Raw genomic sequence first — 144,179 nt, 5'->3', positions numbered from 1 at the left:
ATGCAGCTGAATATTAAGCCTCTTTGCATTTTTTTATTTTAGTTTGTGGCAACATTAAAACCTGTTGATCCCAGATTACCTGACAATGATGGGGGTGTATCTCCAGGTGATAATACTCTGGGTGGTGAAAGGTTTATTGGCTTTGCATTGTTATGTTCTGGGATATGTTTGAGCGGTTGTGTAACTACAGTAAAAAAGAAAAACGACAATGTATGAAATCAGTAAAACCAAAGTTAGGAGAAAGATCACCATGGAAAATATTTAAAAATATATCTCAACCGTGGAGACCAGGCTCAGCAGTCCTGTGCTACAGGTGGACCATATGAACTACAATACAGCTACAGCATTGTAAAACAAACAAATATAATTTAAATAGGGCCATAATCATGCATGCTCACACGGAGGCAGTTTGCACAGCATCATAAAGCTTTCACAGGACAATATGTGCTGTTGATGAGCGCAGGTTCCTGGCGAAAGAATTCGAAAGATTGTTCCAATTAACAGTGAAGGATGAGTCAGGGGCCTAGTCCACCTTCCTGATGGCTGATTGAGGAATTTAATGTCCTAGATGCATGCAATTATCCTTTTAATTAGCAATAATGAGTTTATGCATGCTGAAATAATGAGACGAGTCGTGGTATGTGTGCAGATCTTAATGTGAAGCTCATCAAGATGTAACAAGCTCTGTCAGTAAAAATCATTAACTGTCATGTGAAATATCTCACTATTTTAGTGAAAAGCCCTAATCAGGCAGCTAATATGCATCTTGTGTGTGTTTGTGTGTGTGAATACAGGTGTATGTGTCTGTTTGTGTGTGTGTGTGTGTGTGTGTTTCTGCCTGTCACACCTTCTATGTGCATTAGTGGATTTCATGGCAATTATTGAAAAAATGGGAGATTGAATGCATACCAGTGCAGTAAATGCAGCATATGTAATCCCGTATTCACCACCGTTATAGAAAAAAATGGAAACACTGGTGGGTGCATCGTGCACAGGGTTCTATTGTTACCTCAGCCAAGTAGGTTATGTTTTCCTCTGCGTATCTGTTTTTCTTTGTTAGTTAGCATGAATACGCCAAAACCACTGTGTGGATTACCGCAAAACTTGAAGGAAGGATGTTGAATGCATCAAGAAAGAACCCGATAGATCCTGGTGTGGACCCAGATTCCGGGGTGGAAACAGGAAATTCCTCTTGACATGAGCGGACATATTAAGGCAATGAACTGTATAAGTATGAGCGAATGAGTGCAGCTTGATTGAGCCTTGGTGGAGGAATGAGCTTTATGCATTTTTATTTTTGCCAAACATAGAATGTGAAGGTGTTTCTTTTAATGCTAGTACATCATCAAATCAAGGACAGTTATAGATGAAAAACTGCAGATACATTGGTTGATATATTATACAATGTGTTTGAAAATGAATTGAGCAACTGTACACCACGATACAGTCCAATGAAATATACTTGCAGTATTTGATTGCGTATTTGTTGGCTCAAAAATGTTTTATCCAGTAGGCTCACATTCTTTGATGATGCATTAGACTGCAGTGGACTAAAAGCTGTACGTGGTTGGCTGGTCCTCTTCCCCCTGGCTTGTATCAACATAAACTCCAGCTCTAAATTACTTTAAAGTCTGAACAGAAACACTTTATGTCTCATGTATAAGCCTAACCCCAACACTTGAAACCCCATTGAACTGAACCGAATTGCAAAATATTGCATTACATTCAATTCATCTTGTTCGACCGCCTCACATATCCTCTTAACTCAAATATTACACATCACAGAGAAGCGTTTGCACTGCGTCGACCCCACCTTGTGTTCAGTCAAATTGCAAATATTTTCATTTCGCTCAAAAAACATTGGTTGGGTTTGCTTTGCATGCTGTTCGGCACTCTCGTTTACCTCCGTCCTAAATGTGTCCAATGTTTACACGAGCCGTAATGTTTGACCGCTCGAATGGAAGGTCAGCTGAAGGTGGATGCCGCGGCGTTCGATCAGTGGCTGGCCAAAGGATGTGTTGATGTTGCAAGAACAAGACTGCTGTAGGCGTCCACTGGTTTTGACCTTGTGCAGGACCATACGATCAAGTAGAGACCGAGAGCGGTGGCACAGTGGGGTGTCGGCAAACCATGGATAATAGATTACCTTGTGACAGAGCAATCAAATTAGCCCGCAGGCTGTATTGAATCAGAAAACAAATTAAATACCATCTCATTTCTGGAGTCAACAGAAGTCAGTCAATTGGGGAGATTGCATCTGAACTCGTATTAGATGTTCAGTCAACTCCACAGAGCGGGTAAACAGGTATCAGGGCTGGGTTTCAACCGCGCCGCCGCTGCTCAGTGGAGATGAATCATCTCAAATGAGAACACACGCTCTGAGCTCAGTCGCGCTGTCTAATACACCCCATTGTTTGCCATTATCCCCTCTTGTCTGCCATTCAAATTTCCTTGAAGGGAAGGCGGGAAAGAAAGTTCACAGCATCAGGGGATCTGCAAACGTCAGTAATGTGTGATACCTCCAGAAGGCTCTGCGGGGTACAGTTGTTTCCCCTGAATACAAAAGACGGCGGCATCACAAGCAGGCTGCGGCATACCTCCAGCTGACGCAAGAAGCCAGAGCTGTCTGCGACATCACTCACGCCGCGCTTCCACCCTCCCAACCTGCCACCACCTCTGCAAACTATCCCACTGGAATAGAGAATCGTGCGGGCCCGTGTCTCTCGGAGGGGCTAGACTTGTGAGATATTGCACGCCAAAAATCTGGAGGAACTGAAGGCAGTTGACACAGAGCTGCTGTGAGTTCAAGCCGTGTGAAGTCACTGAGCCTCAGACTGCCTTTCATTGGTGAGATACGCCACAATAAAGGCAGCTGTGCCAATCATTTAATGTTCAGGGGGATGGAAAGAAAAGACACACACGTTTAAATGTGTGTCTGTTTGGATTGGAACCCTGAAGCATTTTTTTTTGTGCATGCTCGGCGAAGGCAACGTTTATGCTAATAGTATTACCTCATCAATAGCGCTGCTCTGAAAAGGCATCACACACACCAGGAAACACACGGAGAGACAGATTGAGTCGGGGAGCTGCTGCGACCGGGCTCGGCCCTATTGTGCCAGCTCAGAGAATGAGAACGTAGCATCCATTTTAGCCTTAATGAAGTTAGTGACCCTCTGAAAGGTGACACATTTACCGCCCTGGGGATTTACACACTCCGGCTCCAAGGCTCCAGTTCAATAAGGAGAGGACAGATTTGACTCCACGTGGGCAGTCCAAATATATCCTCTCAATTTATACCAGGCAATTCATTTTCAGACACTGCTTCTGTAATTAAAGTTGATGCTTTGCTATTCAATCTTCTCCTGAGATAAACGAAGTGAGGGCACTGGGCCGTTGTGCACCGATCTAGATAGTTTTGGAGGCCAGACTGGTATCACTAACACGAAGTTATAATAATGTTTATTTTCATTTTTTAGAATGCCGTAAAACAATAAACTAGATGGCAGCTAGATGTGCTGATGTCTGTGGAGTAGAATAACACACCGTCTATGTGTTAAGGAAATTGTTGTCCCAGTGTAATAGGGTCTACGGCCGCTTAATTATTTATAGCATTCTTACTTATGCAAATATACTAAATAATTTCTACATGACAGCTTGAAGCTGAGGCCTAGAGGAGCGATGTGATGTTTGAAGGAGGACCCGTCTTTTCTTTGCGAGGGCCTAGGAAACACAACACCACAGGCTGCCAGTTGCCTTGGTGCATACTGTTTTACATTCTAATTATCTGGCTTGACAGGCTTTATTGCTGAAGCTCAATGCTGAGGCCTCGTCTCAGACTCATTCCACATGTGCCGGGATAATGAGATAAGATAGTTGGAGTGTTTAGCCTTGCCCAGTCGCCTGCTCGTTCAGTTTACAGTTTTTTCCTTCGGTTCCACGCATGCCACCTAATACTGGGAGAGCTAACTACGTTTATTAATTATAGCTAAATGAGGAAAAGTATTTTTTTTTCTTCCAGTTCTCACTGTTTGAGTTTTTCGTATTTGACCAGATTCATTCTGGATTCTGAAGGATCAAAAGGATTTAAGGTGTGCCACATTTACAGTGATGAAGATAAACAACGCTTTGTTAAGACGCTCATTAAATATTTATTACACTAAAGCCAATCCGGGACGTACACAGTGAGACAAATTTTTTTCTAACTCTAATTAAGCTACTGGGAATTCATTGCATATTGTAGGTAAACAGACAGAGTCACGGGAATACCAATGGAAATTAAATGCTCTGCTGGTGTTTTTCTCATTACGAGATGAAGTGAAACATTTATCACTGACTTTCATTTCTCTAAAAGGCTGACATTTTGTGGGTCAAAAACTAATAAGATGACAACTGTCTTCTGTTCACATTATGATTCATGAGTTCACTGCCTGTACAACTGCCAGGTAGAAAACCATTTCAAGCTGCAGTGTGTATGTTCTGACCTGTTAGATTAACTATCTTGTTTTCTTCTTTTTCTCTCTTTTTCTTTTACAGCTATTGAGGTGAACTTGCAGAAAGCGCTGGCTGAGGCCTCTGAGACCTGTACCCAGGAGTGTCTGATACTGGGCCACTCGGACAGCTGCTGGATGCCTCCAGCGCTGGCCCAGTTCCAGGGTCCTGGCAGCAACAGCCCCACCTCCAACCCCGCCGTCATCATTGGTACCCTCCCCTCTTTTGGCTTCCAGCAGAGTTGTGCCCGAGGAGCCAGAGCTAACATGGGAGGCATGGGGGTCATGGATGGCCGCCATACCCTGGGTAGATCTGTGCCCAAAAAGGATGAACTGGACAAAGGGATCAACCGACCGCAGTTCTACCACACCCTGGACAGACACTGCAGCAGTAAGAAGGAGGACACCGTCAAGGTCATCCCTCTGGCGACTTTTTCCTCCCCCGGTCAGCAGACGCCCACTGGGGGCAGCAGCTCCTTCTTACATGAGCACCAGTTGTAAGCATGACAGACAGAGCGGCGCCGGCCTGTCGTACCTGTGACTCCCTCAGTTGACGGCTTTTTGTCAGTGACTTATGATCAGTGTGTATGCGTACGTGTGGAGGTATGCATAATTTGAATAACTTTGACCGGCTCCTGCTTAGTTTTACGGCTGAAGACATCCGAGAATGGATTTCATCATGACGATGCTGTTCAGACAAAACCGTACGGGATCCGTCTGAAAGCTTAAGTCTATGGAAGGAAATGTGAGTGTTAACATAGCAGACCCATGTACAATAAATAAAAGGTAGTTCTATACCAAAGTAGATTCATCACAGAAAAAAAAAAAAGGGTTTTGCTTTGGGTTTTGACAATGTTTGCTCAGTGACACGAAAGGGCGATGTACGCTTTGAAGTCCTCGGGCCCAGCTAAAAAAAATAACTTTACCTTGCACAGAGACAAATAAAAATAAATTACTTTGTGTTGAGTGCGCTAAACTGGGCTAAATGTTAATTATGAGCTCTGGGTGGACAGTGTTTGTGTTCAAGTTCTAGTGAAGTATTGCTCTGTATAACACGCGGCACAAACTCCTTCGGTGGCGGGAGATGTTTCTTTGTCTTCAATGAACGTGTTTCAGAAGTCTATTTTGGTCAGGGGACTGCAGAAGGATACAAAAAAAAAGTCTACAAAGCATAACTAGGCCAATGCTAGACAGCACCGGCAAGCTTTTGTATTCTACATTTTTACCATGGACCAGTGCACAAACTGTTTCAGAAGAAAGACACACACGTGCCCAGGATGTTTTCCATATGGTGGTCGCCTCATCTCTGCCAACTCTATTAGGAAAATCTTCACTCCTAGCATTATATCAGTAGCTTAGCCTTGAAAGGCGCAGACGGATGCGCTTTGAAAATGTACCCTTTGTTTCCATCCCTTTGTTTCTGTTTCTTCCATTTTTCTCTGCTCATAAACTCTCACATTATAACAGCTATGGAGCCAATTATGAAATTCTCAGTCCAATTACTTTGATGTGCGATCTCAGAGGCGACCCTTATTGTGGTAAGGAGGTCTGGAATGATTCTCTCGGCTGGCCAGAAACATGCTCCACACATATAGAGGTAATGAATAGGTTTCAAGCACTCTGGGGAAAAGAGCAGCTTCAAATACTCGCTCTCTTCCCGTCGTTTCAATGCAAACACCTATGTTAATGCTTCCATTCATATTTTGCATTGTCATATAGCTCAGTTCAGCTGCAAAGTTTCCATCATCGTTTTTAACAATCCGTGTTGACACCAGAATAATTGACCGAGGTACATGCATACATTTCTTCAGGGTCCAGAGTCTGAGTTAATTATTGATGTTAAAGTTATTCTTGCAGTTGTCATAATAATAGGCATTGGCAGCATTTGAAAGGACCTTCCTTCAGGCTGCCTCTCACCATGGTTTCACACGCACACACTGCATCACTGCCTGTTTGTGCAAATTACACTGATGATGATAACTACTTCGGACTAACTCTCTCGTAACAGATTGGGTGCAGCATAATCTATTGCTACAGCAATAAGTGACTTTGCTGATATCCATTTTTCTCCCCAGTAACATCCAAGCCAGGTGTCTACATCATCAGGTATATGATTCATTTTCTTGTACCATCCTGCAAATTGGGAACAGGCCTAAATCTATAATGCAACGTGGCATTCTCGAGGGAAGGCGCAAGTAAATTGTGTTTGCATGCTCTTAGCTAGCACGCCTATTCTCTCTGATACCATAGGGTCAGGACTCTTATCATTATGAAGAGAATCTATCTGAGGCTCTGAGATGATCACTAAAAGGAACAGTGTGTCAAGGACACAGACAGGGATAATTCAATTCCACCTCAGTCAATTGTGAAAATTGATTTAATTCAAAATGAGTAACTTAAATAAATCCTCTTATAAACAGATTGAAGGAAATGTCCCAGTGTGGGAATCCAATTTCAGCTCATTTACTAATACTCAGATGTTTTTTATTTTTCTCTCTCACTTCCCATGTCATTTCCAAGGATAGACATGTTTCACCACATGGTACAAACAATTCATATTTAATCAAAAGGAGCGTATATCAAAGGGAACATGCATCATGATGTCACTGGAAATTGGAATTTTATCACTGACAAACGCAAATCCAAAATTTGTGATAAAGTTACCCCAGGTCTTTTCAGCCTCTGTTTATGATCACATGAATAAATCGGGCGGATCAATCCCTGGTTGGACCGTTTGAACAAACATAAAACTGAAAAGACAACAGTGGACTTTCCCATTCATTAACAATGAGAAAGTGTTTATAAATATGACACAGTAAATTGTGCCCTTCCTCATATTGCAGAGGGAGAGAAAAAAACATGAGATAAGTTAGAGATGATACACTTTCACACACTGCAAAAGGAACTTGATTGTGTGGAATCATATATCCAATCACACGTGTACAGTTAGCACAATACTACCTACGTGTAACTCTCACTGTGTTTTAACTGTCCCTGCCTACATAACCCACATGTACTGTAACGCTGCAGCAGCTACATTAATCAAAAGAAGAGGGAACAGTACAGTAACTGCATGAATGTACATCTGTAGGATGTTGCTTTTGATACTAACATAAGTTATTTTGTCTACCGCAGTAACATATCGTTTTACCATAAGTCCCTTTTAGAGGTAAACGTAGTGGTGTTTCGATTATTAATTTATTTTCTAAGCAAGGAACATAACATATGTGTGATATCATCGCTCACAAAACGTACAGTGACAAAGACAAGATGTGACGACACCTTTTCACTTTGCACGATTCTGCTCTCATTCTGCTATTTTCATAGTTTTCTAATTCCCTCTGCCCTGATGATAGGAATAGAAAAGACATTATACTTAAGACTGGAAATTGCTTTTTTAAGTTTCTGAAAATTCTCTATTCCAATGTGTGTCATTATTACCATGCCCACCCGTGTCATGATTTGCATGAACTGTTTGGACTCACACGGGGCGTTTTGACACTTGCCCTGTGGGGTCCTCGCATCCGTCATTAGATTCAGTGTCCGTATTGGTGTTTACTACTCTACCTGTTTGTCTGTCTTATGGAACAAAGCAAATGTTATACAGTGTGCACATTCGAACTTTGTGAAATGTGCGTACCACTTATGCCTCCGCGTACACACAAATATCTATACTGTCGGGTTAACTTGATTTTTAAATTGTACATAGCAGTACCCCTAGGAACTCGTACCAATGGTTATAAACTGGAAAGACAAACAGGAAAGATGAACGGCAACAGTTTATGTACTGGAATTCATTATGTTGTTTCAAAAGGAAAGAAGTGATGAGATGACAATCTCTCTTGTAATGTAAATGGCTACATATGCATAATATTGATGAGAGTGTGTTTGAATGTGTTTATAGGTGATCTTGTATGTATGTGTGAGGGGGAATGTGCGCGTCTCCTTGCATGTATGAATGTGTGTGTGTGCACATACGTGTATATGGCATGCACCTTGCCAGAATATTTTATGTACACAAATGTATCTTGTACAAAAAAACTATATCAAAATATGATATAAGACTTAAGTATATGCTTGTAAATTAGTCATCAGTGAGTCAGGTGGAGTTTTGCTTTGAGAGAAGGCTTCAATGCTTGCCAGCGAAACTGTATTGGTCAGTTTAAGCTATACAGTCTGTGTTGTCATGCCTTTGTAAGATATTCCATTTAAATCTATGAAAAAAAAAAAAAGTTCCACATGGTGAAATGATTTTTCTTGTCATTGAATTTTCTTGAGCCATTAAATATTGCGTCCTTAAAGTATGCTTGGATCGTGTTTGTCCTTCACTTTACATCGTTGCTCGAGAACATTGTCATTCAGCGATAGATGCGACACGAGAGCACACTGTCACTGTTTTCAATTATTGCAATTACAAGCTAATGAAAGTCAGACATGGCATTTCACCTTCGTAATTTCTGGAAATTAATGCCGCTGGATATATGGCCTGTGACATAGACGTGTATGTCACTAGTTGACAAATGACAATTAAACTGGCAGCCATATAATGTGAATATACCATATCATATGTTATGGACATCAGCTAAACTCAGGCGTGTTGGCGGTAGATACATTCATATTAAATCTAAAAGATTCTCCAAATTTGTAAAACTAACATTTCTTCCAACAAAATGCAAAGAATGTGGATGCATCACGTCAATAAAAAAATATAAAAACTGCAAAAAAACATATTTTATTTGCAGGGGCAGGGAGTTGGATTCGCAAAGACAAACAGCAAAATCAACACTGACTATTGTCACCATATAAAATTGATATGGAAAAACAAGCAAAGAATCACATAATTACGCTTAATACAGAGCAACATTAGTATTTGAGCCACTTCTCCTCTCTTTTTAACTCTGTTTTTTGGTCTCCACTAATGTCTGACAGAATTATTTGGCTTTTTTGTTATTAAAAATGACATGATCTGGCCATCAGCATATTTATCCTTATTCTTTGGTGCTTGGCAGCTTGTGGTATAGAGCTGTTTCCCTGAAAACAGATACCTGCTGTAGCTCATTAAAGCACAAGTAAATTCGACTGAAACAAAACTGGTGACTTGTGGGCTGGAGAACGAAAACAATGAACTCAAAGACATTAGAGAATTCCCCTAGGTTTGGTGCAGACATGTTGTTGATATTAGTAGATGCTCATATTTCTATGTTTTAAGCTACACTCCCTCCCTAATGATGTGAAAAAACATTTAGCTTCACCTTAGCAACAAACTCCAGGACTTTTGAACCAACATCAATGAAAATAGCTTCCTGTATCCACTGGATTGCAGCCAGAGAGGTACAACTCATGGGTGTTTAAAATATTGAATCCAATCAAATGCTAATTTTCATCTGTACACTCAGTAAAACACTTTAGTTATTTATGTCAGTATACGTAAAGTTTTGAGAGTGGAGGGTCAGATCTCTGCTCAGGACGGGCAGAGCACTCCTCGATCAACCTTTTTGATTTGGTCCAACGAGCCAAATCAATGTGCTTCCCGTCACCAGGTGGCTCCTCTACTCAATACACTGTCCAGACATTATCATATCAGCATAGGCCATAGACTCTAGGAAGTTGCCTGTAAAGCAGACGAGTAAATCAATACGATACAATAAACCCTTGATTTGAGCCTTTTGGTCCCAGGGCCAAGAGGTAAATGTAACTCTAAGTCAGGGGGATTGAAAAGTCTCTGCTGTGGCTGCTCAGACTGACAAGCTGTGGTTTAGTTTGACTCACAGAGCATCATCATCATCATCTTTTCAGTGATACCCTCAGGCTGTCCACTATACCTACGGCCACTTGCACTCTTACACAGTGAAAATATAGAAAACAAAACTGTACATGGATTTTTTTTTATTTTTATACATTTGATTTAATTTCAGACTTTTTTGCCCATTCCTTGTCTTAAATCTGGACTGTGCATCTGTACATCTACTCATCCATCCAGCCCTGTACCCATCCATCCATCCATCCCTCTATGAGAGCTTTGATGCCTCAAAGGCTAACTCTGCAACAGCTACGACAATCCCCCCTGGGCTATGTATCCTACCTGAGGGCCTTTTGACTTACTGCTTTTTACACTGTTCTCTTATGAATGCATGCAGTCCCTCGGAGAGGAAACCTAAAGCATACAGTGCAGTGCAGGGGTTGATGTTCACGACAACAGGACATGACAGGATCTCCCGGCGCTGACTCCTAACTTGCGCGACACAAAGAGCCATGTCATGTATCTCGTACCGTGCCAAAGGCTTGCTGGACTGTGTCATCCTGCTGCATCTTCAGCATATGTTCAGTCCCCAGCCTCCTTAAGAGAGCCGGCTGTGACCCGTCCCGCTAGTTTTCCATGGTAATTGGTTAATAATGAGACAGGGTCTGTGCCGAGGATGTCCTCACTGTCAAAACACATGCATACTCAACAACACCAATCTGCATTTCCAGTAATTACTGCATATTTGAGCAGTAAGGATTTTGTGATCTAACAGCACACTCGGTGGCCTCCCACCTCCACCCCAAGCGCACACACACACAAACCCGGACACATACACGGGCAGTCCGTCCCCATCTGCTAACAAGCCAACTTATTGTAAGCCTGCTTAGTTCTCAAGGTGTCATCTGTTGAAGTGTCAGGAGAACATATAGGGATTGTCAAACAGTACACTCATTTCAAATTGTAATTAAACTGGCCATCAGGTACCTTGAGGCTGTTTAGTCAACAGCAGGGTACTAATTACTATAAGATGACCTTTGGAATAATATCTGGTGAATTATTCATAGTAGAGAAAATTGCTTCGGAGACATGCCAACGACATCCAAGGGACGGCCGAGTGTACACAAAAAGAAGATTCCACTCGACGATTTCAGCCTGGCCATGAAAATGAGGTCAGCAGATGGATAAAAACGTTGCTTTTTGTGTGTGAGAAAATGAGATGTCGGCGATAAGCCCCGAAAGACAAAATGAAATTTCTTTTTTGCCTGCACAAAGAAGAAGGTTGCCAACCAGAAAACAGAGTGACTCATGTAAAGTTAATGTAAAGGATGTTTGAGAGAGAAGATAGCCTATCTCCGGGTGGCTTAGGATCCAATATTATCCTGCTGTGCAAGCTGACACTTCCTCATTGTGCTCTCAACTTTGATTGCTATCAAATAAAACTTTACAAACCACGATTCCAGAACTATGACTACTAAAAGAAATAGACAAGATTTTAATTCCAATCAGATCTCATGTTAAAAACACTGAAACCAATTTACATGATACAAATAAAGCATTTGATTCAATGTATCCATAATTATTTATTCACCATTTGTTTATTTTACTTGGTAATTTATTGACAAGAAAATGAATAATGTTACATTAAAGAAAGGACATAAGAATAAAGACCGACTAACCCTCCCTCAGTAGTTTTCCAAGCCAGTTACAGCTTCTGCTCCCTCATGCTTTAATGTTTCTGTGGGGTATACTCCACAGAGAGGGCAGAGGTTCTCTGGAGTTTCTTTCCATCTCTGCTGAACCTTTAGGGACCCTCTGCAGAGATTACCCCTGGGACCTAGCACACAACTGTCCTTCACATCTCTGAGCAACATAAATACATAAGCAGAGAGAGAGCGAGTCTTTGAAACTGCATCAACCTGTGGACCTCAGGTGAAAACAGATAAGAAAAGTGGGTGACGGGTGGTGAAATACTTTGTTTTCCACGGCCTGGCTTCTTCCAGTATTTTCATTACTGAGAGACCAGTAGTTGTCACCCAGTGGGCCGAGCACCATCACAATGATTATAACCATATGGCCAGGCCCAATGAATAACCACATTCAGTCTGAACTCAGTTGAGTATTTATGGCAAGGTTTGAAAGGGGGTCAGAGACAATGCTCTCCACTGCCAGACAACCCAAATGATTCGTCAAAATTTGGGGTAATTGCTGGTAATTAACATTGACCTTGTCCTCTTGGACATTAGAGAATCAAAGCCATGCCAGAAAATCTCCCCTTGCCATTAGAGAGCAATTACTGATAGGAGACTGTACAGCAAAATGCAATCTATGCAGCTGTGTCTTTATTTTTAAAATGTGTTTTGCACAATGCTAAATCTTGCGTGAAAAGATTTGCAAAAGACAAAAGGCCATAGATCTTACTTATGTAAGACAAACCGTTTAATGGTTTTCAAACTAGTAATGTTGTTGAAGCTAAGTGGGTACTCATGTAGTGTTTCTGCAGTGTCATTCCCTCTAATCACGTTAAATGCAACACTGCAGAGCCATCCCTTGACCCATTGTTGTTGTTTTAAAAGAAAAGTTGACTTTCTAAGTTTTTTTTTTTCACAAAGACCCTTCTTATACAGAAAAATGCATGTGAGCCAGTACATATATTTCTATTGGGAATAGGATATCAGACCCAGACAGTGTGCTAGCAGCTATGCTCGATTTTACATTAGTATGCAAATATTCTCATATGTTATTAGCAGTATTTATTTCATGATATGTAAGGATAGGAATCTCAAGGGACCTTAAATATCTGTAGAATATTCAAAATTAGTATTTCACACCAAACTCAAGATGTTAACCTCATGGTGGCGCTGGATGAGACGTCTGGGAATCACCAGGATCTGGAGGATTCATCTCATGGGGGCCATGAATGATTGTATGAACTGACCAACAGACCATAATCGACATCCATGCTGCCAGTATGGCTCCATAAATAAATAAATACATCTCTGTTAAGGTGTTTCTCTGTGTTGCTCTACTTCATTAATAACAACTACCACTTTATTTTTCTCCTCTCAGGGGTTTCCTGCCTGAGTAAAAAAAAGATGAGACATATATAACGTTGGCTTGCCTGATAGGTAATAAAGAGAAACTAAGTTCACATCATGCCCCTTTCGCAGTGAGGAAGTACATCAGAGAAACTGCTTTTACTGCGACTTCTCTGTGCGAATCTAAAGACAGTATCACAGGGCAGCCACTGTGCCTGACAAGCCTGTTCCCGTTCAGCACACACACACACACACCCACACACCCAGAGCTTTCCTACAGTTAAGGCAGCAAGTCCCTGAAGCTCTTCCTCTGTGGAGTTTATTGTCAGAGTCTCTCCGACGGTGGGACGCTTCTCCCTCCCCTTTGAAGTCCGGAAGATCAAACAAAACAACAGTGTTGAGGCAGGCGGTGTTGTGTTTGTGGTTTGAATGTATAATCAATTTCCATGGTTAGAGGTTTCTATACGCTGTTGCATTGTTGCTAGATTACAAAATAAATACAATCTATCCATCTATTTATCTATCTGTCTATCCATCTATCTATCCATCTATCTATCTATCTATCTATCTATCTATCTATCTATCTACCTATCTATATATATATATATCCATCTATCCATCTGTCTCTCTGTCTGTCTGTCTATCTGTCTGTCTGTCTATAATTATGCATTTTTCCCAACTTTCAAATTTCTGAAAACTGAAAGCTTAAAAACCATAATGTTCTTTGAAAAATATAAATTACCTATAATTTACTTTATTGTGGGCCAACATTTGCAAAAGCGCTGGTATGGGCTTTTCATGGCCCTTTTTCAAAGAAGTATTACTCTAGGCAATCAACCTTTACTTTCAAGAACATCTTTTGAACAATGGCAAGCAAAAAGCATGGTGGGATGAAAAGAAAGAAGGCAACAGGGAAAATCAATATGGCAATTACGTGTGCAGATAATGGACATCAAGGTGTTATTCGGAGTGACCGAAAAGAAGAGGTAACATAAAGCCAATTCAAACATTTCATTGTCTTACATCTGGCATTCTGGCATGGATTAAGTGTCATCAGCCTCTGAAAAACCAACAGTGGCTTTTTGTCGTTTTTCCCAGCACAGCCACTGCTGAAGTAGCATTATTTAGCACTATCTAATCATTGGGTTCTTCTTGTGTTTACTCACAATCACCAGCCTCTGTTAAAATTCAGCTCGCTATTATGTTTGTATCGACTGTGGAAACCCTAAAAACAGAAACAGAAACAAACTGTGATTAGCTAATTGAGATCTTAGGCGACTAAATTCACCCCTCACCCCCACTCACGCATTCAGACACACACACGCAAGTGGAAAGTCCGGGAGTAACAACAGATAAAAGTGCGCACACACACACACACACACACACACACACACACACACATTCCTCCCCTTCACGCTTTTACCTGCTCAAAGGAGGTCACCCCCAGCTCTGTCGAGCTTTGAAGGCGGGTCAGAGATCTGGATTTGATAACTGGAGGGAGTTTAGAGAGCAGACATTTGACAAGCATGACAATGCTCTGACAGCCCTCATTGGGCCATGATTAATGACTGACATCCCTGTCGCCTGTCTCCGACAGAATGCAAATGCAGCACTGTTAGAAAATTACCCTAATGTGCCCCGTAATTGGATGAAGGAAGTATCACGTATAAAGCGAGGATGCAACAGGGCTTTATGCTCCTGAAACAAGGGGAACGACAGAGTTGATGAGAGAGATGCTGCAGCAGTATTGGAAATGCCCTCAGCTAATCCCTCTCATTTGTAGCAACACACTGACATTTAGCAGGAAGTCCAGGTAGTATACGCAAAGTTGACGTTTGCTGTCGTGAGTTGAAAAGTCCCTCCTTAGCTGCTCTCTTCAGGCAATCATCGTTTTCTCTGTCTGCTTGGTCAAATGTTACTGAGTCAGGGCAGCAGTTGTGTACCGCACATTGTCGCACAGACAAAGGCCATGTCAACAAATGTAGAAAATGAACTATACTTGTACCACGTTGAGGCAGGATCGCCAAATTTATCAGGCCAGATATTAGGTAGGTGCTTCGTCTTCCTTTCAAATATCTGGCATCAGATTCTAATGAATATGCATAACGGACATCATGCACTGACATTTGTCATTGAGTGTTTTGACTGGAACTGCAAGTTGACTTTATCTTCTCAAGGGCACTGTGGCACGATGCAAAGGCTTTGCTAGAAAGAAACAACAACACCATGGAGCTAAAAAGAAATCAGGCTATTCGCAAACAAAACAAAGTATCTGGTTTCAGAGGAAGCAAAACGTCAACATCCCTCAGTCCACAAGGCCAAAACACAACAGTTTCTTTAGAAACGTTTATTTTGATCTGTCATCTTGCGTTTACTTTCAAAAAAGGAATGGCTAGAATTCAGGATTGTAAAACATTTGGGAACAGCCAATATGTGTGTTTCCGTGTAAGTTCCAAGCAAATCTGAAGAGAATTTTTTGAAAAGTTCCAAGAAAGGAAACGTGAAAGTTGGGAGTGTTTCCATTGAATGGTGTGAAGCAAATATCTCAGTGTTATAGGCATGGCTGTAAAAACGAGAGTAGAGGAAGAAGTTTTCCTGCCAACCAACTAAAACTTTGATGCAAAAGAAGAGAGGATTGAAAACTGTCGCCTTAGCTCGTTTGTTATTTTAATTGGGCAATTTATAATATTTTTTCTACAAACAGTTTTTTCTTCATCTTCTTTTTCTGATCAATCATGTAAGTGCAATTCTCAGAAAAACTGAACTATTCAGAAAATGTTATTTAATCCCCAATTATTTGCGATGACAATTATCTGTTTTTTGCACAATAGAGGGAGCTTATTAAAGGTAGTCATCTGATAAAATGATGTAACCATTCTAGTATTGAAATGCGGTCAGACAACAAAGAAGATGCAACACAACAGCATGTACGAACATAAAGACCAGACAACATCAGCGTGAACTTCAGTCGTGATATTTCTTTGATCGTCTCAAAAGCAATTATAGAGCAAAGTGTAAAGTATGAAAGCCACTTGGGCTGGGTTGGGGGGGGGGGGGCTGTCACAGAGCGACCCAGTCATGCTGTTGGGTGTGAGGTGGGGGGGCATTTCGGTGACAGCCCCCTCATCACTGGTTGGATAAGTGTTAACAAGCAGGGCTGCTTTTGAAGACTGTACAGCAATTACAAAGAAAAACAGTTGTGAAAAACTAAGGGGAAAAAAAAGAGATGTACAGTAATTAGAAAATTTGATATTCGGTATGTGTTATTGCTAAAAGCAGACAAGGCTGGATATCTCCTGCGAAGTTTCTCATTATCATGATTGCGTAATAGATATAATCAAGAGACAATGTCCAATTAGGAGCGCACAAGCAAGCCTCCAGCTAGAAGAAAACGAAAGGGATAAACGAACAATTGACACTGTAAATTTGTTTGTGTGCGAAACACTGGGGCTGCTCCCTAATCAGAGAGTTATTGATGAATCCGGGGGCCTAAAGCAAAAATCAAAAAAAAAAATAGCTTTGACGTATATTCTGTGATATGATGGAGGCTGTGGGATGTGAACAAACAGTCCTTTCCAGGTGGTTTGAGTGATTGCCTAATCCCCTGTAGCTAGATGATTGCAGAGCAAGGTCAGTCTGAAGGCCCAGACTGATTGAGTGCTGTCTGTGGTCGGGGGCTCGCTCCAGTCTCTGATGCCATTAGATGGACAGCGGCTGAGGATTCACTCTGGAGTTTTTGCAGCGCTTGAACCGAACCTGTCCAGCTTGAGTGACATTGGTGTGTCAGTAATCACCGGGGCATAGTGACAGAGACAATATAAACAGCTGCCAGCAGGGCTGTGTTTGCCGTTTATATTCAGATGGGAAAGTTTTGGGAAATCGTGATGAAATAAGAACACTGATTTGGTTGCAGTTCAATTCTGTGTATTTTAAACCTTTTTCTTGTTGACTTCTTGGTTTTTAGACAATTTCCGTCTCCCTGTCTCGACTGCTGAGTTGAGAAGTAGCTGATAACCACATTATCGCTCCTCATTTGCCTCCTCCCAGTTCTGCCTGATTTCAATTTGCATGGCACCAGGTATCGAATGTTTTCCACTGAACAAATTGTGTTGTCAGCGTTGTCGAGCTGCGTCTTGCACCTCATCGACGCCCCTTTATTCCTCAAGCTGTCATTTCGTCGCTAAACTGGGTTACCGGTTTAAGATTCAACGTTTCCCGGGGCTGCAATTGGATCACCCCCCACCGCTATGTACATTCAAATACCGAGGGAGAGCGCCGTTCTGTATATCAAACTCCACTAGTCTGCGGCAGAAATCCTTTGTGCGGACATCCCTGTGACAGCTGCTTGGCAACTTGTACGCCTGTGTGCCACAAGCTCCCTAAGCTGACTGTTTGGATCAAGTGGGAAGAGGCAGCAATCCCAAAGAGAACAAAATAGCAGATCCCAGCAGCTTTCACAGCCGATGCTATGAGATTTACTGGACGGGAGAGGAAGGTGTGGAAGCGCGCGCGTGTGTGTAAGTGTGTGCACGTGTGGGGGAGAGGGATTGGGAGGGGCATGGGTGCACTTTGAAATCTTTCGAAATGTCAAGCTTCAGTGTCTCGTCAGCATGCACATTTGTTAGATAATAAACCTGAGACATTTTTATTTCTCATATAAGGCTTCGGTAAATTTACCTTGTGCACTTTGAAGTTTGAAGTTGTTGTATGTTGTGCATATTTTGAACATGTTGGCGTCTATTAATTCATGTCCGCACTCATTTGGTTTGAATTTGGCACTTTTATCTATTGAAAATCTCTTTTCTGATAATGTGTTGAATAAACAGCCCTTAATTGGAAACCTTTCCCTTTAGATACTGATAGATAATTTCAGCAGCATTGTTTACACACACACACACACACACACACACCTCTCCTTTTTATAATCCCCTAAACCACACATGGGTACGAGCTCTCCACTGCTTTCTCGGCCAGCTGATCTTTAAAGACACGGGCAGAATTGGTTCCGGTCCGCTGGACACTCCACATCATTTAATGTATTCCAGTCTATTACCACTTTTGTTCTGACACCTCATTCTTTTCCACCAATATAGGAGGGGGGGGGGGTCATTCAATAACTGACACCTCTCTTCCATAACATAGTCACATCTCTGTTGCTGTTTGAGCATGTGTCACAGCTGAGAAGCCTGAATTTCCAGAGACAGATCTGCTGACAGAGACATCCCATCACTCCGCGGGCCGGGGCTCACACAGGAGATGTTTCAGTGTAAAGGTGCAGACGACTTGTCACTTTCTTCTGAGATAATTGATCGCAGCAGACAACAGCCGATGCGTGCAAGTCAATCGCGGGGGGGCAGAGGATGCTGCTTATTCAGATTAAAGATCTCGAACATCCCGCCAGTCACTTCCATTGATGGGTTGGCTGCATCATCAACTGGAAATCAACCTGGAAGCAGGGATTCCTCTTTGGAAGGATGCTTTCATTTCAATCAAACATAACCACACATATAGCAGGTTGCTCTAACTTAAACCTGTTTCTAACTGGTTAACCATTACATGTTTCCATCACGACGTAAAAATGCCTCACCACACACCCGACAGGCCGCCCATATGAGGCACTGGAAGTGAGGCATCTATAACTGTCATGGTGAAGGTGCTCTGGGAGAGCCCTTCCAGGCTAGAGAAAACAAGCACGCCCTGGGACTTCGCAAATGCCACTTAGCATTCAGGGGGTTTGTGATTCATTAGTGGCCCAGCAGACTGGTTAGATGGAAGCATCTGTTTTCTGGTTTCAGTCCTTATGCCATCAATGTCACAAATAATCACATACAACAGCTGATTTTATGGCCACGGGTACTTTAACAGCGAACCTGCTCCATTACCTGGAATATTGGGCTCTATGTCTTCACGTGGCCTTTTTGGATATTGTTACCTCCACCTAGCTGGTTACGTTTTTCGGCCCCTGTCGGTTTTATTATTTGAATATTTGAAAAATAATAAAGATTGTGTGTTGTTTTTTTTACATTTTCACCAAGAGACAATAATAAATGAAGGAAATCTGGTATGATTTAGGGACTGCTATTTATGAGTTTGTGCATTTTGGTTCATCTCGATTTTTTCGGTGACTGTTGGACCTTGGTTTGGGTGTGTGCTCGAATGAGGGCGTTTCTAGTTGAACATAAAAGACCCCTTTTATATTTGTATTATTTGTATAAGTATTTTAATGCTTACCATCCGTAGTTGTCCAGAATCCCATGAGGGCATATCAATATTTCACTCACTGGGGGAACAGATGTGTTTTAGACTATAGCTGAAAATAGTCACTGTGCTATGTATTAAATACAGTGACAGTACCAACAGGTATTAAAAACTACAGGGACTCATGTTTGTTTGATCTTTCCAGAGTATTTTGTGAACATGATTTAAAAAAAAATGTTTTTCTGCCTTATCCATAAAGGCACACACTTTATAAATGGCATAAAATACTTTCTTACTGTGTTCACATTTAATGATGGTATACTTAAATACACCTGCCAATTATGTTGGTGATATACTACATGAACCAGGGTGGGACACTATCATTAACACCCCTATAATTGAATACTTGTCAGTGCAGTGACTGTAGAAATATCCACTCTGTGAAGTGCACAATGTTCAACTTACTTTACTGTGCCTCTCCTCCGCAGCCTCACATAGTGTTGTTCAGTGCACCCTCTTGGTTGTGTTGATTGATGGTGTAATGCTTAATTTGCATTGCACAACCTTGAGGAAACAAACATGTTCAATACCTACAAGTGGGAGTACACACCTTGGCTAGTGTTATTCATCAAATATTTATTTACACAAGGTCGGCTGATCAATCTCATCGATGCGCTGCACTTAGATTCAGTCGTACTGAGGCTATCTATATACGTGTTGACAGTATGGTCACAAGCGAGAAGTGAAGATGTCACAATGACAATTTTTTTCCCCTCATTTTTTAAAGTAGCCCTGACACAAGTTGAGTTGGAGGTTTCTGACCCATCTCCACACGTCCCCTCCCGCTGAGGAAAGACATCATAATTACCAGAGGCTGTGAACTTGACACTTCTTTGAATGGGAGAAATGATGGAAGTGGAGATGGTGTGATTATGTCCACAGGGGACTTCACCATCCATCGTCAAAACCTACGAATTATTGTGAGAACACACGACGGGGAGCATCTGGCAAGGGAAAGACAGCTCTGCTGAAATGGGAGGCGGGAACCCAATTTGACACGAGTGGATGATCCGTATTACTGTAGCTTTTAGCCATTTTTACTGATGAAGATCAAAGTGAATGCCGTTGTAAATTGGAAAATTACTCTGATCTAACAAAAATCTAAAGGAACCTGACTTTTTTTTTAAATGTAGTTTTGGAATTTTTTGCTCGGTTGTCTTCATTTGACCTTTGTCTTTGGTTGTGTAACGTCATTTGTGTTGCTTCCTCATCAGTGTTGTTGAATCAGAGAGCCGAAGCACTTGTTCTTATGCAATTGTGATTGTCTTTTCATCTCGATCCCAGGCCAGATTTGCGTGTGTTTATAATCGCTAACTACCATGTCACTGTTTCACTGTAGTCCGCAGCTTAACATCATTCACATTAATTGTAATGTGCGATATCAGAATCAAACATCTGGCTAGTCCTCCCATCCAAGCTGTTTACAGTGTTTTTGATGTTAAGTTTCTCGTATCGTATATGTAATACTTGATATACAGTGTGGACACACCTCACCAGCTGTGTGGATGATTTTTCTGTGAATCCATGCATTTTTTCTGCTTTGATCATTAACAAAATACAATGTAATCATGGTAACTCATTCTATTACAATTATGGCTGTAGTAAAAAATATGATAAGTGTACTTTTTGTACGGTTTATGTCATATGCAGTCCATAGTAGATCTTGGATAAAGATTTTTTGATCGGATTATGGAGTAATGTTCTATTTTCATACATGTGAATAAAAGTTGAAGCTTAAATCGATTTTTTTTTCCAGGGAATTTAAGATAATTCGTAATAGTAAACAAATCTGAACCTTTTTTCCTTGAGACACATTTTAGACAATCTGGACAAATCTGATTTCTAGAGTTTTAAATTGCTGTGGACACAATAGCAATTTCAGGGTTATTCAAGTTAAGACGCTGTAAGAGATCTCTCCGGCTTGTCGACCTTTATCTCAACAAACATCAGAATCCCTATACAAAAAAGCAGAAAATGAGCTATTGATTTCCCGTTTTTCTCCCCCCCCCCCTCACTTTCTTATTCCCCTCCGGTATTGTCATTCCATAGTCTAAATGAAGGTCAGCATTGGTTTCCTTGTCACTGCCACAGAGATTCAAAGTAGAAATATAGCAATCTGTGTTTTTGAAAGAAAAAGGTCTTGCAAGACAAGGAGAGGCTGCTTTTGTCTTCGGGGATTAATTGGTTCAATACAACTTTTCTCTTTAAAGCAGCAGCGGGTGATAGTTGCACACACAGGAGCATATGAAGCACACTCAAAAAAACAATTTGATGTTTATAGGGGAAACCACAAAAAAATATACAACTTAGAGTTGATTCAATCAAATAAGTGAAAGTGTTCACTTCTCCCCATAGCGATGAAAGAGCCACCGTTTTTTTGATCAACTGCCATTATTGCATCAAGATTTAGACTTGAATGACCTCAATATGATCCATTTCAAACTGTCAAACCCTGATTGATCAGTGAATCATTCAAATTTGATTCCTAAAGCCTATATTCACAATTTGTCTCACAGGGCTTAAAAAAGTGAGGCATCCTCTGAGCTGTGGCTTCCCGCATTAGGAGCTTTTGCATCCTACGTGAAGAAAGTAAATAATCCCTCATATACACTCAACTGTCCCAGCAAATAAGGATACCAGCTGCAACTCTGTGTCGTCCCCCCTCAGGATGAGCCTCTAGATTTCAATAATCTTTCATAAGCTATCGTATCTATCTGAAGCAACTCCCCAGCAGCCTGTGAGATCAAATGTTTGTTACCTGTCTGAGTCTTTGGTCCCGACGTGCCTGTAATCCTCTAAGCTGTCTTGCCATCTAAATTAAGTTGAGGTAAAAGAATACAATATGACATTTTCTCTTACTTACTCGTGCTCGCAGGGCGACCTAATCAACGGCTTTGTGTTATATTCGACCCGAGATTGTTGAGCTGTCATCCGATAGGGGGGGGTGGCACAGATTCCTGTGATGACGTTGGGTACATCAGCGGGATCAAGCGCTTTCTTAAATCTGCTGTGATATCAGTGTGTTTGACTTGGCGTGTCTCATCTCAATTCATCACCTCCCCAAGGTGAGCGCGCTATCTCGCTAAATCCGACTCGGTGTACAGCACAGGGGCGGTTTTTGCATATTCTCCACACTGGTTTATGGTTTACTGAGCAGGTCACTTCCCCCTGCTTGCTTGAACAGCTGCTTCGGTGGCGCCCCCTCCTCTCTTTCCTAACAGGGGTTTGGAGACTACTCTTGTGCTGCTCCCTGTCAAGTTCTCCTTTGCTTGTGAGGCCTGCTGGTGACCCCCTTGCAGAGCCTTTACTGAGGCCACATGAATAATTTATCCTTTGAATTTAGCCCAAACCTGACATTTCGATGTTTGATGCCCAGAGGCTTTGGCTTTAACAATATAGATTGTGCTTCTTTCCTCTGCACATTATCAGATAAAGTCTGAAAGCACAGCCAGTGCACTCCATATCAAAACCGTGATGTATGTTCCACACACTGGATTCTTCCATTCTATCAACGCTTACTGCTGTGTCTCTGTCCGTACAATTGGATTTTGAATAGGTTGGGGGCATTTGAGTGGGAAATAATGTGTCGTGTCCACAGGAAGATAGATTTAATAATCACCATTGGGAGAAAATAGCACCAGGATACATCCGAGCGGAATATTATCAAAGGAAAGTTAGAAAATATATACAAAAGACCCGAAATATTAACTCAAAGCTCTAGAGAGGGTTGACCTCCAGTGTTACATGAATTCCCTGAATCAGTACCAAAATATCTAAAATACAGCCGTGATAGCAAGACAGCAGCAGCAGTTGAAAGAGTGAGGAAAGGCGATGCTGTGTACGGACGGCCTTTTTTCCATAATTGTTTTCAAACAGCTTTTATAAAACCCTGACTCCTAATTTTATAGGGTAAACACAAACCTTAGTGCCCTAAACTCGGCTGTTGGACTGCACACGAAAAGCAGTCTGTTGCACAGACCTGAGTCTCTTCTCAGATGAGTAGCCGGTGCAGGCCTCTCTCGTACGGTGTCTCTCTTTTGTCAGGTCGGCAGGGTTTGTGGATGTGCAGGTACATGTAGGTCTGCACCATCTCCACCTCTTCACCCTGAATGATGACAGGTGTCAGTAGCTGCTCGCTCTGTCGGAAATCCACCATCGGCCCCTTGATCTTACTGACATTTAGCCGCAGATGGTTCTCCGTACTCCACCAGACACCGACTATAACAAAATCATCAAAGAGCTGCTGGAGGCTGTGTGATCCAGAAGTGGACTCAGAGTCAAAAATGCAGTGAGGGAATCATGGAGGAAAGTGACCTTTGTGTGTTTAAGTGGGCAGTAATTGTTTCTCTGATGATCCATACAGATAGCAGCTAATTTACAGAGCAAATTACATGTTCACTGCACTGTGTTGCATTGCACTGCAAATACAACCGGAGATACAGCTCTAATCGTACAGCTTCAGGCATGAATACAATAGGCCCACTATCATTTTTAATGCATTTATATGTGTCCATATGGTTCTACTTCCTACTCTCATGAACTTGAATTCTCAAGGCGCCAGGGAATTTCTCACATTTGTTATAAATATTCACTTAGAATTGAGGTGAATATTATTACTAAGACTAAAGAATAAACTGATGTGTTTTTGTCGTCAAAGGTCAATTGGATTTTACAAAACACCTTTCTCAGCCTCATAAAGATGATATTTCATGAGTGAGATGAAGGAATTTCATTCAATTTGATATAATATTGAATATATATTTAATAATAACCGAAGAAATCTACTTTTCGAAATTTCTCTTTTTAGATTCCTTCAAAGTTCACATATATGAGTCTGGACAGACATGCAAGACAGTAATCCAGGTCATAATGTTTCTTTAATAAAATCGTTATTGAATTATTGATGAGCAGCACAGAAGTCAGGACTAGTCATCAAACATAACTTCTTTATTTTCTGTTTACTTTTCAGAGAAGCTTAGAATGTTAACTAGAATGTTGACTTTCAAAGAAAACCAGGATAAACAACTCAACATAAATTCATATTTATAACAGACAGTTCTTTGAAATATACAGATAATATTCTTATAATCTTGTATACAACTTTTATCATTCAGCAATTCAGCTTTTTAGCAAAAAAGAAAAACAGGTGCTGAATGCCATTTCGTAAACTAGCAGGAATTTGGCTTATATAACAAAGAGGTTGTGTTTGCTCAACGTTATCTCACTAGCGTACATCTAATAAAGATCACCACTACTTTTCTTTGAGGGATTTTTTCAGAAATGTTGTACTTTGGTATTTTCTTAGATCTCACTTTTTTTTTCTTTTTTTTTACCCCCAAGGACATCTCCTCCCGCTGCCAAGACCTGTCAGGCAGGAGCATCTCATAGTGGAGAGGTGAGAGGACACCAATTAGAAAGCCATCCTCGGCCAGGAGAGCCAGCGGCACAGCTTGCCACAGGAAGTGGGATGTCTGACTTCCTGCATGGGGTCACAGCTGTTTGCGGGGAGGTTACCGCTACCGGCCAATACGCGCTACCGTTTAGCGTCTGATGAGGCAGGCCTCATTTGAATAGCAAAGAACCATCTCAATGTCACCAATAAATTTACATGATATCTTTGCTGGTACAGCTGGGATCAGAGCGGGGACTTTGCTGGAATTAGGGGAGTGTGACAATGTCAAAGGAGCAAGGCCAACTCGTTCCAAACTGGCTAGTTTTGAACTTCATTTATGTATAGTTAGATCAAATTGGTACTGACAATGCTTCCTCTAATCACCAAATTGTAGATATAAAAACATCCTATACATTGATAGTGGAACTAAAACTGTACTATATATTCATTTTTGCCAGAAATGCTGTGGCCCTACCGAGCTTCCCTAAGGCTATCTGTATATTTTATTTCCGTATATCGATAGAGAGACAAGAGTGACAGCGAGATGGAAAGAGGACATGGTTTGCAACAAACTGAGAACATTGCTTCTACATAGTTTGCATCCGTACACACTCAAACTAAGCATCTGAAGTCATGGATGTTTGATTTTGGAAACAATCTCTTCCAACAAAAGACAAGTGATCAATTGCAAAGTTCCCACAGCATCTTTTCCAGCGCATGAGAGATTCATATGTCTTTACCTGAGGTGGTGAGCCACTGGAAGCGTGGCAGGGACGGCAGTGTGTGATTGGCTCCCGCTATGAGCAGCTGTCTAGAATGCCCAACCCAATTACATCCTCTGATCCCCAGTCACTGGGCTGATGCAGTCAGAACCATTAATCTCCCTGGCTGAGTACTATGCCATGTGTTGTGAACCCGCCAGGAACCCCCACCACCCCTCCACCCCCACGCAACCCCAACCCCCTAAACATTTAACCGTCAAACCTCACCAAGGTTGAAAGTCATGCCAATCACATTGCGTCCTGTGACTCCTGGGTTCCATTGTGGGCTCATTGTGTTCGTGGACAAACCCCCGATGACTGTGGAAAAATACATAAACTGTCAGCCTCAGAATTCTGTACGGACGCTCAAACGGGAGTTACAGTGTGTGTTGTCAGATCTGTGGTGCAGGTGAGCTGTGCGGGAGAAGGAAGGGAAGCAGGAGGAGGAGGAGGAGGTCAAAAATATTTTCAGATCTGGGATGTTAACGACAAAATATCCTGGAGCTGTGTCAGGGACCAATTCCAACAAATCATTTTCAAAAGGGGCAGTAGTAAACTGTAGAGGGTCTTTTTATTCTTGCAACTGCCTATTTCAGAGAAACGAAAGGCACCTTCAGCTCATCATCTACAAATGGCTTTTCCGGACAAAAAGAGGAACAAAGAACAAAAGAAACAAAAGTATTACTTTGGCTTCTACAAATTTCTCGACTTATTTCAAAGACGAAGAAAACCTTTGATTCAAACCTTGGCTTCCCCGCCTCAGCAATAACCAATAAAAAGCAACGCATACGAGTGTATTGACCTCTTTTTGGGTTGTGTAACTGTGATTAATGCTCATAACTGGGGGAAGAGAAAGTCAGGCGAATGTTAAATTAGGGGAAGTGGCTTAATCAGGGTCTGAATTACATGGACCCTCAGTTCCAGTTTAGTGAGCCCTTTTTGTTCACAAAGATGAAGGGAGGAGTCAGGCAGTCCCCCATTGTTCCTCTGAGAAAAGAAACTCATTTGCTTTGAATGATAAATGTCTTTTGAGCATAAATCATGCCTCCTAATCCCTTTACCAACGCCACGTAATGCAAATTGTCTCTCATTTACAGATCACACAAAAGAGACGATGGGGGAAGTTTGCACACAGAGCCTTCTCCGTCCGTCCTGATCAGGAGAACTGGACCTGAGACCGCAAGATTTAAATCGTCAGTTAGCTTAATCACACGTGCTCATGTTGCATCTCTCTTTTGATGTCATTGGAATAGTCTACACTGCAGCTCGGACTCAAAGGACAAGATACATGTTTTTGCACAGATTGAAAATACAACATGAGAAAGAGCACTCAGTACGTATGGTAGGGCAGACTCTTTTTTTAATAGGCCATCTACCAACAACTTTTATCTCGGGTCCAACTTGGGTCTTGTTACACACCTTTCCAAACACCGTATGACTCATTTACCCCGGGGAAGCGGGTTGACATTTAGCTGTGTGTGTGGCTCACTGTGTGCATGTGCTCCACTTCAATTCCCCTGACAATGGTGACTCTACAAAACATGCAAGCAGCAGAATATCTAAAGTCAAAAGGCATGCGAGAAGTGATATTAAAAATGGTCCCTCATGAGACGCTCCTTCATTAGGAAAACACTCCCAGATTTGAGTTTTTAGAGCATGCCTGTTTTTAAATCTCTGATGTTCTTACTTTGAAAAGCACCACCACACCACACACTACACACTACAGTGGTGTTCAGCAACATCACCTAGAATGTGTCCTATAATGTAACATATGATAAGAGTGTTTTAGTTGTGTTTTCTGTGTATGAAGTTGCTCTCTGTAAGATGGTGTGACCTTACCTTTAATACTAAAATAAACACTTCAGGGCACGCTCAGCAGGTTTTATCGACAGCTCTTCTCTGTGTGATGTCATCTCTGCCATGGTGGCTCTGAGAATAACACACAAACAAACCTTGGGTGATGTGCATTTTTGTGTGCTGGCCAAAGTCCCTTTGTGTAGCTGTGGCGTCATGTGTGTGTCTGTGCACTTTAAAAGTACATGAAAGGAGAATATCCATGTGCGCATGTGTTTGTCTGCGTGGCTACAAGTAAAGGGGAATGTCCATGTAATATGTTAAGATCAGTGTGGGTCTGTGTTTTGTTTGTGTCTGCCTATGTGTGCTTTAGTTGGTCCTGGAGGATCACATTGTTTTCAGAGGGTCCTGTGTGTGGCAGCAACATCTGCTTTGAGCGGGTGATCCATCTCCTCTTAGCTGCCATATAACAAGTCATGAGGGATTTTATTCAATGAATGCTCAACACAGAGGGCTCCGTCATAAAATTTACCATCTCACAAGGGCATTGTAGAGGTTGTGCTTTTTACTTCCTGCAGCAGAGTGTTAATTTATTGCGTTTCTTTGCTGTAATTACTCTAAATAACAAACTACATTTGGCGTCTTGATCAGAGCCAGTCACGCTTTTCTCGTTATAAAATTTTACAGTAAACAGTAGCTGCATGTTATGCCACTAATAAGAGAGTCTAAGCGCTGTTTGGTAATAACAAAATATTCCCCGCTGCTTATTATCATTAGTGTCATACGGTTGATGTACATGTCAGCGTGTTTGCACAGAGCATAGTAACAGTGTCAGCAGTGCACTGGCAGCATTGCAGAAGTTAAAAGTAAGCTTTCATCCCTTCTTTGGATGGAAGACTGTTTTTAAATGCCCCTGGCTTTCTTCCAAGCTCCTAGCCTCAAGCCTATGGGTCTAACAAGCATGATGCTTTGAGGATTGACTTGTGATTCAACCCAAATTTACAAGCTGATTACTATGCAGACACTGAGTCAAGTCAAGCACAAAAATGTGCCTCCTTATTTTAACCAACAATCATTTGGATGTCCAGAGAATTAGATGGCGTGCATCTGTACTCATATGTTCGGGTGTCTGCGTGAGCATGCATTTAATGGGCACCAGCGGAATCTTTGATGTAATTGATAAAAGAAGCTGTTCCCCTAATCCTAATGGCACAATTCCGTATGATCCTTTATGCAAAGACTTGCAGAGGATCAAAGAAACAGAGTTTTGCCCCAAGCGAAAAAAGATGTATTAAAAATGAGTTTGAAGGATATATTAACAGGATAAAAAAATCATGCTACTTATTCAATTGATAAGTTCAACATTGCATGTAGTGCCTGTAGTTCACAGGCTATTTTTTATCGTTCACAAACAAAACTGCTCCTGTAACCACGAAACCAACTGTTTGTCGTTTTGCCTTGGAATGCACACTTTTCTCTGCCTCTAATGAGCTGTTTTTCAAAGTAAAAGTAACTCTAGGCATGGGCTCATTACATCGATTGTCATGTGTTCCCAACTGGATGATAGGTGTAGGATTCATAGATATACCCTACATTAGCATAATTTGGCTACACTCTCTGCGTGTGGTGATTTTTTTAATCGGAGGCCTTTCATCACCCACGCGGCGAAAAAGTCATGTCAGACATCAACCAGCTGAGATCGGTGGTGAATTTCTCACTTTTGTAACAAGTCTTCTCTCCAATTAGCAGACGGCATCAACACGGAGGCGTCGACAAAGAAGCCGTCCAAATTCACCTTCCCAAGTTAGTGCAGAGGAAGTTTGACAGAATTACAGAATATTAGAAGAAAACAGTAATGTTGCAAGTGTTATTCTTCAAGGAAACATGTACCTGCAAAGCCGAAGAAAAGTTGTCACCGCCTACATGTAGCGCATCCATAATCATTAGAATTCAATTGGCTGCGTGAGGGTGGAAGGAAAATCACATCCGAAGCCAGAGTTGACGTTTTGTCTCGGGTAGAGTGATACCAGGAGCTGAGGGATAGAGTGAGACAAGTCGAGGTGAAAATAATGTGCTGCTCCCTCACAGGTGATCTATGGTTTGTCAGCACCAATCAGCCTGGAATGGAAGAACAGTCCATTCATCTGCTCATGGCTTATTGAAGGGGGTGGGCTGCTTTTGAATGCCTCGAGTCCACAGCTCCTTCCAGAGGCACTGTTGGATTTGGCCTATTTATCTTCCTCTTTATCAGTTGAAAATGCACCTTTTGATTTATACAGCCATATGATTCTTCTCACTGTGAAGAAATTCCCCCAACATGCGGCACTGGGGCTAGAGCTCCTGAGCGTGAGATATAGTTGCAATGAATAAGTCCCACTGACATCCAGTAAATATCAACAGGAGGTCTCTGCCAAACAGATGTAAATAGCATCACCTCAGTAGTTCTGCCAGACTTTAGCACAAGTGATTAAGAGAGAGATGATTGTATGCTGAAGAAAACTATGGCATTTTAGATGCTCTGAAATAGAAACATATGCATATTACTTAGATTTACATTTAGACAAGGTGCAATTTTTCGAGGGGTCGGCAGGGGATTACATATGGTGCCATAATTGCACCACTGGTAAATGAGTAGCACAGTCACATGCTGGTTGTAGGTGCGATGTTGATTCACTCCAGAATGTTTACATTCTTTTAGTTTAACTCTCAAATCTGCTGAATTTTATTTTTCTCGCCTGAATGCACCAAGACACCTTTACTCATTTCACTGCACACTCAGTTAAATCAAGCAGTTTTAGCACTGATACAATAAAGAGCACATTAATGCATCTCCTGTTCTGCTGACTCACAATTTGTAGTTAATACTCTGTTGTGTAACGAGAAGTTCAATTGGTCGTGGATGTTCTCTATAACCGTGCCGGTAAAATCACCATAAAGCGATCTAGCCATGCTTTGTTCGTCGTAATACCAATTCTTGTGGAAACCAGGAAGCTTGCTTGTAATTTTCCTAATTTATTTTTATTTATTCCTCCACTTCTGCATGTGTTCGAAACAACTGTATCAAAGTTTTGCCTTTTTTTTTTTTTTTTTATAAGAACAATCAGTTGTAGCCGCTGTGCTTTTACTTCAAGGGGAGGAAAGTTTTTTATGAACCTGTGCCATCTAAGTTTAGGATAGTTCAAGATATAGAGATGTTTCTAAGTTTAAGTTCATTTTAGTGGCCACATTCTTGCAAACCAGAAAGCAGATTCAATGAAATGCACATAACCCTAACCCAGTGCGAAGTTGATCAATTAATTAGCCTATGATTAAACAGCTATCTTGTTAAACTTGATCTGCACCAAACAGCCAATTGTTAGTTTGTAGGTCCACGCATAATAACATGCATTTTGGATGCGCTGTGCGGGGCTGACACTTACAGGGACAATTACGCACAGAATAATAATGAATATTGTAATTTTTAAATTATTGCATTTACTCCCTGGAATATCTGTTTCTTTTGTAAAATAAGTCTGGAAAAGCATATTGTAGCATATTAACGCCAAACACCGCTCAAATGCATCCATTATATCTCTGCTCTATATAAAGTCAGTGTGTTGCATGCCTCGGGAGATAATAAAGACAAGGTAACCTTTCTATTTGGATCTTACTGAAGATGAAATGTATCGTCTGAAACTCATAATTATTGATACGTCAACGATGCTGCACAAGAGTAGCCAGTGCAAACACAGAGTTACTGTTAAGAACGCCCATGTATGTGAGTGTGTGCATTTATTTGTCCCTTCAAAAAATCTTTTTTTCCTTTAATCCACTATGATGAGATATATTTTGTTGTGTACACGTGCTGGAGCAGAGACATGTCATACTTCCTCTACATTTCAGGTGCCTCCAGGGGGCCTTCGTGTGACCTTGATGTTGACGTGCGTTGTAATGTTATGTTAAGTGGATTTCTTTGCTGTTCTGAAAAAGACAATAAACATGTTGATCAAAAAAATGACGCCCCCCCCCCCCCGTAGTAACTGCTGTCATTCACAAAACTGGCATCATCCGATTTTGGTTGTGGTCGTCACAGACATCAAATTGTGATTCATTTCAACAGATTCAACGTGTGCATGCTACAGGGTGATCCCAACTAGAGCAAGACAACAACCAGTGAATACTAAAGTTTGATCGGTGGGATTTTTGAGCCGGTGGAAGCAACAAGACTCTGTGCATATTCCACCAGACTCCACCACACAATTGGCTGTTAGACTGTTGTGAACCCGACATCACAGCTCACCACCTTCTCCAAATTTAGCCTGTGGCCCCCCCCCTGCGCTGCTCAGCATCAACTTTTTTTACGTAATTCATGATTTCATCTTAAAAGAGTGGAATTTACTGCATCGCCATAAAAGGGAGCACTACCAGAGAAGCACAATGCATGTTCAATAAAACAATATGAGATCATAAAGGGTGAGCAATAATGCATCTCGGAGGTAGATTAAATGAAAATCAGGGAACCAATAAGGCTTGTAATAATATACTCTGACAGGCTGGCTATAAAACAGGGCAGACACTCTTACATCTCAACATGGCACACCACAGCTTTTCCCAAGAAAGATTCAAAGCATCACGAGTTTAAATAACGTGCAGTTACAGAAACAAAATTTAAACTATTACTTGTCACTTAATGTGCTTATTGTTCGCGTTTGACAAAGAAGGAGGATATCAATAGATGTTGAAATGAAAGGAAGAGAAACGTTACCACACACTCAAATCACTCAATATATAAAAGAATCTGAATTATTCATGAATATTTTCAATACTATAGAGGCTCTGTGGGTCCAGTAATGGATTTCAGATAAGGTAATGGATAAAGCCAGTGGTGAAGGCTTTGGTGTGGCATTGAATTTTTACAGTAAATACGTGACTACTTTATGACACATGATTATACCTCAGTGCCATTCATTCTTTGACATAAACATAGACATAACTGGAGAAAGAATGTGCAAGTTTCAATAGGTTTGAAAGGTTTTGTCGTGGACAAGTATTCTAATGGCAGCCCTATTCATACAGTGCGGGACTGCGACGCAACTCCATCCAGTCATTCTCTATCTTCGTCATTCCATGCCCAGAGGTATCAAAGCCTTTCTCGTTGTTGCCATGGAAACTTTTTACCCTCTACATATCCTATTTTCACTTGTGTTGTGTGCTTGTCTATCTCAATGAGGCATAATTCTGATGGTATGCACCATGAGACACTTACAACAGGGTTTTAAGAGCTGTTGAACTCCGAGAGACATACGTCAAATAAGCCATCGTGGGACCTTGGCTCAGGGAATTAAAACTCCACTCAAAGGGAATTTTAATGAGAAAGCAGAAAAAGAAATATACATTTAGATGGAAAATAGACTGTTGGAATAAAGGATTAAATGCTGTCATGACTATGTCAAACAAATTGAGCAAAGGACACAATCATGTCCATCTATCCATCAATCTATGTAGCACTTTTACGACCAGTTAAACACAAAATCTGTGAATATGACATCTTGGTGACACAAATTTCAACACAAACAGGGAAAGGTGTCATTTGGTTCCATTCAGCAGAGGGTTTTTTTTAGATTATTGAGTGACTAATCGTCAAAAAATGTCCATCAGACAGTATACTTTCTTTCAAAGAACGTGTGAAAAAAAGATTTGGAGATTTTAATCTTCATGTCAAGTTACCACAAACTTTCACAGCTGAGAGGAGGGTCCCTTCTAAAACGCTAATCAATGCAACATACAAGCTACAGACGTAACAATGATGAAATCCTTTCATTATCAGTAATAAGCCAAGATCTGGATTCACGACATGTCCTGAGGCGATGTCTCACTATGATTGAATGGTGTTAGTTAATCAGTTTTGTAAACCACAAATTAGAAAAATACTAAATACAACAAATGTCCAAACCACCGACTGTGATCGTCAATCTTGTTGAAGTTAACAGAGACATTAAACAAAAGGCAGCTGCAGAGGAGTCCTGAAAAGCACAGTTGGCAGATTTGTACATTTAGAGGTACGTCTCACCAATGGCTGAACTCTTGCTGGCCCTGGATTTATTTTGCCAAATGGTTTCACTGATCACAGATATCACTCAAGAGCTGAGGAGGAAATGTGTCACTGAACCAAATAATTGACAGTCATGTGAAAGAGTGGTAACTGACTCTTATTCTGCTGAGAATCAACACCCCAGTTGGAACTGGCAGCTTTCAACTAATTTGATATGAAGCAACGGGCAACGCGCTTGAGCCTTCAAGCTCAAAAGAATCCTGATGTATCGCAGAGCCAACTTTTTTCCTCCATTTATTAAATGTGAAATTAAAAGAAATAGCTAGTCAAATATTTTCTGAATAACTGGCAGGCCAGTGAGTGCGATACTGGACAGGTAGCCAGAAAGAGGACTCCAGTGAATTCTCCTCCAAGAACTTGAAAAGCTAAAGCCTCATGCACACAGACAGCGCATTTGCTTTGAAGTGTTGGGTTCATCTGCTGGTGGTCAGTGCAGCTTTAACATGTCAGTGTTCCACACAGACTGTCTGTTGGACTCTTCATCTCTATGATCAACTTCATCATGCATTTCTCTGCGCCCTAATATGAATGAGTTTGCTGAAATATATTCAGTGGAATCCCTATCTTTAAATCAGTCTCCGGCTTCAGGTAAGAGAAAGAGAAAATAGGATTTTAGGTTTAATGAAGGTAAGGCTGAAGTTAAGGGAAGAAATTAAAGGATAAGACAGCTAAGTCTCTAGATGAGGAAGCCAGACTATAAATTAAAGACTTATCTTCCCCTTGACATCAACCATAATGTACACTACCAGTGTATAAATGTACACATAAAACTATGTATATGTATATTTGTTTAAGTAAATTTTTACACAAACTACAGCAGTCAAAATGTCACAATATACTGATAATCATATATACTTCGATTTGGAACTCGTAACCTCAGGTGATAAACAATATCAGACAACTTTTTTTATTTTATATTCGTACCATAAATAACAACAACATGATTTTAGTTGGTTGTCTACGGGGGAAATAAGCCTTTTGTGTGTCATTGCTGGCAGTGGCATCTGCTTTGCAGCTTCTCCAGAAATGCAGAGCAAGACAAAATACATGAGGGACTCTTTGTTCTCGATCTTGCCTATTTATACCTGGTCTCTGTGAAAGAAGTGGTTTACACTTGGACTGGTTACCGTGCTTTACTGAAAAGTAAAAAAGGATCCAAACATTCAAAATACTCATCCTCCACATGAGGTCAAGGCAAACGTCTGTTTATGTCAATATGTGGCTGACCATGTGGGGTTCTACTTCAAATGTTCTGTTGAAGATTTTACCAATCGTTCAATTCAAGCTGACTACAGCTGCACAGTGAACAAGTGACAAACCTTTCAGAGACACTTTGAGTAGCAGTGACTCAAACCCAACTTACAGCATTAGGAGTCTGAACTGTGAACAATAATTTAAAACTAAAGACAGCAACAATACTACTTTTATTATTTCATAATTCCATCATGTGATGTATGGTGATTTAAATTGAGTGCATGAATGGCAGACTCTGACAGAAGAGGGTGCCATTCTATTTTATTATTTTAATTGTTTTCGTTTGTTCTTTTCTCCTCTGCAGTTGAGCATCTTTTCTTTTTAGGTCCAGTAAATACATGCTAGATCATGTTACTGTAATTATTATACTACCACCCAATCATATTACTTAAGTAGGCTTATATATATATATATATATATATATATATATATATAGCTTGCACAGGTTAGTAAAAAAGGCCCAAGAGAAAGTTGCAGCTGATTATATCTTCTTCAGTAGACTCCTGAATACTAAAAACATTCTCTCACAATGCTTGCTTTTTATTCAGGGTATCCCTTGACCTAACACATTTTTTTTAGTTTGTTATGTAATTCAACAAAAAAGATTAGAATACTGCCTTACCTTGCACAGTTGTATCTCTAGACAGATTATTCATTTTGAACAAAGCACCACTACAGGTTTCAAGTATGTGCCTGGCAAACAGGGGTCTGTGACCATTGACAGACACTACATATTCAGCTATTGTAACTTCAGACTTTTCACTAAGTTACTTCAAATGACATCTCCTTCTATACCAGTTCTTTATTATGCAATACTGAAGGCCGAAAAAATCTTGACCTCACACAAACATTTTTTTAAACTTGACAGAGTTTAAGTGACTATATAATACAGTTTCAAAGATAATGCAGATTTGTCAGTTTAACAACAATAGCAGACATGTCTAGGAAGTTACAACACAACCTAAGGGTGAAGCTGAGGACTCCTACAGGAGGAAGGTGGAGGCCAAACTCATGCAGAACAGCATGAGGGATGTGCAGAGCCAGATGAAGAAAATCACTCAAGATGAGAGACCGACAACCAGTGGGCAGCCTGATGAGGTCAAATGACCCAAACTCTGTCTCCACAAGGTCACAGCCCTAAGCTGTTTCCTTCACAGCACATCCAAGCCTTCACACATGCCCACTGCTCCCAGTGCTTCCACGCTCCCCAACCTGAATCCATTCTGGTGAGCTCCATGGATCGAAACACAACAGACGAGCATCCTTCCCTGTCTGACTTTGACAGTCAGGTTTGGAAACAGCTGGAGAGACTGCACCAAGGCAAGGCTGCATCCCAAGAGTTTGGAGGACCTGTTCCAGCCAGCGAACCATCTGCCCTATGAATCACCTCCCCAACATGAATCTGAACCATGAGAAGAGACCAGTGCTGTGAAGACCTCCTGCCTGGTTCAACTCCATCTGGCCTTAATGACTATAAACCAGTTGCTATCCCACCACATTACCAAGTGGCTCCCTTACGCATATTTGCTGCCATTTCCATCACTGTGATGGAGGTGCTGGATCTAGCTCCAGAGGATTCAATAGTATCCAGCCACTGCTACTGAAGAAGCTACAAGCAATGAGGGCAGACGCATTTCCTGGATTACCAACTACCTGACAGACAGACACTAGTTTGTCCAAATGGGCAGTGCTCCGTCTGATAAGGTGCTAGTTAGTCCAGGAGCTACGGGCAATGTTTCTTTCCTATTTACCTTGCACACCTCAGATTTTGAGTTAAACTACTGGGTACAGAGTAGAAGGTAAACATTTCATGAGAGATGGTGACTTGAGAAGGATACGATGACACAGCCCATGTGCATTTTAGGAAAGGATGTTCAAAGGGTGGAGGGCCTATAGTACCTAAAGTACCTATAGGCCTCTGCATTGAACAGACAGAACTGGAACGGGAAAACTTAGGCTCAATATTAGAAGGGTCTGTTTCCATATTAAGCTGTAATCCATCAATGTGTGAAGTAGGATGATGGAATCACACAGTACTTTGCCATAGTCTGCAGGAGATTGAACTGACCCAGAATGCTGGCTCTGGAACTAACTGCAAACTAGCTTGAGATCTTCGAAGTAGAGGAGCACATTGACCAAAGTGTTATCAGTTATGAGTAATCCTCGTCAACCCCTCCACCAGCTACTGGACAGTCAAATTTCTAAAATTATTTTCATCTCTTTCCACTTCTAAGAATCTGAACCTAAGATAGATTTATTTGTTCTTTGGCTCCTCACTGCTCTACTAATATAAACATATGCTGTATGAAATAAAATCATATTGATGCATTTTAAAAGATGTGAGCAGTGCTGCTCTTATAACAATTATTGGCATCCTGCAGATGCAGCTATAAAACAGAAAGAGATGAAGGGGACTATAGAAACAGGGTTCTACAGCTAGAGCTTTAGGAAACCCAGCTGGAGGCTTGATGCAGACCTGGAGATAGTTTCAGGCAGGGGGTCTATTAACGCTTAGGGGAGCCAGGCTTGACAGCTCCTTACTCATCTGGGCCCCACAGGGAAGCTTGTTCTCACTCCAGCACTGTTGTGATGGTCAATACCTGCGTTTCCAGGGACACCTGGACGTGAGCTGGGATATTCGGTCATTGTAATGAAACTACTCCATCTGGGACTTGATCCAGTGTAATCCATAATCAGAGCGTATAATTCTTCCTCTCCTTTATATTTATTTATTAATGTGTGTTTTTGCTGAGCTAAGACAAAGGAGGCAACGCACCTTAGAATATTAATTGAAGTGGAATGCATGTAAACCTGTATTTAGGCTTACAGCGCAAATGAGGCCCTGTGTGTGCAAAGCAATATGAAGCAATCATGAGACCATCAAGCACACATTGTTCTCATTATACTGGGACTGCTGGGGGCTACAGAGGTATCAAGGCAATAATGTCAGTGCATGCTACCTCAGTTTGGCTCTGTTTGTTACAGATGTGAATCAAAAACAATGAGGCGAGGACTTATTTACTGCACAAAATATCATGTAAAGAAGTAGCTTTGTGCTCGGGGTGAACTTAACTAATTGTAGGTTTTTCCCTTTTATGTTTTTATTTAATAGAGTTTTTATTGTTGTGTTTCAAAATGCAGGCACAATAATACATAGACTTCCCTCCCAGGGACAGTTTTACTGTATTTAATGTTATTATGTGATTTCTACTACTACATGTAGAAAACAACCAATGCCAAAGACATTCCCAATAACCAGAGAGTTTTTATTGTATAAAACAAGGTGTAAATAAAGAAATAGCCACTGCTGTAAATTAATGCACAGCTACAATGAGTAAAACTCAAACAATGGAGATGCTGCCTATAATGACATCTAAAAAGCTCAGTAGCTGTGGGAGAACATGATACGTTTTCATATCAGATTTATTGTCACAGTGAAAAGGGTATTTTGGATGGCTATTATCAAAAATATTATATATATATAAGTCAATGAAGGTCTGTGAAATAAAAGGTATTCACCTTTATTGTATAGTGTCTATTCACATGGTTATGTTATATGCGTATCTGTTTGGCGTTCTATGTGTAAAATACCTTCAAAGTTTACTTTATTCAAGTATTGTAAAAGGTAAAGGCAGAAAAATATCTACAGAATCAGTGATTCCTTATTGTATGTACAGGTTCTCTCCAATGTCACATTGGGAAGATAAGCTCTCAGACAACAACGCCTCAGTAGAAAAAGGTGCCACATGACTGAGAGATTTATAAATAATTTTTAGATGTGCCTGTTGTGTGCACACCTGTGAGTGTGTATGGTGTTCAATGTGTGTGTACATGTGTGGGAGATATTTTACCATGAGCCAATGTGGCAGTTCCCGTCTCACAATGGATTGAAAAGGGAGTTCATCTTTGTGTCATTCCACTCCATCTCTCCGAGCCGTTCCCAGAAAAGTGATATGCCTATGAATATTTGCCCCTATCCTTATGTAGATGTGTCTTAATGGACTCTGACAGCTGTGTGGCTATTATTGATGTATGTGCAAAGCATAATGAAAGTGAAATCACTCCTCAACAATAGGTGGCAGCTAAGTGTGGAAAATATTCGCCAGCTCTGACAGGTTAACATGTATCACAGAATTACCCCACCGTACCTCGACTGGGGTCATTAGTGAACTAGAAACATCAAACTCATTTTATCTGCGGCGCCTCACGGAGATATCTATCATAGTCGTATAATGAGTTACTGCTGTATAATCCGCTCATGCTCTTTCCCGATCACGCATTCCAGGACAGACATTCCAAATCAAATCCTGAACTGTATAAAACAATAATGGCTCATTTCAGGCTAAAACCGCTAATTTGTAATTTTCCTCCATATTCTACTTGAATGCTGGTGACACGCATTAAAATTCTGGACGCCCCCCAGCTATGGTCATTGTTAATTAAGGCGGGCTGTGTTCTGACTTATTGACCCCCGTAGCTCAAGGGATTGTGATGGGTTATGGAAGAGCTCAAGGAATCTGGCCCGTGGCCCAAGTTCTATCCGTTTTGGTCATCTGCAGTGTTTGATGCATGGCAATTTAAATCCTCTCGTCTAATTAAATGTGATCTGCACTTGTGCTAAATGGCTTTTTTTCTGCTCGCGGAGAGATATCAGCTGTCTCTCACACAAGGTGACATTCGAATTTTCCATTATGCAGGATTATAACAGGTAGGCAGGACTTGGACGATACAGAGTATGTGGAGTACCCGCTACCAGGCTGGAAGTCACTTTTTTATTTCAGGTGAATAAGTAATGGTGATGAGCAGACTGCCAGCCAGGGGGGAATCGAAGGGATTTGGGGCTTAATTCACAGCTTAGCTACCCCATCTCTGGTGTCAGCACAATGCAAAGTTCAGTGCTAAGTCATTAATAAAATAATACCATCAGTCAGCCGACAGTGGACGTAAAAATGTTGACCTCTTTTTTTTGTTCAGTACTCAAACTCTGTGACACAGCAGTGTGAAGAGAGAAGTAAGAGTCGGCCCAGTTAACTTATGTGTTTGTGGCGACACGCAAATAAATACACTACTTACATAAAACATAATGTGCTGGACTTGTATTACAGAAAAAATAAACTGCATAAAGTTTACGAAACAAAGCTGCTCATTGGAAAACATAACTCAACGATTAGTGCCGTACAACATAGACTATAGATCACCATGAGATGTTTGGATGAGTCAGTGTCTGACAGAAGGAGACAGCATAGGAGACTCCTGATTTGTATTTCTTAACGAGCCTCTACAGCATATTGACTAATGCATGTATATTGCATCAGGAAAAAATGCCTTTCACAGCACTGGAATTCTGCTTAAATAGACCGAATAGCATTTCTCAACCACACATCTTCCACATGAGGAACGTCAGCACAGCCTCAATCTCCACACAGGAATTTGACCGAATCCAGTCATGTCAGGAGATTCACGTGTGCAGATTCAACCTAATCTAAAATATTTTGTCAGTTTCCGACTCGCTTTTCTTCAACTTATTCCCTTAGTCACTCTACGTGTGTTTGGTGTTGTTGTTGAAAGTGTTTTATTCAAAGATCTGTCATCATTCGTGGCACCTCGTGGGGGGGCTAATTAATGTGAGACCTGCTCCTGTCTTCACCTTCTAACAAGCCTTGTTACACCTATACACAACTCTGCAGGCTTACATTTTCATGAGTGCAGAGCGAGTCAGGGGGGACCTATAGGGGCTGCTGATAATAAACGGGCAGTATTGACGTTGCTCTTTATTCATGTATCTGACTCCTGGCACATTCAACAACCAGATCTTTGCAGCCGAATCATCAGGGGAGCGTTCGATGACTCACAAGAAGGAAAGAAACACTGACTGCTAGAGCCTGCTGATGTTGAGACGATCACATATCGCTGGAACACTGAGACACGTTCACGGCTGCAGCTATGCAACACATCTTCCGGTTTCTTGTGTCCAATTATAAGCAGCGGGTTAACTGCCATTCCGAACTTCCTCACCATTGGTCTATGGTGGAGTGACCTTTCCCAATTAACCTATTCTTCTTGCTCTTATGGTTAAGCTGCCGAGCAGGAAGGCGAAAGCTACTGAGCTTAGCCCTGTGGCAGAGCTTTTTCCTCGTAGCTCTGCTGAACCATGGCTGGCAATGCGTTTTTGCACCCTGGGTTTGTGAGCATTAATCCTTCATTTCTTGTTAAGAAAGGTAATTTTATTGCTTGTGATAATAATATATACATTTTCATATAACTTCAAAAAGATAAGTTCTTGATTCTTTTTTTAAATGTTGTCAAGTGCAACTTATTGATAATAATGGCATCTGTAACTGGATAGATTAAAATGTTTATTGTGTGTGCCAAACTTAAATCAGACATCAGGCTCAAAAACCTTTGCAATGGCCAAAAACTTTAATAAATTTGCTTGTTTTTGAAGAAAACTGGATTTTAGATCAAAAATTGAATATCAGACAAACTTCCAGCTTTTACTAAGACCTTGATGGGTTGAACAATGTAGGACATGGCTCCTTTTGTTTGAACCAAGCCACTGTTCAAGTAAGCAAAGTTAATGGAATGTGACTAATAGATTATTCTTGTTTATTCCAAGTTTTATATTGAAAATTCAACTCTAGGTTTTAGCCTTGAGTTCCATTTGTTGGGTTTTCTTTGGGAGAAATAGCAAGTCATTTTGAGAGTTGAGAAAAAAGGGGAAATTGCTTTGCACAAACATTGAGCCACTAATATAATTTGGAAAGTCCTGGAAACAAAAACAAAAAACTCCTGCACTGAGAAACAGGCTTCAAACAGGTCAGCCAAGGATGACAGCAGTTGTTGACAGAAACTTTGCAAGAAAGCCCCCATGAAAAACTTCAGAATAACAGCCAGTGTCCTCAGCAACAGCATTCAAAGGGCAGAGCTGAACATTCAACCCAAGAAAGTGTAGATCATACCATGAGACACAAATCACTCATCGGCAGCACAATCAAAAGGCCAGATTAGAATTTTACCTACGAAAGATGTAAAGTACTTTTCTAAAAGGATGAGAGCGAAATGAACCCTATCATGAATGATGAAAAAGGCAAAGTGTGGAGAAAGAGAACATCTTCTCTTGATCCAAATATAAGGTTTACCCGTGAAGCATTACGGAGGTGTTGTCATGGCTTTGGTTTTCTTGACTGCTTCTGGAAGCTCACAGCAGTTTCCACGAACCTTTTTCTCTGCCAATTTACAGAGAAAAAGACGAGTGAATTCATCATGCAGCAAGACAATGACCCAAAACACGTTGCCAACACAACAAAGGGCTTCATTAGGGGGGAAGTGAAAAAGCTTTACACTGTCAAAGTCAATCACAGAACCTTAACGAAATAGAGCAGGTTTTTACCTCTTGACGAGGAGACTGAAGAGCCAAACCTCTCTGAACAAACCAGAACTGAAATGTGTTAAAATGCACAAGGAGCATTACGAATGAAGAATGCAAGAGAGTTACTTGTTATCACCTAAAAATGACATGGATAGAAAAGGTTTCATCTTATACATTGTTTAACATATGTAGATTTCTATACCAGGAAATAAAAGTTCAAATTTTGTTTGATCTTCATCTTATATAAAAGCCAAATGTCTTAAGTACACAACAAAACAAAAAAATCAACCTTATACATTTAATCGTTTTAGACTTTTCCCATACTATCCCCAGCAATTGTCAACAGACCCATCTAGATACACACACTCAGAGGATATACACATTATATCTCATCCCCAGCTGTTAGCGGTCTGTATGCAACCCCGACTTTGAAGCAGAGGAACTGCCCACACTCATCTGAAGGCGGCAGCAGTGATGTGAATTTAATCTGCACTCTCTGATTTGCAGTGGGTTTTTTCATTAACTGATATATTATCAAAACAGGGATATAGATTTGTCCAGTTAGCAACCTCCACCTTGGTCAGTGTGCCCGTGGAGAGGGTGATGGGATCTCACACTGAAGGCAGAGATCCTACACCTTCAATAATTCAATTCAATAAAGCCAACTTTTCGGTGCATGAGGGGAATTTGAAGGATCCTAGAGGGGGCGAACTGTCAAAGTTTTTATGATTCTGCCCAGAGACATGTCAACGATAAGATACTTTAAGGTTCTATTTTGGGTGCATAGTTGTCTGTATGTGCTGCATGGTGCAACTAAGCAATTATTGTTCTTTTTATGCAAGAGACACTTGCATAAAAAGTATAGATTGTAGATTGTATAGATGTTTTGTTTTTTGTGCTGATGTGTAGGAAGGTCGGATAATGCAGAGGTATACAGTCACGTACCCAAGAGCTGAATTGTCTAGCAGTTGTAAAAAAGGAAACAAGGTGGGTTTGGTTTGTTTGTGAGAGTGAACAAATCAGGAGGCAAGTGGCTTTGAAAAGGTTTCATACCTGTCAGCCAAAGGCAGGGAGATACTTGTAAATTAGAGTAGATTTGAGGAAACAGCTCCTAGCTCCTCGGGTGGTAGCTATGACTAATCTAAGACCAAATCTTCTGCTGTGGTCAGAGCCACAGTGGGTTGAGTAATTTGCGGTGTTGACAGCCTATGAGAGGAAAAACCTACAGAGGTGGCTCCAGAGGCAGAGGAGTGATGCTGGAAACTTGAGGTCTGCCCAGTAGGGATAGGCTGAAGGGGTTTGGTTGGTAAATCAGTTTTGTTCCTGTTAAGTGAACTTGGTGTGAGAGTTTAAAACAGAGACCGTAGTTCCTGTGCTGTAGAACGAGTGCCGAACATGTGTTGTGATCTTATGACACCTTGAACAACACACAATTACACCTGATGACCTCGTCGATGTCCCTGCTCCCTTATACTCAGGAAAAGATTAGTTATACTGACTTGCCATACTTTATTAAGTATGGCAAGTCAAAGGCCACAATTCATTTAGAGGGGTCGCTAAGTAGAAGCTCTTGATGAGATTAGTGGAATTAGACGGGAAAGGTGGATGGACAAATGAGCAGGCCTCATTTGGATATCATTACCAATGCTCACCTAACTTGGGTCACCATTATCTGCATTGATAAATAAATAATTTGTTTACAGCTACGATTTTTAATATTTCATAAAGTTGACAAAAAAGTTAAAACCAGTTTAAGTAGTAAGCAGTAAATGATGCCAGCCCCCAGTGTGTTGTTAAACTGATTCTATGTTGTCTTGTAGAAAAAAAAGAATTCATGCAACTTATGTAGGCTCTGCTGGGATATGGACTGCTACGTTCAAATTCAATTCTTTGAGTGAAAATGAATGCTTCAGTGAGCCTCTGTTGGCATGAGGAGTTTTGGAAGAAGCGCAGTCTGTCTTCAAGCATTTCAGACTGGGTGTAACGGAATTGTCCACTGATCAGTTCCTCTGTCCCTCGGTGGGAATTGGCTGTGGTTATTGAGGTCCTTTCAAACGAGCCCTTTGAGCATATTTGGCACATTTCTCAAGTCACCGGCAATTAAGATGGTGCAGCTAGTTTGTTTGACCTCAACAAAGCGTGTGAGTGATTTGTATACCTTTCAGTGAACCTGAGCTGAATATCTGAAAGAGTGGGTCTCCCTAGTACCTCAATCTGAATCCATCTTTCTTACCTTAGAGCATTTGGCTCTAATACATAAGCACAATGCACTCAATCCCATCTGCCCGCAAGGATGACAGGGACAGAGACAGAGAGGCTGCATAATTTGTCCTGTGAAGATGGCATATCAAAATGGGATCCTCCTACAGCTGTTTGTGTGCATTGCATAAGAAGTGTTCAGGCATCAAGCTCTGTTCGGTGCAGCTTGAGTGGAGGAGATTTGTGGCTGATTCCCTTGTCTATTCATCAGTTTCTCCTGCTTGATGTATATGTGTTTTTCTTCAGGGCTGAACTTAGCACCTGAGACTGTTAGTGACAAACTTGTTGTGTGTGAGTATTTCATTGCTGATGTTTGAACTTCCGACTGCCAGCCAGTGCAGTGGGACTTCTGAGTTTCAGCACAAGGGCCTTGTTGTCCATGGCCATCTTCTACTTAGAAATAGATTGGTTTTGCTGATCATTACCGCCTGACCTGATGAACTTTGACAAAGTGGAGCTGAAACTTAGACACGTTTGTAATTTGAAATCCATGCTGGGTTCACCACCGGCAGTCGAGTCGTGACTGAAAAGACCCAATCAGGAAGCAAAGGTGGGCTTCTACATCGCTGCTTCCAAAAGTTTAATTTTCTGCCCACCGACCCCTGGGTTTTCTAACTAAAGCAGGACCAACGTCATTTTCAAAAGCCTCAGGTTTAAGGAGCTCAGAATGTGTGGAGCGGATGCCAGGTGTAAACATACCGAAGAGATGCATTTTACAGAAACATCAAGTGGATGAAGCCTCGGGCCTGAGGGCAAGCCCCCTTGGGGGTTGGCATAAATCCACTGAAGGGAGGGCGAGTATTACCAGGGGAAAAATTATGGAGTGAAGCTCATGAAGTGAAGTTATGAAGTTCAATGAAGTATGATTTATGAAGGGAAAATAAATAAGAGTTTGCCGATGTTATCTCGCTGACCTTTAGTTCACTGGCATCCAACTTGGATCCTTTTTTATTAGTTGCTAGTAATTGCTGATAGTGAAATTGTTTGTGTAGGTGCATGGGTGTGTTTGTGTATCTGTGTGTGTGTGTGTATGTGTGTGTGGGTGTGTGTCTGTCTGTGTGTTTTTGTATGCTTGTGTGCGCGTGGGGGTTAGTAGTTTGGGGGATGAACTTTTGTCCTCCTTCTGAAGAGGAGTATGCAACAGAAAGTTTTGCTTTGTGTCTTTAGGAGATGCGGTGTCAGGGACTGTAGTTATAAACCTACTGTACAATACAACGGAAACCTGACGCACAAGCTCTCTATTGTTGAAGAACCATTCACACAAAGCAGGTAAAATGATTCCCCCTGAATGGAATGACAGTGAAGAACTAATTGAAAGCAGAGACATCAACAGAGTAAGGATGTGTTACTTTTTAGCAGCTGTACGTTCAACCAGAAGCACTCGTGGTTAAGTGTGCTTAGTGTCGCTGCCAATTTTGAAATGAATACCCTCTCTTAGCGTCCGATACCAGCATTAGCAGGCAATTGGCTACAGTAAATGGGAATGTGGATAAACATTATCTATCTCTCTGTGCAAACATAAACACAAACATTATCACAGGGTTCTATAATATTTAAACAAGATCACAGCTCACCCCAAGGTAATGCTTTAAAGGGGACATATTATGCCCATTTCACCACAGTTGATATGGTTCCTTGGGGTCTTAATGAAATGTCTGTAAAAAATGTTGGTAAAAATACCCCAAGGATCATTTAAAACAGCACCTTTTTACTCTGTCTATAACAGACCTCCTCAGATCAAGCTGTTTTGAGGGCCCCGCCCCCCTCTCACCCCGCCCCCATCTTACCCCACCCCCTTTCACCCCTCCCCCCTCTCATGGAGGTGTAGGACATGTGTTTGAATGTGTTCTCACTACAGAATGCATTCAACATCTATCTATGTCTAAAAGGAATAGAGCAGTAAGTTTTTTTTATGCATGAGATATCAGTCATTTCTGCAATAAAATTATGACTGAGGAATAAAATACATAAATTACTCTTCCCGCTGTATTACTTTGCTAACTGCTCATCTTACACGTGTCAATTGTTGACATGTTACATATCAAACATTAAAAGCACACAACTGTTTCTATAAACTTTTATTGTCAGAAAGATTGCTAGAAAGATTGCCACAGAGCTTTTTAATCATAGTTATTAAATGTATGTTAGAGGTAATAAATACAAAAAATACCAAGTATAATAAATACATTCATTACAAAAATACAATTTGTGCCATCAGTAGCTATACTGTAAACAAAGGAACACTTTATATTTGTGTGTCACCTTTCATTCTCTAAATACAATGTGAACTTTGCTCAGCCGTTACAGGTATTTGGCGTACAGAAGCTTTGTGAGCTGGTGTTGAGGCCCTCTGGGCCGGAGAATCAGGGTGGTCCTGCCCTCCTGCTCGGTGCAACAGATACGCAGAGTGTTCCCTGATGCTCAGGGAAGTTATACAGGGTTCAGACCTGCCCTTGATTGAAACTCGACACATAGCTGGCTATAACTTCCTGCTTGTCAGGTTTCTCATACTAGGCAGAGAGATCCTCAGGTTTTGAGATCTTCAGCACCTCATTCACATATGGGGCCGGGTCCTGAAAAACCTCGTGAAAGATGAGGTCCAACAGGTTATCCATGTAATCTGTAATACAAATTGGGGAAAAAGTTGGACATTTTACACTTTTTTGTAGTTATTATTTTCTTTTTATAATTATATTATTCTATTTATCGTGAAGACGATAAATAAATGGTCTTTAAATGGTGAAGACCATTTAAAGACAGCAGTTAATTGATATGTTATTTATCTTTCACATACTGTTTGTACATTGTTTGGCTTTTAAATAGAGCCTGTGAGAATCATGGAAGATTACATCTGCTTTCACCGGCTTTGCTGTGCACTCGCCCTTCTTATATATTACATCTGTCCCAAGCCGACACACAGGACACACCTCAAACAACTCCAGGAGGCAGTTTTCAAAGACAATATATGTGGGTGTCTTATGAACAGGGTTGGAAGATTCCATTCTATTAGAACGACAAAGATTTCACCAAAAGGCTGCAACAGCTAAAAAAATGTAGGATGGTAATCTTTGATTATTGAAATGTTTAGATTAAATATTGAGTCACTCACGTCACATCTTGTCCTCTCCCTCCTCCAAGCGAGGTCTCTTACAGCTGAGGTCCCAACACCGACATCAGTGCAGCACAGTTTTCTGTGTGCCTATGATAAAACAGACACAATATCCATGGAGTCACAACAAATGAGATGCTGTTACAACTTTAACACGGAGACACAATCAATGACATGACGAAGTAACTGAGGGTAAACCAACCTGTACTTTTGTAGTGAGGTCGCAGTGTTTTCATAGAAGGCTGCGTTCCATGTGTGCGCATCTTTGGTGGGTCCGTCTGGCATGCTACGTGATGTAGCCTAGCACCGTGAACAGATGTGCTTGCCTGACCACCAAAAGCAGCAATGTTATTCATGTTTGTACTACTGTCATGCATACAAGGATACAAGGGCACATTTCCCCAAACTAGGGCTGGTAATGAATAATCGTTCTAGTCCTGCACATTATGACAACAACATACAGCAGCAGCTGTAGCTGGAAGTTAGGTTTGTGAGTGTTGTGCTCTCCACGCTCTTCCCCCCCCCCGCTCGCGTGTCCTCCCATTAGTACTGTGCCACTGATTTTTTTTCCCACAGCAGCACTGGGCTGGAAGTTCGCTACGGCCGACACTCGTAGCAGCTACTACAAACTTCCGTAGCTAACTTCAAGCTCCAGCAGCTACAACCTGAGCTCTTAGCAGCTGCTACAAGCATCCGTAGCTAGCTACAAGCATCCGTAGCTAACTTCAAGCTCCAGCAGCTACAACTGGAGCTCTTAGCAGCTGCTACAAGCATCTGTAGCTAACTTCAAGCTCCAGCAGCTACAACCGGAGCTCTTAGCAGCTGCTACAAGCATCCGTAGCTAACTTCAAGCTCCAGCAGCTACAACCGGAGCTCTTAGCAGCTGCTACAAACATCCGTAGCTAACTTCAAGCTCCAGCAGCTACAACCGGAGCTCTTAGCAGCTGCTACCGGGGTTCGTAGTAGCTGCTAAGGGGCTCGTAGTAGGTGCTACGGCCCCTCGAGCGGAGGGGGAGTGAGAGCGTGGAGACCACAACACTCACGAACCTGCCATGTGATCACCGTTCACCGTGGACTCGCCAGCCGTCCTCGATTAATGACAACTCCTGTAAAGTCTCTCCCTATCCCCCACCACTACATACTAGCCTCACACACACGGCACAACATGCTAACGGCACTAGCCTCCACACAAAATGTCTAAAAGAAGCAAATACCAGAATTTAAAAAAAAAAAATACTTACATTTCCCTCGTCCTTAGTATTGCCATGGAAAAATGGCACCGACCAGCGTTATATTGGCCCAGGTTGATAAAACAGTCCGATTCAAAGTGGTGGCAGGAACGTTGCCATCATATATGAACTCAATCCTTCTCAATCTTGTGTCTTCTGAAGCTGGAGTCACATGAAGACATGTTTGCAGCCGACCACCGATGCATGCTGCTAGTTTGCTAATCCAAGTGTTTCCAAGGCTTGCAAGAATGAAATGGCGGACACCGGTGGACCGATCTTCTATAAAGTGGGAGGGTCCATCTAGGGGTGGGTCGAGTGGTAGTGGGGGAGTGCATAGAGGTATGGGGAATGTACTAAATGGGCATTTTTCGACTATGACGTCTATTTCGGGGGAAATTCCATTGGACGCACTTTAGCACATCGTTTCTGAAATAGAGGAACCACAACAAATCGCGGGAGTGATTTTTTTCCAGAGTTTTTGGGACGGTAGACATGCCAGATACCCAAACTAATGTGTAGAAGCACTACAAAAGGTGAATTTTCATAATATGTCCCCTTTAAATATATAAAAGAGGCACCCCCTAGGCAGAATGGGACTTCTTAATTCAAACCAGTGGGGCTAATTTGACCTATTACTGTGATTTTGAGTGGTCATTGTGCCAAACAAAAGTGAATGATGACGATAAATGGTCAGGGTGAATTTTTAAAAACACGTGATTTCCTCTAAAAACTAAATCTTTTGTTGCTCTTCAGGGTTTTGATTAAACGCGACTGCCCTGTATGCATACTAATGTGGTGAAGAACCCCAAAGTGTCCGTGCTTGATTGCAAGATTAATTTTGATTGCCATTACCTTCAATAGTCTTTTGCAACTGAAGGGTGATGTTATACTTGACGTACATCTGTGACGCTTGGCAGTATTTTTTTTACCTCAAACGGCAGCGAGGACATTTTGGAAGCAAAGGGTTTGAATGAGCACTGAGTGCCCAGGGAAACAAAACAAATGGTCCTAATTCTAACAAATTGTTGCAGCGCCAGTGGGCTTCTTCCCAGTGGTTCTTTTATAAATTGGGACATAATGCGGCGGTAAGTCAAAGCATCCCTCATTTTTTTATGGGACAAACTCGATGATCTGTGTGCGGAGTGTGGGGTGGGGAGGCACACACACACACAAGTGCACTCCCACAAGCGCATGCAGACGCTACACCTGCAGAATTGTGTGCCTAGCTTGCTGGAGATAGCGGGAGGGGATATAAATGGCCCATAGCGGAACCATTCCCGGCGGGCAGATAGCTATAGTCAAGCAAGTTCAAGGTATAATCTCTGTTGGCCCATGAGGGGGACTAATGAGTGACTGGAAGAAGGGGGAGGAAGATGATTATACTTTACATACTAACCTTGGCAACTGGGCCTGTCCTTTAATGACGGCATAATTCAGCACTCACCTTGGGAGACTGCCACGGTTTTTGGTTTATGAGGTCACCCGGGTAACCTCAATCATTCAAGTGCATGCTCTGTCTTTGCTTCAGTGACTTCCCTCAACACACACTCGCTCACAGACACACACTCGCACTGCCCCCGCATCACAGATAGGCTGCCTGCCGCCACCACCAGCGGCAGAGCAGGTCAGAGCACAATCTTCCTTCCCGTCCTTCTCACCGCTCGAGATCCTTGTGCTGGGCTGACTCGTAGTTATGAGTGAATTGATAAATGTGCGTATAACTCAGGATTAATCTTCCGGCCTGAGTAACAAGGCAGAGTATTGACTTTAGTATATGGATTGGGTTTATAGCCCGTACAACAACACTGATCATTTAGTGTCACACAAATGCTACATGACATGTTGATCATTTCATTTATCATCCACCGACTCTGTGATGTTTCAGAAAACACAAGATAAAAATCCACTTGCTTTGTTGTTGAAATACAATTTGGAGTGAATCATAGTTGAAGATGCAAAGGACCTATGGCTGTGATTAACACAGTCATCATAATCACTGGATTTATTGCTAAGCACGAAGTCACTGTCACATCTGTGCACCTTTTCAGAAGTTATCTTTTCTACAGATGGAAGTCTCCCTGCGCTGTAGGTGGGACTAGAACACCCAGAAGACATAATTCCTCTTGATCAATACAGTGGTTATAGGTGAGACGCAGCATAATGAGGCAGTAAATCTACATATTTCAATATTTCGCTTACGAAATGAGCTTTTGAATCTTTATTGTGCGCTTTGTTTATTCCTTTTGCTGCAGTGATTTTTGCTGCTGTTTTACTTACCTTTAGAGTTGCCATTGTCTGCTGCTAAATCTCCACCCCCAACCATCACTAATTGATACTAGATCTTATTACATATTGATCAGAAACAGGCTGTGCCACGTCCGAGAATGACATCTAATTAGATGATGTATATTTCATATGGCCTCTTTGCAATACAATACAACACGCCGATGTATTAAAACATCCATTATTCATACAAAACGCCAATAAGTTTGACATATTTATTTTCCAGTCTGCTTTCGCAGCCAAGCTATTTCTGAAGATGCATGCATTTGACACTAATTTTTGGATCCATTGTGCGGGTGGGGCAAAGTGGCTCTCGTGTCTACATTATTAAAGGCCTCAGATGTGTTTCTCTTGTCTCCAGCTGATGGAAATATATTATCACGAAGCTGTGGAGAGCTGTAGCTGCACAGAAATGTATTAACAGCTCCTGACTTGCTCCGGTGCAAAGTACAGGATGAGTATGCTTGACTCTACAAATATTGCCTGTGCTCCTCGTGTGTACAGGAGAAGAGGCAAAGCTTGTGTGTCTGTGTGGTGATAAGAGCATAGTTTATATTTCAAGTGTGTGAAATCATCATTCTCACTTGTTATATTAACTCTGTTAAGAGCACAGTGCTTCGAATGGAGAGAGGATTAAAATACAAGGGAGAGGGAGGAAAACACATCTAATTGAGGGGATAAAATGAGGATTCAATATATAACTATTAGCAAACAGGGCATTTTTCAAATAGTGAAAAAGTAGTAATGCAGTAGGCCAGTAGCATTAGTCGATAGTTTTCAGGCTGCGTAAGGTATTTTTTAAATGTAGAAAGTCACCCACTTTATCAGCCTCATCATAATGTGAGGCTGCATTAGAGAAGACAATCCCATCTTCACTAACCGGAAAAACATTGATTTGATTTGTTTGCTCAGATGAGAAACTCTGGTTCTGTTATGAATATTTCTTAGCAACTGGATCTCTGTCAAGACAAAGGAAGACTCACCAGCAGAAGATCTTTTTCTTCTTTTTTCTTCGTTTCTAAAAAGAGCAAAACTCTAAAGATCTACTCTGTTGTTTCTTGCACCTTTTAAATTGAAGCTATGGTTTTAACAGTTTTGTCTCACTGCAAGTAAGAGCCACATAGAAACAAGGCATAGACTGTACTTTGACAATGGAAATGTGTGACCATAAATCAAAACCAATGGGATGCATCACAGCCATCCATAAAAATTATTCCGGCAGTATTCTTGACAATGAACATACTGTCCAATGACAGTGAAATTTTGGAGAAATTACGACTGTTCTCTCCTTCACTCTCCTGCCTTCTCACTTACACTCAGTGCTTAGTCTTGTCAGATTTAGCCATGCAGAGTCTCTTTAATGACGATTCTCAGCTCGTCTTTAGAATTTACAGAGAGCTTTGATGCGGGTTGCCAACTCCGATTGCATTCAAGCACCTGTCACGTATCCACATTCGGAATAAAAGGGAAATGGGGCGACGCACAGAGATTGAGAGAGAGAGAGAGAGAGCAGCATGTGTGTGCTGAGCCTAGCACTGTAGGCATTATACTGTATCCAGACACCAGCCAGAACACAGATACAAGCAGCCAATCGAAGGAGACGCCGTCGTTATTGGCGAGTGCTCCACTCTCCACCAGAAGTTCCACTTTTATTTGGCCAAGGTTTGGGCAAAACGCTAGAATTGATCTGGAATTGATCAGAAGGCCCGTACGGCTCTCTCATCTAAAGGGGATTTCATTGATCTGCCAAAGTCCTTCTCTATAATTGCTTCAGTGAAGTGTAGGAACAGCAGTTTCAGGCGGGTGGGTATCAGAGCAAAGAACACAGCTTGGACAATTTACAGATCCTTAAAGTAAAACAGACCACCTCATGCACCCACCACAGCCCGGACCCCCTCAGTGGAACTGAAAGAGAAAGAAAAAAGTGATAATCACAGTCAGCAGCACCTGAATGCACAAAACTTCTACACTAAGTTTGTTTTTTAAGACCACCATAAAATGATGTATTCTAACGCAACCATAAAACACCTAAACCTTGTCGATCCATAGCTCCACCTTGACGTATGCATGCAGGCTCACATCAGCCACCTGGTTTTATGTTACTAGACTGCCACCTAGTGAACGCTTGTGAATGGTCCCCATCTGCTCTCCTCATGGAAAGCGACTGACACTGGAGACCGACGCAGCTGCTTTGAGCAAAGTGTCTGAGCCAGATGCACCGAACCTTTATTTAGGCTTTTACCAGGAATAAGGCAGAGGATCAATTGTAAGTTTGTGAAAATCACTAAGGCATCCACAGAGTTTAATTTGTCTGTCAAAGAAGTGATTTGACATAAAGTGGAATATTTGTCCGTCACTCAACTACTCACAATACAAGTTCAATTTGCAGGAATCTTCGTTTCATAACAGGATGCTGTGTCAACGCGGCAGTCGACCCATCTGTCATCCTCGACGCGCTCTGCCCTCTTCACTCTTTCTCTCTTTTCTTCCAAGGGAAAGGCAGAAGCACACTTTCCATTAGTCCAATCCACAGCCAGGGGAAGAGCTGTCTAATGTAAAAAGCAGAGGCAGTGGCTGTGGTTAAGCCTTCAGTGAAATTGAAATTACTCAGCATAGCTTTTATTAGGTACATAAAGTGAGTAGTGAGTTGGCTTCTTGGTGTGTCTGACAGAGGCTCATAATAATTGTCATAACACAAAAAGGAGGCATTCATTGGGCGTATTAAAAGAAGGAACCCAACAGAGAATAACATCAGAAAGGTCAGAGACCTTTTGTCTACAAACAAAACCGTTACCCAGCCAAGCCTTTTTGATCTTGTCTCAGAACAGAAAATACATATATACAGTTTGCAAAAACTCAGATAGTTAGTCCCAAGTTTGCCTGAATTCGGAAAAGCCAGCAAATCATAACAGCGAAGGAAACATGGGCGAGACATTGTGAGGATTTATGTTTCCAGCCTGTCACTACCACTTGGCAGTCCAAACATAGATTTTTGTATTTTTCGTGGCCAAGTTTAACTTGACAAGAACTGAGGAAAAGGAAATAACAAGTAGGTGGTTTATGTTTCGAGAAGGCTGGGCAGTTTTCTGTTTCTTTTTCATCGACAGGAGCCATCTGACTTTTTGATCTTTTTCATTTTTGTTTTACAGACTCTATATTATGTCTCCCAAATATGCAGATGGCGGCCCCTATCTTGTAGAGCTGAGTAATGACTAGCCTGGGTAAGTATTGTTAAGGGACTGTTACAGCAGACCCAATGAATTGCACAGCGGGGGCTAATTGAGAGAGAGAGACTGAGGCATGATTGTTGCGTTCTCCAGAGATGGGTTTTGTCTGAGGCCAGGCAAAGAGGAATGTCGCCTCATCTCTGCTGTGATTACCACGTGCGTCAAAAGCAGTTTATGCTCATAAGCTTTACTAGGTTACAGATATTATTTATTAAAAAGCAACATTGCCTTGCCACTGAATGACTCTCTTAAGATTAGTCAGACTTCTTATTCATTCAGAATTGATCTCAGATTCTAAAATGGATCTTAATAATAGATGAGCCATGGAACAATAGAAAGAAAGGGAGAAAATAACCGTCATTCCGGTTCTGGCTTTTTAATGTTGTGCTGCAGTGATGGGCTATTTTTGCAGGCTTGAATCAATTAACGCACTTTAAGCGATGAATTACTCAGCGTTTTACTGTAAGCATATATTCAGGCAATCTATTGAACAATGGCATTTGTATAGACATAATTTAATGAAACATCTGGTTTTCGGAGGATCCCTAATGATTTCACATTCATCTTCCTCTAAATGGCTAAAGTGCACGCAATTACATTTTTAATTAGCTGTGAATATGTTTCTGTCAATTGGAGTGATTCATCTCTGAGACTGTATCACGTGGTTTGCGAGAGGCGAGTTTTAGAACGAGAGCACGTCATCAGGGTTAAGGTTTCTGACATTAAAATATAGGTCCCTCTGAAAATCCAAATCTTTTAATAATTCTTGATATTGCTTTGTTCGAACGGTGACAACTGGATTATCTTCAAGCTATATTCATTTTCTGCCTCATTCAAAAACATAAAAAAAAATTCAATGTCAGGACCACAGACATATTTAATCATTGGGCTTCCTCAGCTCAGCCGCTAAACCCCACTGTCTGCCTCTCGGAGCAAATCAAGAAAATCTGCCGGTCCCTGAAGAATACTGTTTGGCACTTCCCACTCTGCGAGACCTTTTTGGACTCCTCGACGCGGTGCTGACAGTCATTTCATTTGGCCCCGATCACTAATTCCTCATTAGAAATGATGAGCTCCTTCATCACCTCTCTTTGGAAAAGGTTAGGCCTGGGCCCAGAGGAGAGCGAGGGAGTCCTTCAGTGCGGACCGAGCGGAAAGCTTCACAGGCCTGCAGGTATCGATCCGGGGGCTTCAGGTTGCCTCTCCACCAATGTAAGGGTCGGCACTGCAGCATAGTAAGCTGATGTGTAATCAATGACTCATACCACAGCCGGCCTCTGTGCACAGACCCGTCAAATTTATAGTAGCCATCCAATATCTGACATAGTGTGTTTTTGAAACTGCCTTCCGGAAGAACGACACACACGGTGCACACAGCCAACGCGCACAGGTAAACATACTTTGGACGCCAGACAAGCTGAACGGTGTACACGGAGGTGGGTAGATGTGCAAAAGCTTGCAAACCACCCTCTGTCCCGGGCGCGCTCTTCAGACACGCACAGATCCTTCAGGGCTACTTAGATTGTCCCCCCCCCCCCCCCCCCCTTGCGTCCAGATGAAATGTTTATCGTCTCAAATACTCAGTGGGAAAAAAATATATACAAGCTATCGAAACCGATCCTTCTTAGAAGCGGTAGCCAGCTGTGAGACGTGGCCTATCCGTGCACTTGGCCGGGCAGACGTCTCCACCTCCTCCTCCTCCTCCTCCTCCTCCTCCTCTTCGTGGAGCTTAATGATATGCACAAGCACACTCCGGGGCCAGTTTCCCAGAGCATTTAATCCACAGAGATATGATACTATGCTGGATCTTGTGTCATCCATCACAATCTCTCCCCTCTTTCTTTTCTTTTCTCCCTCCCTCTGTACCATTACACCATGCTCACATTGTTTGATTAGGTGCTCTGTTATCTGTCTGCTTGCGTCTGTCTGTCACATCTGTCTACTCTAATTGATGGAGCCGTACCGTTCTCTTTCAGTTTTAAATTAGAGACTTTGTAAAAAAAAAAAAGTGTTGCTGCTTGTCTTTGGTGCTAACTGCTTGTTGCTGTCGTGTTGCTGAACTAAGCTCCCTTGAGATCTCTCCTCAATCAAACAGTGTGTTAAGTTCTCTTTCTTTGCCCCTTTGAATCCGGTTTTATAAAGTTTGAAAGTCTGTATGTGGCTCTACTTCTCTTTGTCTGCTCCACATAAGTGGGCATCGCCGCTCATTATAGCTGCTCTGTTGTTCTTGTGCTCGGTTTTTCTCGTCTCTTCGCTGTTGGTGGAACGCAAAGGATCATTTTTCCATGCACTCGATAATTTTTTTACTGCAGAAGTTTGTGGAGTTTAAAGTAGCATATGTCATACCTCTCATGCTATCAGATATTATGTATTAAAATGACATAAAATTCGATTCAAGGAAATATACTTTTAGTTGATGCAAAAACGTTGTGCTATTCCCCCTGTAAGAGTTTTCACAGCTACAATATTTTTCGCTTTTTTTCAATATAAATTCTCCAGATCAATGTTGTTAAGTCAACACATGGCCATCAATACGATCCTTTATCCATTACATGGTCCATTACAATGTCCCCACGGCTTTCAGACGAGCCATTAGGTAACTAAATCTTGCAAAGGAAACACAATCGTTCACCGGGTGGTCGGATAGGAGCCCTCATCGTGACGCCTTGCTCCACCTTCCTCTGGGTTTTTACTGCGCAGTACGCAAGACAAATGGTTCGCCATTAGTAGTGTATTAATTACATGTAGAGAATCACTCTGTTCATCAATCATGCCATTTTCCCCTCCGCCTGTCACATGTAATTTGGTGACACATGAGGGAAACCTGTTCGGATGTGATCTCAGCCTGCGTAGTGAAACACTGGATTCAGCTGCTGCCTCTTGTTTCGTGTGCAGATGCTCACCGTCGTGCCACCCTGCTGAGCAAAGGTTCCCAAAAACACCTCAAATAGAACGGACGCAAATTATCATGTCAAGGTGGATTAATTGCAGAGATCGGTGAAAGACTAATGATTACCAGTGTCCACCAGCCTAGATGCACAGATATAAGAGCTTTCTGGTGTGTATCATGTACCTTCATCTGCTCTTCTCTCCAAGAATGAATGTCAGAATAGCAATGCATCAAAACCCCCCAAAATGATTGGAAAGTGTTTTATTTATTCTACTCGACCTTGTTCCTGGAGCGTACAGTACTTTCTCATGTAATGCATCCCCACTGGGTACATTCAGTATAGAGTTTCTGCAAAGATAATGGTTATAGATATGGGCACGAGTGTAATATAAGCAGATAAAAATTACATAATTACATGCTAGGTAGTTATACATTCCAAATACATTATAAACTAGTGTGTTCATCAGGTAGATCAATTGATTGCATAGCAGACCTCTGACACAGCCCACAGGCAATTGACAAAATCGTCAGACTCAGTTTAACAGCTTTTCAAAATAAGATAACTCAGAGAGGAGAAATGGATTCTATGATTGTTGTTGCCATGACATAGATCAGCAGCCATGACTCATGTCTGTCAGTCCAATACGGTGAAATAGAAATAATAAAATCGTCAAACTGATCTGGCGGGATGGCTGCCAACCTTTGCTGTGGTTTATCCTGTTTTTGTTTGGTTTGTATATTGACCGTGAGCACACTGACCCCTGTTTATTTCCTTTTCTTTTAATATTATAATTATATTGCATGTCCAAATTTCCCCAAACTCAGCATTACAATAGAAATGCCACGTGTGATGCAGATAAAATGATGTGAGATATACATTCCACATACAGATGTTTGTGGAATTAGGAGGTTGATATCCCTTTACCTTGATGTTTCAGAAAACAATGACATTATTATTATCTTTATGAAAAGGACAAGATGGAGATGAAGATAAAATCAAATCTAAATATAATACATTCCAATAATCCCATTAAAACTATTTGTCTCTAATTTGCTGAATTTATGTCACAGTTTGACCTTTAGCTTTTCAAATCAGACAATTAATTGTTGCTCTATTTCTATTCAGAACAACAACAATTGCATCATTTCTATAAATAAGGTCACATTTAGTCTCGTTGCATGAAGAGCGTCGCTGTGTAGTAAGCAGAATACTGGAAAGCCTTTGTTGGGGTATGAATAACTGAGGTAGGCCCTGAGGCATGCGTATGACAACAGAGGTAAGAACAAACATTTCTACCTCCTCTGAGCCGCTGCACTGCATCCTTGGCCAGTTTAGTGCGTGCAGGCCCCCCTGTGAATAAACCATGTGATACCATTGACACAGATTATGGATTTTACCTGCTTAAAAATATGCCATGTGGGAGTGTGGAAATGTCAGGGAAGGCACCCAGGCTCCGAGATTTACTGGGAATTTATAGATCACCAAACGCTGCTCTCGAAGGAGAAAGAGAGGGAAGGTCCATGCAAGCGGCTCGTCAGAATGCAGCCACTGTTTCCCATTTCACCCCGAGCAAGAACTGATATCTGGCAAATTTGCATATACATGTATTTGCACAGATCCAATCAAACGTCAAGGTGCCGACACAATTCCAGAATTCAAAGCGGAATACAAACCAGTGTTTCAGCTGTAACTAATGCCCACAGCCCAAGGAAGTGGAGGGGAGGGTGCTTTATCTTTGAAAGAGATAACATTTAAACCGCAGAGGAGTTTAAAGCAGAGAGCGTATAGCAGCACAGGACAGGTCACTTGTTCCTGTTAGAGACAGAATGCGTCAAGCAAGTAGAATTGATTAAGGGTGGACAGGCTGGCCGGTCATGCACCATTCAGTTCAATGGGGTATATGCTCCATGCATAGTGTTGCATATATATTTCAGAAAGAACCTGTACAGTATTTGGCTGATAAACAGGATCTTACACATTTTCATTGTTGACGTGTGACCAATTTCAGATTAAATCAAGGTTAAAGCTGGTGCTCTTATTAAGATAAAAAGTAATTCTAATATCGATACTTGTATCTGTGAATCTTTACATCCAAGATATTTAATGCTTTTTCTCCCAAAGTTGTTTCTTTCCGGGGTTTTTGTGGGAGTGCATCAGCTGCCAGAAACCACATACCGTAAAACTAAAATCCATCGCTGTTTAAAACCATATAAAATCAAAGTGTAATGAGTGTTTTTCTCCATCTCCAAAATACAGTTAATGCAAGTGGAGAAACGTGGCGAAGGGATGTAAATGGAAGAGAGGTGAGTGAAAGAATATATTAAACCCTGAATGATGAGAGAGTGTGTGTGTGCGGGGGGGGGAGGGAATATTTCTCATTCGCAGCCTTCAGAATGTGTTATTAGGGAATGATTTCAACAGGCTCTTAGTAGCTCTCATTAGATGGTGTATCAAACCAGAACAAAACTCACTTCTCCTAACTATCTGGAGGAAGTGGATTGGAAAATTAAATGGGGAGAGGAGAGTGAGGGAGCAGTCTCTGCCACGCTCTTGTCACCATGGCCCTGCTCCCACTAACAAGTCCACTCAGTCGACGCGCGCTGAAAGTCATTCACATGGTCTTTAATTTCACTTCATTGATTGGAATTTAAAGCCCCAGAATATAGCAAGGGAGACATTAAGATTATCTGGTCCCTAAACCGTGCGCTGAACATTTGTTTTTAAATTGCGGTACAGTATATGGCTGAAACCTCATTTCTTATCTGTCTTTTTTTTTTAGTTTGCAAACCCCCATAAAACTTCAGAAACTTTACAAACCGATCTTGCACACGCTGCTGGGCACTTTATGAGTGCCTGCCATTTCGAAAGAAGTGAATATTTATATACTGCATGCTGCAGATCAATAAAAGTAACATTTCATTAATCTTGACATGCTGTTCGTGCTTGATGCCAGATGCTGGGGACACATGCTGTCGAAACAATAGACATGCTCCTCAGTGCTTACTTGTGCCTTCCCCGTTGTTCTTTGTTTGCACTTCCAAAGACAGCATTACATCTGTCAGCACCATATGATTTACATAAACATCAAACTTTTCTTCTGAGAATCTGTCAGAGAAACTCTTGAGACTAGCAAAATATTAGCATTTCAAGGATGCATTTACACGATGTTCAGAGCTGTTTTGCATATACTATTTCCGTGCATGTTTAATTTAAAGCTATACTGTTTGGTCATGTCTCTGACCAAAGCCAAAGTGTTGAGACTACCGACAGGGAATAACTCTGTCATTACATAGCAATAACGTCAGTTGTGCGTGCGGGAACAAACAAACGCTGACTCTTTAACACGAGATTGAAGCGAAACCATAAGTTTGCGTTTAGTGAGATAAGACACAACAAAAACATTCTAGGGGGTGCAGCATCCAGCCGCTGATAAATAAATCAATCGAGAAAAGAAATATAAACAGTATTCCAATTCACTTCACTCAGCAACTGCGCGCAATCACGTCTTGAAATGGAAATTACACCTCGGACAAGTGCAAGGCTATTTTATGGATTACTTCTGCCACTGATTGTATATCACTCATCTAGTCTGGCATCCTCTGCATGATGGAGTGGCTGTTAATGAAAGCCGTATGGAAATTTCCCAGTGTTTGTCTGCAATATGTATTTTTGAGTGTGGGTTTGTGTTGGTTTTTTTGTGTACGTGTGTGTAAGTGCATGTGCTGTGTGGATCCAGAGTGTCACCTCGGGAAAAGAAAAGTGGCACCCTTGATCCCATTTGCATGATTAGCTGTTATTGCTAACAGGCAAAAGACATTTGTACAGACGGAGGCAAGTGACCAGCCGGATGAATTGTTGGAACACCTAAGAACAACTATCCGACGGACCACACTCCACTCCTGTAAACTAGTATTTACTAAAGCTTAGTTATTGATTGCTTGTTTAGTATTTTATAATCAGGATCCATTTCAATTTCTCAATCTTTCTTCCATTTACTGCCATTCACGAATACGTGCATGTAAACAGCCTTGAATCGTCAACTTCTCTTCCTTGACCTCTTTTCACCTGTGTCAACTAATACAAAGTTGTACAACACAAAGATTGTATTGAGTATCCCATGAGTAATGGGGACCTGAGCACACCTCCTCCTGAACCTAAAATATGTGCTCCCCGTAACTTATATCTAAAACATCATACTTCAGGAACAGCATACATCAATATGGCCCTTATATTTGGTATTTTACTTTGCTGGAGCGCCAGGATCGATACTCTATGAATTTTTAAGCGCATCTTAGCTTTGGGTATAGGCTGTAACCCGTGGCACTGACAATCTCATTTGTGGCGTCAGTCCTCTTCAAAGCTCCGAACTAGTTTGAAGTGCCAAACTTATCTTGACACAATGCAGGTAGATGATTGCCAGTGTGTCCAGTAATGTGAGAATCATAATGTGAAACACCAGTAGTCGAAGATATGATATTATGATATTTTTTAATGGAGCAGCTTTCTCCTGATGTAGTGGCCGTTTACAATGATCTCGCCAGCTCTTATACTGAAGATGCTCCTGAGTATCTCATTTCGACTTGTCTAGTTTGTTTCGAATTTTTTTCAACAGCTAAAATAAAAGATTCATTTGTTGAAAAAAAAATTACAAAATACATATCAGCAACATAGATCAACATGGATTAATAGTAAGAAGAAGCAACATACAAGTTCTATCCCTATTCTATACTTTATCAAGCAAAGTAGAAAAATTCCCTTAGTGTGTCAAAGTTGACCTTATTGTGAAAAGCCAATGTCATCACATTTAAAGCAGAAAAACATCTACTGGTATACAACCATCATTACTGCACGTGATCCAGAGCAACATTACATTTCAGCACAGCCGATTATTGATATCCTTTGTATATCACAAGGTCAGAAACTCTGCTGAATGTTTGTATTCTAAAATATTAAAACCAATATTTAAACATAACTTAGCGTAGTGTAATTTTCAAACATATTATAAGCCCCATACTCAACATGTCATAAATGTAAACATTCTCAAGTGGCTCTTACACCTGACTTCAATGATTGTGTGTTTACATTCTGCATACATTATATATACAGGCTGATGGTGATGGATCTGTAAAACAGACCTTCACTTCCCTCACAACAAAAAGAGTGGAGAAGAGGGTTTGACTCAGTTTTCCATTGTAAGTTAGTAGTGAACAGAAGTGAATAGTAGTTGAAGCTTTGCAAAAACAATCTGAATTAGGAGGTATTTCAAAAGCAAACTTGAGGTTAACTCTTCCAAGGCTAACCACTGAACCGTGCCCTAAGTAAAGTTGAGGTGCTGCAGCAGTTCACAGACAGCAACTGTGATTCTGAGTTTTTTCTGACACAAAAACTTACAAAGACTTTATAATTGGCTGCTCTGCATTTTCTGGATGCCTTTGAGTTTTTTCTATTTTGAGCTGACATCACCCGCTGGTTTATTAAAGAAAGTTTTTTAAAATGCTGAACATGAGCGCAGAGCAATGCTCTCAGCTCGAAAACCTTGCATTGGCTGCACTGGAAGTGTTCGTCGAAGCAGTATGATCTTTGATAACTGGAACTCACTCCTCTCAACTGACTTGCAGTAATTTACTGCTGCTGCTGAATGAACCTTCAGATCTGAAAAACTCAGCAAGAAATGAGTCTTTAGATCAGTGTGATCCCTCTGTAAATCACTCAGTGCTTGTATAATCTGTGAGTGTTTAAGGTAGACTTTATTCCGAACCAGTGTTAAACAAAATTAAATTCAACATTACACAGTTACAAAAAAACTCATCCGTGGGCAATGTAAAAAAATATTCAATTACAAATATATTACATGTTGAGTCTAGATTCGGGTTAATAATGTGAATGTACAGCGAGACATGGCTAATTTAATTAGATCATTTCAAAATATTATTCAGTTGTTGCACCTTTTCATGGAAAAGCCCTCAAGGTATCTCCAGGCATTGCCAGGTGAACCTGTTCATTTTTTAAATTAGGGCCAAGGGCTTTTTGCCCCTGATTTTACAGCTATGGGGAAGGACACTGAGATGACTGATTTCAATATTTGGGATGTTGTTCCTGAGTCAAGAATTAAGCTGCAGAACAGCATGGTTCTGAATATAAATACTTTTACCTTGATATGGATTTTGGTGACATTTAACAGGAATATCCACACAATGAAACTGGTGTGTGGTGTTGAGCTACGCTCAGAGCAGCTGGGTGAGGGAATTTGAAAAAGTCCCACTGACCAAAAGCGAGTCAGTGTCACCTCTCATAATATGTATAAATAACTCTAATATGTATTGGTATCTTGGACATCAGTACCTGACCATGAACTACCGAAAATTACAAACCACCATGTCACACTTATCAACATGGAGAAGGTCAGGGTTTATTATCTGTACTGCGGTCAACCACCAGGGGTGATCTAGACACTTGGGCTTCACCTATGGAGAGGATCTGTTGTCATCTTTATATCCAGTGTGTGATCAGCTTGGAGAATGATGAAGCCTGACACAGGGAATCAATCTGACATTTTAGATTCATCGATTCTGGTGGACACATGAACTCAGAGCTTCAAGAAACAATATGCATATGTTGTTGTTAATTTACAACGAAACCACAAGTCCTTTGCTTTACTAAAGATAATATATAACCGTATTGATCCCACACAGGAATATCACTAGTTGCAGCAGCAGACAAGTCAGAATGATAAGAGAAATAAATAAGGCAATGGAATAAATAAATACAATGTTAATTAAAAAAAAAAAGTACATAATTTACACCTTTCTCTTCAGAATAATTTTTTACAAAGAAATGTACTAGAGATGATTGCAGAAGCAAAACTATATGTGTGCATTAGTATAAGGAAATATTGAGCTGGACGTATGTATGCAGAATAGACAATATAAGTATAAGAATACTATTGATGTGGAATAAATTCATTATATTAAACTAAAAACACTGTATATTTCATACAATAGATTCACAATAGCATTCAATATAGAAAGGTATGCAGGCATAAGGGTATGACATCACAAGAAGAGGTATACATGTAGAATAATATAAAATAACGTTGTTTAATTGGTATACATTATACCAGTAATGTGCAGAGGATAATAATGTGCAAAATGATAAATAAAATTAAGTTTAAAGATAAAGTATGAAGATAAAGAACATATAAAGATAGTTGGATATCTCCTTAACAAATATGTGTTATTGTCTGTTAATTAATGAATGATCTGAGGGATTAACCATTACATGACGATAAGTATTGTTAACTTGTCTTTCTTATATGATCAATTGATGTAGTATAAAGACTTTTGGCCCAGAGAATTTTTTTTATTTTAAAATTTATATTGTATTACATGAAAAGTAGTTATGGCTGTAACTGAACTCAGCTCCCAGTCATGGTCAGAGAATCCTATCTTCCATCTGAAGTGCAGTGCTGTGATGTGATTTGGGGAAACTGGGTTGCAATGGCGTAGTCAAAAATAGGAACCACCTCTGACAATTTGATGCAGTCTGAATTTCCTGTGACACATGATTTCCAGCCCTTATCGTCTGCTCAACCTTTCGTAAGTTTCCTTGTCGGGGGAAGGTAATACATGTTGGAATTGGTTGGAGTATAATCCCTGTGGATACAGTGAATCTACATCGGCAAAAGGACAATAGTAATGATATTCACCTATAATCTCCCTTGACGGATTCAGGACATGCTTTTCATTAACACAAAAGTGGATAAGAGAGCAATAAGCACTGTTTCAGAGTTTACCTAAATCCTTTAAAGCTAACGGAGATCCACCTTCTGGTGTCATCTGTCTCTGTCTGCTCGGGCTTAAGCCAATGCAGGGACCATATTTACAGAGATCTTTGACACACTTTTTGCAGCCCTATTTCTCAAACTGTGACGACAGACAAGTAGCAGATGCAAAGTTTATTTCACGGATTTCGGTGCAAACTTCAACCACATCTAGATTTGTTAAAAATTAAGGGAAATATTTGTAGAATGCTGTGCCGTACTCGTGACTGTCAGTGTGAGTGAAGGATGTTAAATCTTTATGTTGTGAAATGCGTAACAGCTCGTGCAGCTGGGGTGTTTAATGCCTGATTATTATAAACATATTGGGATAAAAACAATCATGAGCTGATGATCTAATCAGATTATGCTCTATTACGGTTTAATTAAAATACACAGGTTCCAGCCTGTAAAGCATATCTACTCTGTCAGCGGTGTTCTTTATTGTCTGTGAAAGCACCAGATTGCGCTGTCAGTCATTTTAGTTAAGATCAGGTGTTTGTTTTTTTTAAATGCTGGCTATCTCGTTCCATTCATCCAATGTTTTTGATGTTTCGAGGAACGTTAATTCGAGGGATTGAGAAAAGGACCTTTCTCTTTCCAAATGTGAACTAAAAAGGTGTCATTGTCGAGTTTCCATCCCGATTGCAAAGGTGTTGAGAAGAGGGAGGATAGCACTTATTTTTCTTGTTAATTACCTTCATCTGAGGAATTACCCGGCACTAATATAATGGCTCGATTCATCTCTCACACCATCTGGTGCGAGAGCGGTGCACCTCTGGAGCTGATTGCTTTACCCCGGTGCTGTGTCGGGGTAATAGGCTGTTCAAAGGCTGCTCTGGGCTCGGACAGCTGAGCAGAGGTGGGGCAGGAGCAGCTGGCCTTGGCGCCATCACCTGCTGCCTGTCAGAAGGCTCTCAAACATGGTCCATCCATACCCTAAGTGCATGAATGTATGTGTGCGCATGTGTGTGCAACATACTTAAGAGTCAACATCAAGCAGAGCCCGAGTTCCTTCTTCTACCTTAAGAAAACCCGAAGAGGGGAGGAGAAGAGAGAGAGGACATCATTAGGTGCCTCGTGAACATCTGGGAGAGGTGCAACAGGTGACAAATAAGCAGTGGTGCCTGGAGATGAAACCAGTATGTCACTAAGTTTGCATTTCTGCACCTCATGTCAAATGACACAGCCAAGAACACATATAATTTGCCGTGTATAAATTGCTTTTTTTTTGGTAAACCGTTCGCCAGCCCGACTCTGGGTAATACATTGTAACACTTGAGGTATATCTCTACATCCCCACATTTTTTCCTAATCATGTCACTGTCACTTCTGGTTCAAACACTATATTTGTTGCTGTGACAGGGCTTCATATGACTGACAGTTTGACGACATCTGGTTTCCTTCCGACTCCTCCGAGCACGTCCCACAGTGCATTGCACATAGCGTCTCTGCTCGGCTGACATCTGTTGACTGCGACCTCCTTTCGGGTCAACAAACCTGCGGTGTAAATTTGCCGGAGCTTAGAGGAGGATGAAGTGGATCATGTTCAGTAAATAAAAGCTTTGTTTCCCTGGTTAAAACTGTAAAAATCTATATTTGAAAATCAACAATGACAATATTGCTGCACGTATGACATTGCCTCTATGAGGTGAAAGGTGTCACTTGTGTCTGTGACAAACCCGCAGAGAATTAACACCCGACCTGTAGTTTCTCTCAGCTCCACAAAGCATCTTTGGCATCTCTCAGCTCAGTAGTTTGGTTTTACGGACAAATACACAAAAAGCAATTGTATTTCCAGGAGCACATTTTCAGAGTTAAAAAACACTGATAAACCCACAGCACGCTACCTGCCCTGCAGCAAACCGCAGACAGACAAAGATGGCAGCTAGCCAGTGAACACAGTGGGGCATTCGAGAGCTAAAAAGCCAAACGTATCCCTCAGGACCTGGTGGAGACCAAAACAGAGAGAAAAACAGAGTGAATATTAAACGTACATTACTCAGGTCATCTGAAACGTTGCCATGTGTCTGCTGAAAGTATAAATCAGCATTTGATAGCCGACACGTTTGACATTAACTTTATAAATGGCACAAAACAAAATATATTATATGCTCAAAAACTCTATTTCTTGCTGTGAGTCACAACCCTGTTGAAACAATAATGGGTGATTACATCTAAGGGCGCTGATCTGTGATCGTCTTACAAACAAATACTTGCAATAAACATGCAGAGAAAACACGTAATATTAATGAGGACAAATTAACTGAGCGATGTTAACCACAGGAGATCTGCGTATCCGTGAAGAGGGGGTCGGGGGTTATAGAGGGTATCTTATCTAACAGTTGAGCAGCTTTATGGCTCCTAATAGGCACCCTGTCAGATTGAATTGTAAATATGGAGCACCGTTGTACATTCAGAGGTGTGTACATCCTCCGCTTCATTTACCAGATGCTAAGTCATGACCAACCTGTTTATTACACCGTGCAATCCTCAATTAAAATGAAGCAAGGCTCCGAAGGAAAAAACCATTTACCTTCGGCCAAGCTGCACTTTCACACCAGACCCACATTTCACTGTTACTTGAAAACTTCCCATGCATGCAGCACATTATCATTTGGTTTCCATCCAGAGTTCTCAATTAAAATTATACAGAGGTTGCATTTCATTACCTGAGCTCGGGGCAATTTACAGGCCATTAAGCTCCTACCTGTTTCGGTGGAGATGTTTTCGAGGTGAACATCTGGGGTCGAGGAGGCAGAGCATGAAATGAAATGCCCCTGGTCCTCTGCCCTGCCTTTTGTCCACTAAAGGCCAAAGGTATTAGAACGCCATGCATAGTAAAGAGTGCATTTCTATAGGCTGCTACAAATTGGTCTGGGATCTGAATAGAAATTGAAAATTGACCATGAATGTTAAAGTTTTTTGGTACGAGCACTAAAAGGGGTGGCAGGAAAGAGTAGAGGATGGAGGAATTATACTGGATATGGTGTCAATATTATGAATATTATTGTTATTATGAGGAGGAGCCGGAACTTGGCACTGAAACACCACAGACATGTCACCGGTGAACACTTTTCACTGTCGTCTGAAACCTGAGGACTTGTAAAATGCAAAGTGTTCCTTCCTGAATTGCCCCTAAAGGGATCAAGATTCTCCATAAAACTGTAATTGATTTCTGTGCCATCCAATAATAAAGACTTACCATGAAGAAACTACTCTTAAGAGACCTTTTAAGAATCCAGCCTCATTAGACCTTAGATCTAGTGCTTTTCTCCCACGATCTTAATCATGATTTAAAATACAAACTGAAATTATGTTGCCGGATGATATAATGTAATTTGGTTGGTAATGCAATAAAAAAAAAAAAAAAAACTGGAGCTTTAGACGATTATTGTCTGGAATTATCAGATCAAATTGTAATATTTATTCCTCGCGCATATAAGTCAGTGTGAGATGACACTGAAATATGCCCACAGACTCTAGCTGGAGATAAAAAATAATAATAATAATCATATCAGATTTTTATTTCTGGCGATTTAAAAGTGCATATCAACTTCTTGGAGCGAAATGTTATCTACCCTCACCACTCTATGTGGTGAGGGGATCAACATTCACTTGTACTGAATGTTGATAACAATCATGTAAGATCTATAAATGTTTCAGAACAATCAAGTATTATTTTTAATGGTCCACTGCATCTGATTTCGCATTTCTCATTACATGTGACAGCACACTGGTTGACTGGTTTCCTTTCTGTGAGAAGTAATGTCTATGCAAAGAGTTGTTTTATAAAGTGTTACTGTGCCTGCACTACCCTTTAATCTTCCCTGCTTGAAAGAAGTGAAAAGAATAAAAAGCCAGTCTACTATTTTCGAGAAAAAAAAAAATTCTGAAAAAGAAATGATCAAAACCCAAAGCAAACCCACAGTTAGTGCAGGGCAGCTTTGGTGTGTCTCTTTTCACACTGTTGTGAATAATAACATTTCTTTGTTGGGGATTATAGGTCCTTGCTACAGGGTGTTCCAAATAATTTTGCCCGTGACAGCCTGAAATGGCTTTCAGTTTGTCAAATAAGTGCGGAGTTGCTGTCTAAGTCATGCAGTGAGCATTCGAAGATCACTGTCCTCAGCGCTGCGAGGCGGCTGCGTTGAGAGCCCCAGCGCAAACTAGCTTTTCATTTCTGTTATCGTCTTCCAACAGTATGGGGATCTCACTGGAGATTTGTGCGGGACAAGTTGTATTCTAGATGATATGCAGTAATCAGGCCCTTTGAGTCTCCTTCTGTCTCTTTCTCTGTCTCTCTCCATCTCTCGCCCTCCCCTCCTTCTCTCACTCCCTCTCTTTTTCTTTCCAGTCTGTCTCTCTCTCTCTCTCTCTCTCTCTCTCTCTCTCTCTCTCTCGCTCTCTCTCCCTCTTTCCCCTGCCTTCACTGAGGCTGGTGAGCACTCAAGTTTTGCAGTGTTTCAGCATTACATCATTCCACATGGCACACTATTAAGCTTTTGGGAACTGGGAAGACAGCCCAGCATTGAGCTCCATTGTTGCCCTGAACAGATGAATCACATGTTGACCAATCCAGCACTAAGCTAGGGGAAATAATTAATGCAGTCCTCTTTTTTTCCCTTTCTCTAAAACGGGGGTGACACTGCGTCTATAGTTATAAGATTCCATGCCGTTTTGGTCGACGCTGGTTTGTCATATGTTTGTCCTGCAGTGGGCACGGCCTCCACCCCATCTCTCCCTCCATCTGCCCATATGATATTCCATCCAGGTACGATGTCATGGCGACGCTTAGTTATGCAGTGGAATTTATTGTCTGCACTGCGGCAGATTACCATTGCTTAACATGCCACACAGGAGACTTAAAGAGGCAGCACCTTTTGCAGTGTTGCATCCTGCTGGCAGCTATGTTGGAAAGCCCGAGGCATGCTGGGAAGCCTGGTCTTTATGCATGGGTTCCTGTGCTGTGAAGGACATAAGGCATGCAGTATCAGTGTTGGGGAGGAGAAAGAGGGAGACAGGTGGCCGTCACTATTTGCCCTGGCATTTGATCTTTGCTTTTCGTTCTTATTTGATGTTCTTCAAATAAGAACTACATCTGTATGTGGTGCCATATTTCATTCAGTGGTTTCCATTTAGTTTAAATTTGCCATATGCTATGCCCATTGAGATTACTCATTACACACCAGCTCACATGCACTAACTTCCACAGAAATGTTTCTTTCATTCACTGGCTTAAATGTGATCAGATTAGGGACACAGGTTCAATATCTTGCGTTTTTAGTCACCCAGTCATCAGAACTGGTAACTTGGTGTATTTTCAGTATTCCTTCCAGCTCCATTCTATAACAAAATACAGATTCAACCTAAATAATTGAACACCTCTGCACGTCAAACTGGGGTATCAGACATGAGCCGCAGGAGGAATTTTGAAGGGAAAGTATTTTACCAAGCTAAAGGCTATGTAACAAAAGACTGAGACTTCGCAGAGTACAAGGGATTTTCCTGCAAGAAATGTGTAGCAAGATGTGAATTAATCTTTTGAAGTTGTTATCTGCATGAACACACTATCAGATTCAGACGGCAGGCTATAGGCGGATAAGAATGCTTCAGCTTTTGTCAACCATGGGCAATCCTCCTGGCAATATGGCTTCTGTGTGGGTTTTGCCTGTGTGATGCTGATTGCCTGGGGTTAAGCAAGAAACTAAATGTTCTAAAAATTGATTAAATCAACCCCGGTGTGTCTGTGCTCAGATCCCATCTGTAGGTAGTTATAGACTGTGGCCTACAGCTGAAACACGGCAGAAGTGTTCAGAGTTACAACATCTCCTCACTGTACTCGCACATTATCCTCATTACTTCCAAAATTTCATTTTCTTGTCACATTTACATAACTGTCACTTCATCGCTGTGCGTGCACTGCTACATCTCATATTGATTAATTAAAGTCGCTTTGACCTAAACCCTCTTTCTCCATGGGATTTTGAATCAGGAATGAATTAATAATATGTTATAAATAGATACATATGAAAGATGGAAGTAATTTAAATATGTTTTAACATACATTAACTGACTTTCTGTTGCATGTGTCAGAGAGGACATTCCTGAGAAATCCCTCGGTGCACAGAATATATTTTTCTTTCATAGTGATAACTGAAAAAAGAAGATATGCTAGTGCAAAAGCACTTTATCGCTAATGCGGCTGCAAAGCAAGACGGAAGCACCAGCTTTTACACCAATTACAATACCCATCATCAAAAGCAGAGTCTCTGGGGCTGTGTAGTAAAAATACACAGTAAGTTGGTACTAAACATGATGGCAGGAAAAAAAAAGATAAACAGTTTTACATTTCTGAGTATTTGCGAGTTAACTTCAACCAACAGTAATTCCTCCCTTGTATCAAAGATGTGTTTGGTCAGTAACTCAGGTAAATTTACTTACTTATACATATACTATATATATTTTTTTTTTTAAACTGTGGCTATAAGAAAACTGCGATTTATTTAAATCAAATAAAAATATGAAACATCATGGTTTAACAAGCAACCAGCCTATAGTTGAAAGGCTTGCTGACCATCAACAGATAGCTTAACAACATTTTAGAAATTGTATCTTCAAGCTGCAGGGTCTAAACAGCATTCAGCTATGGCTAAAACCCAGGTGGCTCATAAATGTAGGAATAGCAGCAGCTAGTTATCAACTAATGTTACCACACAAGCTGAGCAGACGCAACATGGCGCCGCAGATAAAAGCAATTAAATCGCTTCTCTTTTTGTTGAGCTGACTTTACTGCCCACAACTACTGCACCAAAACCACACTACATGTTCTCCTCAAAAAACATATGCAACAATAACCGGATTTTTACACTTTGGACGTCCACACAATTCTAAAAAAAACTACCCTCGTGTTAGACCTTTTCCGAACATCCCTCATAGGCCGTACTTTGATATTATTTATCTATATTACATTATATGGTGTACTTGTATCTCTGTCCTTATTCGTGTATAGTTTTTAACCTTTGCTTAGGGTTGTGAAAGGTGCTGTAGAAAAAATAAACTTCCGGTACATTACTTATCACACTGGTCTCTCGAATGCAATGACTGGAGCTGGTACTCTGTGACCTCTGAAGTCAGAGGATGATGATGATGATGATGATGCCTCTTACATCTGCTTTTAATCCAAACAACTTGCTCATACAAATAGGCTTCTAACCTTTAGAAGGGGGGTAGGTATTGCTTGCAAAGACAGTAATACCTCCCTTGTCTCAAAGTTGACGGTACAAGCATGTATAAATATGTCTCAGGCATTTATTATTTATTTTTCTTTGCAGACCAGAGAGAAACACTGGACATTTCTTGTGGTTCCCTTTAGTGTTTGGTCAATAGCTTGCCATATCTGCTCCGTGACGGTTCCTCCAACAAAACAATTTTACTTTAGCAGAAGCTCTTCAGCATCAGCATCAGCACAGGGCACATTCACAAATTGTCTTTCTGTTTCGGCATTTCAAAAGGAGACCTTGAAGAAGTTGCTTGCTGGACACACTCAAACTGCAAAGAATGTTAATTCTATCAGTATTTCTCCTTACTCTGACAAAGCGGGTGGGAGCTCGGCTTTTATCCTTTTCAGAGCCAGAATCCATATAATTGAACTATGCTGGTTTATTGTTTATTTCAACCATAAGATCATTTTAAGTTGCAGTTTGCAGACACAGACTTTCCTGGGTGAGTTTGTGTTTGGCATTGTGTCACGTTACAGTCCACATTTCATCACAATTAAATCAAATCAGACAAGAACATTTAAGTTTTCATTAGTTAATCACTATTTCTTTGGTACTCACCTTTCCCACCACGTGTTGCTCGAACTTAATTCGAATTTGGTCCAGCACCTCCTGCATTTAAACCTTTGGTGACATCAGCAGTGACGCAAGTGAGGAGGGTATAGTATTCTGGGCCAGCTTCTGCTGATGGAGGGGCTATATAAGCAGTTGTCGTTTAACTGGGAGAAAGTACAGCAGCGTGTAGCCATGTGCATGTGATGTTATTTTTGGTCCTTTTATATCGAGATGAATTAACTATTATTTTCTTGTTACATGTCTCATTACACATTTAGCAAGGGTGTCTGAGTCTGGTCCGGCTCCCCACACTTACATGTCGTCCAGATCAGCTGCATGTAACCAGTTGTAATGACACTGAAAACACATGATGCAGCGCTGTGCAGCGAGGACTTAACGTGATGCATGCTGGTCTCAACACAATGCATGCTGCCTAGGATGTGATGAGTTACAGTTAGTCTCTGGTTTTAGACAGGGTGACTATACACTATGGTTTTAATATTCAACTTCTCAGTTTGTTATTCAATCACAAAAAAGCAGAGGTCCTTGTTTGTCGTCTCACTGACGCTACGAGAAAAAGAGAGCGTCCTGCTGGATGTCTGTGCATTTATACTCCGCCCCTGCAGCCGCTAGCAGATCATGTCGGCGGATCAAGTTAGACCGAGTTAGACCGAGTCCAAGCCAAACACACACATTATCTCTTGCACCATGATGTTTCTCAGTGATGACATGTTACAGCCACATATGTGTTTGCCTGCAGTTACCTGACAGGCATTCAGCCATATGGGAACAACTGTTGGCCTGTTCACATAGAAAAATAATTGCTGAGTTGTTGTCGTCTGGGCCATATGCTAGCACCACTGTGGGGATGATGCAGTTGAAGCAGAAAGCCGTATATAGGTCACAGTCAAACTATAATATTACACATACAAACTTCCACGTTTACCAGACCTAAATGGTTGTAAATGCACATTAATGCAAACATTTTAAATAAGCCTAGGAATTTCTAGTAGTGCTAATCGCTAGCACTGGTCGCTAACATTTATATTAACTTACAAACTGCTAATCATTAATGGTTCTGGCACATATCGCAGCCATTTATGTAACTGTAATTCACATTGATCCTTGTGACAGAACCTACAGACATCTGTAGTACGTACCCATAACCTATTTAATGAAATAAACAACGTTGGTACGTTTTATCATTTTCTGAAACAATCTTCAATGCAGTGTAGTAGCATGAACCACAGTTACAAACTATGGTATTTAAACAAATAAAACTAGAGTGGAGATATATCTAAATGTATAGGCAATTACAAAATAAGCTAAGAATCCAAAACAAGTGTTCGCTGGCGCATCTTTCCACAACATGAACAGCAGACATTGTGTTGGGCCTCGTTGCCTTCTGCACGGCTGTGTTTTCTATTTTTGCCGCATAGCCACATTTCTCTAACTTAGTTTCCCTTTCGATTCCTATTCAGCCTGCATCCTCAAGTCGTCCGACATGGCTCCGTGAACCTGACCCAGAGCGTGCAGAGCAGTGGACATTTGCTGGCTCCTCATCCATTCGAAAGCCGTCCATTATGGCTCCGGATGACAAATGTAGATATGGCAGTGCGCTCCCACAGGCTGTAAAGCATGAGGCCTAACCGTCCTTACAGGGGAAAGTAATGGTCCACACCTTTAATTGTCGTGAGCTGTTCATCTTCACTAACAATAGCAGTAAGCAATGGGTCTGGGAAAGAAAGGCAGCCGTGTCTGACAAAGGAAGTGATTTAGTTCTGGTGGTAATTCGTAAGTGGGTGTTGCAGGGGCAGCAGTAATGTGCCGAGAGGAAGATCATATGGGGTAAGAGGCGGAGCAGACAAAATAGAGGCACACAAGCAACTCTAGATGTTTCTTTTTCCTCCTCATGCAAAGATTTATCTGAAAAAAGAAAGCAGTAAAATGTACATTGTGTCTGTCCGGTTTGAATTCCTGAAGCAGATCATCATGTTCTCTGAATTATGGATGCTGCAAAGGCAGAAACGGAATCGGACCAGTGCGACTTTGTCATTGTGGTTGTCAGAAAACAAGCAACATCTCTCATTTCAAGAATTGGGCTGTTTGCATATGTGATCTTCTTTCTAGTCTTGATGTTTCCTTATTATTCCATTTGATGTTGAGAAATCATTTGATGCTTGACTTTCAAATCCTGCTTTTAGTTTTGTTTTTTTATTTTTTATTCCTCCCAGTCTTCTAAATAGGCAAAACTGCTGGAGAAAAAAAAAAGTGCAGCTGATGGGTCACTGATTTACTGTCTGAATTAGACACATACAAAAAGGAATAGACAAGGGTAGTTACCAAATTAAAGCATGTTCCCGGAGAAAGTTGAGGCCCATTAAAATGATAGATTGCATGGTGCATGCAAAAGGATGCTTTACACCCACAAAACAGTCTAATTGCATTCATTCCTGTGAAAAGTCCACAAATGTTGAATCGAGATTCTCAGGCATACTGGCAGCCGGCTGCTTGACAGCAGACGACTTGCTTCAAACGAGTAGCGAGGGGGAGGGATGTAAAATCTTGACAAACAGTGAGAGCCAGTGTCCACATCGTCTCTCGCCCCTGACAGGCTTCCCCATGCATGAATTCAAAGCTGGTAAAAACCATGGCTGGATTCATTTTGATCTGACATCCATCATGTAGATCAGTGTTGTGGTTTCACTGTACTGTGTCCACGATAAGATGTTTTGGCAATCGGCCCATGACATCTGTTAGAGCCAGTCAAGAGAAACTGGGACCAATTTGGCATTTCTGTCTCATATTATTGTTGGGTTTTGCCTTTAAGTGCTATTCATTCATAATAGAATAGTCACACAAGTATAAAACATAACATACCTTTATCTAAATATTATAATTTAACAACATAAAAGTTAATTAAAAGGTGAATATTTTCTGTATGCAAGGTTTATCAAGAGTTTTCAGGCTGCAGTAACATGTTGTGATTTTTTCATTTTATTTATTTATATTTTTTCCCTATTGGTACTATTGTTTTTATTTCTTTTACCCCATAGAGGGTTTGTAAATTGGAAAACTGGGAGGGATTACCCAAGTGAAATTTTGTTCTCCTTCCATTTGTCAGCAGAAACCAGTAAAAGCCTCGCAGCCAGTTGCCTGGGGGTAAATGAAGTTTTGTGTTCTAGTTTAAAACCATTAAGAAATAAACTACATGAATCCTTGCAATATTAATGACGGTTTAAGATGCAGACGAGACAGACGTCTACGGGTCCGGGGCTCTTTGATGGCAACCACTGAAATAACAAGTCCTGCTTATACTGATCCAATCGCAAGTGAGTGTGTGTTCTTTTAATTCTGACAGTGATTTTCAACCAGGCAGTGATTTTTGGCGATAGCCGTGCCTGAACCTTCTGAGAACACCAGTCTCACAGCAGAGTTGCAGAATTTACAGATAAACCACTCGGTGGATCTCCGCATCAGCCAGCGTGGCTGAAGCATGGCGGCATGTGTGTCGAAGGCGTTCGGCAGATGGGATGTGTCTGATATCTCTCACTCAACATAATGAGACGAGAGTGCGCTTCACCAATCTCGGGGCCCGTCTGATGGCAAGAGACACAGTGCCCACTCATATGGGAGGGATCTTTCCTCTCTTCAAAGATAATGAGATGACAATGTATTCAACTATCATTAGATAGAGAAGGGGGTTTCGTGGGAGGACAGAGGGGGGGGGGGGGCAGCACTTGTCTGCCGCCTTTGATCGGACCAGAAAAGCAACTGTCACTCTTTGTATCGGCCGCGAGACTCATGAAAGCCCGGCTAACTACTTCATCACCAGCAGTGTCACGAAAAGGCAATAGTTTGTGGTGTAGTTCCTCGAGCGGGCCATCCCTCAAGTTCACCTGGAGTGTTGAGCTGAGCAGGAGCACACATGTCCCTGTGGTTACTATCCTGCTGCCTCTGGGATCTTTTCAATCTTTTTGTCTTCCCTGAATTCGGACAAGAAGAATTTGTTGCGGTGAAAATCAATTGGCCATTACCTCGAGAGAGAAGACCAAGCATTTGGTCTGACACGGCGTTTCATTGCGAGTTATCAAAAGTGCCAAGATAACAGGCTAATTTAAGCAGGATTGAGGAGACAATCTTTTCGGGTTTTTTATGAGCCGACAGTTTGTTGTGGAACTTGTAGAAGGATCCATCTTGTCTTTTGTCCCTGTTGGTAAAGATGATTTTTCAGTCTTTCTTCTTTGAAAAAGAAAAGGCAGCATTTTATCTTTGAAATGGAGTGATTCTTCTCTTTTAATTTATGCAAACTGCCTTAACCTAAATCTAAAAATATATATTAAATGAGAAAGCAGCCGGGTGCACACATGGTGCGTATTCACAACCTGCAATCGATATAGTACATTGTTTGCCACACATGCTGTGCTGTTGCATCTTTCTCTCATCACTTTCCATCTCTCACTGTCACCAGAAGAATAAAATAGGAGGGAGAGCTGCTCACTCACTTCTAAAAACAAAAATCAAAAGGAGCCTAGGAGCAGAGCTCAAAAATAGAACAATCTGTCTACATTTGTCACACAATGGTGAGAGGTTGTTCAGACTTTGGTGACACAGAAATCCCTTTAAAACCTGATAAATCATCTGTCAAGTCACAAACTTGTCTCGTTCGTTGGGCTCTGTGCTTCCCTTTAAACTCAGCGAGATGCTCGTATGAAAGTTAAGGATGGTGGAGCCTTAAAAGCCAATTTCCCAACATTTCGTCATCATGTCTCGATAATTATGCAGGGTGATTAGCTCAAGTATTTGTCCTTGGAATTCTTAATGATGGTTGACATTTATTATGAACAGTAATGGTATTGGAGATCTTTGATTTGCCGTTTGCAGTGGTGAGCGCTGGTCGGTACCACAGTGCAACAGCACCCTCTCTTGATAATTTATGATATGATTACATCACCAGGAAGGAGCTTACAAAGTGTGTGTGTGTGTGTGTGTGTGTGTGTGTGTGTGTGTGTGTGTGTGTGTGTGTGTGTATGTGTGTGTGTGTATGTGTGTGTGTCTGTCTGTGTGTGTCTGTGTCTGTGTGAGATTCAAACAAAAACAACTGCAAAATTGAATTAAAATGAACACTCACTAACAAAACTAGAATAGAGTGATATTACATATTTAAATACGCTGCATGATCTCATTACACAATACATTTGAAATTGCAGATTTTTGTTGAGACCTCTGCACAAAGTTTTTTTTCTTTCTCTTCACAGTTAAAATAAAAAAATAAACTATAAGAAAATCCATATTTAATTTGTATCAAACATCAAACGTCATTCAGCCTTTGAAAAATATAACAACTTCATGGTGTAAGACTCATCATAGTCACATCTTCCCTTTTACGTATGTGGTATAATAATAACAATAATTTAAGATTTAAGTGGAAGAATATTTGATAAATTTATCTTTCAAAATAAAAGGTTTTATTTCAAGGTAGTTAATTAAATAGCCTACTTACAGTAAAAGGATAATATTAATAGTGATACCATCAATTTTGTGCTGCATCAGCTAAAACAAAGCACCTTTCATATAAGCCAGTGCTATGAGACATAATTACTGTATTGGCTGAATTATCAGTTACCTCATCTCACATTTAGTTTTTTAAGATTTCTATTAAAAATGCCTGCAGAAGTGAAATTTCTCTTGGGAAATGTTTTTTGCAAGTAAAGCTCTTTTTTCGGCGGGTCTTTAAATCTGCATTAAAGGGTAGTTCACCAAAAAATGAAAATGCCGTAATTATCTACTCACCAATATGCCAATGGAGGGGTGGGTGAGGTGTTTGAGTCCGCAAAACACTTTTGGAGTTTAATGGGTAAACAGCGTTGCAGCCAAATCGAATAGAATTGAAGTAACTAGCGTCAACTTCTTCAAACAGCAAAAAAAAAAGCAAAAATGCCTGTGGTGTCATCTTAGGGTCTGTAAGCCCTGACATTTATGTTTTTAGTCTAAATGTCTCCTGTGTTTTTCATTTTTGGGTGAACCATCCCTTTAAGACTTTGAAACCTGATGGCTTCTTGGTGGTGTATTACGTCAGCCACTCATCACGTGGTGTGGACTCTCCTGTTCATTATCAGTGTTCCCTGTGTTTCTAGGTGCGGTTGCCTCCCGATGGGTGGTACCTCCACCGCGTTGGCAGAGTAGTAGACTAACAGATGTGGAGTTAAAGATATGAAAAACAGATTGGAAAAGTATAACATCTTTAACCTTTTGCAGCAAACCTCTCCTACGCAGGGAGAAAGCCAATGGAGCCACCATTACACTCTCATGTTTTGACAGCCATTAAAAGCCTATGCCTTTTGAATTAATTGCACAAAGATCTATTGAGATAAATGTTCTACATGTTCGGGCTTTCAGTGATATAATTCTCTGAAGAGGCTGACAAAGGTTAGAGCTATTTTCCTTTAATGATTTCTTTAATAAGATCTGTCAGCAGGAGATGCAGATAAACAGAAACAGAAAGTTTACTGAGGGAGCCTCATCTGAGATATGGATCGTGAAAAAGGGGTTGATCTTGCTGTAATGTGTTCCTAATATGTTTGTGTTCTCTAAAAGGCACAGACTGGTTTCTGGGCACATGACACAGTGCTTTGTATGCAGAAACCATTGTAATCTAACCAAACACACGAGAAGAGAGTGGAGGGACTGAAACTGTTTGGAGAGTAAACAACGAAGGAGAAAGACGGCAAGCAGAGGCTGTTGGTCCTTCAATTTGTCGGGGAGGAAGAGAAAAGCTGCCCAGAGCTGAACCAACAAACATGCTCGCTCGATTTAGGAAGTGGCTGCAGTGACGACGACAAGACTGAGGTTAACTCTGACATCAAAGTAGCTTCCAAGTCTGTTTAGGTGAAAAAGCGAGCTTAGTGTACTTACAGCAGAACAAGAGAATTGAAGGATCTGCCCGCCGAGGGAACCACTTTCAGCTCTAAACATGGATTTGATCATGCAGAGGAGACTGAAGTCCTTTTATTTATAGGTTTGGCATGCTGTACAAAATTATGATAAAAACATAAAAAGTAACATTTGGCCCCGAAAAACATGTTATAATTACAATTACAAATAGATCTCATCGTGAGCAGGTCAGTAATCTTTACTTTTATGAGCGGCTTGACTACAAATCCTAAAAAGTCTTATCCGAGTCACGTTAGAGAAGTGCCGTGAGCGTCTGGTTTTCAAGTGCTGCACCCCAAAAAATAAAACATTAAACAGCACTGGATGCACCCGGTGACACTGAGCCACAGTTTGATGTGTCTTCAGGGTTCGTCCAACATCTGAGCCGTGTATGTGATGATCAAGAAGGCATTGAGGCTCCTACAATACAGAAGAGACAATGATCTTGATGTGTAATACTGTAAAAATCAAACAAAAACATTAGCTCACCCCGCATGCCCAGGAATGAAGCCGACAGATTAACAACAAGTGTAGTAACCAGTGCTCTGGTTTAGGCGAGATTCCATCAACAACAAATGTAGGACCACAAAAACATTACACAGCAATGTGAAATATCAATATGATATATTCTCTGTAATTCACAATTTCGTAAACTTTTATTTAATGCGCAACAAAACCTCTTCTAAGACAAGCAAATGACTTTGGTGTTCTGCAGCTACAGGCTCAATAAAAAAGAAAGAAAATGTCCAAATATATCATTATTGTTCAGCAAAAAGTTTGATTTCATTCCCGTAAGTCATCAGCCTCAGTTGTCACAGTGGTTCTTCATCGCTCATCTGTTTGGACCACCCACTAAGGAAAGACACTGGTACATTACATTTCTAACTTTTTTTTTTTTTTTTTATCAGAGTGGCTACAAAGGGAAATATAAACCCCAAAAATATACTGCATGTGATGGCACTGAGAGGAAATGTTGGTGTATAAATGTAAACGCAACCTGGAGTTCGGCCCATTTACTCAAAATGCAACTTTTTTACAGTTTATCTTACAGACACACGCAGAACTTTCCATAAAACTAGCGCAACAAACCAGCAACAACAAAGGTTTGGCACTAGTTCGCTGCAGCTTCGCCAAGTCTATGAAATTCTTGATCGGTTGAGAATGTGGAGAATGTGCAGAGCGGAGCCGAGTTTCCTAACAGCTCCTCCCCAGTGGGCAGACATGTCCACTAATGATAGAAACAATGGGTGAAGGCTCAGTCTGTGTTTCTGTCTGAAAAATCATGGATTTTGAGCAAAAAAGAGAAAATAATGATGAAAACACGACTCTCGAAGGAGGTGTCCTTGATCCGTTGTTTTGTTTGTCCACTTTTTCTTTGCCGCTCTCTCTCACTTGTTTTCCCGCGCTGCCATGAGACCAACCACTCAAGGCAATTTCACCACTACCACACAGGTGCCCGCCCTGCCGACGTTCAGAGGAACCTCCTACAGGAAGACAGAGAGGTTAACATGCAGCTTCTCATCTGGGGCCGTCTTAGAAAATAAAAAGGCAAACAAATGCGAGAGTTATGGAGGCGAAGAAAGAAAAGCAAGCTATAAAATATTGATGGGATTCGTTGACTTCAGTAGATTTATCTTCCTGACGGGCATTAAGTGGAACCCTGGTGTTACATGTGCAAACACGACCTACAATCCCATTAAAATGTATCCAATTAAAATGTCAAAAGTTCCTCAAAACAAAATTTGCATGGAAGTATTTCTTATTTATATTAACCCAATAGGGATTTCATATTTTTAAGCCTGTTACTTGACTTACAAATGATTTAGTTTTGTGATATTACCTCAGTCCACTCGTTGTTCTGTGCATCATAGGATTCAACAGTGTTCAGATACGATTGGCCGTCATACCCCCCCACAGCATACAGCCTGTCCCCCAGCAGGCACACACCCACGGCATCGCGGGGAATGCTGAGGGAGGACACAGTCGTCCACATGTCCGTCTTTGGGTCATACCTGTAAATGCAATTGTTTTGGTCAAATGGTTGTTTTTGCATTATGAATGGTGAAGTCAAACCCCCTTATGTTCACTATAAATCACAGCTGTATGAATGGACACCATGGGGAACTCTTCGCGGGGACTGTCGAGACAGAACCAAATTGAAAGTTAAAAACAAAACTGTCTCTGGAACAGCAGCTGGTGGACGCTGGGTCCACAGAGACCTGAACTCATCAGCGAGGGCAGAAAGCTGCTGCACACTAAAAAAAAGTCTGTTGCACAAAGTTGGCCACTTCGATGAGGAAAACAAAGACGCAGTGTTGATCTGACTTTGAATGGATTCAATGAAATTAGGTTATTCAAATGTTTTTGTCATTTTTAAGCAAAATAACAAAATGCTTACAACATAATGTGCGAAGAAAATAATTATGATATAGTGGATTTAAAAAAAACACATAATTACACCGATGTGGGACTGGATAGGAACTGATGTAATCAAAATGATGCAATTTAACAAACGTAGTCCTCTGATTAAAATATTAAAAGTTTCAACAACAATGCTGATGCATCAAATATTTTCTAATCAAGTTTGCAAAATTGCTTTGTGATTCTATTTAACTCCAGGAATATTAAACCTTACAATATGTAACAATCAGAAAGTATTAAACATGCATTCCTGTCAGTTATGAAAAGGTTCATGGATACTTGAAGAAACAGCATTGATGGTGGGAAATCTATGTGCCAAATATATCTGTGGGGGTTGAGAAAATTTTTTTACAAATTTCTATCTATCATTAGTTTTGTGAATACATTTCTTTGACATATTTTAAATGACCTTTATATTGATTTTTATCGTTTTTATTTCTTATTTCTTTTCTTTTGTTTAAAAATGTTTTCAAACTGTGCTTTTCTGATTCTCTAGATTCTTACTGTTTGTTTTGAATGTCCTCTTCCAGCACCTTGACTCTACCTCTGTGTGTGAAATGTGCTTTGTTTACAAAACTGCCTTACTGAGGAAGATTTGTTAAATTTTCTCAGTTCCACTTTCAAAATGGCATCAAAAATGAATTGAAGAATATTCTTGCACTGTATGTTTAAGTATGAAAATAATGGAAAGTATATATATATATATATATATATATATATATATATATATATATATATATCCCACCATTAGCATATATTATCTATACCGCTTGTCCTTTGAGGGTCGCGGAGGAGCTGGAGCCAATCCTAGCTGACATAGGGAAAGAGGTTGGATACAACCAGTCCATCACAGGGCTCACACATGTGTCCAAAATCTCCACACAGAAAGAGCTGTAGAGTTCAAACCCTTCTTGCTGCAAGGCGCTCATCACTGCACCACTGTGTATTCTGAGAAATGAATTACAAATGAAGGTTCTCTGTTGGTGTGTTATTTTTACCAGCATGTCCAGCAGATGGTGCCAGATACCATCAAATACAACCAAGTGTGGAAACTATGATCTCTTCAGTTTCGTATCATGTATTGCAACACTGACAGGTCTGAAAATGCAGGGAACAGGGTGGAGAGCCCCAGGAGTTTAACTCTCCTTTGTTCTCATGAGAAAATCAGCAGCCACGCCTTCCTGAGCTCGGCCAAATGCAATCCACAGCGGCTTACGCAACGTTTGTGTGTGTGTGTTTTTTTTCCTCCAGGGCAGGAGCGTTTACCGACCTCTCAACACAATCGGAGAGTCTAGAACAGTGGTTGGAGGCCGGGGCATCGTGTCCGCCTACAGCATACAGGAAGTTGTTGTATGTCGCCACACCCACGCCTCCTCGCCTCTTGGCCATGGGCGCACACATGCTCCACTTGTTGGTGTGCGGATCGAAGCACTCCATCGACCTCAGGCACGAGCTGCCGTCTCGACCGCCGACTGCAAACAATCTGAGGAGTGAAACAAAACGGAGTCAACATCTCCAGCGTTTGACAGGGATGTTCAGTGCTGTTGAATCCTGCAAGAGAAGCTGAACTCAGCTGTCAGATGTTTGTAAAAAAAAAATAGTGACAGAACATTGTCAATGTGACAGATTTTATAAGATACAGCAGCACACAGTGGATAGCATTGTTCAAAGGCCCTGTCCTTGAGTGTTCTCTGCCACAAAGATCACATCAGTATTTTAAGTGCATGTAGCTCGCAGGCCCGACAGTAGGAAAGGAGAGGCGAGGGAAACAGTTTCCTTGTTGTCTATTTTTGACCTAGATGCAGAAATAACTCAGCATCGACTTGAACGCTGGATGCTGGATGCAGCCGAGCAGCAGCGGCCTCTTTTCTCCTTCAGCACACAGCCATATTTAAATGAGACGGCGAGTTGCGTTATTTTTGCCTAATTTACTCTCAAACAGGGTTGTAAGGCATTAAACACGTACAAATATACAAAGTGTTTTGCTTTCATAGACTCCGCTTACACTCTATGAATTACCACGCTAATCTGAGGAGCTCTGTGCTGCTGCAAGCCACACTGCAGTTCATCTCACACAGACCACAAGAAGCATTGTGTTGTCAAACTACTACCGAACTAATGCTGCACTTCTGCTTCTCCTGGGCCAGATCACTGTGACACAACCGAGCCTGTTCCACCGCATGCTCCATTCAAAATAACACATTGTGCCAAATATCTCTACAAACAAGGCATCTTTACAGTTATTGATTTTTAGATTGCTCATGGTAATTTATTTCGCACCGTATGCAAATTAACATGCCCATGATTAAATCTACTAGCTGCATTTCTTTTTCGGTCTGAAACAGATTCTACCTGTAAGGAAAACACTTTTTCTTACACTGAATTTCACAAAAACGCTAATTAAAGATAGACAATGATTTTCTTGCTAAAACTAAACAAATTGGCCAACACATGTGTGCAGGAACACTGGTATTGTGTGGTTGTTACAGTCCTGGAACATGCAGCTTTTCCTGCATTTAAAATAGCAAACTGAATCTCTTGGCAGGCCTTTCAAAGTCATGCACCACCAGCAGTATTCCTCTACAGTGTAAATTGCCTGTACTCTGTGCTTGTTGGGGCTTCACAAACACCTGTGAACTCGACCTCAGGCAAGATGATGTTTCAAAGCAGAAGAAAGACAAATATCCTTTGCCCAAAAGTTTAAAATTGCACATTTCTTATCAAGAGGTTATGTTGACAATATAAGGTCCAACCTACTTTCCATTGAGTGCTGTGACTCCCATGGTGCTCCGTGGTGTCGACATACTGGCCACGTAGTTCCACTGTCTGGCCTGAGGGTCCCAGCGTTCCACAGTGTTGAGATAGCTCCAGCCGTCATGGCCGCCGACAGCGTACATGGGGCCCTCCAGCACGGCGATGCCTACAAAAATGGATTCAGGTGGTAAATGTTACTGAGCAGAACCTATTGTTTTGCTATATGGTTTGGTGAAAGAAGAAGAAAAGTTGTCAGTCGCATGATTTGAATTCTATAATTGCAAGCAATCATAAGGTCGAATCTAGAAGTACCAGAAATCTCACAAAATCTCGAGAACCTTTCATCTTTTCAGCTTCACACTTGTAAAGTGTATTGTTATAGTTCCAAGGAAGTGAAGTGTTTAATTGGGTGTGACTAGGACAAGAGATCTGTTTGATTTTAATAAACTTTGAACAGACAGAGGACCAGCGTTCAGTGGCAGCATCAGCTGAACCACAAGAGACATTGTAGATTAAGACAACAGCACGTTCACAACAATAGCAACAACAGCTGATTCTCCTTTTCGGGGTTCTGCGTCGAACTTCACTGAACTTTGAACAAACAGGTGAACAAACAGGTGAACGGCTGTTGTGCAGGGCGTCAGGGTCCAGCAGCATGTCTGTACATGACATGACTCATTTACTGCAGGTCACTGTTACAACCTTTACAAACAGGCAGGTTTACAACAGGCACTAGTGTATTTAAATTGTGTGTTTGTGTGTGTGGGGGGTTTTATGAATTGACAGTTTGTGGTTCTGCTACAACATCCACCCGTTTTGTAATGACTTATAATATTTCAAACAAAAATCAAAGCTAAAGTAACTGTACATAAATATGCTCTTTGAAGCTAATGAAACAACGATTTTTCAAACCCCCGTCATGACACATCCTGTAGGCAAAAGGAAATATAAACCACATGTTGGTCACAAAACTATTAAATTAAATGAAGTGGCATTTCCAAATCAAACATTTCCTTGTTTCTTGGAGAGCGCTGAAGGAGAGGTATATTTCTCAGTTCGGATCCGAGCCGACTGAGTCATACAGCTGACCAAATCTTTTCCAAAAAAACAGGAAGACTATAAAATGAAATAAATAACTGCATTGTTATTCCTCATTCCCAAGCCACAGAGGAAAGTGGTTTTCATCAGTAACAAAGCAAAGGATGTTTTAACACAATGGATTTTTTATATTACCACCCTTTATTTCCTTTTCGTGGGAGTTCAATGATTCCGAGGGAGCACGAGGGCGAGACCACAGTCAGAGAACCTCGAATGACACAAAACATTCGGGCAAAAACAATTGATACGATGAGGCTCGCTTATACTACTATACAGGGGTTTTGTAATAAATAAATAAATATTTGTCTTCTTTACCCGCAATGCACACAGCAGGAAGGGGCCGTGCATGCAGGGATGTTGGTAGACACCAAGCTCTAATATATCCAGACTCGGAATATTCACAGAGCAAGCCAAGCAGAGAGAGATAGCTGCTACAGGAAAGATGAAAGACAACCCAGGTAATCTGTACAGTGTGATCTCCTGGGCTCGCTGATACTTCCAACCACACGGGGCGAGTGAGCCGAACGCTTTGACAAGATCTTCCCGTTCTGTTACCCAGACTGTTTCAACCGTGAATCCAAATGCCTCTGATATGAGATTTATTGGGTTGGGAAGGGTAAAGGAGAGCAGGGCCAGCACAGCCTGCCAAGCTTTGATAGGGGAAACGGGGAAAATATCAAAGGTCTATCGCAAAAAGACATGTGTAATTTTTTGTACAGCATGCCAACTGTGACCCCTTCTGAGCATGCATACAGACATTTCTGGGAAAAGAACTCCAGGAAGCACGACGGAGCTGAAACTTCAAACACTGAAATGATTGAAAGAACTATATTTTATTATGAACACCCTCTGATAACAGTAGTTTATATAATAATAATAATAATAATAATATTAATAATAATATTAATAATAATATTAATAATAATAATGATAGTGGGCAGAAGTAAAGAAAGATTAGAGGGTATGTACATAAACATTTAGAAATATAAACACCAGCGTATTTGAGTCTTTACTATATTATTCACAAAGTCTTTATCAGTTTATTAAAAAAAGGTGAACCCATGTGCATACCTCCACCAAGGCCCATTAAACTCCTTATGAAAAACATATTGAACTTTACTAGATATTTATTTGGATTTGCTTCAATTTGCACACAGTCATAAATATCAGTCTCCTAAACATGTCTCCTTTTCTTAAATTAAGATCAATGAATCAGTCTCTTAGAATTTTGGAAAACGTCATATTTCGCAATGTTGAATAAAAGGGGTGTATGGGGGGGTGCATTCAGATCCTTGCTAAAATGTTATTGGCTATTCCTTAGGTCAGGTCCCATCCCTCCACAAAACTTAATGAAAATCTTTTTGCAATCCTGATAAAAAAAAAAACTAGCAAATAAAAAAACAAACAAATGCAGACAGAATAATTTTCTCCTTCGTGGAGTTAAAAAAATGTCAGACTTAACCATTAGTCACAACCCTACTGACATACATAATTAGCTTTTTGAAACAGTGTCCTGACTTGATTCTTTCAATGTATTACCTCCTTTCTTTTTTGAGTGAAATAAGTGAAGTACAGTATGACACACTTACCTAGTCCATGTCTGTGTGTTGACATGGGCGGCATGGTGGACCACACTTTATTGATCGGATTGTAGCACTCCACCATGTTGGACGTCTTGAGTCCGTCCCTCCCTCCGACCACATACAGCTTGTCGTCTATCACCGCCACGCCAAACTGCAGCCGCCGTCCGTTCATCACTCCAACCTGGACCCAAGTGTTTGTCCGCAGGTCGTACTTTTCTATGGTGGTCGAACCTAAAACCACCGACATGTAATGTGTTATTTTTCAGATAGGCTTGCGTTGATGTGTAACATTAGCAAATGTCTCCTACCTTTGGTGGCATCCATCCCTCCCACAGCGTAAAGTGCTCCCACAGTGGACTTCCTAGGTTTGGTTCTGGGGCTCTGAAACATGGGTCGTCGCTCGGGCAGGAGATGGTACTTCATGGCCTCCATCAGCAGCTTTTGGCATTCCAGGTCATCAGAGAACATCTTGTTGTTTTCTAGATCTGCAAGGAGCTACATTACAAGAAATCTGTCAGAGGGTTTAACTGTTTTAATGTTGACATATAGAAAACTTTAGATGGGATGTGATGCGATGGTGATCCTGAACCTGAGCTACATAGTTATTGATTTCATTCCAGAATAGAGATATCAGACATTTCTGTTTCTCTGTTAATTCAAAGATTAATCCATTTACTAAGCTAAATAAGGATATGTTTTATAAGACAGACTTGTAGAAATAAAAATTCCTCTCTTCAGATGGGGTCAAATTCAGTCCAAAGAACATTAATATAAAAACTGATAACATATTGTTTATTTCTCTGCAGCAAACCAACATATTTTAAACCATTTGTATTTAGTGCAGTTATCTGTATGCATCTCCTAAGCAGTGGATCACATTTTATTTTGTAAAATAAAGTATTTTCAGTTTAAGGTGAATTATCTCAATATACCATTAAACCTGGGCTGAGATGTGATGAAGTAGTTTTTGGTTTTATTGAATATAAAATGTGACTGAAAGTTATGCATGTATGTATTGATCTTGTTCATCCATTTTTGTTTTTATTAAATAGAAAGACATGAAAGACTTAGTTCATGTCTTCCATTTAATTTTCAGGCATAAGAACAATAGCTTCATGTTTTCCATCAATTTAAATAAAATAAAATATGTTGAACTATAGCATAATTAGTGTTTTGAAAATAATCTTTACATAAAGCAGCATTTTTTAGTTTTTTCAGATGTTTAAACCTATTATCCACAATAGAGGCTTCTCTGTGTTTGATGTTATACAAATCTGGATGACAGAGTGAAAGATTTGTTCCTCTTAAAACAAGACATTCATGAAACATGAGTTTCAGTCAATAACAATTCAAACCAGGCTACAAATCCATGTCCCGACAGCGCACATAAAATGTCATGTGTTGCTGTCATGCTGCCTCTTTGATTTATCTCTGCGAGAGGAGAGTAATTTCACTTTGGGCGCTAGAAAATGGGTTATTGACACTTTAATTGGCAACTATTTTGATATTCAGTGAATCATTAAGGTTTTTTTTTTCAAGTAAAACCTTTTTTCTCCACTTCACAGTGTGTAATCCTGATTGTACCTTTTTTTTTAAGGCACCACCTCTGTAATCTCACCTGTGGAGGAAGAAGAGGCAGGCGGATGTAGGCGAGCAGGACGCCGAGGTCCTTCTGTCGATGCTGCACATCGTATCGCACCCACATCATCAAAGCCTGGAAGATGGTCTCCTCGTCGGGGACGTTGATGTCATCGCTGGAGAGCAGCTTAACAATCTCAGCCGTGGGGAGCAGCAGGAACTCTTGGTTCTGAATGACCTCCAGGAAGTGTTCCTGGAACATGGGAGACACGGAGGAGGCAGATAATCATCAGTCATTAACTAGCACCCTGTGTGTGTGTGTGTGTGTGAGTGTGTGTGTGTGTGTGTGTGTCATCATGAGGACAACATGTCACAAGGGCAGAGAATTGTTGAAAAATGAATCCAAGGAGATAGCTGATGCCAATTTAGACATCTCTCTCTACAATTTCTAACATAACTGAGCCGCTCTTGAAATTTTGGAGGTAGAGATGGAACTGTCATCCGTTTCACTTAGCTCATAAAATCAAATGATCCGCACAGCAGCCAGCTACAAATCAATCTGGCATAAAGCATCTTGAAAAAAGCCTCTTCATAAGCTAATAAACCATTTTTGCTGCTGATCACATGGCACTGCTGAGCCTTTATAAGCCGTTTAATGAGAAACAGATAGGCACTGCACACCAGCATTACCATTACGCCAACATGGTGTCCATCTCCAAGTTTTTGTGGAAGCTGTTCTCTATTGCTTTCCTAAAGATTGATATTCCACTTACCGGCCAGAAGCCCGGGCGATATTACAGCGCTGCATGGCTACCTTCTCAAGGACATTGTCTCTTCAGGTTCCATTAGAGAGGATGCTATATAAAACACCCTCCCTCCTCTCCACCTCTATGGTATGTCCAACATTAAAACACATGAGACACATACATGCAGGGCAATCCATGGCTTTAATCACACCCCGTTTCCTTTCTAAATGAGACGGCCCAGCATTAATTATTAAGCTCCCGGAATAACTTTGACAAATCAAGCTCTCACTCTGGAGTGGATGCTCGACAATTACGCAAAACAAGCGCGTTATTGATCATCAACCTGCAGCAAATTACAGTGACTTGGTCCGATCTATTACGAGACCAGGTTTCAAGAGCTTAGTACAGACAGGCTTAATGAAATGAGGGACATCTATTGATCTGTTGTGCTGATGCTGGGGGGGAAATTCCACCAAAGTCTTTGACATAGCTTTAGACCAATTATTTGTAATTACTCTCCTGGAACAGATGATGAAGAATTTGAAAGCTCAACGGAGTTTCATAAACATTTAAAAAGATGTGTTTTCAGATGCTGGCAAACTCATTGCTTGGCAAACTGCTTGGAAAACAAGATCAGCGGGAGAGGATACATATTGATTAGAGTGGTGCCAAAGACTAATTGTGTAATAACAGTGTTTTCTGAAGTGAAGCAATGTTGATGTTTAATCAAAGTGGGGGGGCTAGGAGAATTACCTTTCAAGAACTTTTCCATTACCATCTAATTTGCAGAGGGGCAAAGGGACAGACGACTTTATCTTGTTAATTCCAAACATCCTGTAGTATTTGTTGAAATATGTTATTTAAGATCATAATTGTATTATGTTATCAAGTATTATAAATAAAAATACATCGATCATTAAAAACCGGTAACTGGATTTAATGCTGTGGCAGACAAATCTATTTTTGGATTAGCCATGAAACCATGGGAAATAATCGAATCTAGAAAATAAGGTTAAATCCTATTACTGGCGATTCAGAATGAATTCTTTCAAAACAGGCCGCGGATAAACAACCGTCTGCAAAAAAATTTGAAAACCAGTGGCTGGTTTTGCTGTGCTGGCTGTTCTGTATTGCTGAAAAGATGTCCTGTCATCTCAAACAATGAAACCTTACATTTTCATCCAGTGCAACATGAAATGGGCGACTTTTTCATACAGGAAAAGGATGTCAGAGACAGATCTTGGCTGCCACTCTCAACCAGGAAAAACATGCTTATCAAAAAGCACCTCGTTCCGCTCAGAACCCAGAGGATGGACTTCCAGGAAGCCCACCGCTTTCCCTGCTCGTTACTGAAGTCACTGAGCAGGAAGTTGGCCCTCTTGTGCAGTTTGATGATTAGATTAACCTCCTGGTCCTGGATGGGGCTCTGAGTAAACAGGCTGAGCAGATGTCCTTTAGGAGATAAGGCCTTGTGCTGTGCCCTATGCTATAGGCCAGCAAGACGCTATCTGACAAATATGTGCATGAATCTTAATCCAATGCAAATTTTCTTCGCAGAGATATATAGAAATCACATTTCCACAAGGCTGGCGGTGCAGTAATCAATGTTCGGCAAGAAGGTATCTCTTACTGACAGCCATATAACTAAATTACGACGTTCGAGCATGAAACTTTTCCATTTCTATTCAAATATGCCCATCTCTCATTTCGTCGCTGAAATTAGATGATATAAATAACCAAGACACCAACAGCTCTTTCCTGAATGGTTATGACAGGTTATCTAAAATAACTAATCTCCACACAGAGGATACCCCAAAATACTACAATGCGTTGTGAACAGTATATCCATACATGACAGCATCTATATATATTGTATCTACTGACTGAACCGACAAAATAACAGTGGTTGTCACGGAGGGTATGATAAGAGTTCTTGTGTTACGACTGCTCCACTGATGAGTCAGTACAGCTGCAGTGGTCAACCCACTCATTGGCCTTTCAGTAAAAACATACTTTTATTTCTTATATTTCATTGTTTTTGAGAACAGTTATGTTTTTTTTCTCCTTTTCTTTTGCCCTTACTTTTAAATGAGGTCATATTATTAGAGCTTCGTATTTTTGTTTTGTATGTCCTTTTTGCTAAACACTTTGTAACAGATGCTTTAAAATCAATTGTTATTGTTATTGTTATTATTATTATTTACAATATTATACCAACATGACCGTTGTCGTTTCTCACCTGTTGTGAGGGTATAATCAAAGTTTATGTGAGTAAAATATTATCAAGTTAAGTGTTTAGATTGAACTTTATTTTAGGTCCACTACTGTTTCTGCTATCTGCTGTGGTTTCTCTGTACTCTGAGAGTTCAATTCCTTATTACAAAAGGAATAATGTAGCCCACCCAGTCATGTAAACATGTTTGCCTCCTACCATGGTGTAGTGATGAGCCACATTGAGCAGGTCCACGCAGCCCTGGGCGTCTGCGAATGAGCGTATTCCCAGGCAATTGGAGGGATGAAGCTGTTTCATCAGAAAGTTACAGCAGACCTGGATGACTTGAGGAAGCTGGAGGAGACAAGCTGCCGCCAATAAACTCTCAATGGTCTCCTCTTTCAGCTCAAGGACACCTGCAATGTATGGACAGGAAAAATGCCTCTTTATGTAGCCGTAAATGGGTAACACAGCGGTGGGAGTATTTAATCAAGGCAATGGTAAATAGTTGCTCTAAAATTAAATTAGAAAAACGTATACATTTATTGTGTTATGGTTCCTCGTCAGAGTATTCAAAAATATTGTAATAATTGATATTCAGATTCAGATACAAAGGGCAGGGGGATTTATCAAAGGGCAATTTGTCTGGTAAAATAAAGTCGTTTTATGCTGAAGTGCTGCCAGGTCGCTCAGCCCAGTGATGAATTGCCTTATTGATTCGTTTTAATAACGCTGGATTTCAGAAGTCTCATAACGACTTGCAAGAGCTAGTGAACGTCTTTATGAGCACTCACCAGTGTAGGCGAAATGAACCAGAGATCTGAGCGCCTCCGGATCCACTCCCTCCATCTTGATCTCCTCCTGCTTGGCCTCTCTCACGTCGCTGGTGAACATGGCTGCGAAATAGTCCGACACAGCACTCAGGACCAATCTGCCATATGGAAAAGCATCATGGATTAATGCTCTTGTACTGGACATTACTTAGATCGTATGTGGGAGACCTATATATACTGACTATCTAAAGTGATTAGTGAATCAATCATAAGAGAGAGGGTGTCTCTTCACATTATCCCCTAAGTGTGATAATTCCGAGCACCGCAGCCGCTTGTGTGCTCTTGCACTTTGCTAGGTCCCTGTGAGATATTGAGTAACTTACTGTTCACCCACACGTTCTGTATCATTCCACTTTGTCAGAGTATGATGAATGAAATCACCCCACAGACTCCTGCTTCTTGTTCTGTTAACTCATTTGTCTTGCTCGCATAGCACAGCAGCTGAATCATGAAGGAGAAATGAGATCATGTGGCTTCACAGGGAATTGAGATCAAGTGACAGTCCAACAGTCTACAACCATTTGCATAATCTATTGTTTTCTAATATTTTCAGACACATCATACGCGTTATGACCACCACCAAGGAGGTTGTGTTTCTTTCTGTCGCAACGATTAATCAAAAACTACTGAACCAATGTCCGGGAAACAATTTTGGAGGGGTGGAGCATGAATCAAGGAAGAACCCATTACATTTTGGAGCAGATCCAAGACTTTCTTCACTTTCTTTAACATGACGTGATAGATGGTTAGCCTTGTCGGAGATTTGTGCTCTCTAAGCGCCCCTTTAGTTGTGTTGAAGATTATTTTAAATAGATAAAATTGATAAAACCTCCAGTGGCCCACACTGATCCACATTAAAGCATTGACAAATTGATCCAGGCTCTTCTTTGTAGAGGCCCCTTCTGCAACAGTTGTAAGTCTGCTGTGAGCTTTGTACATCTGGATTTCGGCAGTTCATCCCATTCTTCCGTGCAGATCCTCTCAAGCTCCCACAGATTGGATGGGAATCGCCATCTTCCACAGATGCTCTGTGTGGTTTAAGTGTGGGCTTTGGCTCGGTCACTCAAGGACGGACTGAGACTTGTCCTAAAGCCAGTTCAGCCCTGTCCTGGCTGTAAGCCTATGTTTTGGGTGAGTGTCATACTGAGAGGATGTGAAGAGAGGGGAAGCGGGCTTCCCTCAAAGATCTTTCTGCATTTAGTTGCATGGCATCAAGATGCTGCCACCACCATGCTTCCCCTTGGGGATGGTATCAGCTACATGAAGAGTTGGAGTTTACCAGAAAGAATCCTTAGAGTTCTACCCAAAGGTTACACTTTTTTATTTACATCAAACGATAAAATGTTCTTCCTTCAAATGCCATTTGGCAACCTCAAGGCAAGATGTCTTCTGGGTATTATCCAAAAATACCTTAAATCTTTCTAAGAACAGACAGAACAGGCTGAAAAGTCAACTCAAGAAGAGTCCTGCAGTGAGCAAACCTGTATTTCTCAATTACAGAGGCCACTGTGCTCCTGGCTACACAACGTTTTAAAAAATGTGTTTCCTTTCACACCAAAGCTGAATTTGACCATGGAGGTCTGTAGAAAGTTGGTTTTTCTGGCTTGTTGTTTTGTCCTGTCTTGCAATGTAACTTGTGGGGCCAAATATGTGCTGTGTCTTAACTATGCCAGTGTTTTCTTAACAATGATAAAAGCAAAGAGGATGTCCTTGATCACAGGGTCTGAAAGCTTTTGTAAACTATGGCACTAAGTAGAGTGCTTACATCCACCATGAAACCACATTTTACTTCAATACATCTGGGTTTTTATTTGAAACTGCAGGAAATTGCACACACTAATAAATATCAGTCCCCTAAACATGTCGGGTTTTTTTCCATTAAGAACCATGAATCCTTCTCCGAGGAATCAAGGAAAATGTTTAAAATCTCCCTATGTCGCAATATTTACAAAAGCGAGTATTTATAAATTCCAGACTCACACCAAAATGTACTGGTTTTTGTGGTTTTGTTGAAATATGTTTAGTTGTTTTCTCTAATTTAGCTCACAAACAAAAAACAACAAACACGCAGGGGGGGAGAAAACATAACCTCCTCAGCGGGATTAGAAAGATATTTAATTTTGTGGTTTTCAATGATGTCTTTTGAACAGCAAAAAAGAACATTTGACATGGCAAGTTTTTGAGTGAAGAATGCAGTGTAGAAATTTCCATGTGCCCATTTAAAATTAAACACTTTCAACACAGTAAAGAGTAAATGTATTATATTGTGTGTAAAGTATTATGTCTATACATCCTCCCTGCTGTGCTTGGTTATGCCCCGTGAGCAACTACAAAACGGCACTGAGACAGGCAGTCAGAGAACTGTTCATTTCACCCAACTAGGTCAGTGACTGATACTTTTCTCCAGCTCTCTCTGTGGAGCATTCCGGTTTCTGTTTCATGAGTCTGGATGAACAAAATGCGCCGGTGTACAAGTGCCTGCATTCGGTGCACACGATGCTTCTCAGCATTCAGCGGATGTTGTGCAATCACATCAATTTGGCCATTCGACCGGAGGGGGCTGGATGGCCAAATATTGACAGCTCAGTGTAGCGGATCACAGTGTTCGTCCTTGTATCAAATGTACAGTGGGAATGAGGAAGGGCTGAGGTGAAATTAGATCACAGCAGTGAACATTGTTTACATGCAAGTGAACACTGGGTTAACATATTTATCAACTGCCGCCTGTAAATCAGAGGAATCTGGCTTCGCATTTCAAATACATAATAATTTATTTCCTCAATATGTGAACTGCTGCCCAGACCACAGCCCCGAATGTAACTCCACACTAAAGCCGATGCAGGCGTGATTAATAGAATCAAAGCAGGCAGAAGCGCTAACACCGACCTGTGAGCCGGTATCTTGTGATCCCCCGCTATCAAGAGGACATCACACAGCTGCTTGTGCTGCAGGTACGTCTCCATCTTCCGGAACGTCTGCTCTGCGTGGTTGGTGGCCTGGAAAAACTCATCCGAGGAGTTGGTGTTCATTCTGGAGAAGGTGCTCAGAACCAACCTGTGGAAGAAGGCAGTGGAAAGAGATGTAGTGTGATTAGAGAAACAAAACAACTAAAGGGATTAACCCTGCCTGTGTTAATGTAAGATTAATGTCAGCATCGAAGTTTCTGTGCTTCTGACTGCACTTTCTTCCCTGCCCTCCGAACATCTCAGCATTTCACCATCAGGTCCCAAATCCTCCTACAACAACTTTGCAAGCAGAGCTCTTCTGAACCCTACATGACTTTTTTTCTTATTTGCCCTTCCCTATTCAATTTAGACATAGACTTTTGTAAACAGTATATGAGGCGGCTGTGGTTCAGGAGGAAGAGCAGGTAGTGGGCGCACTAATTGGACGATCTGCGGTTTGATCCTCGCCTCCTCCAGCCTGCATGTCGAAGTGTCCTTGAGCAGGATGGGAAACGCAGTATGGAGGTGTATTTATGAGTGAATGTGACTCATGGTGTAAAGTGCTTCGAGCGGTCGTTAAGACCAGAACAGCGCTATGCGGTCAAATTTAAACTGGGGAACAACAGCCTCACTTGAAGAAACGGAGAGAAAGAAACGTGACAATACAGGTGAAATAGATAAGAAAAGACAAAATATTTAAACTCATTATTTATTTCTTTAATTTTGCGTCCTCTTTGGCCTAGTATAAAATAAAATAAAATATGGAGCTGTACACAGTAAGATAAGCAATGGAATTGTTGAGGACACAAAAGAGCTTATTCAGACGCGGGGCGCTCCTCCTCTATTCTCTGCGGTGAATCTGCATCTCTCGCGCCCCTCTAAGCTGAATTAAAACTGTTAAGACTAAACTCCGTACATAAGTGGATAACCAAGCTCTTCAATCCGATGGGACAAGCAAGCACAACAATGGATGCAACAGCTTCCCAGACGGAATTTCCTTGTGAGTGTTTGTGCATGCCTTTGTTCTTGTGTGCGTGTGTCTGCATATCTGTGTGTGCACGTGTGTTGTGCTAAGAAGCCTGTTTCTCGCTGCACTGTGGCGAGGCTGGCTCTCCGTCCCCACAGGCTGCTAGATTACATGCTGTTTTACAGGCATCCAAGTAATCCCTCAGACTCGTGGCAAATAATGCGGCCCAGTCACTCTGGTGTCCTTCACAGAGCGGGTCCGCTCATTGACATTTAGGGTTGTTTGTTACGCCACATAAACAGACCCGAGCCGTCTCTCCGAGGGAATTTACTGTCGGCTCAGGGTGCCTCTGCTGCGTAAGGACTGATAGCGCCCGAGAAAAAATTTCACTGCTATTTAAAGAGACACTTTATGTCCTCGCTCATTACCACTCATTCGCTGATATGAAAAACTAGTAAAGATAGTTACAGATATGTCAATACAAATGAACCGAAAAGCCTGCCGTGCTCAGGAGCAGAATAAATTGACAGATATACTGCGATTGAAGAAGCAGGAAGGGTGGAGGGGATGGTGGCTCGTATTGACGTCCTGATTAACACACTATTATACAGTTTTTAGCCAAGTGTGTGACTTTCTCTGATTTGATTACCAAAAGCGAAAAACATTTTCCCTCTGGGAATTATTTATATTGCTCTCCAGTCACTGCAGTATCCTATAGTCTAATCTTTACCGGGAGACTTTATGCTAAATGCGTGAGTAATTTATTGCCCTGTCAGGTTAATTCCCCACTGACTGTGGAGTCTTGGAGAGGAACACCAAACAAGACTGAATAAGCAATGGGCCATAAAACTGAGATGCATTGCCTTTGTATTGGCTCCTGGGCATGCTGTACGGATTTTTCATGTCTACCAATCTCTCCGACACTAATTGCTTTGGTATCACATTCTAGGGAGCAGTAAATTTCTGTGAGGTGTATGGTTCGCATTCTGTAGTGGGTCGGATCATCAGAGGTATAGCCCAATTTCATTGAGGCACTAAAGCCCAAGAGCACCTTGCTCCTGAGAAACTGCTGAAGGGACGTTGCTGTGCATCGCATAGAGCCAAGCAATTCAAAACGAGTCACAGGAGGGCCTGTGGATCTACAATCCATTTCAATGGGCCTATGAGAACCATGAGAAGGCAAATTAACCAAACAAAATAAACTAGAATAGAGTCTTCCTTTATCCTACACATCAGATTTCCACCAGTGAGCACATATCATCTGAAGTCTTGTCACTCGCTCCTCGTCACTTCCCGGGGCTATAGCACCTCAACGTGACTAATTGGATCCCACAGAAGACGCCACATCTTCAACAAACTCTGCTGTGCCGGTGAGGCAGACCCTATGCAGCTTTTTTCTTACTGTGTTGTCAAAACTGGCCGACTTTGTTAAGGGTGTTATTGAAAAATCCATGTATATTTTAAAGCAAGAGTCAAGGACATTCTCAGGTTTATTGTTCCTCCCAGACCAGAGTGCAAAAATAGTGCAACACAACAAACAACATAAACAACAGAATAAGACAATGAAGGGTGGGTGTGTTGCGTGTGATCGCTGGTGATTAAGGTGCACATCCACATGTAAACAGTACAAAGTAGCCATGTTTGGCAGAATTAATTATAAATAAATAACGGATTAAAAAACAGAGAATAGAGCTGTGGCTATTAATGTATATAACCCAATATGTTGATCGTTAATTAATGATCAAATATTTGATCAATTAATAATAAATACAAAATATATGCATAGTGCAATGTCACTGTACCACCCTAACTGCATATAGAGTTGAAAGTACTAGCATGTATGTTAGTACAATAGTTAAATTGTAATAGTGAATATGTAATTGTATTTGTAACAGTAAGTTGTATATATGTTATAAGTATGTTATTGTGTATCATAAGTATAGTATATTATTACACTAAAATACCATATTACAAAAATAAGAAAATAATGATAACATTAGTATTTATAAACTTTGATATGCGTTATTTGTGTGGATGGTATTTATTGTGGTAAAAAAAGGCCTGGCAATATAAAACCAATATAATTATACCTAACATAAATAATTGAGCTGGCACACAGAGGTTGTTACATATGCAAATAATAATAAATATAATCAAGAGGGATAATAGGTGTCACAGTTGTCATGATCGGTCGGTATCTAATGCAAGCTTGTCCATGTGTGTGTGTGTGTGTGTGTGTGTGTGTGTGTGTGTGTGTGTGTGTGTGTGTGTGTGCGTGTGAGTGTGTGTTGAGGTGGGCAAAGGCTGTTTAAGAATCTGACAGCTTAGAGGAAGCGACTGTTGCAGAACGTCACCCTGCTGGTTTTGATGCTGCAGAACCTGCGGCCTGAGGCCAGTGCGACAAACAGTCTGTGTGGGGGCTGGAGAGAGGGGTCGGGGGGGTGGTCCTCCATGAATGAAGAGGCTGTGCGTGCGCAGCTTGTCTATAAAAAAATGTCCTGTATAAGAGAGAGAGGGTCATCAAGGTCTCTCTCTCTCTCTCTCTCTTCTTTATATTACTATCAGTAACATGTAGGAAATTCATGATATTACAGGGGATCTACTTAAAAACATCCTGCTTAATGTCCCTCCCTGCGCTCCATCTGCCGTAATCAAGTTCTCACTGTGCTGACACTGCCCTCTCAGATGAATGGTTATACGATTCAAGATGTGCTTTCGTCAGCCCAGATTAGCCGCTGGCTGTAAAAGTTATGAGTCAGACGTGTTCCAGAGAATCCCAGTCTTAGTCCAAGTAGTTTCAACTCCTTCCCTCTGTGAGAGGGAAAGTCGTGCAGCCCGACCCGGCCAAATGGGAAATGTCTCTTTCAAAAAGGATTGTTACATCCATTTATTCCTGAAGTCTGCTGCCTGGGCCGGGTTGAGACTCCAACAACTATGACAAAGCCTTGTGCAGCATGTGCCAAGTCCATATATTCAATGAGATTTTTATGGCTCCGCACTTTGACAGGCGTTGTGCTGCCGTTCGGCTTTGTGTGGAGAGAAACACATACACTGACAGTAATCACTTGATCCCATCACACAGAGACTGAAACGATAACATTGCACAAAAAACAATTTTCCTCTCTGCGCTTTTTCCTCACCAAGGCTTACGACAGACATTCTGCTTCTGATGCCATAGTCGCGCTGGACACACCTGCTTAATATTGATAATGCTGCAGGTAATATAGCTGCGTGCAGGACCCGTGACTTTTGAAATCTGCTCCCAGTGTGGCCAGCAGGCCCTTTGTGTGAGAGAGTGCAGTGGAAAAATTGGCATGGCTATTAACGCAAAATGAAATATTGCCTTCTTATAACTTTTACCCTCAGCCTTTACTGAGAGAGCGGTGAAAAGAAGTGGAGAAGTCCATGTCAGCATAATGTCTGTGAGCAGATAATGAACTTTGCAGGTGGGTTACTGATTCATGTTTTGAATATTAAGGAACTACACCAAGAGGGGAGAACTCTTGCTCAGTGAAAATGAAAACTTACGAGTGAAACGATGCTTTTCTTTAATGATGCAATTCTGCGTAATTAACTTGCACATATAAGTGAGATATCTGTTTAAAGCCATGCGCAATACTGTGCTATGTGACATGAACATATTTCAAAATAGAGGCTGCGCTCTTTAAAGGATGGTTAATTTTAAAGGTGTAGTAAATTCTAATATTATAAAATATAACTATATTTTACTGTGATTTTAAGTCCTTCTTCGTAGATTCATTTACATCACCAAGCTTTGGATTTTAATTCTGAGAAATGTACTGTACGAAGTGTGTGTGTGTGTGTGTGTGTGTGTGTGTGTGTTTGTGTTTGTGTGTGTGCGTGTGTGTGTGTGTATGTGTGTGGGTGTGTCTTTGTGTGCATTGGGGATTTGAGGGAGTCCTGTAAGTGAAAAATGTGCAGATCTTTGCAGAAAGCTCCTCACTGCTGATGGCAGGTTAACTCGCTTAGTGCACGAGACTGTTGTTGTGTTGTCCTTAATTAATTTACGACTGATGTTAGTGGGTAAACAAATTAATCCACAACACTACAGTGGATGTTTACAGATCCAAATATGTAGATCCTGCATGTGTTTGTTTATCTAGCTGGGCTTTAAACTTTAAAGCTTAAATGTCGTAACATTTGTCTGGTTGAATAATTTTTCTAATTATTCTACATGCTATTATAGTAATCCCATCATGATTGTCTTTCGATGCAAATTACTGGACGTGAGCCTCAGGACACTGGTGAACTAAGTCTTGACCCCTTCATGATTCATAGAAAATTCTTAATTGGTTCCATTTGAGGGGGGGGATACCAATCATCATTCGACCAGAAATAAATATAAATCCAACGTTTAATCCTTCTCACTGCCGAAAGCTGGATGTTTTGCTTCCATTTGCCTTGTGTACAGAATGCTGATCTGGGAAAGTTAAAGAATCAATTACATATGATCACAAAATCTCCTAATCCTCTGGGATACATTGAAGAGATTACCACGGATGTCCTGCATCTTAAAGACGCCTCCGCTGCACGAACCACATGCAGACCAAGACCCTCTAAGCCTTGTGGTGTTATGAGCCATCCGACAAATATCTGAATTACTGCTGTTGACAGGGGGGGAGAGGGGGTGGTGGTGTTTCTTTTTCCAAGGTGGCAGAGAGAGAATTGAGATATCATTCAAACTAACAGCCCGCTGACTCAAGCCTCTGTTAGTGTTTATGTGGGAGAGGTCAGGGTTTCTATTCCACTCAGGTTAACTTCTGTCGTATATTCTCTGCCCACAATGGGCAGAGGTTATTTGGATGAGAGTCCGGAGGATAGCACAAACACACAGTTTACAGCATTGGGATTAAAGGTTGGAAAAAGAAGGTGTTATATCCTACTTGATTTAACAGCTCTGTATATACAGTCTAGTCTGTTGGATGAGAAAGGTTCATATATTCCGGAGGTGGCATCAGAGAACTAATGATTTATCCTTATTATACTATGAATAAAAAACATCACATCTTAAGCCCACATGTTAGCATGAGATATTGTGTTTTACTGACTCCGCCACTTAGATGAGACGGATAGACAACAATCTTGAGCACTAATGACAGAAGTGAGAAGCCAAATCAATGAAAACATGGAAGAAACAAATGGAACAGATTTGCTGTGGACATTATGTGAATGAAAGTAATCACTGGAGGGGGCATGCACCACCAAATGACTGACACGTCTTTTCGAGGCAACAGAGAAACGGCTAAAAAAACGTTTGTATATTTCACAGCCGCCAGAGCTCATTTCTGGAGCCAGCCTGAGGGATTGTGACAAATTACGTGTCAAAGATTTATGATGTGAGACGTAATAGGGCCACCCAGCTGGTGAAGTAGATGAATGTGCATATCTCAGTGACATCCACACATCTGCTTAGCCGCTGATGAACATGAACGAGCCATGACACAGTCGCTGACCTAATTCGCTGTGCTGCCACGTACGTACTACAGTGAATGTCCATAAGTTATTTAAAGAAATGAGTTGTCCACGGGCTTGCTGTTGGAGCCACTGAATGATCAGACAACACTAATTCTTTGGCCTAATTTACCTCATTTATTTATTTAGATTGTCTGTGTGCAAAACAGTTTAGGTGGGAGAAAAGAATCAAACCCCTTCAAATGTATTTCCAACCAGATTTAATTTCTGACAGTCAAATTCAACAGAAGGAATCGCTACAATCCAGTACATCTGAGTCAAGGATATATTTTATTATCCAACAGAGAAGAACCATTTAATAATTCAGTATCATTGTCAAAATGATGATGGCCGCCTTGTATTTGACATGGCCAGCATGAACTCAAGGTCCCCCTGAGAGCTGGAGAGTTAGATCATTTTACTGTAAGGCACATCTTTTATGAATGCTCTTTTCACACATAGGGACCCTAAAAATGAACATCTGCCAATTATGCCAACAAGGAGAGCAGAACATTGAGCTGATCCCAAAACTGCTTCTTAACCCAGAATTATTCATGTTCTGTTCAGGGATTCCAACCGTCCACTGGCCCTGGCGTTTATTAAGTGCACTCTGACAGATTTTTGGCCGTATATAGGTAGAGAGTGGTTATTTACGATTGTCTGTTAAATCACAGCGAGCTCTCTTTATAGAACAAAGGGGGCCGGGTTCACTTTCGCTGTTCACTTCATCACCAGGTGTATGGAGCAACAACACGCAGGAATCAGAAGAGCTTAAAGGAGCAGTCACCTCAGAATGTCACAGACAAGATAAAAGGAGAGGTGGTCTTTTCATCCTTGATGTGGAATGATTCTAGTGTTCTGCAAGACCGCATCCACGCACACACACACACGCTCACACACACACACACACACACACACACACACACACACACACACACACACACACAAACACACATCTCTAACCTGTTTACTTCCTGGAGGAAGATGTAGGAACACATCGTAGTGGTGGGGGGGTACCTGAAATGCCAGGGGTGGGATTGATATCTAAAAAAAAAGATCTATGATAGCTTTACACAAATATTTTGGTGCAAAATACATTCAGTAAGCATCGTGCTATCTGCTAGTGATGATAGCTTCTGGCTTTTAGAGTGCTTTGCAGCATCAGTCTAGATAATGCATGTGATTTCACTTCTTCCTCTTTTTATAGGTCCGGTACATGAGGTAATTGCCCTTTCCTACTATCCACTTTTAGCTCTATGAAAGAACGCATTAGTGTGTGCTGTGTAAAAAACTAAATACTCCGTGGAGCTGAGCGGAGGCACAGTTCATGTATTCTGGACCACAACACAGAAAAGGGGGGGGGGGGGAAGCCTCGGCTTTCGGTCCACTGAATAATTAAAAGGATGCTTTATTGGTTTCTCCAACCTAACATGCTGTGGACAGTGAGGGTGAGTTGTCCCTAGGTGAGCCCTGGTAACAGCTGCCTGCTCTGGATGAATTGGAAAAATGATAGTTGTGCAGATCATTTAACCTTATCCTAATTAAAGGATGTACATGCAGCATGGCAGTGCAACGTTAATGAAGATAAAATGCTGTAGCATGCTCTTCATTAGATTTCATTCTTGAGGCATATTTAATCTCTGGAACACATTTGAAGTATTATTACTATGTACTAACAGTCTCACTTTTTAATCCTGGCGTTCTGCCTCAGACCAAAATGGCATTATGCTAACTGAGCATATGCCATGCAAAGTGAGTGATGCGGCGCCTCAATGTTTGCCTCGTAAGTATCTTGCACCTAATAACATACCTCTCTCTGGCCTCCACCTCTGCAGGTTCCTCTGTGCTGCTCTTCACATTTTCCTGGCCAGTGTTGGGGTCCTCTTTCCTTGTGGCGTTGGGTGAGGAGCTGCTCTTTATGGTCTCCTCGTTGACCTGGAGACCCTGGATAGTGTTCTGTTGGTGCCATGTTTGTTGCCCCGCTCTGACATAGACAGGCGTGGGCCCTGGCGTTGGTGCCAAGATGCTGTGGGCCGGGCTGCTAGTCTTTCGTAGTCCTCCAACACCTCTGTCCCGTGAGTGACTCTTCAGCCGACCCTGGGTGGGCGTCCCTCTGTGGTCCAGGCCATCCTGTTGGATGTAGCCTCCCACCCCGCCGACGCCACCACCTCCACTGCCAGCCGAACCTTGGGATGAATGGCTGAACCAGCGCCAGCGAAGCCTGAGGATCTGCTTCACGTCAAATTCCTTCTTCCCCGACACAGACATCCTCCTCTGGGTTTGGAGATGAAGGCAATGGTACGATGAGTCCCCAAAAACATGGAGAGCAGAGAGGAGAAGAGCCCTGGTTGCAGTCCTCTCTGACTAAAACGTGCCTCTTCTCTTACATTATTGTCTCACTACTATCATGACCGCCCCCTCCTCCTTCTATTACTCCTCCGTTGTTCTTGTATTGGAGATGGAAAGCAGTCCTCTGCAGCTTTTGTTCCTGTGCCTGCGACTACTACCCTCCCTCCAACTCTCCCTCTCTGTCTTTCTCTCTCTCTCCTTCCTCCTGTGCTGCTGCTGTTTCTGTTTGCTGCTGCTGCTGCTGCTGCGCCGCTGGAGCTGACTTAATGCACATGCATGATCCACACACCCTCCCCTTCGCCTCCTCTGCTTCGCCTCCTCTCTTTCCCTCTCTCTGCTCGTCTCCCCTGTGCACACACACAGTGAGAGACAGACACAGATACCCTGGAAATTAAATGAGAAAATCTTCCAAGCCCTGCCTCTGCTACTGTCCTGTGTGTCCCTGTGTGACTATGTATGCTTGTGTGATATCAGGGCTGCCTGCTCCTGCAGGGGGAGGGGAGGGGGGTTTTCATTGAGCCAGGATGATGAGGTCACACCTTAACAAAGTAAATCGGTGCTTGCCGAAGGAGAGAACGAGGAAGACTACTAACTACACTGCATGATCTGGACTCTTACTAGGAGCTTGTAATCCGTTCATGTATATATACACTCATGCTCATGCATTCAGAAAAGCAGGGACAGATAAATAAATAACTCATAAATTACCAACTCACACTGTTAGAGGAAAGTGACATTTATCTCATACCAGCCTGCTATTCGCTCATCAAACAGGAACCCAAGGGGGGATGTCTCAGTGTAGGTAGTCATGCAGAAAAAAAATATTCTCCTTCAGTCCCTGCTTTGAAAGCCCCCTGTGATTACAAGTGAAAAACTACATACTGATGAACCTTCAAGGTCAGTCAGCTGCCGCTTCAACAGTCAGGTCTTCATAAAACTGTCTCCTACATTTCAAAAATAGATCCTGCTGCTGCGGTTGCTTAATACTCCTCCGATGTAGGTAATTGATATACAACAACTAAACCCCTGCTTAAAGGCACAGGGGCAGGGAAACAGCATACAAGGTCGTTTAGGTACATTTGATCAATCCATTTACAGCATATGAAAAGTCTGGCACATGCTGTGTGGGATATTTTGTCATTACTATTGGATCTGGATGTTTCAGCTACTTTATTATGATCCAGTTGCCAAAGGACACTGTATATGCCCATGAGGCAGACAGTTATTACTTACACAATGATTGACAGACTATAAACCACAACATTGCTTACACCTGCTTGATGCTGCATATGGCATCTGGTGAGGATTTATGGATATTTAAATTGAAATTACTCAAAGTTAATGCTGAGAAATCCCTATTCACACTGTTTATACTGTTTATCACTGCAAGCTTACACACTGACATTCACGTTCCTGTTACATGGATCGAAATAAAAACACAGTTTTTCTGTACTCGCTCCAAATTTCCACCCCCATGATAAAGGTGAAAGAACATTGCACTCAAACTGCTGGATTTCAACACTGCACAATCTCTTATCCGCCTCCACCACCTCCGACTGCAGGTTTGTTACAGTGTCCACTAATATCTACCAGGAGGACAACAGCGGACCTTATTTGATTGGATAGTTACAAAGGCATCGATCTGATCTATAAAATATGTTTAAATATCTTCCACTCACAGATTGCACATTGCCTCTTTTCTCTAAATAGCATATTTACAGCTGAGGATGACATTGACACTGTTTCTTGCCCCCCACATAACACTTGGGCTCATTGAATCATCTGGAAACGCCTCACAGCTCACTCCTCCTCCTTAGCTGAGAATGTCTCTTTAAGTCTAAGTCCCTGTGTTCTTCACACATGCCAAACAACAACACACAAAGGCTCATAAGATTTTCCGACATGATTAAGAAAAATGCAATAAAACATTTTCAGTTCAATGCATTATTCAAATCATTTCAATAGTTACAATTACAGCAGGCTGAAAGACAACATGAAGTGTGTGGCTCATCCATTTTATTTCGCATCGTAGAAAGTGTTTATGCTAATGATACAATAACAATGGAAGAGCTTCAAACATTGTTTTCACAGTCAAGAGGCAAACCACTGAATTAATAATAAGGACTTTCTCTGTATATACAAATATTTTATATAATATTATGCGATTTTGGAGCCTAACTGGTTAGAACTGGGGATGCAAATAATTCAGGGGGCTCACACACATGCTCTTAGTTGGTGTATCTTCAAAAGCATCAGCTCGGTTGCCCTGGGCTTCAGTTGTCCATAAAAGAAGCCATTTTGGTTTGCTGCGCCGTAGACCTTCACCTTTTGACTTTAACCATTTCACAACAGAGATATAATCATACATAGCATACTAATGTAGAGTTTTTATTGATAATGCGTCTGAGTATGTTGTCCACACTTTTTATGGTGTTGGACTGAGTGACACTATAACCACTCTCATTATGTCCTTAAATAGCTTGCAATACATTTATATTTAAATGTACAGTAAGTACATTAATTGTGTTATAAACCTCTCTGTACTCTTCTACAACCAGGAAAATAAATGTTTAATTATAGGCTTTCACATTTACATAACCAAAAAATAATATTATTCCCAATACTGCTGCCTATTTTGTAACTAAACAACCTAATTATCTAATTTCTTGATTTGGTTGTTTTTAATTTTACAGCTAGAAATAGCTGTATATGTGCTAAACTGCCAAAAGCTAATAATAATAATAGTAGGCTAAAGGTTTATTAAAGTGAGATGTGATTTAATGTATGGAAACAGATCACACTGGGTAACCTTCCCTATTCTTGCAGGAGTCAATGACACCATCTGGCCACACTCTGCATCATGACACATGGGATGTCAGACTGGTGTGGTAAACCAAATTATCATCCAACATCTGCCTCCCCAGTCAACATGCCCTTTCTTTAACCGGACAGGACAGGTAGATGAGCTCCAGTTGAAATAGAAATCAAGATGTCTGATTAAATGTTGATATATTATATTATTATATATAATGAAAATACAGCTTAGATCAATATTAATCAAACATTTCAAAACTGTATAAATGTAAAATGTGATAACAGTTCAGCATTAATTAATCATAAAAGCATAGGTTAATCTTTCTCTTTATATCATACAGACACAGCATCTAATCTCGAGCATACTGCTCATATAAATAGTGATTTGAAATTTCATAGCGACATATTAAACAAGTTGAAACGAGTTGAAACGAGTTTGAGCCTGAAAACGTGTTACTGTACCTCCCGAATCAATGAGAGAAACGGTTTAAAACACATATGAATCAGATTAACCAAGAAATCAGAATGCATGAGAAACATTTTTTACTCTCTTTCTGACTATCCCCTCCAATGGGCTAAGCGAGTTGTTCATTCACCGTCGAAAAAAGTCTGTCATCGTGCCTCTTACCTGGAGAAAGGGATTCTAATCATTATTCTTCAGCATTTGACCAGTGGAATTATCTTCTAAAATGACAACATCCCGACATACATGGAATCCGAAAAACGTACACATCACAACCGTGCAGGACTGTTCCCCTTTTCTTCTTCTCCTGTGTCCTTTCCTTCTTGTGTCCTGCTCCACAAAGGAAAGGGGCACTTTCCTCTTTCAAAGGAAACTCCTGAAAAAGTTCCTTCCTTTGCAGTACAACAATTGTGCACATGCATTCACGAGTAATGGGATCACATCCTGTGTTGAGGCAAAACACTGCTCCCACAAAGCCTCACCCTAAGAAAACTATGACACTTGTTTTAATTAATCTGTTCAACGTGGGAATATCTCACATTTCTGCCTGATACAAAAAACACAATATTATTGAGGCAAGCCAATGTTTGTTCACAGCAAATACAGTTTAAATAATTATCATGCCAAATAGATAGTCAACGATGTTAATGAAACAAAAAATTTAACTGAATATGGATGAGATCAAATTCATTTTAGCATTAACTAATGTCAAAAAACCTCTCTCAAAAGTCTACAGAGTTTTCATGGTGTATATATCAGATCCTTGTAAAAGTGGTTTATTGTGGTCCAACCACTGGGTGGTGTATTTTCCATTCCTCAAAGAAGACCCATAAGTACACTGTTTTGATATTCAACGGGTTTCAAAGGACCCTACAACATTTTAATTTTGCTGTATTTATCTTGTTATCTGTATTCATCTCAACATAAAGGCTAAATTTGAGTGATTGGACCAATGTAATAAAGTCAGTGAGAGTAACAACCTGCGAATAAGAGGGATTCAATTTTACTTATTACCATGGATATGATCTTTCCCTGAGTTTGTTAAAGTCCAAAAACGTTTCCATAAACAATATGTAACTGATTTTAAAAGTAATAATGTAGAAAATGAAGACAACAGCCCCCCTTTATACAAAACATACGTTGTGTCCAAAATCACTCATAATCACTACAGTCCACAGTCTAGTGAGTTCGCCATTTTGTAGTGCTGTCTGACAGTTGAAATAATCAAAATGCATCATTAAAAGAAGCGTATAAAGATGATCACTAAACAGGCAACATATAGCCATCATGCATTACACTCATGGTGTAGAGACGAGAGGAGAGAGGGCAGCAGTAGTGCATTATAGCACAAACTAAGACAAACAACTTTATTTCTACATTTAAAGATGGTCATTCACCGTGTTTTTTTACCTGAACGTAGTTATACTACCTGTCTGAATTTGCACCGGCCGATGTTGTTGTACGTCATAATCCTGTGACAATGATGTAAAAAAAAAAGGAATTGTGTCCCCAATATAATAGTTTTGCTGTTGAGCTCACCATAAAGTCCTCTACATAGAAGACCCTATACAGTCAAGTAAGGGGTTAGTTAATGAGTGGGTAATTTCAGACACAGCCACAGTGTTTTGTTCAACATTCAGCTGTTTCGCCTACCACTTTATTGTTTTGGTTTGCTATCATATCTCTCACAACATTTTTTTCCGATTTACTGTTGAAATAGTCAAATAAAAAGAAACAAGGGAACCTATTAATGTAAATTTTAACCATATTGGTATTCTGCCTTTCATAATTTGTCTCTATATGGCATAATTGCATGCCAGTGACTGTATTTCAAGTTCAGCTTGACAAAAGTAAAGCCAATCGTCTTGATCTCGCCCTTTTGGATGCCTGTGGTATAGGTAAAAACACCAACCCCTCAATGTAAGTAGGTGAAACATGGGTTAAACTAAGCAATCATAGTGGTTTCTGTCAGTTTTGATAATTTATATCAAATAGATGTATGTTCAAGTTTTGACTTTTATTTTGTGTTTGATTTGACTTAGTTATTAGAAGCTGTAAAAATGGGATTATATGTATTGATAGAAAGATGAGATTCATAGAGCCAACCCCAGGTTGGTTGGCTCAACATAACGTCAATGGCACAAGACGTCTTTCTCTGTTTATTCCAAATGTGAAACTTTCAGATCCTATTGAAGAGAAGAAGAAGTCCAGGCTTCATAAATCCTTACAGAGACTACTTTTTAAGTGTCGTCCCGTTGTCATGTCAATTATATCTCGATGTTTTTGAAATTCTAAAACATATTTCCTGTTTCTTGTTGGTTTATTTAAGTATTTTTTCAATAGAGTTTGCAGTAGATGTGCAGGGTGATCTTAATTGTCCATATTCCATACAACTTAACTTAACTGAAATATGTACAATCCATACTGTATTATAAAACTTTGCATGTCCTCAATTCAGTTCAGTACTATATCAGGAGGAAACAGGGTACTCTAAACGCTTCTAAAGGGGCCTGCCCAACATCTTGAAATATACCTTTTCCATTACATCATTTTTTTGATCTTTTTTTTTCTTTTTTAAATGGTGACCTTACTGTTTGGCCTGTTGGATAAATGCACTTTGAATATATAAATTGTTCTATATGTGGAGTGATACAGTCCACTGTTTGTTGAATTTGATATATCATTGTACCCTGTCGTGAGAAGCATATCACCAGTGACAAATCTTAAAAATACTAATATTAACTCGAGTCCGATGAGTTGTTGTACGATTGTTAATGTTTATCAGTCATAATTAATTAATAATTCAAAGCTAACTTTACGGTTAAGTGGAACTAAGTAAATCCTAAGTATTGATCACATATCAAATCACATAGAAATAGTAAATACAAACTGAAGAAACAATATTAATTCTGTAAATTTTTTATTTAGTTTCTTTGGCAGAATGCAAACAAAAGAATAGACCCAAAATATTGTCTTCCATTTTCATCATATCTGATCCAAACTATGCAACTCTCTGTCAATGCATATTTGTGGATACAAATGAAATACAAATGTCTATATTTGTGACATGGTTTTACATATTCATAACAGTGTGTACAGAGAGTGACAAAAGAAATAAAATACAGAGGATCGTAAAAAAGGTAAGAATGAAAATAAGGAAGCACAAACTGTTTAATACAAGTGACACAAATGCATATTTTTGATAAATCACAAAATTTGAAGGTGAATTGATTTGCTTAAAAATGAACAGAGAAGTACTTGCAGCATTTTAGAGAGAGTTGATAGTTTTTCTAAACAGTGATTGTCTTTGCAAATATGGTGTATACAACATCATCACCCTTTAGAATGTAAATGTGTTATGGCCAGCCAGTGGCGGACTGCACTCACTCAGTGTGCACTGTTTCAAAGCATTAGGTTAGAAGTTATAGTGATTTCTTTTTTTAAAGCGACCTTCCTTTAAATAGGATGCCACATTAGTTCAGTCTGTGAATATATGAATGAATTAGTGAGATAGCAAATTAATTAATGAATTAATTAAAATGTACACAATGAATTAAACTTAATCAAGCATTAAAAATAATAAATAAAATGAATGATAAAAAAAATAAAGACTGCGTGTGAGACAATTTCAGAGAAAATTCTGACTTAAAAAATGTATGATTTGTAATTACCACTCTGTGAATAAACCTCATAATGAATTCAACCAACAAAATAATAGACTGAGTTATTGAGAAAATATCTATTTCCACAGATTAATTTCTATCTCTTACATTGGTTAGCCTCCAAAATCCGAGGTCTGATGCTCCAAGTCCGCCCCTGGCCAGCTCTCTGTTACATAAATATACTTCTACAACGGTTATATTATATCAAAGCTTGAAAATAAAATTATTTCATTAAGAAAAACTGGTAAATGTTTGTATTTGTGTTTTGTGTATAAACAGGATTTTCCTTCAAAATAATTATTGTAAAGATCTGTTCTGTGCATTAGACCCCTGGATACAAACGTACCACACCCGTTCATTAAAACATTCATTTAATAGAATGTAGTAGGACAAAATGACAAACCCTGTAATAAACTATTGATGGATATTTGGTGATATGGCATATTTTCAATAAATCTGGACTATGTACAAAAAACGATATTTATTATTACAATACAAATTAATCTTATTTACAGTTTGAAGGGATTTTAAACAATCTCATGCACTCCTGACTAATTATTGAAAAAAAAGCGAAAATAATTTCTTATTGTTAATGACATTAAGATGACTGTGTGTCTCCAGAGATTTAAACAAAGTGCTGTTTAAAGAATTTAACGTTCAAGAAGAATATTTTTGACTGTACATGAGAATTGAATTGGCTTTATAACCAATCATTTTTTGGGTGAGACCGATAGTTCAAGTCTTGGGAACCTAAAACCGCCTCTTGAAACACTGTCACTGCTGGAAGATGAGGACAATCTTGACTTTTTAGAGGGTAGGGACAGACCTGCACTTCCCTCTGCTCCTGCTTCACTGCCCTCACCAAGTGTCACTTCATATGAGCCCTTAGACTTTGAACCAAACCCTCCAAAGGTGCCAAACTTCAACTTGCTTTTCTTTCCTTTAACCTTGCTTCCTCCCATGTCTAATGAAATGTCGCCACCCTCAGCATCTAGGTGAACTGAAGGAGAACTGACTGCAAGCCCTCCCTCATCACTCAGAGACGATGACCTATGCCTTGACTTCTTGAAAAGATCTAGTGAGGCTGACTTGCCTTTAGTTGACACACCAAGTCCAGGATCACCTTCTAGTTTTAATTCCCCAGTGTGCACACTTAGGTCTTTACTTCCTTTTCCACTGGCACTGAATTCTCCCTCAGGTCCCCGAACATCACCTACACTACTGCCCTTTGCTTTTGATTTGCCAAATAGTTTTGGCATCTTTACCCTTACTTTACCTTCACTTTGCTTTAGTTCTGGACTCGCAACCTCAACATTCTGGGCACTAACCGACGGAGGCTGTAGATTTATTCCTCCAGTTACTGAAAATTCAGATTTTACATTTCCTCCACCTTCTTCGCCTTTTAGCTGAGGGAGGGCAATACCAAATGTTGGTGCCTTGATTTTGGGGAATGTGACTGTACCCTCTGGGTATTGAATGCCACCACTTGCACTGCCCACCGAATAATTTGCATCAGAAGTCTTAAATTTCAAATCTGACCCTTCCAACCTAACATCTGAACACGCCATGGAAGATCCATCAGAGGCAGCATTCAGGCTTACAGATGGCAAATCTATGTCATGTGATTTCAGTCCCTCAGATAAAGACCCAGCGCCTTTTAATTTTGGTGATTTCATATCAAATTCCACATCAGGAAAATGAAGCCTACCAAACATAGGCTTCTTTACTTTTGTTCCTTTGGCATGAATATTTGGTGTGTCTACATCAACATCTATGGCTGGTGTTGCTATGTCAAAATCTGATTTCTTTGCCTTTGCTTTCACTTTAGGAAGCTTAAATTTACCCCTTTTCCCCTTTACACTGATGTCAATATCAGGGGCATCCAGACTTGCTTCAGTGTCTGGGAGATGTACATCTGTTTTGGAACCTTTAGCTCCCACACTGAACATGGGTTTTTTAACCATCAAATCAGGACCTTCAACTTCTGGCGATTTCATTCCAAACTTAGGACCCTTGAACTTGGGAAAAGTAACACCTGTCTTTCCACCTTCTATTGTCATGGTTGGTGATTTGAGTTCAGGTCCTTCCAGCTTTGGAACTGAGACATCAACACCCCCTTTAGGAGTGGAACCTTTCAGATTGAAATCCGCACTGGGCATGGAGAGCTTAGGTCCTGAAATATTTGGCACGTTGAATCTGGGCCCTTTAAACTTACCACTAGAACTCTCAATGTCAGCATCTAGTCCAGTGATATCCACTTCAGGTGCTTTAATATCAATGTTCGCTGTTGGAAGGCTGACATCAATTTCTGGGCCTTCAAGTTTAGGACCTTTTCCACCAAATGATGGCATTGTAAACTTGGGCATTTTAAATCCTCCTTTCTGACCCTCGAAGTCAAAATCTGGTCCTTCAATATCAACCTTGGGAGCTTTTATGTCACCCTCAATCGTTGGACCAGACATTTCAACACCTCCCTTCATGTTGGAGCCCTTCATACTAAGGTCCCACTCTGGAAGCTTGGGTCCTGACAGTGATGGTAATTTGATCTTGGTTCCTTTGAATTTGGCATCAGGACCTTCAATGTCAATTTCTGGCCCTTTAATGTCAACCTTAGGTACGTTAACATCAATATTAGCTTTTGGAAGGTTTACATCAACATCTGGACCCTCCAATTTAGGGCCCTTGAAGCCAAAGGAAGGCATTTTTATATGAGGCATGTCAAATCCACCTTTTGGACCTTGAATGTTAAGGTCTGGAGCATTGATATCAACATCAGGTCCTTTTATGTCTCTTTCCACCTTTGGAAGTGACATATCACCTTTAAATGATGGCCCTTTTAGATTGAAGTCAACATCTGGCATACTGATCTTTGGTCCTGATATGGTTGGCATTTGGATTCTTGGTCCCTTTAACTTGCCACTAGGAATCTCTAGGTCAACCTCTTGTCCTTTGATATCCAATCCAGGGGCTTTAATATCAATATCAGTTCCTGACAAACCAACATCAACATCAGGTCCTTCAAATTTGGGACTCTTCCCACCAAAGGTTGGTATTTTAAATTTCGGCATTTTGAATCCTCCTCTGTGTCCCTCAATGTCAACTTCTGGCCCTTCAATATCAACCTTGGGAGTTTTGATATCACCTTCTATCTTTGGAATAGACACATCAACACCTCCCTTCATTTTCGGCCCCTTGAGACTGAGGTCCCACTCTGGAAGATTGGGTCCTGACAGTGATGGCATTTTAATTTTAGGTGTTTTGAATTTTGCATCAGGACCTTCAATGTCAATTTCTGGCCCTTCAATGTCAACCTTAGGTACGTTAACATCAATATTAGCTTTTGGAAGGTTTAAATCAACATCTGGACCTTCCAACTTAGGGCCCTTGAAGCCAAAGGAAGGCATCTTTATATGAGGCATGTCAAATCCACCTTTTGGACCTTGAATGTTAAGGTCTGGAGCATTGATATCAACATCAGGTGCTTTTATGTCTCCTTCCAACTTTGGAAGTGACATATCTCCTTTAAATGAAGGCCCTTTCAGATTGAAGTCCACATCTGGCATATTGATGTTTGGTCCGCTGATGGTTGGCATTTTAAATTTAGTTCCCTTGATTTTGCCACTAGGACTCTCAAAGTCAACCTCCGGTCCTTTGATATCCAATCCGGGAGCTTTAATATCAATATCAGTGCCTGGCAAACTGACATCAACATCAGGTCCTTCAAGTTTTGGACTCTTCCCACCAAAGGTTGGCATTTTAAATTTCGGCATTTTGAATCCTCCTCTGTGTCCCTCAATATCAACTTCTGGCCCTTCAATGTCAACCTTGGGAGTTTTGATATCACCTTCTATCTTTGGAATAGACACATCAACACCTCCCTTCATGTTGGGCCCCTTTAGACTGAGGTCCCACTCTGGAAGCTTGGGTCCTGTCAGTGATGGCATTTTAATTTTAGGTGTTTTGAATTTTGCATCAGGACCTTCAATGTCAATTTCTGGCCCTTTAATGTCAACCTTAGGTACGTTAACATCAATATCAGCTTTTGGAAGGTTTACATCAACATCTGGACCCTCCAATTTAGGGCCCTTGAAGCCAAAGGAAGGCATTTTTATATGAGGCATGTCGAATCCACCTTTTGGACCTTGAATGTTAAGGTCTGGAGCATTGACATCAACATCAGGTGCTTTTATGTCTCCTTCCAACTTTGGAAGTGACATATCTCCTTTAAATGAAGGCCCTTTCAGATTGAAGTCCACATCTGGCATACTAATCTTTGGTCCGCTGATGGTTGGCATTTTGAATTTACTTCCCTTGATTTTGCCACTAGGACTCTCCATGTCAACCTCTGGTCCTTTGATATCCAATCCGGGAGCTTTAATATCAATATCAGTTTCTGGCAAACTGACGTCAACATCAGGTCCTTCAAGTTTTGGACTCTTCCCACCAAAGGTTGGCATTTTAAATTTCGGCATTTTGAATCCTCCTCTGTGTCCCTCAATATCAACTTCTGGCCCTTCAATGTCAACCTTGGGAGTTTTGATATCACCTTCTATCTTTGGAATAGACACATCAACACCTCCCTTCATGTTGGGCCCCTTTAGACTGAGGTCCCACTCTGGAAGCTTGGGTCCTGTCAGTGATGGCATTTTAATTTTAGGTGTTTTGAATTTTGCATCAGGACCTTCAATGTCAATTTCTGGCCCTTTAATGTCAACCTTAGGTACGTTAACATCAATATCAGCTTTTGGAAGGTTTACATCAACATCTGGACCCTCCAATTTAGGGCCCTTGAAGCCAAAGGAAGGCATTTTTATATGAGGCATGTCGAATCCACCTTTTGGACCTTGAATGTTAAGGTCTGGAGCATTGACATCAACATCAGGTGCTTTTATGTCTCCTTCCAACTTTGGAAGTGACATATCTCCTTTAAATGAAGGCCCTTTCAGATTGAAGTCCACATCTGGCATACTAATCTTTGGTCCGCTGATGGTTGGCATTTTGAATTTACTTCCCTTGATTTTGCCACTAGGACTCTCCATGTCAACCTCTGGTCCTTTGATATCCAATCCGGGAGCTTTAATATCAATATCAGTTTCTGGCAAACTGACGTCAACATCAGGCCCTTCAAGTTTTGGACCTTTCCCTCCAAAGTTTGGCATTTTAAATGTCGGCATTTTGAATCCTCCTCTGTGTCCCTCAATGTCAACTTCTGGCCCTTCAATGTCAACCTTTGGAGTTTTGATATCACCTTCTATCTTTGGAATAGACACATCAAAGTCTCCCTTCATTTTGGGCCCCTTCAGACTAACGTCCCACTCTGGAAGCTTGGGTCCTGACATTGATGGCATTTTAAATTTAGGTGTTTTGAATTTTGCATCAGGACCTTCAATGTCAATGTCTGGACCTTCCATGTCAACCTTAGGTAGGTTGATATCAATATTAGCTTTTGGAAGGTTAACATCAACATCTGGACCCTCCAATTTAGGGCCCTTGAAGCCAAAGGAAGGCATTTTTATATGAGGCATGTCAAATCCACCTTTTGGACCTTGAATGTTAAGGTCTGGAGCATTGATATCAACAGCAGGTCCTTTTATGTCTCCTTCCAACTTTGGAAGTGACGTATCTCCTTTAATTGAAGGCCCTTTCAGATTGAAGTCCACGTCTGGCATACTGATCTTTGGTCCGGTGATGGTTGGCATTTTGAATTTACTTCCCTTGATTTTGCCACTGGGACTCTCCAGGTCAACCTCTGGTCCTTTGATATCGAATCCAGGAGCTTTGATATCAATATCAGTTCCTGGCACGCTGACATCAATATCAGGCCCTTCAAGTTTTGGACCTTTCCCTCCGAAGTGTGGCATTTTAAATTTCGGCATTTTGAATCCTCCTCTGTGCCCGTCAATGTCAACCTCTGGCCCTTCAACGTCAACCTTCGGAGTTTTGATATCACCTTTTATCTTTGGAATAGACACATCAAAGTCTCCCTTCATTTTGGGCCCCTTCAGACTAACGTCCCACTCTGGAAGCTTGGGTCCTGACATTGATGGCATTTTAATTTTAGGTGTTTTGAATTTGGTATCAGGACCTTCAATGTCAATTTCTGGCCCTTTAACGTCAACTTTAGGTAGGTTGACATCAATATTAGCTTTTGGAAGGTTAACATCAACATCTGGACCCTCCAATTTAGGGCCCTTGAAGCCAAAGGAAGGCATTTTTATATGAGGCATATCAAATCCACCTTTTGGACCTTGAATGTTAAGGTCTGGAGCATTGATATCAACAGCGGGTCCTTTTATGTCTCCTTCCAACTTTGGAAGTGACATATCTCCTTTAATTGAAGGCCCTTTAAGATTAAAGTCCACGTCTGGCATACTGATCTTTGGTCCGGTGATGGTTGGCATTTTAAATTTAGTTCCCTTGATTTTGCCGCTTCGACTCTCCAAGTCAACCTCTGTTCCAGCGATATCCAAACCTGGAGCTTTAATATCAATATCAGTTCCTGGCAAGCTGACATCCACATCAGGCCCTTCAAGTTTTGGACCTTTCCCTCCAAAGTTTGGCATTTTGAATGTCGGCATTTTGAATCCTCCTCTGTGTCCCTCAATGTCAACTTCAGGCCCTTCAATGTCAACCTTGGGTGTTTTGATATCACCTTCTATCTTTGGAATAGACACATCAAAGTCTCCCTTCATTTTGGGCCCCTTCAGACTAACGTCCCACTCTGGAAGCTTGGGTCCTGACATTGATGGCATTTTAAATTTAGGTGTTTTGAATTTTGCATCAGGACCTTCAATGTCAATGTCTGGACCTTCCATGTCAACCTTAGGTATGTTAACATCAATATTAGCTTTTGAAAGGTTAACATCAACATCTGGACCCTCCAATTTAGGGCCCTTGAAGCCAAAGGAAGGCATTTTTATATGAGGCATGTCAAATCCACCTTTTGGACCTTGAATGTTAAGGTCTGGAGCATTGATATCAACAGCAGGTGCTTTTATGTCTCCTTCCAACTTTGGAAGTGACATATCTCCTTTAAATGAAGGCCCTTTCAGATTGAAGTCCACGTCTGGCATATTGATCTTTGGTCCAGTGATGGTTGGCATTTTGAATTTACTTCCCTTGATTTTGCCACTGGGACTCTCCAGGTCAACCTCTGGTCCTTTGATATCCAATCCAGGAGATTTTATATCAATATCAGTTCCTGGCACGCTGACATCAATGTCAGGCCCTTCAAGTTTTGGACCTTTCCCTCCGAAGTGTGGCATTTTAAATTTCGGCATTTTGAATCCTCCTCTGTGCCCGTCAATGTCAACCTCTGGCCCTTCAATGTCAACCTTCGGAGTTTTGATATCACCTTTTATCTTGGGAATAGACACATCAAAGTCTCCCTTCATTTTTGGCCCCTTCAGACTAACGTCCCACTCTGGAAGCTTGGGTCCTGACATTGATGGCATTTTAAATTTAGGTGTTTTGAATTTTGCATCAGGACCTTCAACGTCAATGTCTGGACTTTCCATGTCAACCTTAGGTAGGTTAACATCAATATTAGCTTTTGGAAGGTTAACATCAACATCTGGACCCTCCAATTTAGGGCCCTTGAAGCCAAAGGAAGGCATTTTTATATGAGGCATATCAAATCCACCTTTTGGACCTTGAATGTTAAGGTCTGGAGCATTGATATCAACAGCAGGTCCTTTTATGTCTCCTTCCAACTTTGGAAGTGACGTATCTCCTTTAATTGAAGGCCCTTTAAGATTGAAGTCCACGTCTGGCATACTGATCTTTGGTCCGGTGATGGTTGGCATTTTAAATTTACTTCCCTTGATTTTACCACTGGGACTCTCCAGGTCAACCTCTGTTCCTGTGATATCCAAACCGGGAGCTTTAATATCAATATCAGTTCCTGGCAAGCTGACATCCACATCCGGACCTTCAAGTTTTGGACCTTTCCCTCCAAAGTTTGGCATTTTAAATTTCGGCATTTTGAATCCTCCTCTGTGTCCCTCAATGTCAACTTCAGGCCCTTCAATGTCAACCTTTGGAGTTTTGATATCGCCTTCTATCTTTGGAATAGACACATCAAAGTCTCCCTTCATTTTGGGCCCCTTCAGACTAACGTCCCACTCTGGAAGCTTGGGTCCTGACAGTGATGGCATTTTAATTTTAGGTGTTTTGAATTTTGCATCAGGACCTTCAATGTCAATGTCTGGACCTTCCATGTCAACCTTAGGTAGGTTGACATCAATATTAGCTTTTGGAAGGTTAACATCAACATCTGGACCCTCCAATTTAGGGCCCTTGAAGCCAAAGGAAGGCATTTTTATATGAGGCATGTCAAATCCAGCTTTTGGACCTTTAACATCAACTTTTGGACCTTCCATATTGAAGTCTGGAGCATTGATATCAACGTCAGGTGCTTTTAGTTCTCCTTTCAACTTTGGAAGTGACATATCACCTTTTAATGAAGGCCCTTTCAGATTGAAGTCCACATCTGGCATACTGATCTTTGGTCCGGTGATCGTTGGCATTTTGAATTTAGTTCCCTTGATTTTACCACTAGGACTCTCCAGGTCAACGTCTGGTCCTTTGATATCTAATCCAGGAGCTTTAATATCAATATCACTTCCTGGCAAGCTGACATCAACTTCAGGCCCTTCAAGTTTTGGACCTTTTCCACCAAAGTGTGGCATTTTAAATTTCGGCATTTTGAATCCTCCTCTGTGCCCCTCAATGTCAACTTCTGGCCCTTCAATGTCAACCTTGGGAGTTTTGATATCACCTTTTATCTTTGGAACAGACACATCAACATCTCCCTTCATTTTGGGCCCCTTGAGACTGAGGTCCCACTCTGGAAGCTTGGGTCCTGAGAGTGATGGCATTTTTAGGTTGGGTGTTTTTAATTTTACATCAGGACCTTCCATGTCAATTTCTGGCCCTTTAACATCTACCTTTGGTAGGTTAACATCAATATTAGCTTTTGGAAGATTTACATCAACATCTGGACCCTCCAATTTAGGTCCCTTGAAGCCAAAGGAAGGCATTTTTATATGAGGCATGTCAAATCCACCTTTTGGACCTTGAATGTTAAGGTCTGGAGCATTGATATCAACAGCAGGTCCTTTTATGTCTCCTTCCAACTTTGGAAGTGACGTATCTCCTTTAAATGAAGGTCCTTTCATATTGAAGTCCACATCTGGCATACTGATCTTTGGTCCAGTGATGGTTGGCATTTTGAATTTAGTTCCCTTGATTTTGCCACTTGGACTCTCCAAATCAACCTCTGGTCCTTTGATATCCAATCCGGGAGCTTTAATATCAATATCAGTGCCTGGCAAGCTGACATCAACATCAGGCCCTTCAAGTTTTGGACCTTTCCCTCCAAAGTTTGGCATTTTAAATTTCGGCATTTTGAATCCTCCTCTGTGCCCCTCAATGTCAACTTCTGGCCCTTCAATGTCAACCTTGGGAGTTTTGATATCACCTTTTATCTTTGGAATAGACGCATCAAAGTCTCCCTTCATTTTGGGCCCCTTCAGACTGAGGTCCCACTCTGGAAGCTTGGGTCCTGAAATTGATGGTATTTTTATGTTGGGTGTTTTGAATTTTGCATCAGGACCTTCAATGTCAATTTCTGGCCCCTTAATGTCAACTTTAGGTATGTTAACATCAATATCAGCTTTTGGAAGGTTTACATCAATATCTGGACCCTCCAATTTAGGGCCCTTGAAGCCAAAGGAAGGCATTTTTATATGAGGCATGTCAAATCCACCTTTTGGACCTTGAATATTAAAGTCTGGAGCATTGACATCAACATCAGGCGCTTTTATGTCTCCTTCCAACTTTGGAAGTGACATATCTCCTTTAAGAGAAGGCCCTTTCAGATTGAAGTCCACATCTGGCATACTGATCTTTGGTCCGGTGATGGTTGGCATTTTGAATTTACTTCCCTTGATTTTGCCACTGGGACTCTCCAGGTCAACTTCTGGTCCTTTGATATCCAATCCAGGAGCTTTAATATCAATATCAGTTCCTGGCATGCTGACATCAATATCAGGCCCTTCAAGTTTTGGACCTTTCCCTCCGAAGTGTGGCATTTTAAATTTCGGCATTTTGAATCCTCCTCTGTGCCCGTCAATGTCAACCTCTGGCCCTTCAATGTCAACCTTGGGAGTTTTGATATCACCTTTTATCTTTGGAACAGACACATCAACATCTCCCTTCATTTTCGGCCCCTTGAGACTGAGGTCCCACTCTGGAAGCTTGGGTCCTGAGAGTGATGGCATTTTTAGGTCGGGTGTTTTTAATTTTGCATCAGGACCTTCCATGTCAATTTCTGGCCCTTTAACATCTACCTTTGGTAGGTTAACATCAATATTAGCTTTTGGAAGATTTACATCAACGTCTGGACCCTCCAATTTAGGTCCCTTGAAGCCAAAGGAAGGCATTTTTATATGAGGCATGTCAAATCCACCTTTTGGACCTTGAATATTAAAGTCTGGAGCATTGATATCAACATCAGGTGCTTTAATGTCTCCTTCCAGCTTTGGAAGTGACATATCTCCTTTCATTGAAGGCCCTTTCAGATTGAAGTCCACGTCTGGCATACTGATCTTTGGTCCGCTGATTGTTGGCATTTTGAATTTACTTCCCTTGATTTTGCCACTGGGACTCTCCAGGTCAACTTCTGGTCCTTTGATATCCAATCCAGGAGCTTTAATATCAATATCAGTTCCTGGCATGCTGACATCAATATCAGGCCCTTCAAGTTTTGGACCTTTCCCTCCGAAGTGTGGCATTTTAAATTTCGGCATTTTGAATCCTCCTCTGTGCCCGTCAATGTCAACCTCTGGCCCTTCAATGTCAACCTTGGGAGTTTTGATATCACCTTTTATCTTTGGAACAGACACATCAACATCTCCCTTCATTTTCGGCCCCTTGAGACTGAGGTCCCACTCTGGAAGCTTGGGTCCTGAGAGTGATGGCATTTTTAGGTTGGGTGTTTTTAATTTTGCATCAGGACCTTCCATGTCAATTTCTGGCCCTTTAACATCTACCTTTGGTAGGTTAACATCAATATTAGCTTTTGGAAGATTTACATCAACATCTGGACCCTCCAATTTAGGTCCCTTGAAGCCAAAGGAAGGCATTTTTATATGAGGCATGTCAAATCCACCTTTTGGACCTTGAATATTAAAGTCTGGAGCATTGATATCAACATCAGGTGCTTTAATGTCTCCTTCCAGCTTTGGAAGTGACATATCTCCTTTCAATGAAGGCCCTTTCAGATTGAAGTCCACGTCTGGCATACTGATCTTTGGTCCGCTGATTGTTGGCATTTTGAATTTAGTTCCCTTGATTTTGCCACTGGGAATCTCCAGGTCAACCTCTGGTCCTTTGATATCCAATCCGGGACTTTTAATATCAATATCGGTGCCAGGCAAGCTGACATCAACATCAGGTCCTTCAGGTTTTGGACCTTTCCCTCCAAAGTGTGGCATTTTAAATTTCGGCATTTTGAATCCTCCTTTTGGCCCCTCAATATCAACTTCTGGCCCTTCAATGTCAACCTTGGGAGTTTTGATATCACCTTCTATCTTTGGAATAGACACATCAAAGTCTCCCTTCATTTTGGGCCCCTTCAGACTAACGTCCCACTCTGGAAGCTTGGGTCCTGACAGTGATGGCATTTTAATTTTAGGTGTTTTGAATTTGGCATCAGGACCTTCAATGTCAATTTCTGGCCCTTTAATGTCAACTTTAGGTAGGTTAACATCAATATTAGCTTTTGGAAGTTTTACATCAACATCTGGACTCTCCAATTTAGGGCCCTTGAAGCCAAAGGAAGGCATTTTTATATGAGGCATGTCAAATCCACCTTTTGGACCTTGAATGTTAAGGTCTGGATTATTGATATCAACAGCAGGTCCTTTTATGTCTCCTTCCAACTTTGGAAGTGACATATCTCCTTTAAATGAAGGCCCTTTCAGATTGAAGTCCACATCTGGCATACTGATCTTTGGTCCGCTGATGGTTGGCATTTTGAATTTAGTTCCCTTGATCTTGCCACTAGGAGTCTCAAAGTCAACCTCCGGTCCTTTGATATCCAAACCGGGGGCTTCAATATCAACTTCAGTTCCTGGCAAACTGATATCAACTTCAGGTCCTTCAAGTTTTGGACCTTTCACTCCAAAGCCAGGCATTTTAAATTTAGGCATTTTGAATCCTCCTTTTGGCCCCTCAACGTCAACATCTGGTCCTTCAATGTCAATTTTTGGAGCTTTGATGTCACCTTCAATCTTTGGAACAGACACATCAACATCTCCCTTCATTTTGGGCCCCTTCAGACTAAGGTCCCACTCTGGAAGCTTGGGACCTGAGAGTGATGGCATTTTAATTTTAGGTGTTTTGAATTTGGTATCGGGACCTTCAATGTCAATTTCTGGCCCTTTAACGTCAACTTTAGGTAGGTCAACATCAATATTAGCTTTTGGAAGCTTTACATCAACATCTGGACCCTCCAATTTAGGGCCCTTGAAGCCAAAGGAAGGCATTTTTATATGAGGCATGTCAAATCCACCTTTTGGACCTTGAATGTTAAGGTCTGGAGCATTGACATCAACATCAGGCGCTTTTATATCTCCTTCCAACTTTGGAAGTGACATATCTCCTTTAAATGAAGGCCCTTTCAGATTGAAGTCCACATCCGGCATACTGATCTTTGGTCCGCTGATGGTTGGCATTTTGAATTTAGTTCCCTTGATCTTGCCGCTAGGAGTCTCAACGTCCACCTCTGGTCCTTTGATATCCAATCCGGGGGCTTCAATATCAACTTCAGTTCCTGGCAAACTGACATCAACTTCAGGCCCTTCAAGTTTTGGACCTTTCACTCCAAAGCCAGGCATTTTAAATTTAGGCATTTTGAATCCTCCTTTTGGCCCCTCAACGTCAACATCTGGTCGTTCAATGTCAATTTTTGGAGCTTTGATGTCACCTTCCATCTTTGGAACAGTCACATCAACATCTCCCTTCATTTTGGGCCCCTTTAGACTAAGGTCCCACTCTGGAAGCTTGGGTCCTGAGAGCGATGGCATTTTAATTTTAGGTGTTTTGAATTTGGCATCAGGACCTTCAACGTCAATTTCTGGCCCTTTAATGTCAACCTTAGGTACTGTCACATCAATATTAGCTTTTGGAAGGTCTACATCAACATCTGTACCTTCCAATTTAGGGCCCTTGAAGCCAAAGGAAGGCATTTTTATATGAGGCATGTCAAATCCACCTTTTGGACCTGAAAAATCAACCTTGGGGCCTTTGAGATCAATCTCTGGAGTGTCGATATTAACACCAGGTGCTGTTATGTCTCCTTCCAACTTTGGAAGTGACATATCTCCTTTAAATGAAGGCCCTTTCAGATTGAAGTCCACATCTGGCATACTGATCTTTGGTCCGCTGATGGTTGGCATTTTGAATTTAGTTCCCTTGATCTTGCCACTAGGAGTCTCAAAGTCAACCTCCGGTCCTTTGATATCCACTTCGGGGGCTTCAATATCAACTTCGGGCCCTTCAAGTTTTGGACCTTTCACTCCAAAGCCAGGCATTTTAAATTTAGGCATTTTGAATCCTCCTTTTGGCCCCTCAACGTCAACATCTGGTCCTTCAACGTCAATTTTTGGAGCTTTGATGTCACCTTCGATCTTTGGAACAGACACATCAACATCTCCCTTCATTTTGGGCCCTTTCAGACTAAGGTCCCACTCTGGAAGCTTGGGTCCTGACAGTGATGGCATTTTAATTTTAGGTGTTTTGAATTTGGTATCAGGACCTTCAATGTCAATTTCTGGCCCTTTAACGTCAACTTTAGGTAGGTTTACATCAATATTAGCTTTTGGAAGGTTTACATCAACGTCCGGACCCTCCAATTTAGGGCCCTTGAAGCCAAAGGAAGGCATTTTTATATGAGGCATGTCAAATCCACCTTTTGGACCTTGAATGTTAAGGTCTGGAGCATTGACATCAACATCAGGTGCTTTTATGTCTCCTTCCAACTTTGGAAGTGACGTATCTCCTTTAAATGAAGGCCCTTTCAGATTGAAGTCCACATCTGGCATACTGATCTTTGGTCCGCTGATGGTTGGCATTTTGAATTTAGTTCCCTTGATCTTGCCACTAGGAGTCTCAACGTCCACCTCTGGTCCTTTGATATCCAATCCGGGGGCTTCAATATCAACTTCAGTTCCAGGCAAGCTGACATCAACTTCGGGCCCTTCAAGTTTTTGACCTTTCACTCCAAAGCCAGGCATTTTAAATTTAGGCATTTTGAATCCTCCTTTTGGCCCCTCAATGTCAACATCTGGACCTTCAATGTCAATTTTTGGAGCATTGATGTCACCTTCCATCTTTGGAACAGTCACATCAACATCTCCCTTCATTTTGGGCCCCTTTAGACTAAGGTCCCACTCTGGAAGCTTGGGTCCTGAGAGTGATGGCATTTTAATTTTAGGTGTTTTGAATTTGGCATCAGTGTCAACGTCAATTTCTGGCCCTTTAATGTCAACCTTAGGTACTGTCACATCAATATTAGCTTTTGGAAGGTCTACATCAACATCTGTACCTTCCAATTTAGGGCCCATGAAGCCAAAGGAAGGCATTTTTATATGAGGCATGTCAAATCCACCTTTTGGACCTGAAAAATCAACCTTGGGGCCTTTGAGATCAATATCTGGAGTGTCGATATTAACGCCAGGCGCTTTTATGTCTCCTTCCAACTTTGGAAGTGACATATCTCCTTTAAATGAAGGCCCTTTCAGATTGAAGTCCACATCTGGCATACTGATCTTTGGTCCACTGATGGTTGGCATTTTGAATTTAGTTCCCTTGATCTTGCCACTAGAAGTCTCAAAGTCAACCTCCGGTCCTTTGATATCCACTTCGGGGGCTTCAATATCAACTTCGGGCCCTTCAAGTTTTGGACCTTTCACTCCAAAGCCAGGCATTTTAAATTTAGGCATTTTGAATCCTCCTTTTGGCCCCTCAACGTCAACATCTGGTCCTTCAATGTCAATTTTTGGAGCTTTGACGTCACCTTCGATCTTTGGAACAGACACATCAACATCTCCCTTCATTTTGGGCCCTTTCAGACTAAGATCCCACTCTGGAAGCTTGGGTCCTGACAGCGATGGCATTTTAATTTTAGGTGTTTTGAATTTGGTATCAGGATCTTCAATGTCAATTTCTGGCCCTTTAATGTCAACTTTAGGTAGGTTTACATCAATATTAGCTTTTGGAAGCTTTACATCAACATCCGGACCCTCCAATTTAGGGCCCTTGAAGCCAAAGGAAGGCATTTTTATATGAGGCATGTCAAATCCACCTTTTGGACCTTGAACGTTAAGGTCTGGAGCATTGACATCAACATCAGGTGCTTTTATGTCTCCTTCCAACTTTGGAAGTGACATATCTCCTTTAAATGAAGGCCCTTTCAGATTGAAGTCCACATCTGGCATACTGATCTTTGGTCCGCTGATGGTTGGCATTTTGAATTTAGTTCCCTTGATCTTGCCACTAGGAGTCTCAACGTCCACCTCTGGTCCTTTGATATCCAATCCGGGGGCTTCAATATCAACTTCAGTTCCTGGCAAGCTGACGTCAACTTCGGGCCCTTCAAGTTTTGGACCTTTCACTCCAAAACCAGGCATTTTAAATTTAGGCATTTTGAATCCTCCTTTTGGCCCCTCAATGTCAACATCTGGTCCTTCAATGTCAATTTTTGGAGCTTTGATGTCACCTTCAATCTTTGGAACAGACGCATCAACATCTCCCTTCATTTTGGGCCCCTTTAGACTAAGGTCCCACTCTGGAAGCTTGGGTCCTGAGAGCGATGGCATTTTAATTTTAGGTGTTTTGAATTTGGCATCAGGACCTTCAATGTCAATTTCTGGCCCTTTAATGTCAACCTTAGGTACTGTCACATCAATATTAGATTTTGGAAGGTCTACATCAACATCTGGACCTTCCAATTTAGGGCCCTTGAAGCCAAAGGAAGGCATTTTTATATGAGGCATGTCAAATCCACCTTTTGGACCTGAAACATCAACCTTGGGGCCTTTGAGATCAAACTCTGGAGCGTCGATATTAACACCAGGTGCTGTTATGTCTCCTTCCAACTTTGGAAGTGACATATCTCCTTTAAATGAAGGCCCTTTCAGATTTAAGTCCACATCTGGCATACTGACCTTTGGTCCACTGATGGTTGGCATTTTGAATTTAGTTCCCTTGATCTTGCCACTAGGAGTCTCAAAGTCAACCTCCGGTCCTTTGATATCCACTTCAGGGGCTTCAATATCAACTTCGGGCCCTTCAAGTTTTGGACCTTTCACTCCAAAGCCAGGCATTTTAAATTTAGGCATTTTGAATCCTCCTTTTGGCCCCTCAACGTCAACATCTGGCCCTTCAATGTCAATTTTTGGAGCTTTGATGTCACCTTCGATCTTTGGAACAGACACATCAACATCTCCCTTCATTTTGGGCCCTTTCAGACTAAGGTCCCACTCTGGAAGCTTGGGTCCTGAGAGTGATGGCATTTTAATTTTAGGTGTTTTGAATTTGGCATCAGGACCTTCAATGTCAATTTCTGGCCCTTTAATGTCAACCTTAGGTACTGTCACGTCAATATTAGATTTTGGAAGGTCTACATAAACATCTGGACCTTCCAATTTAGGGCCCTTGAAGCCAAAGGAAGGCATTTTTATATGAGGCATGTCAAATCCACCTTTTGGACCTGAAACATCAACCTTCGGGCCTTTGAGATCAATCTCTGGAGCGTCAATATTAACACCAGGTGCTGTTATGTCTCCTTCCAACTTTGGAAGTGACATATCTCCTTTAAATGAAGGCCCTTTCAGATTGAAGTCCACATCTGGCATATTGATCTTTGGTCCACTGATGGTTGGCATTTTGAATTTAGTTCCCTTGATCTTGGCACTAGGACTCTCTAGGTCAACTTTTGGTACTTCAATATCCAATCCAGGGGCTTTAATATCAATATCAGTTCCTGGCAAGCTGACATCAACATCAGGCCCTTCAAGTTTTTGACCTTTCACTCCAAAGCCTGGCATTTTAAATTTCGGCATTTTGAATTCTCCCTTGTGCCCCTCAATGTCAATTTCTGGCCCTTCAAGGTCAACCCGGGGAGTTTTGATGTCACCTTTAATGTCAACCTCAGGTATGTTAACATCAATATTCATTTTTGGAAGGTTAACGTCAACATCTGTTCCTTCAATCTTTGGAAGTGCAACATCAGCACCACCTTTAGGAGTGGAACCTCTCAGATTGAAGTCCACACTAGGCATGGAGAGTTTGGGTCCTGCCACACTTGGCATGTTGAATCTGGGCCCTTTGAGTTTTGCATCAGGACCTTCGATGTCAATTTCTGGCCCTTTAATGTCACCTTTAGGTACGTTAACATCAATATTAGCTTTTGGAAGGTTTACATCAATATCTGGACCCTCCAATGTTGTACCCTTTAAGCCAAAGGAAGGCATTTTTATTTTAGGCATGTCAAATCCACCTTTTGGTCCGGAAATACTTGGCAGGTTGACCTTACTACCATGACCCTCAATGTCAACATCTGGTGCTGTCATTTCCAGTTCAGGTGCTTTAATATCAATGTCTCCTGTTGGAAGGCTAACATCCACTTCAGGCCCTTCAACGTTCGGGCCTTTAACACCAAAGGATGGCAATTTAAGTTTGGGCATTTTGAATCCTCCTTTGTGCCCCTCAATGTCAACCTCTGGTGCCTCAATGTCAATTTTTGGAGCTTTGATGTCACTTGTTATGTCAACCTTAGGTATTTTAACATCAATATTAGCTTTTGGAAGGTTTACATCTGTTCCCTCTAATTGTGGCAGCTTGAATTTTTGACCTTTAGTTTTTGGACCAGTCAATGCCAGGTCAGTATCAAGACCTTCAGAACTTCCATTTTTTTCTTTGATGCTGATGTCCCCTTGTACCATTTTCATATCAATCTCTGGGGCCTTTACCTTTGGTCCCTTAAATCCAAACTTTGGCATTTTAAATTTGGTTTTCTTTGTACCAATCTCTGGAACATCTACTGTTATATCAGGCCCCCTGAGTTCAGCTTTTGGCATTTGAACATCCCCTTTTAAATCACCCTTCAACTTGGGCCCCATCAGGTTGGTATCAGCATCAAAATCCAGATTAGGCCCTCTGATCTCTATTTCAGGTGTTTTGATATCTCCCTCAATTCTTGGAAGGGACACATCCACATTAACTTTATGTTTGGCAGCTTTTGGGTCAAAGTCGACATTTGGCATGTTTATCTTCGGTCGGGAAACTTCTGGCATGTTGAGTTCGGGACCTTTGAGATCCATTTCGGGGGATTTAATACCAAATGTTGGCAATTTGATTTTCGGCATTTCAAATCCACCCATGGGTCCTCCAAAATCAATTTGTGGACCTTTGATGTCAACATCGGGTGTTTTGATGTCTCCTTCGATCTTTGGAGCTGACATATCCACTGCACCTTTGAGCGTGGGCCCTTTCAAATTAACATCCACATCTGGCATGGAGATTTTTGGTCCTGAGATTTTTGGTAACTTGATTGTAGGTCCCTTTATCTTACCACTAGAACTCGGTAAGTCAACCTCTGGTCCTTTGATATCCAATTTGGGGGCTTTAATGTCAACATTTGCTTCTGGGAGGTTAACAACAACTTTAGGTGCTCTTATGTCTCCCTCGGTTTTTGGACCTTTTATTTTTAAATCCACATCTGACATTGTCGGCATATTAAATTTGGGTCCTTTGAGTTTTGGTCCTTCAATATCTACCTCTGGTAATTTGATGTCAATGTCAGTACCTGGAACATCAACTTTTGCTTTTGGAAGGGACACATCAATGTCTGCACCCTCTATGTTTGGACCCTTTATGTTGAGTGATGGCATTTTAAATGAAGGCATTTTAAATCCACCTTTTTTGCCCTCAATATCAAATCCTTGTCCTTCAATGTTCACCTCAGAAGTTGTTATGCCTCCTTCCATCTTTGGAAGAGAAGCATCCACATTTCCCTCGACTCTAGGACCTTTTAGTTTGAAGTCAAGATTTGGGATCTTTGGACCTTTTACAGGGACTTCCACGTCAATCTGTGGAGATTTGATGTCAACATCAGGTACTTTCCCAACAATTGCAGCTTTGGGAATATTAACATCCCCTTTAAAGGATGGAATTTTGATTTTAGGCATTTCAAATTCACTCTTCGGCCCTTGAACATTAACTTCTTGCCCTTCAACCCTTGGAACTTTAATTCCAAATGATGGTGTTTCGATTTCAGCTGTTTTAGGTCCCACTTGAGTTTTTACAATCTTTTTACCTCCTTTCATTTTTGGTACAGACACATCACCTTGAAATTTCGTATCTTTTAGGCCATTGGGTCCAGCTTCATGTCCCTCAATGTTAATATCCAATTTTGGGATATTAATGTTTGCATCTGACCGTTCCATATCAACTTTGTCCCCTTTAATGCCAACCACAGTGGTTTTGACATCAATTTGTGGTGCTTTAATGTCAATATCAGGTTTGGTTCCTTTGATTTTTAAATCAATGCTTTCAACACCAGCTGTAGGTGCTTTAATAGCAACCCCATGACCACCAAATGATGGTATCTTTATCTGAGGCATTTTGAAATCCCCTTCATTTCCCTCAATATTTACATCTGGACCTTTGAAGTCTACTATCGGTGCCTTGATTTCTCCCTCAGTCTTTGGCACACCACTTACATCCACACCTGCCATTGAAATCTTGGCAGACCTTGAGGAATATCCCGATTTAACATGGCCAATTGTTACCGCTGATCCTCCATTCTCGTCCGCAGAGATAACCTCTGCACCTCCTATCCCTCCTATTGTAACATGCTTACTCCCAGTGTTTGTGCTGTCTCTTAGTTTCATGCCTGCTTCTGACAACTGGTTGCTTCCATCTCCTTGCTCTGCACCTCCTTTTGAGATCTCAAAACCTGCCTGGCCACCACCTGTTATTCCAAAGTTTGGTCCTTTAAATCTGAGACCTGCACTTCTGTCTTTTTCTATCTCTCTTGTATTTGTTGTGGTCTTAACACCCCCACTGCCCCACCGTGTCTCTGTGGAGCTAACATGTGGTCCAGTGTAAGAGACATTGCTTGACTCAAAAACTCCCTCCTCTGTTCCCTCTTTACCTGAAGGGCTGCCATGTGAGATTTTGAAACGAGGAGAACCATCTGCAGATTCGTTCCTTGGCCCCTTGAACTCTGGGCTTGAAACCTCAAGCTGCTCACTTGGGCCACTTGGCATGTCCACTGTGTAGGTAGTAATGCGGCGGGTGATGGTAGTAATTGTGCTGCCATCAGTGCTTGTGCTGCTGTGCCGCTCTGTACGAACATCAACTCCTTCTGCAAGGTCCTCAGACTTCAGCCTTGGTTTGATTTTCTTTGTGTATATTCTCTTATAGTCCTCATCATCACCACTCTGTAAAACACGAGAAGATACACTCACCATTGAATGCATTTGTTTCAATAGATTCCCTATACAAATGTCAGGTATCATAATACAAAGAAAAAAACCTTACAAGGATGATGTCTGGACTGGAACCTCCAAACCGGGTCTTCCCTTCCCATGTCAGTGTACCCATTGGTGAACGACATGGTGTGCTCAAGGGCGAGCAGCAAGGGGATTTGTTTTGTAGTTTCAGTCCAACCTTGTGGCGGTTCAACGTCTTTAGTAGGTCAGCTGTTTCTTCTGAACTCATGTTATCAAAGTAGATAGTGGCTCCCACAATTTGGTCACCTGCGATTTAAGTGGAGGCAGAACCATAAAGGTCTGTTAAGAATACTAGTGATGACTTTGAATTTTGGTCAGATAAATCTTAATTCAAAATTTAAAATTCTACCTTCATATACTTGTCCAGACCGTGCTGCAGCTGACTCTCCTTTCACCTCCTTTACAAAGATGTCTCCTTCACTCGTCCGTTCAATGGTCAAGCCAGTTTCTTCTGCACCCTCCCAGTCTGGAAAGAGCACTTCCCTGGTTTCTTCCTCTTCAGCCATCTAGGGTTTGAAAAAAAGAAAAGAAAAGAAGGTTGTTAGGACGAATGTATGCATCTGCATCCGGGTATAAAAGAAAAATATATAACATACAAGAAACGTATTGTTACTTCATCAAATACCTTTTTTTTCTGCTCTCCACTATTGCAGCCTCTGTGCGCAGGAAAGTCTACCTTGGTTTTCCCTACATAAAGAAAGCACAGTGATAATTATTCAGAAAAAATGTGACAGCCCAATTTTTTTTATCACTTTACATCCACAGAGTATTGTTGTATCTCCACAAGCTAGAAGTGGGGTCTAGCTTGTAGTATCCAATATTAAACACTAGATGGTGTTAAAACCCTGTCAGACAATGCAGCCTCTAACTCCTCAATACACCAAACCATTCTCTCACTCCCTTTAAGGTGCTTTGTTCTTTCTAATCTTTTATGGTTTCAGACCACACCCTGTCTAGAGGATAGCAGCCTGATCCTGTGCCTACACCCCTGCCCCAATAGCAATACAGACAACAATGAGAAGAACTGTCTTGCTTTTTGGAAACACACGGAAGTGCACACACGCACAGTAACATATATTGTACATGATCATTTTACCACACCTTCTCATAAACATACACTCTCATAAACATACAAAAACAGTACTCTCATACCACAACAGGTACACATTTGTTTATGCTCATATACACAAAGCAAACCAAGGCATCTTGTTGTGCTCATTAATGAAAGTGACACATCACTTTCCATCTAGGTTGTCAATATGTTTGTGATTATTGTATTGATGAAATTCACTGTTTCAACAAGTTGTTCACATATAAGGAGCACACAGCAATACAAAAGCATATCATGTTACTTATGAAATTCCTGATTATGATTTAGAGTCTATTTCTATAAGCACACAATGATGCAGCAATTGACCATATTTACATCAGCTCATATAAAGCCAGTTTACAGTCATGCTTAAATTTTTCTTGCCTGTCTATATGCATTGTAGTAAAAAAAACATCCACTCTCACATAATAAACCAATTAAAGCAAGACAATATATAGACTGGTCCTGCATGGTTGGAAATACTGGGAAATGCTTGCAATGCTTTGATATATCAGACAATGAGGACTTAATGGGATGAGCCAGGGACACTAACTGTGATAATACCCGTCATGGATAACTTTCATGCCAAAGATGATGGTAACCACTTAAAGGCATCCACAACCTGATCTTCTTCCCTTTCATTAGTCAAATTAGCTTGAAAAATATATTTTCAACATCTCAGTATCCATCACAGTAAATGCATCAAATACAATACTTGCTCAGAGGCTTTCCATGATAGATAACTATTAGGAACACCCTTGTTCTCACAGCTTTGACATATTTCTGGCAACAAACTGCAGTAATATGCAATATGGGAGGGAAGTAAGGAAAATAGGGGAAGTTAGAAAGAAAGGAAATTGTTAGAAAAAAATGAAAGTGAGCTTGAAAGACAGTGAGTAAAGAGGGGGGATGTATGGTTGTGAAATGGCTCTGTGAAATGTTAGCATACATTTGGATCTTCAGAGAATAGCAGGTAATACAGCCATTTATTTTTTTGTCACTGATGAGTCTCCTCAAATGCTTAAAGTACTGCATGGGGCATCCTTGTTACTCCCAATCCCTTTTCATTCTTGCATAAATTTAGGCCTAATCTCATTTAAACCCTTGGCCCTACCCCTATCCCTTGTTTAAGAGGTTTATCTTGCCCCTTTGAAAGGAGTCACAAGGGGTAGTTGTTGAAATCTTACCCTACGAATTGGGACAGCCCTTCAAGAAGCCGTTACATCATCAGTAGTCATTGTAAAAAAAACAACCAACATCAGTAGTCACCGATAAACAGATGAGACAGTTTTGCCGGGGATGTCATTGTAATAACATTGTTGAGATTATATAAACCAATGCTATTGTTTGCAGTTACTTAAGTGACAAACCTATACTAGACAAATAACATCTAAGGTAATGCAGATGAATCAATAACATTTGAAATTGAAAGCTCGGCTGCTCTGCATTATTTCACATATGAATCAAAAGCACACAGCTTCAATTTGCTAGCAGGGGTTTGTGTAAAACCCTGCCAGGATGCTTTGTTATTAGAGGAGGAGTTAAGTTCAGTTAGAGAAATTGCTAGCCTGCTAATGCTTGCCCCTATGTGGGAAGGGGCAAGGGGTGAAATGGGATTGGGTCTCAAGCAGTCATCCCTTTTCAAACAAGCTTTGAATATGCCATAACAAAGCAGAAACTAGTTTAGAGAACAGATTATTCCAAATAATGATCCAACAATATCATAGTATTAGATATGGATTGTGTTGTAAACAGATGCTAAATAAGCAAGGCTCTGTTCTTGAGATCATAAGACAGGCAGACGGTCTACTACTCAAAGTGATCAGGCAACATGGCAATTAACTAGTCCTGTATTCTTTCCCTTTCATTTCTCTGAATTTCATGTCAGTGCGTGAAATTCCTGGTGTCACATGTCCTTAAATCTGATAAGTGATGTCATCTAAAACATATTTGGAGGACGCACAAAGTAAGAATTTTGGAAAAAAGGCATGAAGGGATAAAAGAAAGGTAAATGGAGAGCTTGCCATCGATCATATTTGATTATTTCCTGGAATGTGTGTTGAGCTAGGGGGGATATGGGGACAGCGGGGATACAACGGATCATTTTTGGATACGCTCTCTTATGACTTGTTATTGGTCTACAGAGGCTGGTTTCGGCTAGCTTCCTTTGCCGGCTACAAACACTTAAAAACTGTGTGTTTGGCAGGCTTTTGGTAAGGTTATTTCATAAGAAAGGGGTCCCAGTAGAACAGGTGGTCACTGGGGAAGGAAGGAGGGGAGCAAGAGGAAGCACAGTGAGTAGAGGCAGAGAAGTGTCAGGTTTCCACAAGACAGGCCTTTCACAGCTGAACGACAGTGACAAAAGAGGTTTTTTTACAAGCATTCAAACAGAGGTTTGGTGTCTGTGTACTGAATGTGTGTGAATCGTTTGCATCAAGTCTAAGGACACTTACCTTGGATTGCTCAAGCAATGCCGAAGGCTTCAGTCTGCTGCTGTGTCCTTCTTTCTCGACTTCTGCTGACAAAAACAACAAGGAGATGGGGGTTTAGTTACAATGATTTAACAAATCAAATGATCATGGACAATACAGAGTAAGTCCATCCTGAACTAATTATCTATCTATGGTGCTATAACACACCATGTTTAAGCTGCATATTTGACAGATAAGAAAATAAATCCCTTACCAACGGGTGACTATTGCATTGAGAGTTGTGTCCCCACATGAAATATAGCAACACACAATCAGGATTTACCCGCAGAATTTTTGTGTATATGCTCAATGGACCTTCCATGATCAATCAGAGCCTTCACAGTCTAATTAACCAACCCATAGTAGCAATATTGTCACCAGAAAGTGATTAAGCAAAAACACCTTTAAGTAAATGCATCCAGGTGCTTATTTGGCATGACTGCAAACGAGGAGGTAGACGAACACACTAACACAATGTCTATCCAGGGTACTGTTCACCAAATCCAGTGCTACTTCTAGTTCTCCTCTAGGAGACAAGCATAGCATTTTGTTGCAATTGTATTCATTATGTTGATTCTATGCTTAATTTTGCATGCCAAGTCATTGTTACTTTTACTTGCTGTAACTACCCCAACATCTTACAAGGGTTATTGCTACAACCTACCGGCATATCGTAAAACAAAGCCTTCTCTTTGTCAGTCTCAGCATAAACAGAACCAGACTTGATGTGTGTAGAGACAGGCATCTACCGGTGGGAACATGTCCCTCAGGAAAATACTTCTTAGACAGACCTCATACCCCATCATTAACCTCCCCCTCTTCAGGTTTTTCAAATCACTAAAGTGCTCATTACTATGGTGAAAATTATGCCAAATAACTGTGTGAGACAGTGAACCCATGTTTAAACAGACAGGCTTTAAATACCTTTGTCAAACACTCAATGCAGCAGATAGAAAGTGAGCAAATCATTTAAAAGCAGTAATATTGGAGGCGAGAGAGCATGTAAATGCTTTGAGTTTTGCCCAAGGATGCATTGTTGTTGACTGCCTTTTTGAGCTGGTCCTATAGACCAAAATGGATGGGACAGAGCTGAGATAAATGCCAGCTAGTATGTGGGTGTCATTATGTTTGTGTAGAGAGACTTGTGCCACAACAGCTGTGTACACTCTCCAGCCCATACTCTAGTTACAGAGACACATTCATCAGACTATTGTGCTGGGGTGTTATTCAGGTAGACAGCCTACTGAAGGACACTTTTTCAAAGCTTATGTTGGAAATTAGTGAGACCTGGCTTATATCAGTGATGCCCAAATCAGAAATAGATAAATTGTATTTGACATCTCTGTAAAAAGAGACATTTCTTATTTTGTTGGTGGATTTTAGTCGGTTGATGTGATTTGCACCATCCAAAGCGCCATCCAAAGCGCCATCCAAAAATATGACAGTAGTAAAAGCTAAAGTAGTTGAATGCATGAGAAACATTTCACAAGGGCCATATCTTAGTAAACATACTCAAAAGAAGAAAAAAACTGGTCTCCACACCTTCGGTACGCAATACCTTGCTGAGACCAAATACATAAATACACACAGGTATGCACAGAAAAGTGAAACATGGCCACCACCAGTAGGGAGAGCAAATAGAAACATATGCTGTTGTGAAGACTAGGAATACCACAGTCCACGAGGCGGACCTATGTGCTGTGCTTACAGAGGGAGCAGCTCAGTGCACAGCCCCACCCAGGCCTCCAGTCACACACATTCCTTGATAGAGTCGTCAGTCCAGCTGGAAGGGAGCCCAGCCTCTCCCCACAGTGACTAACTCCAAAGAAATGTCAACTTTCTCTCTAACTTTGTAGCTAGCTTCATTCTATGTTGCCCACCCTGCAGCCTGCTTGAGTGCCCACTCCCCTGCTGTCAGTCCACGACACTCCCCCACCTACAGGTTCTGCTCAAATAAACAATAATTCCAAGTTCAGTCAGACATGCACCTTTACTGCATCCTGAAACGATGAATGACCTCTGAGATGATTAGCTTGAAAACCTTTGGCATTTGATTGATGAAACAAACAACAGTAAAACCCTCACTGCTGTCTATATCAATATATTCCATAATATCCTTCTTTGCATTGAAGGCACAAGCCTGAATGTCAGACTTTTGTTTTGTTCCTAACTAGGTCGCAGCACACTAGGTATTGTTCAAAGTAGTTCCAATCAATTGATCCGTTTGATTGCCAAATCCAATCAAATTGGCTGACAGAAAATAGGAACAGTGTGACAATGATTAAAGCTCAATCGTAAGTGAATCAGGCGCAGCTGTGCTGGTGAGTGATAAGATTTGATTATGAGCAAATAAAAAGGCTTCAGTGCAGAGGGGGGAAAGGGAGAGAGGAGCAGTAACCAAATCATTGGGGTTGTCAAAACAAAATAGACTGCCTGTTCTCAACTCTGCATTGTAGTTTGACGCAGCAAGTGCAGTAAACACAAGAAGAGACACGGCAGGCCTAGCCGAGGGTTCTCTCCTCCCTCAAACTGGCAGATAGGACGTGCATGTGTGACGCATATAAAAGGAATGTGCGTCAAAATAAATGCTTATTTTTTGCACTCCATAGTCCACATAGCCCTAAACCAAACCACAAGTCCTGCAGAAGACCAAAGTCTGCCCACTGACGCCAACTTGGCCTGTTGCTGATTAAACTATTGTGACTTTGGCAGAAGGTCGCGCACCAAATGGAAAATCTAATGAAAACCCCTAAAACACTCTTCTCTAACTTTTATGAGATCACAAACCAGACCAGGAGCTGTGCTGAGAGTACATTTCGACAACGCTTTGATTTCCATGTAAATTATACGTAGAGTCTCAAGTTCACAAAAGGACAGTGGCATAAAGTCTGAATACTGTTTGAACTGGTAAGTGCCAGATAACTCATGTGTCCTGATATGACTCAGTGTTCTCTGTCACATCCCCAAATATCCAATGAGGCACGATCTCAATTTGAATTTCCCCTCCCAGGGGTTATTCAATTTTTTCTTTCTATGCTAAAGTTTTACATGGAATTATTTCGTCATCCAACGATCATAACCTCCCGTAACTGTGTAGCACCTGGAAATCCCTTTACGACATTATAGGTAATGTTGGTCTATCCACAAACATGACTTAACAATTGAAAGATCACAACAGTAACATATTTGAGAAGAGTTACAAAAAGTTACACAAGTTTTGAAAAGAGAAGTGATCCTGGAGAGAGTCTTATGATTAGTTTCAGAGCCAAAAAACATCTTGCAACCAGCACTTCAAAGTAGGATGGGGAAAAGCAGTCATATTTCTGGCGATGAGATATATTGCATAACTAGTTAAACTAGAAAGAGAGAAAGTGAACGAGGGTGAATTTTTTACAGCCCTGTCATATACTTAAGATATCAGTCTATGCCTGCAGGCATCCATAACAGTCTCATAAAGGCCCTGTTGTGTATCCGTCTGACTTTAACTCAATTTACTATGGCAGTTGGGTTCGTTTCAGTCTTCCACAGCTGTTGTTTGAACAAGAACAAATGCAAGTCCATTCATGGAGCAGGCGGCAAAAAGGTTAAGAAGAGGGGGCTAGATGGATACCATGGCTGCAGAATGTATATATAGACAGAAAACTACGTTAGCTTTAGAACTGTAAGCACATTCATTCGGGTTAGTAACTGTATTCACAACACACCAGAGGAGTGTAGGGTTGTTTAGAACACAAGCGTGTTGGATTCTGAGGAGTGCAGTCCTTGAGAATCTTGTGCCAGATAAAGAAAGCCTAAACAAAGCTGCATTTCTAAATTTACATTCCATATCCTGCTGCCCTGACATTTTGTGTGCCTCATTCCAAAGGGATTCTTTATAACAGATGCTCCATGTCGTTCCTTGTGCATGGCAACAACATGGTGTTTGAAGGGGTTTGGGGTGCAGGTCAGAAGGGAAGTGGGTGGACACCAGGCAGTGCAGTAAGATGTATTGTTGAGTAGTAGGTATGTTAGTCTGAACACTGGTGAAAGTTACTTAGTCATCAGAAAAATCGTTCACATCCATTTTTTCAATTCCATGCTCGCTAAAGTCCCACCAAGCTTGAAGCTAATATAGCCTGTGAATTGTATGCCTATAGATGGGTGGGTATTACGTGGGACTTGTGATGACTCATCATACCTCTCAAGTCACTATTTCTCAACAACAAGTCAGCTGGTGCTAATTGAGAGGCACTCTGCAGAGCCAATGGAGGAAATGCGGAAACATTCCAAACCAGCAGTGGATGGATGAGAAGGGAGTGGCTGCTGGGTAGATTGCCTAGAAAGACTAAAATCGCACCCTGCCGTTTGATGTTTATTTGCAGCTGGAAGAAAAGTAAACGTCCCTCACTGGTACAGTTGTGTATATAAATGCTCCCTATTGTTTTTTTTAACCATCCTCTAGGGTAAGACTTCAGGGAGTCTGCTAGAACTCCAGGATGTCCAAGACATTGCTTTCAGATAAAGGCAAATTTTGAAAAGAACATTGTAGTTAGATCGCGTTCACCCTCCCCTCTTTCAGGTTATTCACTATATCCACCTCTTGTTGCCTCTCCGTGCTGACCCTCCTTCCAACCACCCAATCAACAAACCCATGAGGAAATGGGAGAGGAAGTGTGCGAGAGACCAGTTTCTTTCCATTTCACACTGGCACGGCTGCTCCTCGAAACTGTACTGCCAGTCTACAATGGAAAGTATATAAAGTGGCTATGGTGGAAAACTGCGATCATGATTTTTGACAAGATCAAACTGAGGTTCTAAACTGTCAAGACATATGTCCTCTACTTCGGGGGAGTAAAGACGCTATTCATCACATGGGTGGCAAGTCTAATAAAATAACCAATAAAGGCACGTCACAGCTGAATATCGGCCATGATGACTGAGCAGGATTTTATCAATAAAGCTTCTTCAAAATGTTTCCCATTACAAATGTTTGGCATTAATTAGGGTGATATCTTGCAGTAACATAGCCTCAAAACTGCTGCAGTGATAAAATGTATTTAAATAGTATCGTAATTTTGTATTTGCCGTGTCATCACCAGGTAAAACATGAATGTTTGAAATGCTTGGAACACTAAACATATTTGAACTCAAATGAAAACCGACTACCCAAACCCTTTAGGCCCACTAGACCATTTGGCTTTCTGAGCAGTCTGTGTCACAATCAATCACATTGACAAGAGAAATTTGAGAAATGCCAGACACTCATTGCTATGGGACACTCGGCATTAGTTAAGTGTCCATTGTAGAAAAGTCTGCGCAGACCAAAAGCAGCTCTCTCTAACACTCCTCTAAACTCCTCTGACTCTTGGGTGTGGCTGAGGCAGAGCGCTGTGGAGGACGGGCAACTGCACACAGGCAAATTTGACTCTCACGTAAGATTCAACAAAGGATTCAGCCTGTTTTTATCGGCTTGTTTCTCCACATGAACAAATCCATCACTTGAAAAGCAGACCAGACATCGAGGACTCTAGTTCAAACCTCACCTACAACAGACCGTTTATGCCTTCAAAATATTTTAGTCGGAAAAACAAACATTTCTCAACTTCTGGGTTTTTAAAACAAAATTCTCTCTTTCTGCAAATGTGTGAAGTTTTTAGTCCCCCTCTACGCCTCAAGCCTGGTTTCAATTAGCTTGTCTTTCCAAACCACTACATTCCATTGCTCCCCTCCTCGCCCCCGCCCCGCCCATCCCCCTTCACTAACTCACTTTTTGGTTATTCCCCCCCTGCTCGTCGTCTCCTCACTCTCCTCTCCTGCACACTCTGGCCAGGAGCTCAGGTTAAAGGAACAAGGTAAAAGACACAGTGATAAATCTCTGTCTGCCAAAGACTTTAATAAGTTAGCCGTAGTTAGATTTATACTCCTCAGTGCAGAGCAGCACTGATACTTTGGAACTTGAGCTGGAGGGAGGGGCAACAATGGATACTCATATCAACCTTGAGAAAAGATCACCGAATTCCACAACAACAGATTACATTAAAAAGACCAATATATGAGATTTTAAAAGTTCATTATGATTGCGCTCTATATAACCAAGTACACAGATAAAGAAAAAGTTATGATCAATGCTTTTCATTATGCTCGAGGCCCCAGGAAACTCAATTTAAGGACTGTTGTATGAGACGACCGTCTGCAGCATGTATGAGTCTTTTCCTGTCTTTTTCTTTTTTTTTGCTGTAAAGGGTGTGCCTCTCCGAGGAGACAGCGAAGCAAGAGGGGAGGGAGAAATAAGGAGGGGGTGGAGTGAGGTGAAGGAGAGGAATCCACACCCAAGCTTGTAGCTGCAGGCTTACAAAGGGGAACTACCTTTACTTTTTAAACTCGTAAAGGCTCAGTAAAAGGGGTTGGGCAGATAAGAAAAACACCTGTGCAATATTATCCACACAAACAAACCTAACTCCGACATCAGCCTTTTTGCCATTTTGCCTTTTTTTTGTGAGAGGGATACAGCAGATGTAAAAAAAAGTTTTTTGCTATCCCAAACACTAGGGTTATGTATATATATACATACAAGAAAACCATGTTGCACATTATTCAAATCACTACACGAACAAAGAATGATGAGATATTATCTCTTCTTATCTTAAAGGGACAGAAATTATATGAGGGTCCTCTATTGTCTCTCTAAAGCAGTTGGTCCCGGAATTTGATGCACCTTGGATAACAAGCTTTGTGTGCAGTTGAAGGGAAACTGAACTGCGCAGTCAAGTCAGCATTTATGTGGTGGCTGTGGGTACACACCCACTGCTCATGTGCTACACTATTTTTTATCAATAAAGTTATTATGATAACCAGACAACATTGCTGCCACTTTCAAATATCACAGACGCTCTTGAGAAACACTGGAAAAGTTCAGGAAAGTTGAATTCACAACTTTGGTACTAGCGCAATTTAGTTCTTTAAACTTTGTTGAACTTGTGGTAAGTGAATTTCTATAGTTACAATCACTTTTTAGGCAAAGCACAATAGGAACAAAATTCATAAACTCACTTTTTTTAAACATTCAGTTTAGTCTGGGGAAATAAAACACGTGCATCTTTACCTTTGCGCAGTCTGTGCGCTCAAGAAGCCTCACTCTAGCTTGAGCATCCTGAAAAACGTGTCCAGTTCCCGGCCCAAAAGCACTTCTTCCAGTCCCAGCTTTGCAGTCTGTTAGGATTCTGTCACTCCTTTCCTTTTTCTCGATCAACCAAGTTTCCAGGGCGTATTCTCCCCCTCTCTCCCTCCCTCCTCTGCTGTGAGTTGATTTTAACTTTTTCTTCTGTGTGGCTGAACCTCTGGGCTGAGCAGAGTGGTTGGCCAGGGAGCTGCGTAGGACTCCTGTTTTGCAGAGGGAGGGGAATGCAGGGGCGGGAACCGGTGTGAGGGAGTGGTCCTCGGCAGCTGGGACCACCCACTGCTTCACATAGAGCGCTCAGATGACTTGGAACAGGAAAAGTAACTGCTGCTTTAAAACACATTCATTGTGAAACACCTATAATTCAATTTCAATTAATACATATTTTTAATCACAGATCAATTCACGGCAGTCTGTGCTTTTGAAAGTGCAGTTCTCAAAAGCACCTAAGCGGTCTAAGAGGTAGATAACTGAGAAGATGTTTTAAACCTAAAGGGAAATTTTATTTTTGGGTATGTCCTTGAATATTTTTGCTTCGTCATTCCTGCCAATTTCTTTTTCTTTTTTTTTACTGTTTGAGCTAATTCAAGGCACACAACGCAGTGCATACACTGGGGTCAGCTGTTATCTGCTTTGCATGAACGTTTATACATCTCTTCAAGGCATTCACAACCAACCAAATCGTATTCTTGTTCTTCTACCCCTTTTCCGTCTACGATCTATTCAAACAAATTCTAACTTTTAACTAAAATAGTTTTTCATCAGTTTTTGTCTCACGTTTCAGGATCGGATTGAAGTAAACAGGCTGACGCACCAAAAAATGGTTATCATATGATAGACAATGACATAAACATGTTATTACACCATCTAAATTACTGCACACAAGCTGACAGTAAGTTATCATTAACAAAATGACTCAGGGAAGGAGTCCTTTACTTACTAAGAGTAAAATGTCTATTTATATGATAGGATTTTATGTCTTCCTCATTGTTTTGTTACAAAAAGGCCCACCATGAACCCCGTCTTTCTGCATTGGAATGGCTACATGTTTTATATAAAATAACTTTATCTCTGTTTTGGATTTTATACTTACTTTAAACATTGCATTTCTCATCCAAATATCTTAAGATAAAACCAGTTATTGTAAATGTAATCTCAATAATTGTTTGTATAAGTACCATACTGTTTTACCTTTGTTATTTTGTAATCACAAG

At 41.1% G+C, this 144,179-nt stretch overlaps 2 protein-coding genes and 1 long non-coding RNA gene across 6 annotated transcripts; all 3 read right to left on the bottom strand.

The window, feature by feature from the left end:
* Nucleotides 1–46,716: 46,716 nt before the first annotated feature.
* Nucleotides 46,717–47,874, bottom strand: LOC133959311 (uncharacterized). Its single transcript, XR_009921782.1, has 3 exons — nucleotides 47,755–47,874; nucleotides 47,553–47,642; nucleotides 46,717–47,063 (listed from the first exon to the last, which is right to left on the bottom strand). It is a non-coding gene; the product is annotated as an uncharacterized LOC133959311 (long non-coding RNA).
* A 31,952-nt stretch (nucleotides 47,875–79,826) lies between these two features.
* klhl4 (kelch-like family member 4) lies at nucleotides 79,827–108,330 on the bottom strand. Of its 3 annotated transcripts, none has more exons than XM_062393862.1 (11): nucleotides 108,268–108,330; nucleotides 95,878–96,045; nucleotides 92,953–93,089; nucleotides 92,378–92,574; nucleotides 89,241–89,453; nucleotides 87,931–88,117; nucleotides 87,629–87,853; nucleotides 84,945–85,107; nucleotides 83,458–83,670; nucleotides 81,607–81,778; nucleotides 79,827–81,250 (listed from the first exon to the last, which is right to left on the bottom strand). In XM_062393862.1, the coding sequence occupies exons 2-11, from the start codon at nucleotides 96,018–96,020 to the stop codon at nucleotides 81,191–81,193; spliced, it is 1,710 nt and encodes a 569-aa protein (XP_062249846.1). In that variant the 5' UTR covers nucleotides 96,021–96,045; nucleotides 108,268–108,330; the 3' UTR covers nucleotides 79,827–81,190. The 3 variants fall into 3 exon arrangements, with proteins under 3 accessions (XP_062249846.1, XP_062249845.1, XP_062249844.1); XM_062393861.1 differs by having other exon boundaries at nucleotides 108,167–108,300; XM_062393860.1 differs by lacking the exon at nucleotides 108,268–108,330 and adding an exon at nucleotides 104,186–108,144.
* Nucleotides 108,331–110,904: 2,574 nt separating this feature from the next.
* On the bottom strand, nucleotides 110,905–143,121 carry ahnak (AHNAK nucleoprotein). 2 transcript variants are annotated; one of them, XM_062393772.1, is made up of 6 exons: nucleotides 142,891–143,121; nucleotides 135,792–135,856; nucleotides 132,874–132,935; nucleotides 132,598–132,754; nucleotides 132,277–132,494; nucleotides 110,905–132,176 (listed from the first exon to the last, which is right to left on the bottom strand). In XM_062393772.1, the coding sequence occupies exons 4-6, from the start codon at nucleotides 132,752–132,754 to the stop codon at nucleotides 112,374–112,376; spliced, it is 20,178 nt and encodes a 6,725-aa protein (XP_062249756.1). In that variant the 5' UTR covers nucleotides 132,874–132,935; nucleotides 135,792–135,856; nucleotides 142,891–143,121; the 3' UTR covers nucleotides 110,905–112,373. The 2 variants fall into 2 exon arrangements, with proteins under 2 accessions (XP_062249756.1, XP_062249755.1); XM_062393771.1 differs by having other exon boundaries at nucleotides 135,792–135,853.
* Between the last annotated feature and the right edge of the window lie 1,058 nt (nucleotides 143,122–144,179).

This window comes from Platichthys flesus, chromosome 8 (assembly GCF_949316205.1).
Source record: "Platichthys flesus chromosome 8, fPlaFle2.1, whole genome shotgun sequence".
NCBI classification, from domain to species: Eukaryota; Metazoa; Chordata; class Actinopteri; order Pleuronectiformes; family Pleuronectidae; genus Platichthys; species Platichthys flesus.
Note: the sequence above shows the minus strand (reverse complement) of the source record. Positions and strands in the feature narration are given on the sequence as shown.

Excerpts from the sequence above, each read along its gene's own strand:
- klhl4 (XM_062393860.1), bottom strand. The coding sequence starts at position 104,643 with ATGTCTGTGTCGGGGAAGAAGGAATTTGACGTGAAGCAGATCCTCAGG. Across the intron at positions 96,046-104,185 it reads GAGGTGGAGGCCAGAGAGAG|GTTGGTTCTGAGCACCTTCT; the intron begins GTATGTTATTAG and ends CTTCTTCCACAG. Across the intron at positions 88,118-89,240 it reads TGCCTCTTCTTCCTCCACAG|CTCCTTGCAGATCTAGAAAA; the intron begins GTGAGATTACAG and ends CTTGTAATGTAG.
- ahnak (XM_062393772.1), bottom strand. The coding sequence starts at position 132,754 with ATGGCTGAAGAGGAAGAAACCAGGGAAGTGCTCTTTCCAGACTGGGAG. Across the intron at positions 132,495-132,597 it reads GTCTGGACAAGTATATGAAG|GTGACCAAATTGTGGGAGCC; the intron begins GTAGAATTTTAA and ends CTTAAATCGCAG. Across the intron at positions 132,177-132,276 it reads CCAGTCCAGACATCATCCTT|AGTGGTGATGATGAGGACTA; the intron begins GTAAGGTTTTTT and ends CGTGTTTTACAG.